Genomic DNA, 144179 nt, shown 5'->3' on the forward strand with positions numbered 1-144179 from the left:
CAGTCGTGTGGCAGACCCTGTCACTGAAATGATGGGTTGGTTAAAGTGTGCATGTCCTGTTTATACAACATAAGGGTGGGTGGGAGGGCCCAAGGACAATTCCATCTTGCACCTCTTTTTTCTTTCATTTTTATTTGCGTCATGTGCTGTTTGGGGAGTGTTTTTTGGAAGGGCCATCCTGCGTGACACTGCAGTGCCACTCCTAGATGGGCCAGGTGTTTGTGTCGGCCACTAGGGTCGCTTATCTTACTCACACAGCTACCTCATTGCGCCTCTTTTTTTCTTCTTTGCGTCATGTGCTGTTTGGGGAGTGTTTTTTGGAAGGGCCATCCTGCGTGACACTGCAGTGCCACTCCTAGATGGACCAGGTGTTTGTGTCGGCCACTAGGGTCGCTTAGCTTACTCACACAGCTACCTCATTGCGCCTCTTTTTTTCTTCTTTGCGTCATGTGCTGTTTGGGGAGTGTTTTTTGGAAGGGCCATCCTGCGTGACACTGCAGTGCCACTCCTAGATGGGCCAGGTGTTTGTGTCGGCCACTAGGGTCGCTTAGCTTAGTCATCCAGCGACCTCGGTGCAAATTTTAGGACTAAAAATAATATTGTGAGGTGTGAGGTATTCAGAATAGACTGAAAATGAGTGGAAATTATGGTTTTTGAGGTTAATAATACTTTGGGATCAAAATGACCCCCAAATTCTATGATTTAAGCTGTTTTTTAGGGTTTTTTGAAAAAAACACCCGAATCCAAAACACACCCGAATCCGACAAAAAAAATTCTGTGAGGTTTTGCCAAAACGCGGTCGAACCCAAAACACGGCCGCGGAACCGAACCCAAAACCAAAACACAAAACCCGAAAAATTTCAAGTGCACATCCCTAGTGTCAACCTCTCGTACCTAATTTAGGGGGTCATTCCGAGCTGATCGCTAGCTGCCGTTGTTCGCAGCGCAGCGATCAGGCTATAAATCAGCATTTCTGCGCTTGCGTATGCACCGCAATGCGCACGCGCGACGTACGGGTACAAAGTCCTTTGTGGTTTTGCACAGGTTCTAGCGAAGCTTTCAGTCGCACGGCACAACGCAAGAAGATTGACTGGAAGGGGGCATTTCTGGGTGTCAACTGTCCGTTATCTGGGAGTGTTTGGAAAAACGCAGGCGTGCCAGGGAAAATGAAGGCGTGGCTGGACGAACGCTGGGCGGGTGTGTGACGTCAAAAGCCATCCCACCAACGTTAGAATCAACGCACACGAAGAGTAAGTAAGGGTGTGTACACACGGTGAGATCCTTGCTAGGCCCGATTTTCACTTGCGATTTCCCTTGTACTCCCTGGAGCCCAGCTCCACCGATTTTGACTAACTTTTCTTGAGCTATGGACTATGTGTGCTTACGATTTTGGCTTATGTGAGATTTTGGCTTATGTGAGATGTCATTGACATGTGAGATGAACTAGATAGTACACCGTTCTAGCAAGGATTGACTTGCCTGCACAGTCTATCTTTTCTTGCGATGCCGACCTGGCGGGGCCGTGCATCAGGATCGAATCGGGATCGCAAGGTGAATTTCACCTTGCGATCTGCACTAACTTTTCTTGCGATTTTGACCATATAGTCAAAATCGAAAGAAAATATCTCACCGTGTGTACACGCCCTAAGTCCAGGGCTGGTCTTGTTCTGCACAAAATGTTTTTGCAGGCGCTCTGCTGCACAGGCGTTCGCACTTCTGCAAAGCGAAAATACACTCCCCAATGCGTTTGCACGGCTGCTAAAAAATAGTGATGAGCGGGTTCGGATCCTCGGACTCCGACCCGCCCGAACTTCACCTTTTTTTTACACGGGTCCGAGCGACTCGGATCCTCCCGCCTTGCTCGGTTAACCCGAGCGCGCCCGAACGTCATCATCCCGCTGTCGGATTCTCGCGAGACTCGGATTCTATATAAGGAGCTGCGCGTCGCCGCCATTTTCACACGTGCATTGAGATTGATAGGGAGAGGACGTGGCTGGCGTCCTCTCCGTAATAGAAAAGACTAAGTCTAAGAGTGACATTGTTATAATTGTGGGGAGGATTGGGGACGGGGAGCAGCTGTTAGGGAGTACAGTGCAGGGTTTTGATTATAATACCACCAGTGATTTTAACCCTTTGTTTCTCTGCCTGAAAAAAACGATCCACCATATCTGTGGCTGTGCTCACTCAGTGTGCTGCACTGCTGCATGATATATCTGTGCTGAGTGCACTGCTCTGCTCACACTGCCTAATTGTGGGGACTGGGGAGCAGTTATAGCAGGAGTACAGTGCACAGTTTTGCTGACAGTGACCACCAGTCCAGTATACGTTTGTCTGCCTGAAAAACACTGTGGTGTTTTTTTTTCCTTTCTTCATGCTAGTTTGTTTAGCAGTCTGCTAACAGTGTCCACCAGGTCCGTTATACCGTATATTATATATATAAGCAGCAGTACGGTAGGCCACGGCTGTACCTACCTCTGTGTCGTCAGTGCACTCGTCGTCCATAAGTATAAGTAATACTATACTATCCATCCATCTACATTGTATACCTGTGGTGTTTTTTTTTTCTTTCTTCATACTAGTTTGTTTAGCAGTCTGCTGACACTGTCCACCAGGTCCGTTATACATTATATTATATATATATAAGCAGCAGTACGGTAGGCCACGGCTGTACCTACCTCTGTGTCGTCAGTGCACTCGTCGTCCATAAGTAATATAATACTATACTATCCATCCATCTACATTGTATACCTGTGGTGTTTTTTTTTTCTTTCTTCATACTAGTTTAGCAGTCTGCTGACAGTGTCCACCAGGTCCGTTATACAGTATATTATATATATATAAGCAGCAGTACGGTAGGCCACGGCTGTACCTACCTCTGTGTCGTCAGTGCACTCGTCGTCCATAAGTATAAGTAATACTATACTATCCATCCATCTACATTGTATACCTGTGGTGGTTTTTTTTTCTTTCTTCATACTAGTTTGTTTAGCAGTCTGCTGACAGTGTCCACCAGGTCCGTTATACAGTATATTATATATATATAAGCAGCAGTACGGTAGGCCACGGCTGTACCTACCTCTGTGTCGTCAGTGCACTCGTCGTCCATAAGTATAAGTAATACTATACTATCCATCCATCTACATTGTATACCTGTGGTCTTTTTTCTTTCTTCATACTAGTTTAGCAGTCTGCTGACAGTGTCCACCAGGTCCGTTATACAGTATATTATATATATATAAGCAGCAGTACGGTAGGCCATGGCTGTACCTACCTCTGTGTCGTCAGTGCACTCGTCGTCCATAAGTATAAGTAATACTATACTATCCATCCATCTACATTGTATACCTGTGGTGTTTTTTCTTTCTTCATACTAGTTTAGCAGTCTGCTGACAGTGTCCACCAGGTCCGTTATACAGTATATTATATATATATAAGCAGCAGTACGGTAGGCCACAGCTGTACCTACCTCTGTGTCGTCAGTGCACTCATCGTCCATAAGTAATACTATACTATCCATCCATCTACATTGTATACCTGTGGTGTTTTTTTTTTTTTCTTTCTTCATACTAGTTTGTTTAGCAGTCTGCTCACAGTGTCCACCAGGTCCGTTATACAGTATATTATATATATATAAGCAGCAGTACGGTAGGCCACGGCTGTACCTACCTCTGTGTCGTCAGTGCACTTGTCGTCCATAAGTATAAGTAATACTATACTATCCATCCATCTACATTGTATACCTGTGGTGTTTTTTCTTTCTTCATACTAGTTTAGCAGTCTGCTGACAGTGTCCACCAGGTTCGTTATACAGTATATTATATATATATATATAAGCAGCAGTACGGTAGGCCACGGCTGTACCTACCTCTGTGTCGTCAGTGCACTCGTCGTCCATAAGTATAAGTAATACTATACTATCCATCCATCTACATTGTATACCTGTGGTGTTTTTTCTTTCTTCATACTAGTTTAGCAGTCTGCTGACAGTGTCTACCAGGTCCGTTATACAGTATATTATATATATATAAGCAGCAGTACGGTAGGCCACGGCTGTACCTACCTCTGTGTCGTCACTCGTCGTTTATAAGTATAAGTAATAATAGTATACTATCCACCCATCTACATTGTATACCTGTGGTGTTTTTTTTTTCTTTCTTCATACTAGTTTAGCAGTCTGCTGACAGTGTCCACCAGGTCCGTTATACAGTATATTATATATATATAAGCAGCAGTACGGTAGGCCACGGCTGTACCTACCTCTGTGTCGTCAGTGCACTCGTCGTCCATAAGTAATACTATACTATCCACCCATCTACATTGTATACCTGTGGTGTTTTTTTTTTTTCTTTCTTCATACTAGTTTGTTTAGCAGTCTGCTGACAGTGTCCACCAGGTCCGTTATACAGTATATTATATATATATAAGCAGCAGTACGGTAGGCCATGGCTGTACCTACCTCTGTGTCGTCAGTGCACTCGTCGTCCATAAGTATAAGTAATACTATACTATCCATCCATCTACATTGTATACCTGTGGTGTTTTTTCTTTCTTCATACTAGTTTAGCAGTCTGCTGACAGTGTCCACCAGGTCCGTTATACAGTATATTATATATATATAAGCAGCAGTACGGTAGGCCACAGCTGTACCTACCTCTGTGTCGTCAGTGCACTCATCGTCCATAAGTAATACTATACTATCCATCCATCTACATTGTATACCTGTGGTGTTTTTTTTTTTTCTTTCTTCATACTAGTTTGTTTAGCAGTCTGCTCACAGTGTCCACCAGGTCCGTTATACAGTATATTATATATATATAAGCAGCAGTACGGTAGGCCACGGCTGTACCTACCTCTGTGTCGTCAGTGCACTTGTCGTCCATAAGTATAAGTAATACTATACTATCCATCCATCTACATTGTATACCTGTGGTGTTTTTTCTTTCTTCATACTAGTTTAGCAGTCTGCTGACAGTGTCCACCAGGTTCGTTATACAGTATATTATATATATATATATAAGCAGCAGTACGGTAGGCCACGGCTGTACCTACCTCTGTGTCGTCAGTGCACTCGTCGTCCATAAGTATAAGTAATACTATACTATCCATCCATCTACATTGTATACCTGTGGTGTTTTTTCTTTCTTCATACTAGTTTAGCAGTCTGCTGACAGTGTCTACCAGGTCCGTTATACAGTATATTATATATATATAAGCAGCAGTACGGTAGGCCACGGCTGTACCTACCTCTGTGTCGTCACTCGTCGTTTATAAGTATAAGTAATAATAGTATACTATCCACCCATCTACATTGTATACCTGTGGTGTTTTTTTTTTCTTTCTTCATACTAGTTTAGCAGTCTGCTGACAGTGTCCACCAGGTCCGTTATACAGTATATTATATATATATAAGCAGCAGTACGGTAGGCCACGGCTGTACCTACCTCTGTGTCGTCAGTGCACTCGTCGTCCATAAGTAATACTATACTATCCACCCATCTACATTGTATACCTGTGGTGTTTTTTTTTTTCTTTCTTCATACTAGTTTGTTTAGCAGTCTGCTGACAGTGTCCACCAGGTCCGTTATACAGTATATTATATATATATAAGCAGCAGTACGGTAGGCCATGGCTGTACCTACCTCTGTGTCGTCAGTGCACTCGTCGTCCATAAGTATAAGTAATACTATACTATCCATCCATCTACATTGTATACCTGTGGTGTTTTTTCTTTCTTCATACTAGTTTAGCAGTCTGCTGACAGTGTCCACCAGGTCCGTTATACAGTATATTATATATATATAAGCAGCAGTACGGTAGACCACAGCTGTACCTACCTCTGTGTCGTCAGTGCACTCATCGTCCATAAGTAATACTATACTATCCATCCATCTACATTGTATACCTGTGGTGTTTTTTTTTTTTCTTTCTTCATACTAGTTTGTTTAGCAGTCTGCTCACAGTGTCCACCAGGTCCGTTATACAGTATATTATATATATATAAGCAGCAGTACGGTAGGCCACGGCTGTACCTACCTCTGTGTCGTCAGTGCACTTGTCGTCCATAAGTATAAGTAATACTATACTATCCATCCATCTACATTGTATACCTGTGGTGTTTTTTCTTTCTTCATACTAGTTTAGCAGTCTGCTGACAGTGTCCACCAGGTTCGTTATACAGTATATTATATATATATATATAAGCAGCAGTACGGTAGGCCACGGCTGTACCTACCTCTGTGTCGTCAGTGCACTCGTCGTCCATAAGTATAAGTAATACTATACTATCCATCCATCTACATTGTATACCTGTGGTGTTTTTTCTTTCTTCATACTAGTTTAGCAGTCTGCTGACAGTGTCTACCAGGTCCGTTATACAGTATATTATATATATATAAGCAGCAGTACGGTAGGCCACGGCTGTACCTACCTCTGTGTCGTCACTCGTCGTTTATAAGTATAAGTAATAATAGTATACTATCCACCCATCTACATTGTATACCTGTGGTGTTTTTTTTTTCTTTCTTCATACTAGTTTAGCAGTCTGCTGACAGTGTCCACCAGGTCCGTTATACAGTATATTATATATATATAAGCAGCAGTACGGTAGGCCACGGCTGTACCTACCTCTGTGTCGTCAGTGCACTCGTCGTCCATAAGTAATACTATACTATCCACCCATCTACATTGTATACCTGTGGTGTTTTTTTTTTTCTTTCTTCATACTAGTTTGTTTAGCAGTCTGCTGACAGTGTCCACCAGGTCCGTTATACAGTATATTATATATATATAAGCAGCAGTACGGTAGGCCACGGCTGTACCTACCTCTGTGTCGTCAGTGCACTCGTCGTCCATAAGTATAAGTAATACTATACTATCCATCCATCTACATTGTATACCTGTGGTGTTTTTTCTTTCTTCATACTAGTTTAGCAGTCTGCTGACAGTGTCCACCAGGTCCGTTATACAGTATATTATATATATATAATCAGCAGTACGGTAGGCCACGGCTGTACCTACCTCTGTGTCGTCAGTGCACTCATCGTCCATAAGTATAAGTAATACTATACTATCCATCCATCTACATTGTATACCTGTGGTGTTTTTTTTTTCTTTCTTCATACTAGTTTGTTTAGCAGTCTGCTGACAGTGTCCACCAGGTCCGTTATACATTATATTATATATATATAAGCAGCAGTACGGTAGGCCACGGCTGTACCTACCTCTGTGTCGTCAGTGCACTCGTCGTCCATAAGTAATATAATACTATACTATCCATCCATCTACATTGTATACCTGTGGTGTTTTTTTTTTTCTTTCTTCATACTAGTTTAGCAGTCTGCTGACAGTGTCCACCAGGTCCGTTATACAGTATATTATATATATATAAGCAGCAGTACGGTAGGCCACGGCTGTACCTACCTCTGTGTCGTCAGTGCACTCGTCGTCCATAAGTATAAGTAATACTATACTATCCATCCATCTACATTGTATACCTGTGGTGGTTTTTTTTTCTTTCTTCATACTAGTTTGTTTAGCAGTCTGCTGACAGTGTCCACCAGGTCCGTTATACATTATATTATATATATATAAGCAGCAGTACGGTAGGCCACGGCTGTACCTACCTCTGTGTCGTCAGTGCACTCGTCGTCCATAAGTAATATAATACTATACTATCCATCCATCTACATTGTATACCTGTGGTCTTTTTTCTTTCTTCATACTAGTTTAGCAGTCTGCTGACAGTGTCCACCAGGTCCGTTATACAGTATATTATATATATATAAGCAGCAGTACGGTAGGCCATGGCTGTACCTACCTCTGTGTCGTCAGTGCACTCGTCGTCCATAAGTATAAGTAATACTATACTATCCATCCATCTACATTGTATACCTGTGGTGTTTTTTCTTTCTTCATACTAGTTTAGCAGTCTGCTGACAGTGTCTACCAGGTCCGTTATACAGTATATTATATATATATAAGCAGCAGTACGGTAGGCCACGGCTGTACCTACCTCTGTGTCGTCAGTGCACTCGTCGTCCATAAGTAATACTATACTATCCACCCATCTACATTGTATACCTGTGGTGTTTTTTTTTTTCTTTCTTCATACTAGTTTGTTTAGCAGTCTGCTGACAGTGTCCACCAGGTCCGTTATACAGTATATTATATATATATAAGCAGCAGTACGGTAGGCCACGGCTGTACCTACCTTTGTGTCGTCAGTGCACTCGTCGTCCATAAGTATAAGTAATACTATACTATCCATCCATCTACATTGTATACCTGTGGTGTTTTTTCTTTCTTCATACTAGTTTAGCAGTCTGCTGACAGTGTCCACCAGGTCCGTTATACAGTATATTATATATATATAATCAGCAGTACGGTAGGCCACGGCTGTACCTACCTCTGTGTCGTCAGTGCACTCATCGTCCATAAGTATAAGTAATACTATACTATCCATCCATCTACATTGTATACCTGTGGTGTTTTTTTTTTCTTTCTTCATACTAGTTTGTTTAGCAGTCTGCTGACAGTGTCCACCAGGTCCGTTATACATTATATTATATATATATAAGCAGCAGTACGGTAGGCCACGGCTGTACCTACCTCTGTGTCGTCAGTGCACTCGTCGTCCATAAGTAATATAATACTATACTATCCATCCATCTACATTGTATACCTGTGGTGTTTTTTTTTTTCTTTCTTCATACTAGTTTAGCAGTCTGCTGACAGTGTCCACCAGGTCCGTTATACAGTATATTATATATATATAAGCAGCAGTACGGTAGGCCACGGCTGTACCTACCTCTGTGTCGTCAGTGCACTCGTCGTCCATAAGTATAAGTAATACTATACTATCCATCCATCTACATTGTATACCTGTGGTGGTTTTTTTTTCTTTCTTCATACTAGTTTGTTTAGCAGTCTGCTGACAGTGTCCACCAGGTCCGTTATACATTATATTATATATATATAAGCAGCAGTACGGTAGGCCACGGCTGTACCTACCTCTGTGTCGTCAGTGCACTCGTCGTCCATAAGTAATATAATACTATACTATCCATCCATCTACATTGTATACCTGTGGTCTTTTTTCTTTCTTCATACTAGTTTAGCAGTCTGCTGACAGTGTCCACCAGGTCCGTTATACAGTATATTATATATATATAAGCAGCAGTACGGTAGGCCATGGCTGTACCTACCTCTGTGTCGTCAGTGCACTCGTCGTCCATAAGTATAAGTAATACTATACTATCCATCCATCTACATTGTATACCTGTGGTGTTTTTTCTTTCTTCATACTAGTTTAGCAGTCTGCTGACAGTGTCTACCAGGTCCGTTATACAGTATATTATATATATATAAGCAGCAGTACGGTAGGCCACGGCTGTACCTACCTCTGTGTCGTCAGTGCACTCGTCGTCCATAAGTATAAGTAATACTATACTATCCATCCATCTACATTGTATACCTGTGGTGGTTTTTTTTTCTTTCTTCATACTAGTTTGTTTAGCAGTCTGCTGACAGTGTCCACCAGGTCCGTTATACATTATATTATATATATATAAGCAGCAGTACGGTAGGCCACGGCTGTACCTACCTCTGTGTCGTCAGTGCACTCGTCGTCCATAAGTAATATAATACTATACTATCCATCCATCTACATTGTATACCTGTGGTGTTTTTTTTTTTCTTTCTTCATACTAGTTTGTTTAGCAGTCTGCTCACAGTGTCCACCAGGTCCGTTATACAGTATATTATATATATATAAGCAGCAGTACGGTAGGCCATGGCTGTACCTACCTCTGTGTCGTCAGTGCACTCGTCGTCCATAAGTATAAGTAATACTATACTATCCATCCATCTACATTGTATACCTGTGGTGTTTTTTCTTTCTTCATACTAGTTTAGCAGTCTGCTGACAGTGTCCACCAGGTCCGTTATACAGTATATTATATATATATAAGCAGCAGTACGGTAGGCCACGGCTGTGCCTACCTCTGTGTCGTCAGTGCACTCATCGTCCATAAGTAATACTATACTATCCATCCATCTACATTGTATACCTGTGGTGTTTTTTTTTTTCTTTCTTCATACTAGTTTGTTTAGCAGTCTGCTGACAGTGTCCACCAGGTCCGTTATACAGTATATTATATATATATAAGCAGCAGTATGGTAGGCCACGGCTGTACCTACCTCTGTGTCGTCAGTGCACTTGTCGTCCATAAGTATAAGTAATACTATACAATCCATCCATCTACATTGTATACCTGTGGTGTTTTTTTTTTCTTTCTTCATACTAGTTTAGCAGTCTGCTGACAGTGTCCACCAGGTCCGTTATACAGTATATTATATATATATAAGCAGCAGTACGGTAGGCCACGGCTGTACCTACCTCTGAGTCGTCAGTGCACTCGTCGTCCATAAGTAATACTATACTATCCATCCATCTACATTGTGTACCTGTGGTGGCTTTTAGTTGTGCGCAAAATATGGAGAACAAAAATGTGGAGGTTAAAAATATAGGGAAAGATCAAGATCCACTTCCACCTCGTGCTGAAGCTGCTGCCACTAGTCATGGCTGAGACGATGAAATGCCATCAACGTCGTCTGCCAAGGCCGATGCCCAATGTTATAGTACAGAGCATGTAAAATCCAAAACACAACAGTAAAAAAAATTACCCAAAAATCAAAATTAAAAGCGTCTGAGGTGAAGCGTAAACTTGCCAATATGCCATTTACGACACGGAGTGGCAAGGAACGGCTGAGGCCCTGGCCTATGTTCATGGCTAGTGGTTCAGCTTCACATGAGGATGGAAGCACTCATCCTCTCGCTAGAAAAAAGAAAAGACTTGCGGCAAAAGCACGGCAAAGAACTGTGCGTTCTTCGAAATCACAAATCCCAAAGGAGAGTCCAATTGTGTCGGTTGCGATGCCTGACCTTCCCAACACTGGACGGGAAGAGCTTGCGCCTTCCACCATTTGCACGCCCCCTGCAAGTGTTGAAAGGAGCACCCGCAGTCCAGTTCCTGATAGTGAAATTGAAGATGTCAGTGTTGAAGTACACCAGGATGAGGATATGGGTGTTGCTGGCGCTGGGGAGGAAATTGACAAGGAGGATTCTGATGGTGAGGTGGTTTGTTTAAGTCAGGCACCTGCTGTTGTTGCTGCTGGGAGTCGATCGTCATCCCAGAGGGGAAGTCGGAAGACCACTTGTACTACTTCAAGTAAGCAATTGACTGTCCAACAGTCCTTTGCGAGGAAGATGAAATATCACAGCAGTCATCCTGTTGCAAAGCGGATAACTGAGGCCTTGACAACTATGTTGGTATTAGACGTGCGTCAAGTATCCGCCGTTAGTTCACAGGGAACTAGACAATTGCATGAGGTAGTGTGCCCCCGTTACCAAATACCATCTAGGTTCCACTTCTCTAGGCAGGCGATACCGAGAATGTACACGGACGTCAGAAAAAGACTCACCAGTGTCCTAAAAAATGCAGTTGTACCCAATGTCCACTTAACCACGGACATGTGGACAAGTGGAGCAGGGCAGACTCAGGACTACATGACTGTGACAGCACACTGGGTAGATGTATTGCCTCCCGCTGCAAGAACAGCAGCGGCGGCACCAGTAGCAGCATCTCGCAAACGCCAACTCGTTCCTAGGCAGGCTACGCTTTGTATCACCGCTTTCCAGAATACGCACACAGCTGAAAACCTCTTACGGCAACTGAGGAAGATCATCGCAGAATGGCTTACCCCAATTGGACTCTCCTGGGGATTTGTGGCATCGGACAACGCCAGCAATATTGTGCGTGCATTAAATCTGGGCAAATTCCAGCACGTCCCATGTTTTGCACATACCTTGAATTTGGTGGTGCAGAATTATTTAAAAAATGACAGGGGCGTGCAAGAGATACTGTCGGTGGCCAGAAGAATTGCGGGCCACTTTCGTCGTACAGGCACCGCGTACAGAAGACTGGAGCACCACCAAAAACACCTGAACCTGCCCTGCCATCATCTGAAGCAAGAGGTGGTAACGAGGTGGAATTCAACCCTCTATATGCTGCAGAGGATGGAGGAGCAGCAAAAGGCCATTCAAGCCTATACATCTGGCCACGATATAGGCAAAGGAGGTGGAATGCACCTGTCTCAAGCGCAGTGGAGAATGATTTCAACGTTGTGCAAGGTTCTGCAACCTTTTGAACTTGCCACACGTGAAGTCAGTTCAAACACTGCCAGCCTGAGTCAGGTCATTCCCCTCATCAGGCTTTTGCAGAAGAAGCTGGAGGCATTGAAGGAGGAGCTAAAACAGAGCGATTCCGCTAGGCATGTGGGACTTGTGGATGGAGCCCTTCATTCGCTTAACCAGGATTCACGTGTGGTCAATCTGTTGAAATCAGAGCACTACATTTTGGCCACCGTGCTCGATCCTAGATTTAAAACCTACGTTGGATCTCTCTTTCCGGCAGACACAAGTCTGCAGAGGTTCACAGAACTGCTGGTGAGAAAATTGTCAAGTCAAGCGGAACGCGACCCGTCAACATCTCCTTCACATTCTCCCGCAACTGGGGGTGCGAGGAAAAGGCTACGAATTCCGAGCCCACCCGCTGGCGGTGATGCAGGGCAGTCTGGAGTGACTGCTGATGCTGACATCTGGTCCGGACTGAAGGACCTGCCAACGATTACTGACATGTCGTTTACTGTCACTGCATATGATTCTCTCACCATTGAAAGAATGGTGGAGGATTATATGAGTGACCGCATCCAAGTAGGCACGTCAGACAGTCCGTACGTATACTGGCAGGAAAAAGAGGCAATTTGGAGGCCCTTGCAGAAACTGGCTTTATTCTACCTAAGTTGCCCTCCCTCCAGTGTGTACTCCGAAAGAGTGTTTAGTGCCGCCGCTCACCTTGTCAGCAATCGGCGTACGAGGTTACTTCCAGAAAATGTGGAGAAGATGATGTTCATTAAAATGAATTATAATCAATTCCTCCATGGAGACATTGACCAGCAGCAATTGCCTCCAGAAAGTACACGGGGACCTGAGATGGTGGATTCCAGTGGGGACGAATTAATAATCTGTGAGGAGGGGGATGTACACAGTGAAAGGGGTGATGAATCGGACGATGATGATGAGGTGGACATCTTGCCTCTGTAGAGCCAGTTTGTGCAAGGAGAGATTGCTTCTTTTTTGGTGGGGGCCCAAACCAACCAGTCATTTCAGTCACAGTCGTGTGGCAGACCCTGTCGCTGAAATGATGGGTTGGTTAAAGTGTGCATGTCCTGTTTATACAACATAAGGGTGGGTGGGAGGGCCCAAGGACAATTCCATCCTGCACCTCTTTTTTCTTTCATTTTTCTTTGCGTCATGTGCTGTTTTTGGAGTATTTTTTGGAAGGGCCATCCTGCGTGACACTGCAGTGCCACTCCTAGATGGGCCAGGTGTTTGTGTCGGCCACTAGGGTCGCTTAGCTTACTCACACAGCTACCTCATTGCGCCTCTTTTTTTCTTTGCGTCATGTGCTGTTTGGGGAGTATTTTTTGGAAGGGCCATCCTGCCTGACACTGCAGTGCCACTCCTAGATGGGCCAGGTGTTTGTGTCGGCCACTAGGGTCGCTTAGCTTACTCACACAGCTACCTCATTGCGCCTCTTTTTTTCTTTGCGTCATGTGCTGTTTGGGGAGTATTTTTTGGAAGGGCCATCCTGCCTGACACTGCAGTGCCACTCCTAGATGGGCCAGGTGTTTGTGTCGGCCACTTGTGTCGCTTAGCTTAGCCATCCAGCGACCTCGGTGCAAATTTTAGGACTAAAAATAATATTGTGAGGTGTGAGGTGTTCAGAATAGACTGGAAATTAGTGGAAATTATGGTAATTGAGGTGAATAATACTATGGGATCAAAATGACCCCAAATTCAATGATTTAAGCTGTTTTTTAGGGTTTTTTGAAAAAAACACCCGAATCCAAAACACACCCGAATCCGACAAAAAAAATTCGGTGAGGTTTTGCCAAAACGCGTTCGAACCCAAAACACGGCCGCGGAACCGAACCCAAAACCAAAACACAAAACCCGAAAAATTTCAGGTGCACATCACTACTAAAAACTGCTAGCGAGCGATCTACTCGGAATGACCCCCTTAGGGCCTAAGTCAGAGTTGATTGCAGCAGAATATTTGTTAGCAGTTGGGCAAAACCATGTGCACTGCAGGGGGGGACAGATATAACATGTGCAGAGAGAGTTAGATTTGGGTGGGGGGTGTTCAAACTGAAATCTAAATTGCAGTGTAAAAATAAAGCAGCCAGAATTTACCCTGCACAGAAACAAAATAACCCACCCAAATCTAACTCTCTCTGCAAATGTTATATCTGCCCCCCCTGCAGTGCACATGGTTTTGCCCGACTGCTAACAAATTTGCTGCTGCGATCAACTCTGAATTACCCCCCTATTTTCTATAACTGCTGAATATGCACTGAGTTTCTTGTTACTCTAATATGCTGCATAGAAAGCTAAAAATAAAGTTATTAAAAAAATATATATGACAATATAAACATAATTTACAGTGTATAATGTGCACTCCCCTAATACCTATATATTGAAGATGTGATATCTATCAATCTATCTCTGTTTTTTTTTTTTTTTTCAGTTAAGACAAGTTAACTTAAGTTCTAAAATATTAGAAATGTTTTACTGGTAAAGATACAATTAGTAATTAAAATGTGTAATACTGACTAAGTCTTCCCTCCTTACAGAATGAAGACAGACAGCTCAGGGTATAGAACAAACTGTATTGTCAGTGAATAGATGTGGTGCCCACACTGAGCTGCAGAGTATATGTAGCTGTGACAGCATGACGTCTGTGTGGGCCCCCGTCCTCCCATGCCATGTGGGATACTACAGCACCCACTAACACTTTCACCTCCAATTATTTCTGATGCGTTTTCCAGTGGTAGGATGACACATAATGAATAAAACGTCTGCGTATCATGAGCATTTATAGTATAATAAGTTATATCATTTTTGTTTTCTTTCTCTATACTTGGTTAGAAACTGAACGCCACAAAAGTCTCATGTGTTGTCTGTAGCCCGCTTCTTCTGAAACTCCTGTGCTGCTTGCTGATCCCAGGGGCAATACGACGCGTGAAATATGATACTGAGTTTTCAGCAATGGCTTTCAGTCTTTTAATTACATCAGTGACAGCTGATGTGCTCAGTGCTTTAACTTAAGAAGATAATAAGGAAATGATAAAAATAAATCAGTTATAGAGATTGCCAATTGCACTGTTTCATACTGGTAATGTAAGCGGAGGAAAAAGAGTTTTAGTGACTTTAGTTCCGTGCTTTTACTTATGTAATGCTGCTATTTATATCTCTTGAAATCCTTAGAGGGTTTTTCGTTATAGATTAATATCAAAATGAGTGATGAGTCTGACACACAAGTGGGCAGGGCCCATCGACTATGGATATAGAAATGGAGAAAGTATATGAACGTCAACTGCACAAAATATTCCACGTTCAGCTACCGACACATTATGCAAGCTCTGACACGGTATGGAATGTACTGATTGAATATATCTGAATACATCTTTAAGGGCTTGGTAGCATATGAATAATTAATGCTATGCAAAAATACTTGCATTGCATTCTTGTCAGTATTCTGGGTGATGCTACATACAGTAGTCTTGGGCGGGTGTGGTATGAACATTCATAATGTCCACACCAGAATCTTGACATAGGCGGACATTTACTAAGCAGTGATAAGAGTGGAGAAGTGAGCAAGTGGAGAAGTTACCCCATCAACCAATCAGCAGCTCTGTATAATTTTATAGTATGCAAATTATAGATGTTATTTCAATGCTGAATGGTTGTCATGGGCAACTTCTCCACTGGCTCACTTCTCCGCTTTTATCACTGCTTAGTAAATGTCACCCGTAGTCTTAATGTTGGCTGTCAGAATGTCCACATGAACAATAGGTTGACAGAAAATGTCGACATTCACAAATGTTGACATGGTTAACATGTTCATAATGCCGACACCAGAAAGTTGACATACTGTGTTTTTTGCTTATTATAGCCTAACCCTAACAATAACGCAAAAATGAAATGTTGACATTTTGGTGTTGACATAGAAAATGTTAACATTCTGAATATGTCGGCCTATTAACCATGTCAACATTCTGAATGTCGATGTTGTGACTTGATCCCATCCTGGGCATGTAGCAGCTTTTTTTTATTATGTTTTTTTTACTTACTGTATATTTTATTTTATGTTTATTTCATGGATTATAATTCAACTGCTTTTATCAATATTTTTTGTTACATGTTTCTCTTACGTCCTAGAGGATGCTGCGGTCCACATTAGTACCATAGGGGTATAGACAGGTCCTTTGGGAGCCATGGGCACTTTAAGAGTTTAATAGTGTGGCTCCTAACTCTATGCCCCTCCTACCAGACTCAGTTTAGAAAATGAGCCCAGTGGAGCCGGTCACAGCTAAGAGAGCTCCTAGGAGTTTTTCTAGTTTTATTGTTTTTTTAAGAGTGTTAGGTACAGGGAGGCTGCTGGCAACAGCCCCCCTGCTTCGTGGGACTTAGGAGGGGAGTGGGAACCAACTCTAGAAGTTAATGGTTCTCTATCTCCGCTGATAGGACACTGAGCTCCTGAGGGTGCTGATCGCAAGCCCACGAGGCAACCGCTCACTCTCGCAGCACGGCCGCTACCCCCTAACAGAGCCGGGTCGCCGGCGGAAATGGCGGCACAAGGGTGGGAGCGCAGCTTTGACAGGCTGCGCTCCAGAAGGCTCAGCAGCACTTGGTGTACGGCGCTGTGAGGGGCTTCCTGGGCCAGCGTGACATACCCTACACTGGTCACATATGCTAACGGGCTAATCCCACTGTTAGCAGCAAAATCACCTCAGGCCAGTATAATCTGTGAAAGCGGGAAGATGCGCCATTACAGGGGGCGGGGCTTCTCCTCAGAGCGGATCCAGCACTCACCAGCGCCATTTTCTCCCTGTAGATTACACATATGAGACGCTGACAGGGAGCGCTGACCTCCACATAACTCCAGCATACCTCTGCTGTACCAGGGTGTTATAGACAGGGGGGGGGGAGTGTAGCTGTTTAATCCTATTAAGGTTATTCAGTTCGGCGCCGGCCATTTTCTTGTATTAACTGCCTACTGGAACGCTGTGTGGCTGGCTCCTTATACTCTGTGGCTCTCTGAAGGTACTCTGGGGAAAACTGTGTCTGCATTTTCCTGTGTGTGTGTGTGTGTGTTTATATGTCTCACATAAGCATGTATCTTGTGCTGCAGAGTGTGTATTTTCTCCCGAAGAGTCTATTCCATGTACTCAGGAATGCCAGGTTCTTTCTCAGCTTTCTGAATCTGAACCCCCATGGGTGGATTCTATTAGGGGCATGATATCCCAGATCTCATCTCGGATAGCTCAAAATGAGACTGAAACACAGGTTTTAAGAAAGTCTGTTGAGGTTTTGTCGTATTCAGCTCCCACTACCTCGTCTAAAGCCCCCATTATATACCCAAAGAAGCGTGCTCCTGCCCAGATAATGCAAGCTGACACGGATACCGACTCTGATACAGGGGACGGTGATGGGGATATGCAGGGGGGAGATGCATCCCTTGCTAAGGGGGTGCAACTCATGATTGAGGCTATTAGGGACATTTTACATATTACTGATAAGGTACCTTAACAGGTAGAGGAGGCTTACTTTACAGACAATAAGAAAACCTCCCTTACTTTCCCTGCGTCTAAGGAATTAAACGCATTGTTTGAAAAACCCTGGGAAAACCCGGAGAAAAAATTCCAGATCCCAAAAAGGGTTCTCATTGCTTTTCCTTTCCCTGAGGACAGGAAAAAGTGGGAAATCCCGCCTGTAGTAGACGCTTCTGTATCTAGGTTGTCTAAAAAGGTAGTTTTACCTGTCCCTGGGTCCACCGCTTTAAAAGAGCCGGCTGACCGCAAGATTAAGACTATGCTCAAATCACTATACACAGCTACTGGAGTAGCTTTAAGACCCACTATTGCTTGTGCGTGGATTTCTAAAGCCATAGTAAAGTGGTCAGGCACATTACTAGAGGAATTAGATTCTATCGATAGAAGTGACATTGAATAGTTTTTACGTCACATACAGGATTCTTCAGGTTTAATGGTGGAGGCCATGAAGGACCTTGGCCATCTTAATGCGAGGGCTTCTTCCATGGCTGTCTCGGCACGTGGAGGACTCTGGCGGCGCCAATGGTCTGCGGATGCAGAATCCAAGAAAAGTGTGGAGAACCTACCCTTCACAGGTCAGGCTTTGTTTGGGGAAGCATTAGATGCGTGGATCACCACGTCAACTGTGGGTAAGTCAACCTTTCTTACCTCAGCAACACCGCCGACTAGGATATCTTATCCTACATCTACAATGCAGTTCTTTCGGACCGCGAAAGTTAAAAAGTCAAAACCCCCTTCCACTTTCTTTAGAGGAGCTCGGGGGAAATCCAGTAAACCTGCACCAACAGGTTCCCAGGAACAGAAACCTGGTTCTGCTTCCTCAAAATCCTCGGCATGATGGTGGACCTCCCAGCATGGAGATCGGGCAGGTGGGAGCAAGACTAAGACATTTCAGTCATGTCTGGGCGTCATCATGCCTGGACCCCTGGGTACAAGATATTGTTACCCAGGGGTACAGACTGGAGTTTCAAAACTCCCACCTCACAGATTTTTTAAATCAGGCTTACCAGCTTTGCTGACAGAAAGTTCTATCCTACAGGAAGCCATTCAAGAATTGCTAAAGTCAAATGTCATTGGTTCCCGTTCCACCTCACCTCAAAAACAAGGGTTATTACTCAAACCTGTTTGTGGTACCGAAACCGGATGGTTCGGTCAGGTCAATATTGAACCTAAAGTCATTGAACCCTTATTTGAGGGAATTCAAATTCAAGATGGAGTCTCTGAGAGCGGTGATCTCAGGTCTGGAGGAGGAGGAATTTCTAGTATCCCTAGATATCAAGGATACATACCTTCACATTCCGATCTGGCCGCCTCACCAGGCTTTTCTAAGATTTGCGCTGCTGGACTGTCACTATCAGTTCCAGGCAATGCCGTTTGGCCTCTCCACGGCACCGAGGGTGTTCACCAAGGTCATGGCGGAGATGATGCTCCTCCTCCGTAAGCAGTGTGTGAACATAATTACTTATCTGGACGATCTGCTGATAAAAGCGTCTTCCAGGGAGAAGCTGTTACAGAGCATTACTCTCTCAACTCAACTACTCCAGGATCATGGATGGATCCTGAATCTTCCAAAGTCACATTTGGAGCCGACAAGGAGACTGTCCTTCCTGGGGATGATCCTCGACATGGAAGTACAGAGGGTGTTTCTGCCGGTGGAGAAAGCGTTGGTGATATAAACAATGGTCTGGGATGTCCTGAAGCCAGCCCGGGTATCGGTTCATCAGTGCATTCGCCTTCTGGGGAAGATGGTTGCCTCCTATGAGGCTCTGCAGTACAGAAGATTTCATGCAGGGTCCTTCCAGCTGGATCTCCTGGACAGATGGTCGGGATCTCATCTTCACATGCACCAGAGGATACGTCTGTCACCGAAAGCCAGAATCTCGCTCCTCTGGTGGCTGCAAACTTCTCACCTACTGGAGGGCTGCAGGTTCAGGATTCAGAATTGGATCCTTCTAACCATGGATAAAAGTCTCAGAGGTTGGGGAGCAGTCACCCAAGGGGAAAACTTCCAAGGTAGGTGGTCAAGTCTGGAATCCATCCTTCCGATAAACAATCTGGAACTAAGGGCCGTGTACAACGGTCTTCTACAAGCAGCACATCTTCTTAAAGATCAGGCCATTCAGGTTCAGTTGGACAATATAACGATGGTGGCCTACATAAACCGACAAGGTGGAACGAAGAGCAGAGCTGCAATGTCAGAGGTAACAAGAATCATCCTCTGGGCAGAAAAACACGCGTTGGAGCTGTCTGCAATCTTCATTCCGGGAGTGGACAACTGGGAAGCGGACTTCCTCAGCAGACACAATCTCCATCCAGGAGAGTGGGGCCTCCACCCGGAGGTGTTCGCGGAGGTGACAGGTCTTTGGGGCATACCTCAAATAGACATGATGGACTCCCGCCTCAACAAGAAGCTTCGCAGGTACTGTTCCAGGTCAAGAGACCCACAGGTAGTGGCGGTGGTTGCCCTGGTGACTCCATGGGTGTTCAAGTCCGTGTATGTGTTCCCTCCACTTCCACTCATCCCAAAGATTCTCAAACTAATAAAGAGAACAAGAATTCAGGCAATCCTCATTGCTCCGGACTGGCCAAGAAGGGCTTGGTACGCAGATCTTCTGGAGTTACTGCTGGAAGATCCGAGGCCTCTTCCTCTTCGCGAGGACCTTCTGCAACAGGGGCTGTTCGCTTATCAAGACTTACCATGGCTATGTTTGACAGCATGGAGGTTGAAAGACAGATCTTAGCTCGGAAGGGCATTCCAAACAAGGTTATTCCTACCCTGATACAGGCAAGGAAAGGCGTAACGTCTAAGCATTACCATCGAATTTGGAAAAAGTATGTGTCTTGGTCTGAATCCAAGAAGTTTCCTACAGTGGAGTTTCAACTAGGGCAGTTTCTCCTCTTTCTGCAAGCAGGTGTGGATGTGGGTCTGCGCTTGGGCTCCATAAAAGTCCAGATTTCGGCCTTGTCCATTTTCTTCCAGAAACAATTGGCTGCCCTCGCTGAGGTTCAGACTTTCTTGAAAGGGGTTCTGCACATCCAGCCTCCCTTTGTGCCTCCTACGGCACCTTGGGATCTTAATGTGGTGCTGCAGTTCCTACAGCCGGATTGGTTCGAACCTTTACAGGAGGTTGATGTCAAGTTTCTTACTTGGAAGGCGGTCACACTATTGGCGTTAGCATCTGCTAGACGTGTGTTAGAATTGGCATATACAAAAATAGGATTTTAATTACCTACCGGTAAATCCTTTTCTCGTAGTCCGTAGAGGATGCTGGGGTCCACATTAGTACCATAGGGGTATAGATGGGTCCCTTGGGAGCCATGGGCCCTTTAAGAGTTTAATAGTGTGGGCTGGCTCTTCCCTCTATGCCCCTCCTATCAGACTCAGTCTAGAAACTGTGCTTGAGGAGACGGACATACTTCAAAAGAAGGAAATACACAGATAGTGGTGATATTCACACCAGCTCACACGGAACACAAAGGAAAGCCAAGCTAACCAACTTGGAACAATTCAGCAACGGCTGAAAGAACAATACTGAACCAAGTAACAATGCAGGAATACGAAGCACTGGGCGGGCGCCCAGCATCCTCTACGGACTACCAGAAAAGGATTTACTGGTAGGTAATTAAAATCCTATTTTCTCTTACGTTCTAGAGGATGCTGGGGTCCACATTAGTACCATGGGGATGTACCAAAGCTCCCAGTACAGGAGGGAGAGTGCTGATGTTCCTGCAGAACAGATTGACCAAACTTGTAGAACTTATCGAACTTGTAGAACTTAGCAAACGTGTTCGACCCAGACCAAGTAGCTGCTCGGCAAAGCTGTAAAGCCGAGACACCCCCCGAGCAGTTGCCCAAGAAAAACCCACCGATCTAGTAGAGTGGGCCTGTACAGATTTTGGAACCGGCAATCCTGCTGTGGAATAAGTATGCTGGATAGTGAGCCTGATCCAGCGCGCAATTGACTGCTTTGAAGCAGGACAATCTTATTGGGATCATAAAGCACAAACAGTAAGTCCGATTTTCTGTGACGAGCTGTTCGTTTTACATACACCTTCAGAGCTCTCACAACATCCAAAGACTTTGAAGTAGCAGAGGTGTCGGTAACCACCGGAACTACAATAGGTTGGTTGATGTGAAACGCAGACACCACTTTAGAAAGAAATTGCTGACGAGTTCTGAGTTCAGATCTGTCTCTCATGGAAAATTAAGTAGGGGCTCTTGTGAGACAACACCCCCACTTCCGACACATGTCTTGCTAAAGCTAAGGCCAATAGTGTGACGGTCTTCCACGTAAGATATTTTACGTCTACCTCCTGTAACGGTTCAAACCAATCCGATTGGAGAAACTGCAACACCAAATTGAGATCCCAAGGTGCCGTGGGAGGCACAAAGGGAGGTTGGATATGCAGAACACCTTTCAAGAACATCTGGACCTCAGGGAGAGAAGCCAATTGTTTCTGAAAGAAAATGGACAAGGCCGAAATCTGGACTTTTATGGAGCCCAGACGTAGGCCCACATCCACACCTGACTGCAGAAAAAGCAGGAAATGTCCCAGATGAAATTCCACCACAGAATATTGTCTGCTCTCACACCAAGAGATGTACTGCTTCCAAATACGGTGGTAATGTTTAGACGAACAGGCCTTGTTGCAGAAGATCCTCGCAAAGAGGCAAAAGCCACGGATCTTTGAGGAGCATCTCCAGAAGGTCCGCATACCAGGCCCTTCTTTGCCAGCCAGGAGAAATGAGTATTGCTTGAACCTTTTTCCCTTTTTATTCTTTTTAGAATTCTTGGGATCAGAGGAAGTGGAGGAAACACGTACACCATCTTGTAGACCCATGGAGTCATCAGAGCGTCTACCGCCACTGCCTGTGGGTCTCTCGACCTGGAACAACACCGCTTGAGCTTCTTGTTGAGACGAGAGGCCATCATGACGATTTTTGGATATCCCCACTGACGTGTCAAGCACCTGAACACATCCGGGTGAAGACTCCAATCCCCTGGGTGCAGGTCGTGTCTGCTGAGGAAGTCTGGTTCCCAGTTGTCTACTCTTGGAATGAAGACCACCGACAACACCACGGCATGTTCTTGCACCCAGAGGAGAATTCTTCACACCTCTGACATTGCGGCTCTGCTTTTCGTTCCGCCCTGTCAGTTTATGTACGTTACCACCGTTACATTGTCCGACTGGACCTGAATGGCCTGATTCTGAAGAATGTTCATTGGAAGGACGACCTCCTGACTTGACCAACTTCCTTGAAGCTGCACCCCCTGGGTGACTGATCCCCAACCTCTGAGGCTTGCATCTGTGGTTAGCAGAATCCAATTTTGAATCCCGAACCATCGACCCTCGACTAGGTGAGAAATCTGTAGCCACCACAGAAGGGAGATCCTGGCTTTTGGCGACAGACGGATCCTCAGGTGCATGTGAAGATGCGATCTGGACCATTTGTCCAACAGATCGAGCTGGAAGGGCCTTGCATGAAACCTTCTGTACTGAATTGCCTCATAAGATGCTACCATTTTCCCCAGAAGGCTAATGCGCAGATGCACCGATATCCGGGTTGGCTTCAGGACAGCCCAAACCATTGACCGGATTACCATTGCCTTTTCCAAGGGAAGGAACACTCACTGAGACTCTGTGTCGAGTATCATTCCCAGGAAAGGATTTCTGCGTCGGTTCCAGGTGAGATTTTGGTAAGTTCAGGATCCACCCGTGATCCAGAAGTAAACCGGTTGAGAGGCGAATGCTGTCCAACAACCGCTCTCTGGACGGTGCCTTTATCAGAAGATCGTCCAGGTACGGAATTATGTTCACTCCCTGCTTGCGGAGTAGAAACATCATCTCTGCCATCACTTTAGTGAACACTCTCGGTGCCATTGAAAGACCAAATGGCAGGGCCTGGAAGTGGTAATGACAGTCCTGCAGTGCAAACTGTAGATAAGTCTAATGAGGCGGCCAGATCGGAATGTGAAGGTACGCATCCTTGATATCCAGAGACATTAGGAATTCCCCCTCCTCCAGACCTGAGATCACCGCTCTCAGAGACTCCATCTTGAATTTGAACACTCGTAAGTACGGGTTCAACGACTTGAGATTCAAAATCGGTCTTACCGAACCGTCCGGTTTCGGAACTACAAACAAGTTGGAATAATACCCCTTGTTTTGCAGATGAGGTGGAACTGGAACAATGACGTGAGCCTGTATCAGTCTTTGAATGGCGTCTTGTAAAGTTATACTTGCCTCTTGTGAAACTGGTAAGCCTGATTTGAAGAATCTGTGAGGTGGGAGCTCCTGGAACTCCAGTCTGTAACCCTGGGAAATAAGATCTACGACCCAGGGATCCTGACACGAACTTGTCCAGATGTGACTGAAGAATTTTAGCCGGGCTCCCACCTGCCAGTCTTCCAGGCATCACGGTCCACCGTCATGCTGAAGGCTTTGAGGAAGCAGAGCTTGAGCTCTGCTCCTGAGAACCGGCAGTTGCTGGTTTGCGTGGTTTACCTCTAGCGCTGCTGGTGGCTGTAGAAGAACCTCTGGTTTTGCCCTTAAACTTGGCCATCCGAAAGGACTGTAAATTGGAAGCTGAGTAAGCCTTCCTGGCTGAGGGAGCTGCAGAAGGAAGATATGTGGACTTACCCGCAGTAGCTTTGGAGATACATTTGTCTAGTTCATCTCCAAATAAGGCCTCTCCTGTGAATGGTAGGTCTTCCACGCCTTTCCTGGAGCCCGCATCAGTAGTCCACTGGCGTAGCCATAAGCCCCTGCGTGCTGACACTGCCATAGCAGTGGTGTGTGCATTAAGCAAGCCTATTTCTTTTATGGCTTCCAACATAAAATTTGCAGATTCCTGTATATGTTGCAGGAGTAAAACAATCTCCCCTTGAGGCAAGGCAAGGTACCTAACCCCTCAATTAAGTTACCCGACCATTTGGCGATGGCCTTAGTATTCCACCCACATGTTATAGTGGGTCTCTGAGCCACCCCAGCGCAGTATACAAAGATTTGAGTGTATTCTCAATTCTACGATCAGCCATATCTTTTGGGGAGGCTGCACCAGGGACAGGTAATACAATTTTCCGTGACAGCCTGGATACTGATGCATCCACTATCAGTGGATTTTCCTCAGGAGGAAAAGGAAAAGATGATATTAACCTTTTAGGGATTTGAAATTTCCTATCAGGATTAACCCACGGTTCTTCAAACAGTGTATTTAGTTCCTTTGACACAGGAAAAGTGGCTGAGGATTTCTTTTTTATATTAAAATAAGATTCCTCAGACTTCTCTGTTACCTTATCAGGGATATGCATAACTTCTCTGATAGCCTCTATGAGAGCCTCTATTCCCTGTGACAGAGTAGCCTCCCCCTCCTCCATGTCTGTCCCGTCAGCATCAGAGTCAGACTGCAGGATATGGGCCAAAGTACATCTTAAGTATTGCGTCTCTTTCTCATTGCGGGACAATTTATTAGAAATATTGGAAATCATTCCCTTAATGGAATCCAGCCATGCTGGCTCAGCCCCGCTAGCCTGGAAAAGTGCACTACACTGAGTACACAGCTGTGAACCCCCTGGAGAAGAGGAACACTCTGCCTTACATGAAACACGCTCTTTGCCTGACATATTGTAATTGTGACAGTGCACACACACAGGAAAAGGTTAAATGCACAATTAACCCACAAAGAGCCCTTCCAGGGAGACACAGAGATGGTATGGAGCCAGCACACACAGCGCCCTGGAGACTCAGCCGACCCATGTAGAAGTCGTGTGTCTCCGTACCCTCATGCCGCCATTACGGACGGCGACCCGCTAACCGGGACGCCGGCTTAGTACTAACCAATCTTCTATCTTCTGGCTCTGTTAGCGGTGGTGGCGTGCTGCGGGAATGTACGCTCGCCGTGGTGGGGTTTGCGAATAGTTCCCTCAGGAGCTAGTGTCCTGTCAGCGGGGAACGGTACCATTAACCCTTCAAGAGGTTGGGTCGTTGCCCCCTCTAAGTCCCAGGAAGCAGGCGGGTTGGTGCCAACCAGTCCTGCCTGAAAATAACAAACAGAGAAATAAAATGTAGAAAACTCTTCAGGAGCTTTCATAAGTGTGACCGGCTCCTCTGGGCACATTTTCTAAACTGAGTCTGATAGAAGGGGCATAGAGGGAGGAGCCAGTGCACACTATCAAATTCTTAAAGTGCCCATGGCTCTTAGCTGACCCGTCTATATCCCATGGTACTAAATGGATTCCCAGTATCCTCTAGGACGTAAGAGAAAAACACATGTAGGTATTTCGTATCTCAGTATTTATTAACATTTCAAAACACATTTAATTTCAAGACAGAAGTCCCCTTTGTTAAAGAAATATCCCAAAACTGCATGGTTTTTAAATACAGTACCAATTATGACCATCAGGTGGCAGCAATACAGTACCCTTTATAAACATATGTACTGTACAATTGAATTTGTAGATTACACTAGGGTAGGATTGCTGTATATTTTATGGGGTGTAGTATGGTATGCCGGTGGCCGGGCTACCGGCGACCAGCATACCAGACCGCCGGCATACCGACAGCGGGACGAGCGCAAAAAAAACCCTTGCGGGCTCGCTGCGCTCGCCACTCTGCGGGCTACGCGCGCCACGCTATTTTATTCTCCCTCCAGGGGGGTCGAGGACCCCCACGAGGGAGAAATAGTGTCGGTATGCCGGCTGTCGGGATTCCGGCGCCGGTATACTGTCCGCCGGGATCCCGACAGTCGGCATACTGAAGACCACCCATTTTATGTGATTGATGTAGCAGGAAGTAAATTAGGCATACACTGCTCAAAAGAAGCGTGCACGGAAAAAATGTTTATATTCTTCTACATGCAGAGGTGCATCCATCTTTGCTATTAATCATTACATTAGTTGTAAAATATACTGTACATTTCCAAAAAGACATATTTATGTTCATGTGCTGGTCTGCATGTACTACACCCTTATTCCACTTTCAGGCAGAAGCCAGGGCTTGGACTCTGTTTTTCCCTGGGTCTTTCAACATGACTTGGACCCGGGTTTTAGCTCCTATACCCCTTTAACACTGCACCTTGGTCCCAAGTTATTCCCGGGTTGACCCTTTCACGCAGAACCTGTGTCTGCCCTACATGTCACTTTAGACACTCCCTTAAGGTGGGCCTCCAGTTACACAGCCAATCAGGAGCTTTGAAAGGTAAACTGGGTCACACCCTTTCAGAAAGCAGCCAACCAGGGTTGGACCCGGGAATAAGCATGGTAATGACCTGGGTTGACCCGGCAAATTCCCAGGTCAAATTCTGTATAATACCACTTTCACACATGCAGCTATATCCCGTTTTTTTGCATGTGAATGTGCACCAAGCCGGGATTTCTGCATAAGTGAAAGGAAACAACTCGGGACTAAGTTTCAGGTCCAGGACCCTGCTCCCAACCAGGGTCACATAAGATGTAGAAAGCAAAAGCAGCAGGATAACCCTTTCTTTGATTTCCAAAACTTGCATGCAGAGGTGACTGTATTATGGATGGAGGTGAGGTGTGCGGAAAGATAGGAAGGTGTTTAATTTTTTTATGGGAACGTGAAACTGATGACCTATGGACCATGCAGCGCCGTAACTACGTGTGTGCCAGGTGTGCCTGGCACACAGCGCAGTTGCCCTGAGGGTGCAACGGCCAGCGGCTTGCAATGCGCTTCCCTCATCCCAGCATTCACATCGGCGTCGGCCAGCCAATGCGGAAGGAAAGGGACAGCTGCAGCGGCGCCACTACCAATTACATAGCGCTGCTGCGGCTCCAGTCCCCCTCCCTCCTCCTCCTTCTCGCCTGCCCGGGATCTGCTGCATGAAGCCTGCACCGAGGAGCCTGAGCCAGCGGGGAGAGATGGTAAGTAAGTATCTATCTATCTATCTATCTATCTATCTATCTATCTATCATTCTATCTATTCTGTCTGCCGCAATCTGTCTATCTATCTATTCTGTCTGCCGCAATGTGTAAAAAGGGGGACTGGCTGCCGGAATGGGTAAAAAGGGGGACGCTGTCTGCTGTAATGTGTAAAAAGGGGACGCTGTCTGCCGTAATGTGTAAAAACGGGGCTGGCTGCCGTAATGTGTAAAAGGAGCTCTACCTGGTGTAGTGACGCTACTGTGCAGCGTAATTTGAATAATGGAGACTACTGTGCCCCGTAGTATGAATTGGTATAATTTTGTGACCACGCCCCTCCCCCATGAAGCCACACCCATATATATTTTTAGCGCGCCCACGGCGCACACTGCCCCTATCTTGCATAGGGGGGTGCCAATGCCGTTTCTTGCACACAGCGCTAAAATGCCTAGTTACGGCACTGGGGCCAGGAGCTTATAAAAAATGTAGGCTGGCATTTCACAAAAAGAGTGAATCGCACCAATCACAATCCTGTTCCTGCTCTACTGTAGATTTGGTAGTGAATTTACTGGAATGGTATCGGTCACAATACAGCGGCATCCAGACACGCAGGATTCAAACACCTGTAAGGTAAGCATGCTAAACCTTCACTACTCCCCCCCCTCCATTCCCACAGCCTGACCCTAACTGCCTTCCCCCAAAGTATAGCCCTAACCCTCACCGGTGGTGCCTAAACCTAAACCCCCCTAGTAGCAACCTAAATTTAACCCTCACACCCCCACAGCCTAACCCTAACCTTCCCTCCCCGCAGCCTAAACCTAACCTAATTTTATGGCCCCATTAGCAACAATTTAATACTTCAACTTAATGTAATTACTAAATAAATAAATATTGGTTTATTAATCTAATTATTGTGCCGAAGACATGTGGGTCTCTGCTCTTCCTGATCAGGAATCTTTCCAGTGGGATCTGGTCTTTAGGTCGACATGCATTAGGTCGACATGGTCAGTAGGTCGACATGAGGTTTTTGTTTTTTTTAAATATTATTTTTTTTACTTTTTCATACTTTACGATCCACAAGGTCTATGATTGGAAATAGTAACCTGTGCCAAGAGCAGCGGTAGCGGAGTGAGGAACCTTGCCCAAAGCAAGGCGAGCAAAGTGAGCCATGCGAGGGTATACAGTGCACTAATTGGGGTTCCTGGGCACTTTACGAAGAAAACGGCACCCAAAAAATGTAAAAAAACTTGTGTTGACCTTTTTTCATGTCGACCTAATTACCTATTTCAGGTGTCGACCTAGTCACTGTCGACCAATAGTGGTCGACCTAATGACTGTCGACCTAGTTACTGTTGACCCTATGATCCACACCCCTCTCCAGTATAGGTCAGGATTTGATCGCTGGCACTGCTGCAGCTCACAATGTACCAATGCAGGAGGTTGGGGTGGGCACTGTATCTATGGTGGAAGTGGGCACTATGCACAGTATATGCAGGAGGACGTCACTGTACCCATGCAGGAAGCAGGCACTAAATGACTGTACCAATGCAGCAGTACGGGCACTGACTGCCCATTTAGGACAGGTAGTTTAGTGTACCCAGGCATTCAGAAAGCGGCCATTTACGGGTTGAGGTTGTAACCTGTACTGTACCCAAACCCATGCAGGAAGGAGGCACTGACTATATCCATGCAGTAGGGCAGGCACTGTACCCATGCAGGAGTGCGGCCAGTGTACGTGTACCAGCGCAGAAAACGAGCACTGACCGACTGTACCCAACCCCATGCAGGAGGGCTGGAGCACAGCCATGCGGGAAGCGGGCACACAGACTGTAGCGCAGTGCTGTGCACCGTGCCATGTAGTGAATGAGGGCGGGCAGAGTAGCCGGCGCGAGTTGTTCCCTCCCTGCTCCCAGCACAGAGGAGGGGCAGGGGCTGGATGTACCTTGAGCAGCTGAGCAGGAGCAGACAGAGGCAGCGAGCGAGTGCTGGTTACACAGACAGCTGGAGGGAGCTGTGTCTGGCTGAAGGAAACACGGATCCGGCACTCTGCTCTGGTGCCTCTGCCCACGGATCTTGGAGGTGGCAGCTACCACAATAGATGCCCCAGTCACTGGCAGGGGGTCCAGAGAGTGACACAAGCGACCTTGGACGTGCCGTGTGAGAGAGCCCGTAACCGGCCGCCCCCTCCTCCCCTGGGACCGCTGCTACCTGGCTGTCACACAAGATGCCAGGCTATGATTACAAGTTCCTGGAGAAGCTCAGGCGCAAGTTTGTGTGCCCGCTGTGTGGCAAGGCGATGAGGGAGCCGGTGCAGGTGTCCACCTGTGGCCATCGCTTCTGTGACACCTGCCTGCAAGAGTTCCTCAGGTAAGCCGGGAGCAGTCATTCTGTACCCCCTCCATTTCCACTGTGCTACTGTGCTTCTCCCTGCCTGTCTCCTGTTGCCATATGATTACCCGGCCTATGCCTCTGATATTGACCTGTCCTAGTCCTACCAGCCTTTCCCTTCCCAGGCTCAGTCAGTGCAGTGCTGGAAGCCCTTATGTACAATGCAAAGTAAACAGCTGCATGCCCTTTGCATTTGTTTGCAGATCTGAGCCTGGCCTCCCTCCATCCCCGTGTCTGTCATGTAAATGTGCATTACATGTCCACCCCTGCCCTGAGGAGCAGTGCTCTGCACAAGGCTGCTCTACTGGTTGTGGGCTGAGCAGGTCATGTGGCTGTCACCTCCAGCACAGGGAAGGGAGCTGAATGGAGCAGCAGGAGGTGGCATTGTGTTGAATAGTTGCTGGTTGTCAACAAACACAACAACAGAAGTGAATGTGTTGTGAAGCTGGGGAAATGCACGGAAGTGTTTGGGAAATAGGTGGAGATGAAGCTGTTGGTGGAATATTGGGCAGAACAAGGGGCTGTGGGTGCCCTTCAACTTAATCCTTTGTTCAGATCCCTGCTGCCTCTTACAGTCAGGAGGATTTACAGTGTCCTCAGCTCTTCAGTTCCCTGTAAAACTGCCAAAAAATCCTCATCTTTGTTGCCAGAGGTATTCCCCATGCACTCTCTGTCAGACACAAGGACAAGCTCAGTATGATTGGGATTTTGCGTCCTTTTATTTTTAAATCCTGTTAGATTGTAAGCTCTTGCGGCTCCATGTGGCGTAACTGTTTTTCGTCCCCTCTTTTAGTGGGATTCCTGTAAAAAGCTTCAAATTTGTATCCCAGCTAAATTCTAGTTTCCACATTTGCTCTGTGACATTAGAGGCAGTTCAGTACTAAGCACATGCTATTTGACTGGAAGAGGTGATTAAACATAATGGTTGTAAAAATATACCCTACCTCCACCACAGCAGTGTATGTAGCTCCCAGGAGCTGTCAATAAAAGTGTGCAGCCTAAGTTTAGAGTTTGTAAATACTTGCAGGGAATGTTCTCTTATTACTACATTTTATTTTGCATGCAAAACCACAATTGCCACAAACCGAGGAGACATTGCTATAATAAAACTAATTTATGTCAACATTCTCCAAATTATATGTACACACTTAACCTAGATGCCAGCATCGACTTATAGATCCGTAATGCAGCTTTGGATGAATGCTCCCCAACCATTTTTGGGAGAGGAAATAAGCACACGGGTTTATTTGCCACAGAAGTTAAAGGGCTAAATTACTTGTTGTGGGCAATTAATCACTTTCAAGTATTGTGCTCTTTGCAACATCTTTTTGTCTATGGGATGGGACTACACAGTAATTTTTTAATTGTCATGTAGTCCAACCATTGCCTTCGTTTGCGCAATGTTGCTATTTATGTATTTAACTGTGTTGTCTGCACTTTAATAGGCCCTACACACATGCCGATATTCTGAAAGATATGAACGATCTCGTTCATAAATGAACGAGAACTCGTTCATATCTTTCAGTGTGGAGACTCCAGCGATGAACGATGCGCGGCCCCGCGCTCGTTCATCGCTGATCTCCCGTCGGCTGTGCATGCAGGCCAATATGGACGATCTCGTCCATATTTGCCTGCACTTCAATGCAGCCGGGTGACGGGGGGAGTGAAGAAACTTCACTCCCCCCGTCACTGCCCCCCCGCCGCCGGGTTGCTCGTCGGCCGTATCGGCCGTCGGGCACCTCGGCGGCGCATCGCCGAGTGTGTAGGGCCCTTAAGCGATTGATTGTGTCCATTGACAGTAATAGGATGAATCTCCTATTCAGGCGATTTTGGGCAGGAAATTTTGACATGGGTAATGAGTTTGCAGAGAGCTTAATCTCATGAGATTTAATCGCAAAGACTATAAATCGCCTGTGTAGTTTAGGCCTATATGTACACAAGACGTAATTAGCATTAAGATTTACCTGCTGATTTAAGACTTACCTGCTGACTTTGTATAGCTGTGTAACTCATTTCCTAAACTGTAGCTCAGGCTTTTTTCTTTAAAAAAAAAAGAAAAAAAGTTCATAGCGGAAGGGTGGGAGATATTACCTCCATATGCAGCTACTTCACTTCTGGAATAATTTTTGGATTTAAAAGGTGTGTGATGTAAATGATGCAGATTCACTGTACATTGGTCTTGTGAAGTTAGAGGCATGTTGTGGGTGAGTAACCATACAATATCCGGCTCTCTTATGTCTCACCTGGGGAACCACCCTGTCACATGCCCCCCAGATACACACCTCATCCTCATGTTTGGAGCGAGGATCCTGTGTTCATACTTTTGTACAGCAACGGATGTCAGATTCTTCATCCCCAGCTAAAACGAATTTTCAATTATATAATTAATGTAATCTTTTTTAATGAGCATTTTCTGAAGATATCTAATAACACTAAAAGTAATATATCAATTCTTTGTGGCATACACCTAAATATGTAACATTTGTGCCATTACTTTGCCAATTCCGTTGTGCTAGAGAGTTGACACACGTGGTGTCCACAAGAGGGAACTTGTCCAGATTCAAGGTTATCTAAGAACTCTGGCCATTCATTTAGTATTAGTGATTTACTTTCTATGGACCCCAGTTATTCGTTTTGTTGTGCTGGGTTGTCCCACTGATAGATGAAGTTATTTGTCAAAGTATCCGCTTACTTAACCCTTTATGATCCATTGCATGTTTCCAGGTGTATCCTAGTGATGACATTGGTAAATGAGGCTCTAAGTAACCCCCCAAAAATATGATTTGGTCATTTTTGTTTTTAGTACAAAACGCAATGTAGCTTGTATTCCAAAACATTACGATTTGTTCTAATTCTATATTTTGATATTCCTAGCATCTGCCGGAAATTTTTTCGCAGTATTTTTGTACATTGGGATTTAAATGGCAACAAAGGGAAAGATACAATTGTTTATCGCGCCCAACCTCCCATCTAAAGTGACGGAAGATCAAGGGGCGATATTCAATTTAAAAAAAAGATTTTTCAAGCACATCGTGCCCAAACAGAGCAGGTTTAGCAGCGTAAAGCCGCTAAATCCAACTAAACTAATGGGTGTGATGCAAAAAGTGCCATTAGGGCAACAAAAACCGGTCACTATTTGCACATTTCAGCTCACCACCCCCGAGGGTGTGCGCTGAAATGCTGGCGCCGGCAGCTAATTGCGCCTGACTGGAGCAATAATTGAATTGCTCCGTTGGGCACCCAGCAACTGACATTGCCGCAGTAAATAATTGAATCTCGCCCTTAGTGTATTTCTGTAGATACCTGGGCTGAATTCATATTTAAAACAAAACACTGTTCTCCTCAATTACTTCTCCTCAAGGTACAATATGAAATTAAATGGGAGTTTGGGAAGCATAAAATTAGGATCAGGGTGTTGATTTGTGGCCCTGTATATAGTCTTTACAGTTCACTTAGCCAATTAGTTGGAGCCATTAAAGGACCTGAAGATCATTTGCACTTTAGCCAATGTAATGTGAAGCGTTGACACTCACACATTACTGAAAACGTGGCCTGTTGGGAAACATGATCAGACAGTTGAGAATCTACATAATATAGGTGCTAGAGGGAGAGCTCCACATTCTTCACTCTGCATGAGGTTATTAATAAAACGGAGTACAGAGATTATAAATATTTAATGGATTGTGTACAGTCCATCTCCCCCTCATGTGAGGTTTTTACGCTCGGCTCTTACAGTACTTGCAGAAAGTTATTGTTACTGCTCCTTGTTCTGCTCAAGTTATGTGAAACCATTTAACCTTGGTAAATATTTGCATCCCCAAGCTCCGCCATGTGCTCATTATGACCACCTCCTGTATAATCTTTGCATCGGTGTCCTCTAAAATCTAAAGCTGATATTTCTGACTTATTTTGATGGACTGTTTCACTCTTTCAGCTATGTTTAATAACCACAGAGGTACTTGTTAAAACAAAGTTATTTTTAAAACCTGGAGCCCCATTTAACAACATGTCTTATTACCAGCAACATATTTTGTTTACTATCACAGTGATACTTTTGAATATGCCGTTGGTATTTATCATTACTTTTCCGCTCTGGCGAGGTCCAGCGACGTCCCCATTCTCGATTGCATCTTCCTGGCTATTGCTGGCAGCGACAAGCTGTTGAGTCATGTGCACGCACGACAGCCAGTCCGCACAGGCGTATGACTTTTTCACCTGGCGGGAACTCGGCAGTGCCTGGATGGCTTCACTGAAGTCTGGTAAGGCTGCGCTAGGTTCTCCCCCCCCCCCCCCATTGCACGCAATGTGGGCCATATCGCTCTCGCCATTTTGTTGATGGCGTAAGAGGTACAGTGACAAATAGCAGTAATCTTAGTTTACTGCTGTTAGTTGAATACTGAAAGGAGGACATATTCCTTATAGCAGTCTTAAAGGGGTTATGGTGTGTTCTTAAATGGGGCTCCTCACATAATAAATGTGCTTGTTGCTCAATTCGGGTTTAGTATGTTATGCCGGCGGTCGGGGTCCCAGCGCCCAGCATACCAGCGCCGGGATTCCGACCGCCGGCAGCTGGGCGAACGCAAATGAACCCCTTGCGGGCTCGCTGCGCTCACCACGCTATTTATTCTCCCTCAAGGGGGGTCGTGGACCCCAAGAGGGAGAATAGTTGTCGGTATGCCGAGTGTTGGGATTCCAGCGCCGGGATCACAACAGCCGGTATACTGAATACCACCCGTCAATTCACGTGATGACCGAGAAGGTTATAATAATGGGTTACAAGGACTTTGATATGTGGTCATTGTTAATTTGCTGCAAACTAGTGTAATGATGGTAATAATTATATTTATATAGTGCATTTCTCCAGAAGGACTGAAGGCAAATTACAGAAATCATTAACATAATATAGAGGTTACATTTGCAGAAAAATACAGAAATAATGTAATCTATTCGGAAAGGCCCCAAGTACGTCTGGAAGGGGTTAAACTTCTGTTGAACATCCCAGATGTAAAGCTGATTGAACGTTTGGTTCTGTTTACTACCAATTTAATAGGTTCCGACTTTTCTGCCTGTCCAGTGCAAACAGAGCTAAATAGTCTAGTATCTACATGGACATGTGGTATGGGCACTCACTGACAGAAAATGGTCTGATGTACCTACTCAAGTACAACATCAGCTCTGAAAGAATGATCTTATGTTACTTCAGGTCTGTACAATATACAGTGAGTGACAGGGCCGTACACACGGGGAGATTTTCCCAGAGATGTCTGCTGAGCGATCTCTCACAGAACGCTCAGCACACCTCTCTCACCCACTCAGCACACAGCACGATGTGTGCTGAGCGAGGGAAGGGAACGCTCATTTCACACAGCAGTGAAATGAGCGATCTAGCTGGATACCGGCAATAGCGCCACGCATCGCTGTCGTTATGGGGCACACACACAGAGAGATCCGTGCTTCATTTCTAAGCAATCTAGTCAGATTGCTTAGAAATTAAGCACGGATCTCTCCGTGTGTACCCCTCTTAAGCCCACTTAAGTTGGAAGATTCAGTTTACCTCAACTAATGCCTGGGGCTTAGTCTTGGTAAACTGCTTATTCTGACTTAAGTGCTGGGCGCAATGCTGTTACCACACATGGTGACACCGCGACTAGCCGGTGGCACTGGTTAGTGGTGGATTTCGACTCACAATTTAGGAAGGATGTGAGCAGAAATCCACTAGTTGCGGGTTTACAGCGCAAGCAATTGAATGATTTAGGCACTCATCACCATAGCTTAAAAAACTTGCGCTAAATTGAATTTCCCCAAACAATTATCAGTTCATTTGTTGCTTGGGCACACATGCATATCTCGCCCAAACAAACTGGGTTTGGGTGATTTGGGTGTCTGGACGCCCAAAGTGGGGAGTTTGCACACATTTTTTTCTCGCACCTTAGAAGGCAGCGAGAAAAAAAATGTGACATCAGTGGGTGCTGGGCGCCTGAACAGCAGAACAATTGAATTGCTGCCGATGGTAGCCATCTAGTTGCAGCTGCGATTAAAACAATTTAGCCATTATGTCTTCAGTAGAACCTGGCCAAGAAGAATACAGTATATTAACATGTATGTTAACTTGAATTTTGTGGGCAGTATGGGGATACAGTAGTTTACCAGCATGCTTTCTGGTTAGACTATCTAATATCTTTCTTTCTTACTTGCTTGAGAGTACACTTGTCAATAGAGAACATGATTAACATGGTTTCTAAGCTTTAATATTAACATTACATATATATATATATATATATATATATGAATGACACTTGGCTACTGCTGATCCATTATGTGTTCATTATTTCCTTAGCCTTTACTGATGAACATTAGCCAGGATTATTCCCTTTTTGGCCTTGGTTTTCCTTGTCTTTCTCTTGCTTATCTCTGATTTCAAGGCAATTCCGTTTGTTGTTATTATAACAATAGATTTGACCATGGCAGTGCAGGGGCATTTCATTCCATATTTCTTAGAAGTCATATTTTGTAATAAAAAGCTGTAAATGTCACTTTAACTTGTTGTAAGAGTTTATTGTGGTGTTTTGAAAGTTGAAACTAGACCTCCATACATCAGCAATCAATTAGGGAAATTTGGTGTTTTGCAGATTATTGTGCAAATAAATCTGCAATGTATGGGTTCATAGGCCCTCATTCCGAGTTGTTTGCTCGGTAATTTTCTTCGCATTGCAGCGATTTTCCGCTAACTGCGCATGCGCAATGTTCGCACTGCGACTGCGCCAAGTAAATTTGCTATGCAGTTAGGTATTTTACTCACGGCATTACGAGGTTTTTTCTTCGTTCTGGTGATCGTAATGTGATTGACAGGAAGTGGGTGTTTCTGGGCGGAAACAGGCCGTTTTATGGGAGTGTGTGAAAAAACGCTGCCGTTTCTGGGAAAAACGCGGGAGTGGCTGGAGAAACGGAGGAGTGTCTGGGCGAACGCTGGGTGTGTTTGTGACGTCAAACCAGGAACGACAAGCACTGAACTGATCGCACTGGCAGAGTAAGTCTCGAGCTACTCAGAAACTGCACAGAGAAGTCTTTTCGCAATATTGCGAATCTTTCGTTCGCTATTTTGATAAGCTAAGATTCACTCCCAGTAGGCGGCGGATTAGCGTGTGCAAAGTTGCTAAAAGCAGCTTGCGAGCGAACATCTCGGAATGACCACCATAGATTACAGATTCCGACCAAAAATAAGTTGGGATTGTTAAATCAGGTTTTTCAACATGTTAAACAGATCAATTGTGACTGTACAGGAACGGACTGCAGGCGCTTACAGTGCACACGCCGCACACGTGAAAGGGGGTGTGGACTCTTCTCACGGGTAGTGCAGCTAGGCTCGCCCCCATCTTTTTTTCGGAACAGGCAATGGGGGGGAGGGGCACGCAGCCTTCCTGGCTCTCTGAGTGACCGGACTGGCCCACCAGACCATCAGCCCTTCTGGCATGTGCCAGATGGCCAGTCCGGCTCTAGGGCTGTAGATTGCTACCGTATGGAGCACACAGCAGATTTGCAGACCATTTGTAGTAAACTGATGAGCCTTTTAAGATAGGCAGATCTGTATTTGCTGAAAATGATCTGCAAATCACTGAAAAATATCTGTAATGTATGTGCAAAGTTATACCCCTTTTCCACTAGCTCCACTAGCTGTTTTTTGCAGCTGGAAACGGCTACCTCTGCAAAAACGGAATCCTACCTGGGTAGCTTACCGGGTTGAACATGAGTTCAACCCGGTAAGCTGTGCAGTGTAAACGGAAGCCGTGTCGATGCGATACAGCTCCTGTTCACAGTGTATGGAAGGGCGGCCCAGCGCCGCCCCTGCCGCGTCACCAGCAGCGTCACCAACCCGGCAATATGCCGGGTTGGTGAGTGCAGTTGGAAAGGGGGCTCTGATGCGGGTCGCAGCCGAGTAGCACCCGTGTCAGGCTCCCGGCTGCGACCTGCATCACTAGTGGAAAAGGAGTATTAGATGGATTGGGGAAACAATATATCTGGGAAATCACAGGATCTGTGAAACAATGAATTGTGATTGCTGATGAATGGGCCCCTTTACACGAACCTGCCACACACACAATGCAGATGTGTTATGCCGAATGCAGTCACTAATAACTAATGATCTCAGTAAAGCAATCTGTGTCTCAATCCTCCAAAATGTTACCAGTTCTTAAGGTGCATACACACTGAGCGCTTTTCCTCCCTGTCCAGCGATGTCAGCGGGGGTGAGCGGCTTTCCATAGCAGAACGCTATGGAAAGCCGCTCACCACGCCGTTCATCTACTGGTAATACCAGTAGATGAACGGCGGCCACCAGCGATGAACGCTCATAGATTGTCCATACACACTGGGCGGCTTTGAGCTGATAGCAGCTCAACACACCAAAAGTGAGCTGCTTTCAGCTCAAAATCTCCCAGTGTGTATGGGCCTTTAGTGAATTAGAGAGATGAATATTGGTTCAGTCTGCAAAACATATTGAGTAGTTTTGGCGCCAGCTTCCAGACATCTGACAAACATTAAATCATCTTGTTTAATAATACATTTTGTAGTGAAAATAAATGTTTGTTCAATAACTAATAACAAAAGTATGTATAATTTATTTGATAGCATATTTGGTCAATATTTCCTCATAGCAACCAATTAGAAGCATACCTTTTGAAACTACTCAAGGATAATGAGTTATAATCTAATTGGTTGCTATGGGCAACACTATAATTTGAATTAGTTTTCATAAAGGTAGAGAGAGAGTCTGAGGCAGCTGACTGAATGGTACAACTGAAATCCACACAAGGCTGAATGCTGCGTAAGGTTCTTGTAGAGACAATTTAAACAACAATACAAATAAATGAGCCGTTTGACATTTAAATTTTGTGCAACATTGATTACAGAACACTGTCTACATTTTACATGGTAAAATCATAGAATCTTTTAAATTGTTTCCAGGAACTCACAGAGGGAAAGCATATGTCTGCATTATGCTGTAGGTTTCCAATGAGACCTCACCTTGAGAAATATGCATTGTTTAAGGATACTCAACTTTGGCCGTTGGTGACAAGTGACAGGATGACTTGGCCATCTGGGCAGAAGCAGAGGGAGTGAAATAGTTGGGCCAGTACACAGCCTTCATTGACAACCATGGATTTAGATAGTATTCCTAACAGGTCATGTTTTCAGGATTTCTATATGTGTAAGCAGGTAGGAAAATTACTGACCCAGCGAAATAGAACTCAACTGTGCATGATTAAAGAAATTCACAAAAACATGACCTGTTGGTGGTTTTTGAGGACTGGAGTTGAGAATACCTGGTTTAGACACCTTATTGGCTGATTTGGGCTAAATTGTTTATTCACCTAAAGCTGCCAATACACCTAAAGATTTATTGTCCGATCTGGCTGGTTGGAACGAAAATCTGGTAATGTATAGGAGCAAATGACAATTGACCATTTGCTCCCAAACACTGGAAAACAGATAAAAATGGTAAATCAGACAAATTGGTTAAATCCATTTGATTTAACCAATTTGTCTGATTTACTATTTCTGTCTGCTTTTTAGTGTTTGGGAGCAAATGGTCAATTGTCACTGCTCCCATACATTACCAGATTTTCGTTCCAACCAGACAGATCGGACAATGGCCCTCATTCCGAGTTGATCGGTCGCAAGGCGAATTTAGCAGAGTTACACACGCTAAGCCTACGCCTACTGGGAGTGTATCTTAGCATCCTAAAATTGCGACCGATGTATTCGCAATTTTGCGATCACAAACTACTTAGCAGTTTTAGAGTAGTACGGATGGTGTAATGGTTAGCATTACTGCCTCACAGCACTGAGGTCATGGGTTCTATTCCCACCACGGCCCTAACTGTGTGGAGTTTGTATATTCTCCCCGTACTTGCGTGGGTTTCCTCCGGGTACTCCGGTTTCCTCCCACAATCCAAAATATACTGGTAGGTTAATTGGCTCCCTACAAAAATTAACCCTAGCGTGTATGTGTGTGCATGTACATGTGGTAGGGAATATAGATTGTAAGCTCTACTGGGGCAGGGACTGATGTGAATGGCCAAATATTCTCTGTACAGCGCTGCGGAATATGTGTGCGCTATATAAATAACTGGTAATAAATAAATAAATAATAAATAGAGTAGCTCCACACTTACTCTACCTGTGCGATCAGTTCAGTGCTTGTCGTTCCTGGTTTGACGTCACAAACACACCCAGCGTTCGCTCAGACACTCCCCCGTTTCTCCGGCCACTCCTGCGTTTTTTCCGGAAACGGTAGCGTTTTCATCCACACGCCCATAAAACGCCGTGTTTCCGCCCAGTAACACCCATTTCCTGTCAATCACACTACGATCGCCGGAGCGAAGAAAAAGCCGTGAGTAAAAATCCTATCTTCATAGCAAAGTTACTTGGCGCAGTCGCAGTGCGAATATTGCGCATGCGCACTAAGCGAAATTTCACTGCGATGCGATGAAAAATAACGAGCGAACAACTCGGAATGAGGGCCAATAAATCTTTAGGTGTATGGGCAACTTAACACAAATATGCACAAAAACACCTAAAAATGGCTATGTGCTAGAACATTGTAAATGGCCTGTCGTTTGCTTTGGCAACTTCAATGTTTTGCACATATATAAATTCAAGTTTCCATTATATAGTACCAGTGAGTTCAGTTGCACATATTACCTTCCAAACCTGTCCTCATTATAATGAGCAGGTCCAGGGTCAACTAGATATATTGTAGGTTCCAAGGCAAAAGTTTGTAAGGGCCCATATATACCACCCAAAGGTGAAAAATGTATTTAACACATGTATCTTTGACAGGAAAGGTGGCCCCTGTCAGCTCTTGGGCCCCATAGCAGCTGTACTCCCTGCACCTATGGCAGCTACGTACTTGATCCTTGCAGCAACAGAAAGAAGAACTATTTAATTGCATCCAGCTTTCACTCGCTCATTGCTGCACTTATTGTACGGTCTCTAAGGGCCTAATTCAGACCTGGGCACTGCAGCGGTCGCAGGTTGAAGCCCAGTGAGGGGTGCGCATGCGCAGCAGACGCACTGCGCATGCACACACAGTGAGATATGAAGGTATCTCACTTGTGCGATCGCCTCTGCCTGATTGACAGACAGGGGCGGTTGGTGACGTATCGGCGGCGTTGGGACGGAGTTGCAGCGGTGTTGGGAGGGAGTGGGGGCGGTCCAGACAACAGAGGAGTGTCTGGACTGTTTGCGGGATGGGACGTCACACCCACCACTGCGGGCAAAAACATGGCAGGTAGCTGCCTGCCGCCTGGCTGGGAGCTACTCGGCAAGTGCAAAAGCATTGCCGCTGTGCATCCCTCCGCATGTCCGAGATTTGGGATTTTGATCGTAGATGTGCGTTTTTTGGCAAATCTACGATCAGGTCTGAATTACAGTAGGCCCTAAATCTGAACCCTCTAGTGCCAAAAAAAAGACATGGATAAAATAAAAATCTTTCACGTTATATGTGTGTGTGTGTGTGTGTGTATGTATATATATATATATATATCAGTGGAGGTTCTTGCCACGGGCAAGCGGTACTTTTGCCCGGGGCGCCGCCTTCCGGAGGGCGCCGGCGCCATCCGGAGGGCGCCGCACCAGGGCAAGAACCGCCACTGTGCCCCCCGCTGTGCCCCCCGCTTTGAAGGGAACCAGACGCGTAGCGTCTAGTTTCCCTTCATTGAGAGGACCTTAGTTGTGCAGTGCGCGATGACGTCATCGCGCACTGCACAGCAAAGGTCCTCTCCATGAAGGGAAACTAGACGCTACTGTCTAGTTTCCCTTCATGTAGAGGACCTTTGCTGTGCGGTGCGCGATGACGTCATCGCGCACCGCACAGCATAGTGGCACAGACACTAGGGGTCATAATTGACCTCTAGTGTCTATGCTGTTCTATGGGAGAGACATAATAACGTCTCTCCCATAGATCGAGGAAAGGAGAGAAGAAGAGCGGCGCCGGCGGAGGAGGTCTGCAGCAGTCTGGATCAGGAACGGGGATGGTAAGTATACTTTTTTTTTATTTTATTTTATCTTTCAGCGTCGCTACAGGGGCATAAATGGGGGCGTAACTGACCACGCCCCCATTTGAAGCCACGCCCCTATACTTCGCCCGGGGCGCCACAATCCCAAGAACCGGCCCTGATATATATATATATATATATATATATATATATAGTGTGTGTGTTTTCTTTTTGAGATGACAGACTTCTGCATGTGAAACATGCTTAGAGAGGCTGATATATATATATATATATATATATATATATATTGTGTGTTTTCTTTTTGAGATGACAGACTTCTGCATGTGAAACATGCTTAGAGAGGCTGATATATATATATATATATATATATATATATATTGTGTTTTCTTTTTGAGATGACAGACTTCTGCATGTGAAACATGCTTAGAGAGGCTGATATATATATATATATATATATATATATATATATAGATATATATATATATATATATATATATTGTGTTTTCTTTTTGAGATGACAGACTTCTGCATGTGAAACATGCTTAGAGAGGCTGTTTTGGCCTTTGAGATGTGTAGCCATTAAATAAGACTTAATAATAATGTATTTTCTGGATTGCATAGTTCATTGGATAAGCAGAGGACTGGAGATAAGAGCTGCATAACCATTAATTCATTCCCTCCCCCACCATCGTCTGGGGCATGATGAATATCCCCTCTCAATCCCTGACTTCATTAAGTGGCACTTGGCGGACACACAATGGCTGCTGCGCTGTGAGTGACACGGGGAGGAGTTGGATACACACAAGGAGAGGCGGGAGGGGGTTCCTTCAGCAGCTGTTCCTCATATTGCTGCCTGTGCACGTGTGCGTTGATACCCCCAGCTCACCCAGAGGCTCTTTATACACTCCTGTCAGTCTGATTAATGCGTTTTCGGACAGTTTTCTGAGTTTGTGCATTAGGAAGGGAGGGGATCAGTTTCTGCAGGTTCAGCAAAAAACACTTCTGTCTCTTGTGCTCAAATAAGTATACACACAAATTATACCTGGCGTCAGTTCCAGCAGACACTTAAGATTGGCGTAAACGGACGAGCATTTGTTTGTGGTTATACACAGAAGTATGTACGTCAGTAGACTATTTTTAAAAAGAATAGCATAAAACAGAGCTTCCTATACAAAGCATTAAAAGCCACAGTAATATACACCATGCACGCTATTATATAGAAATTAACAACCAGGTAGATCCATTGTCTACATGTAGAAGCTTATCCTGAAAGTTATGGCCAAAGAGGGATTGTCTTTTTTTTTTTTTGCAAGCTTTTTAAAAAAAATAATTCTCTTATGCCGATAGAATCCTACCGCTCTCTAACGTTTCCTGTCACAGCTGGTTTGTTTGGTAGAGTGTTATATTTCTTTAAGTGCCTTTAATAGTTTGATAAATGGAGATGGTCAGGGAGAGAGAGGCACAAGTCTGCAGTCACATAAATTGGGCTTCTTCCTATCCCACAGCTCTATAATTTATAGGGAAAGCTGACATAACCTGATTATCCTTAATATCAGCCTTTATCCACTCCGGCTGTGTGCACCAAGCGTGGGGGACAGGTCCTGTCTTGTACAAACCTCATTGTTCAATGATAGTGTGAGGAGCAGAGACGGGGCTTGCTCATACCTGTCCTAATATATCCTCAAGGAACTTGACAGTGATGCACATGTATGCATTGCATATATGGTTATATACATCACAAGAAACCAGCGTGACTGCGTGTTCCCGCTAACACAATGCACAAAGTATGACCATTTTCACTGTGCTCTCTTTTTGCTTTATTTTGTTCAGTTATTCCTGTTCCTGTTATTCCAAACAAGGTTTCATATATTTATCTTTGGAGAGGACTGATTGACCCCAATCAGCATCCTAATGCCTTAATTCAGGCACATAAGCTTTTACACAATACAGTGTGCAAGAATTGCTGTAAATAGAAAAATGGAGCAGACATTAAAACATACTGATGCTTTTTTCCATTATTTACTTTGTAATGCATTCTAAACTCATTTGTTCAGGAGAGCTACAATAGTCATTGGAATACTGCTGGTCCCTTACAATGAGTACATATAGGTCAGAGCAGAACTAAACAATAGGTGTTGGGTGTATGGATGAAATAAAGGCTGCTCTGCCAACTACACGGTACATGCTGTTAGCCTCCTCCCTATCCTACCTGGAGAAAATGGTGGCACGGAGCAGTCACCAGGACTTTGGAAAGATGAGGGCGTGAAGGATTGTAAAATGTAATGTGTAGGTCAGTGGTTCCCAAACTTTTTTGAATCACCGCACCCTAGAGTATCAGAATTTTTTTCACGGCGCCCGTAAGCCAATAGCTTCTTATTGAAAAATTTAGAAAGAAATATTAAATTAAGTAAATTGTCTTTATATGTCATCCTTAGGGTAACTTATGTGGCGAGGGACAAGATTTGCTTCTGATTGTCAATATATTTTATGATTGTCAGCCATTAACACTGGTTTTGCTTTTTACATTGACCATGCGGAATTTGAATTGGTTCTGCACCACCAACCCAAGGCACCCCTGCAAGTGTCCCGAGGCACCCCAGGGTGCCATGGCACACAGTTTGGGAACCACTGGTGTAGGTGCTAGTGCAGGTTTAACTTTGACCAGTGGTATGTCCTTTTTCCACCAAATTAATAATTAAACGTATTAGGCTCAAATATAAATATCTGTCAAAGCATCATGGTATGTATGAGCTTTAGATTAGCACATCCAGATTTCCTATGGAGTAAGGCTTGGTACATACCAAAACGATCCACTGGCCGGCCAACCGTCCTACTAAGCGAGCGTCTTATTTGGTAAGCTATACACACTTACCAAAAGGCCGCTTGATATGTCCGGCCACACATCAAAACTTGGCAGGCATTTACTGTAAATGCCCACCCAGTTGTTATGTAGTGTGGGTCAGTCGCCCGTACACACAGGCAGATGCTGTGCTATAGGACCGACATGATTTGTTTGTGAACTACATCGTTCACACACATATCAGCTGTACAGATATATACGGCTGTACTTAGCGATATATCGTTAGTCTGCTGTATGAGCGATTTGTCGCATAGTGTACCCATCCTAACCATGTTGGTGTTTGTTTTTCCATTTTGTTTGTGGAGAGACGGGTAACAGACAATGTTGATACAAGATTTACAGCTGCTTCCAGATTTTGGATAAGAGTTCTGATGCTTATGTTAATCTTTTCTGGAATAATTTCACTGGTTTCATACTGTTTCTGGTCCTAGTTATAAGAGTTAAAGATTACACCACAAAAAAAAATATTTTTTTGGAAATGTTCCATACTGTGTACTGCTGAGTACACCTACATAAAATAAAGCACTGATTTTATGTTGTCTATTTTCAACTGTTAACTTTGTGAAGGTACAGTTCAAACACTAGCAGCTCCAGTCTGACATTAGAGCAGCTTCAGTCTCACATGAGGCAGTTTAGTGGTGATGCCAAAGAAGAGAGACCAATAGTGTTTAGCTGGGAGTTGCAGCAATCATTGATTGCAGCCCTTTACCCATCAGGACGGCATTTTAAAAAAAAGATGCAGTCTGAAAACTCCTGTTGGGATTCAAAAATCTTTTGCAAAATTTATTTCTGGGGTCACAAAATAATATGAAACACAAAATTCTTGATCAAATAGCAATTATCATGAAATGTTATTACATTTTCAGACCATGATTTCCATGAAATTCTGTCACCTGCAACTCCCCAAAGATCCGAACCCTTTCCTCTTAGTCAGCGCCTTCCAACCATTGTCCTCAAGGCACACTATAGGGGCAATTCAATTGTTTTACACGCCCCCTGCTGGACATCTATACAAATAGGCACCTGACGGAGCAATTCAATTGTTTCTCAGTTCGGGAAGTTATTAGTATTGACGTGCCTAAAAGCATCAGATATAGCTGCGCAAAGCAGCTAAACCCCATCAAAAGAAATGGTTAGGGCGCTCAAACAACGGACTTTGCACACATTTCTTCTTGCTCCTGAAGAGGCTGCGAGCAGTAATGTGTCCCCCACAGCTAACAGGCGTCTAAGTGGAGCAACAAATTGAATTGCTACGTTTTGCTCCCCCTAGTGATAATGGCAGGGGAAAACAATTGAATCGCCCCCTAACTATCCAGGTTTTCATGAAAACTGTACATGAGCATAGGTGGTTTAATTAGTACCACAGTCATTTTATTTAACCATCTGTGCTCAAGCATACCCCTTTCACACATACATTGAAATCCCGGATATTTGTGAACGCGCATCAATTTGGGATTTTTGCATGTCTGAAAGCAAACGACCTGGGACTAACTCACAGAGCTGAGACCCTTGAATCTGCCAGCTTGCTAGACCTCACAAATTCCCGTCACATGTCTGAAAGCGGCATCAGTGTGCCAAGGACCAAGGTTGGGAAACACTGCTGTAGGTCATACGCAGGTTACTAGGCTAATACAGAAGTCCTGTGACTCTCGGTTGAATAAGACACGGTTGCAATGGCAAGTAATACACTAGTATCACACTAACCTGCATATGACTCAAATTGACAGTCATACTGAGTTATATAATAGTAGTAGGTCATCTGTATAATTTATCATATGCAGAAGCTATTCTGTTAGTGCCAACTATATGAATAATACAATAATTATAGGTAATTAAAATTATGCAACACAAAAAGCACACTGTGACCTAGGAAGGAATCCTATGTCAGGCAAGCATTTTACAACACACTTTAGATCAGAGCCAGGGAACTGTGTCTCTTCAGCTATGATGGAACTAAAAGGCCCTGTAGTTGCCATGGTATGCTGGATCTTGCAGTTCCACTACAGGCCCAGCAGAAGGGCCACAAAGTGCCTAAGTCAGCAGTGGATAATATACAACAAGATCTGTATTGGGAAAGGAGAGCTGTGCGGACAATAATGCTGTCATGGAGAGACAATAGATACAGGTTAATTGCAGAAAAACAAAGTCACAAGGTGTTTAATATCCTCCTACTGGCTAGTCCGGTTTGCATAGGTTGCAGAGCCTCACCATGAGCACACTCTGCCTAGCAACAGATGGTGTAGCTGCGCTGACATCTGTCTGCGTGTAGTAGGTGTGAGGAAGGAGACCTGGGCTTTGTTCTGCAAGGCTATGCTCAAACAAAGAGCAGTATTTTTCTTTTATTACAAATAAGTAGTGACTATTGCATACCTTGCATTGCTTTATTTATGTCCTGGATGTTTTGCAAACTGTTAGGCATTATATTATAGAGGTAATGTTTTCCTGTTGGTAAAAAGTGACTGTAGTGTCCGCAGAGGAAAAGATGTCAGGGATGTGCAGGAAGTGTAAAGTGATCCTCGGTATCATGTTAATCTCAGTGGGAGACCTTGATGGGTTGTGTCCCCTTACTTCTTGCAATATGTTGTCTCCTTCTGGGTCTGTGCAAAGGTCAAAGGTGCAGTATCACTGAAACTCACACTAATGGCAGATATGGACCATTTGGCCTCTAATAAGCATCATGGTGAGGGTTGTTATATTATTCATTAAGCCACTCTGCTCAAATGGGGCTAAAAAAAAACTCCCACGATGATGATTAATATATATATATATATATATATATATATATATATATATATATATATAGGAATGCAATGGTGTGTCCGGCACTCAAATCTTTAAGGTTGTCTTCGCTGCGGTGCCCTCCTCATGGGGTATGGTAACTCCACTATGTAGCAACAGGGTTTTACAGGCGGCACTCAGCAGACTTGAAGCAAGCGGTTAAGCAAGACTCTGTGGTTATTAAAATGAGTCTTGCTTAACCGCTTGCTTCAAGTCTGCTGAGTGCCGTCTGTAAAACCCTGTTGCTATATATATATATATATATATATTAATTTATCTTTTTAAAACTGATACAAATATTATTGTTCACAGTTTCTTTTAGGCCTAGGACCTGACATGGGTCTGATACATCTGTGTCACGGGTGCATCTACCATTTACGAGCCAGGTGCGCCTGAATCACAAAACATGGTGTCACATGTAGGTTGTGCGTGTGTGTGCGAACGGAGACCAGCATGGAGCAGGCGTAACCAGGGCCAATTTTGCCATCATGTTGTGTTTTTAGTTTAGATTTGCTTTTGAGCTGTTATATGTCAGAAGGTTAATAGTTAATGATGCGGAATCATCAGAAATACCTTACTCATGTTATGGCTTCAGTTGTGATCCTATAAATATTTGGGAATATCACAGTAGGGACATATTACTGGCATCATAAACTATGTTTGGTTGAGATAATTTAATCATTAAGCTTGTGTTACGGAGAGACCCAACATTTGTCACATAACACTAAACATAGTTTATATAGACTGCTTCCAGCCTTTGTGATCTGTAAAACCCCGATCTGGATTAAGTAGCAGATTTGTATGAACCACCCCGCATGATTTCTATAGAAAATACAATCTGTTTTTATCAGCTAAAGTTAATGGCTCTGTTCACTTCCCAGCTAAGATATCTTATGTGAACAATAGTTTTTTATTCTTTTTTCTTACTTTTGGATAAAATGTCTTTTATCCTAAAGCACATTAACTTATTTTCAAAGCAAATAGCTGCTGGCTTCTCTTACCGCAAACATCCTACCCAAATCTCCCTGATAGGAGATGTCAAATGTTGGCAGGTATTTTCTAACCCTCGTTCTCCTTAGCTGCAAGAGAACAGAACCTCCCCATTGTTCTAGTGCCCCTAAATAACCTTAGCCATGGGAAGTGCTGATGGCTGGAAGCAGAGGTGAATGGGAAGGAAATGTGCATGTTTCAAGGCCACACTACAATACAGAACTTTCTCCAGAGGGAGTGCACAAAATCGCATCACTTATCTTGTATATTAGAAAGTGATATGATGACTGAAATTGGTATTGCTTACTGGCCATGCCCTGTGCGCGTTATTCTGTGCTTGAACCAGGAAATTCCAGTCCTTATCCTACAAGATATAACAACAGCACAGGACTAGTGATTATAAAAAAAGGCTTAAATGCCCTATTACCAGTCTGCCAGCAAACATATGGAAGACCTCATTCCCAGTACAAAATATGCAGATGTATTAACCTGGAGAAGGCATTAGGAAGTGATAAACCAGTGATAAGTGCAAGGTGATAAACGCACCAGCCAATCAGCTCCTAACTGTTAATTTACATATGGGAGCTGATTGGCTGGTGCGTTTATCACCTTGTATTTATCACTGGTTTATCACTTCCTTATGCCATCTCCAGGTTAATACATCTGCCCCAGTATTCCTTTTTTGTACTAGTAATGCACTAACTACTTCTCAAACATAGGCACAGATTTATCAAGCATTGGAGAGTGATATATTGCACGGTGATAAAGTGCCAACCAATCAGCTCCTAACTGTCATTTTACAGGCTGTGTCTGAAAAATGATAGGAGCTGAATGGTTGGTGCTTTATCACCATACAATATATCACTCTCCAAGGCTTGATAAATGTGGGACATGATTTTAGGATGAGCTAACTACAGCGCTACCAAAAGATAACCTCCAGCAGAAGTAGAACTATTATTCCTTTAATATATGGCAAATCATGCCCCACAACTGTACCTGCTTTGAAATCAGGACGTGACGGGCATGAAGTCACATGTCACACATTCTAAGGTTTCCATGTTTCTTCCACTTAAAGCATCATTTTATAGGGTTGGACAATCGAAGAGTCTGGCTCGATAATTTAGAAGGAACTGCTGTGCATAACTACGTATCAATCGCCAGAGGGATATAATCAATATTTTGGACTGGTAATAAAAAAATAATATCAATGAAACAAACATGAGACAAACGCCTTTGTTTGCCTTTCTGCTTTCATTTGCTGCAGTCCATCTTTATCAAGTCTAACAGCAGCTAGCAAGTTTGATGGGCTCCTTATCAGACGGGATTGAGAGTCCCGTCTGCACGTCACACCGGAGCAATGCTGCAGAGACTTTCACACAGCACCTACCATCCCAAGGGCCACCATATCATCAAGAGCACCAATAAATGGCCGTGGTAACTGCCTTTGTCACCAGTTGCTGTGGTAAATATGTACATTATGGTAGATTTAATGATTGATAATATCAATGTCTATATTGCAGCAAAATTATAGAAGCAGCTGCTATATTGGAATTCCTGTATTTATCCCAAGTAGTGCCAAGATGGAACCCCACAATTCCATCAGTTTCAATCGCCGTTGTCCAGCCCCACCATGTTTATTGGCAGGCACACTGTAGCAGCTGCACGCAGCACCCACTCTCCACTGGTCTGCTACGCAGAGCAGCGTTGAATGGGACACACATCCCAATCTTCCAGCCCCAGTTGGGATAGAGCTCTCAAAATGGAACAGTACTATCTAAATCGTGACACTATGTTTGCCATGGTATTCATATAATTAATTTATAGACTAAGGGGGACATTTACTAAGCAGTGATAAGAGTGGAGAAGTTGCCCCACCAACCAATCAGCAGCTCTGTATAATTTTATAGTATGCATATTATAGATGTTACTTCAGTGCTGATTGGTTGCCATGGGCAACTTCTCCACTGGCTCACTTCTCCGCTCTTATCACTGCTTAGTAAATGTCCCCCTAAAGGAGAGTAAAACAAACTATGCTGCGCCAAATCCCATAACTGTTTTTTTTTTGTTTTTTTTATGAATAAACTGTTTCGCAGATCAGTGTGATGAACACCACCGGAAAAAGCTTACATGTAGCAAACCTTCTAACTAGACAAGAGTTTTTCATTGTTTTTTGGTGTGTATGTCAACATAGGTCGACATGGACACCGTATAAGTGTAACATGTCCCTTTGCATGGCTCGCTGCACTCGCCATGCTACGGGCACTATTATATTCCCCCTCCATGTCCACTGGGATGGTAAAGTATGAACAAGTTGATTCCAGTAAAAAAAAAAAACATGAAAAACTTATGTCGACTTTTTGACCTGTCGACATTTTAAATGTAAGTATTATGACCTTGTCGGGATTTTGACCATGACGGGATTTTGACCATCGGTCAATGGTTGTCGGTATTTTGACAGTCGGGATTTTGATTGTAGGTAAATTGACTGCATCCTGTAACCTGCTCTTGCAGAAAATGACTGAAAAAATTAAATCGGGTCCTCTTATCTACACACCAAATGTAAATACAGTATCAAACATCTAAGGAAATGGGACGTTGCTATAGCAGCTTCAGTTTAACTTCATTAGGCCTTTAATCCACATGATACAGTTAGGAAGCTTGGTACTCACAAATACAAGCTGATTTAGCAGGCTTGCTTTGTACAAGTTAGACAGCATACTGCGTAATACTGGAGTGGTGTTTCTTATATTTCTTTCATATATATAGAGAGAGAGATAGCAGGTTATTTGAGGTTTTGGAGCAAACTGGCTGCGTTTTAAATTGATTATACTACTTTATTTCAGTGTGTTTTTGCCAGTACATAATCAAATGAGGTAATCATTTGGAAGCCTTGGAGTTTAAGCGGTCACTATTGTTCTGAGCTCATTAAATGTATCGTCTGCTTGTCTTTGCACTCTGGATGTTCTCTGCCTTTGACAGACACAATTGTCTCTCAGTGCTACTTAGACCTTTTCTGACACAACTCTTTGGCCGTGCTGAAGCTATCTCTCTGACACAAATTTTTGGCTATACTGCTGAAACTGTCTGTATGACACTAGTCTCTGGCTTTGTGGCTTTAGCTGTCTCTATGTGCCTGATTCAGAGGTGGACAGGACCCAGTTTTATTAGCAACCGCATATTTGCATGCTGCGTTCTGTGAAAATAAGCTAACGACGCTGCAATGGGGATTTGTACAGAGATGTCCACTGACTGTGTCTTAGATCCACCGCTTGCGTACATAGATGCACCATGGGACCTCCGAGCAAACCTGTGGTTGCTCAGAATGGTCGTTGCAAGTAAGTATATTTCATTTTTTGTGGAGCGAAGACTGTCACAATTTCAGCAGTAAAGTCCTGATTCGCGAATTTTCAAAGGGGCAGAGTTTAAATAAAAGTGTGGAAATGTATAATCTGACTGGGGGCAGCGCTTATTCTGGTAGGTATGTCATATCCTGCCACTCAGTGTTTACATTTACATTATTTCACTATGGGGCCTCTTTATTAATATATTAATTCTAGTCAATCCTCCAAAAATGTCACTTTTCAAAGGATTGTCTTATAATTTAGCATCTGTACTAGTATAAGGGAACGTCAGAGAGATCAGAATTTCCAGAACAAAAGACTGGGACTTAAACCCTTTTGTTCTAGAAGAAAACACCAAGATACATAATATGTAGATGTACTCCTTTACTTGATTGCTGATCCCTTTTAGGTAAAATTGTGTATAAGGAATTATTATCAGCATTATTATTTTGTTGTTGCTGTGAGCCATATTGATTTACTTTACAGGAACAAAGCATTGTATGAGAGCACGGGATAGGACAGGTGCCGGCATACTGCACACACTTCATCCAGTAATGTTCCACAGGGAACCCCCGTGTCATGTTAAACAGCAGGTGATTGGCAGGAAACAGCTTTGGCCCTTCTCAGTGAAAGTGGGAATTCCATAGAAGAATTCCCACAACATTCTTGGGCGTGGAGACAAGCAGCTGCCTGGCACTGCCGAGCAGGATCTGTGTATTGTAGGATACACAAGTCTGTATATGACATCTGCTGTTGGCATTGCACAGGCTCCTGGTGTCTTACCGCTGAGCCTGACTATATAAATATATATATAATATGTGTGTTTGTGCATTTTATATAGTGGTTCATCATAATGTGGAGCCTCTGATGTTGTAGATGAGTGATTTGTGCCAGCATGGGCAGATCCTGTGTACTTCCCCAGCACCCATGTGCCAGGACGCGCTGCTGGTGTGTTTTTATTAATGCATGAAAAGAATCTTATCTGATATGAATTTAAATGGTCACAGTGCACTAGATTTCTCTGATCTTTGTTTATACATAGAAGGTTTCTAGGAGGAATAACCTATGTACTTTAGCTTTGTATGTGTAGAAGAAAATGGTATTTATAAATAGGCTTTGTTCTTACTGACGTCATCTACTTCAGTATTGCTGTGCCCTTATTTACCTAGTATAATATCTATCCTTAGTACTATGTTTCATATCTAGAAAGTGACTCGCTCTGGGACAGCCCTATTCCCCAGACAGTAAAAGCAGAAGAACTTTGCTCTCTCCAGATGACAAGGTGTTTACAGTAATAGTGTCAGTGTGCTGGTCCCTGCTCTGGTGCCTTGCTGTCAGTGTGCTGGTCCCTGCTCCTGGCTGTCAGTGTGCTGGTCCTTGCTCCTGGTTGTCAGTGTGCTGGTCCCTGCTCCTGGCTGTTGTTTGCTGGTTCCTGCTCCTGGCTGTTGTGTGCTGGTCCCTTCTCCTGGCTGTCAGTGTGCCGGTCATTGCTCCTGTCTGTAAGTGTGCTGGTCCCTGTTCCTGTCTGTTGTGTGCTGGTCCCTGCTCCTGGCTGTCAGTGTGCTGGTCCCTGCTCCTGGCTGTTGTGTGCTGTTCCTGCTCCTGGCTGTCAGTGTGCCGGTCCTTGCTACGGTTGCTGGCTGTCAGTGTGCTGGTCCCTGCTCCTGGCTGTCAGTGTGTCAGTCCTGGCTGTCAGTGTGCTGGTCGCTGCTCCTGGTGTGTGAGGTAAAGTAATTTCTCAGAGTGAACTCTGTAACAGTTCAGAAAGAGAATGTCACAAGTTATAGTATAACCTGTATGGCCTTGTATTTGCCCATTCGCTTTGCTGTGGCTTTGTGTTATTGTTTAATTTCACTGCAAGGGGTAGAGTTATATATTAGCTTGGTTGGGGGTATGTTCTAGCCAGTGGGACAGACACACTGAGGCTGACCCCATGTTCTCAGACTCCTGACTGCCTCCTTTTTATGTCCCTGATCCTGAAGGACATCAGTATATTTCAGTGTTACTTAGTTTTTATCCTATTTGGTGGCTTTGTTATTTGCGGAGACGTGTATAGGGGTGATGTGTAACGGCCGTACCTGAGTATTGTGAGTATAAAGTGGTGAAATCCTCGTTATCTTTGTGCTATTATAAACTCACAATACAGGAATGTGCTGAATTCTACCAGTTTTCCTCAATACTGGAGTCCACTTGAGCCTTGTGAAATGCACTACAGGGTCTGGGCAAGGAGCACTTTACACGTGGACCATTGTGTGAAACACACACACATCATTCTAGTATGTACAGCATGGGTCTTCAACCTGCGGCCCTCCAGCTGCTGCGGAACTACACATCCCAGCATGCCCTGCCTCAGTTTTAGCATACCTTAATAGCAAAACTGTGGCAGGGCATGATAGGATGTGTAGTTTCACAGCAGCTGGAGGGCCACAGGTTGAAGACCCATGATGTACAGTATCTGCTCTTGCAGCAGAGCTGAGGTTATGTGAAGGGAGGAAGTTACCAGAGGGGGAGAGAGTTCAGAATAAAGTTTCAGCTGCCAGCTGGCAAGATGGAGTACAGCAGCATCTGCAAATTAGGCCAGATGTGCTCTGTAATTGGGTTCATATTGAGTCATTTGTAGCAGTGAGGGAGCGCTAGTAAGACAAATCCTGCAACTACTTACCAGCTTTAAAAGTCCCATTGTGAAAATCTCTGCTTGGTCAGGTATGATGTGTGTGTGCAAGATCTAGAAATATATTTAGATAGGTAGATATCAAACCACAAGGGGGAGATTCAAGTAGCCACAGTGTGTATCCCACAGCTAATTGAAAGAATCAGGAACCCAATGCGCTAATCCCCAGAGGCAGGATTTTCTGCGTTAAAATGCAGACTTTGCCTTTAACTTGCAGGGAAACCCATAGATTTCAGCACTTTGTGCAAAAACTGTGGGTTAGCATGCGTTAACATATGGTTTACTGTGCAGGGATAATGCTGATTCATTGAATAAGTCGCAGCATGAAACCCAGAGCTATTCCCCATGTAACAAACCCCACACCTAATTGAATTCCCTGTGTACTTCTAAATGAGCAGGCTTACCTCAAAGATATGTACAACGATGCACACGGGCAAATATATGGCTTTATTTCTGTTCACGCAATGGGGTATAATCTACAACTGGTTTGCGTATGATGTTTGTCAGGCCCCAAGCCTTTTATAGGTTGTTACAATTTACTGTAGATTCAAATGTTAATTTTCATACACTTCTTCTATCAGTGTTTAAGCTCAAGTACACATTACATCTAAAGTGCATTTTACCTTCAATACAGGGTTATGCCATGCGAAATTGCTTTTCATGCACTATTTGTTTTACATAATATGCAATAATATCATTTCCCTATAATTATCTTCACGTAAAGTCTCTTCTAATGCTGTTGTGTTTGATATACATAATTCTATTTTTACTACATTAAAGAAAATGGCCTAAGGCCCAGACATCTCCTGTTCAATTTAGTGACGGCTGTACGATAACCTCATTAAATATAGAAAATACTAGCACTTGATACAAGCAAGCTCTTTGATCTCAGAGACGTAAAATAAGATGCCTTGCTGAATAGTAGACCGAACACTTCTGTCTTATTATTAAGGTTAGGGCTGCGGGCTTTCTCAGAGAACGTTTTTTACCCAACTAAACATTATCTATCTTATAAATATATTTTTTCCATTTTTATTTTTTTTGTTGTTGCATTTTTCTGGAAAGAGTTCAAAGCTTGGTAGTGACCTTAGATTTGGAAATAGCGCAGGGAACATTAACCACATGGTGGCCAGTACAGACGTGTAATTCTGTTTTGGGTTGTAGTTGGCTGTCAGATCTTCTTTCACATTTAAGTATATTTGATTTGCATAATGACAATACTAAAATGTGACGAGTCCTCAAATTCAGAATGTTTTTTTCCTTTTCTGCCGACGTGTCAGCATTAGAAGTGTGCAGAACTTCCGCAATGTGTCTGCTTAATTTTGCATTTGTCTGCAAAGTGTAGTATGTGTTGCTGTAGGAATTGGCTTAAGATCTTCCTGACTGCTGCCTCCAGTTAGTGTAAGAAATCTGCAATATGAAGATTTACAAATACAGGGGGTGATGCAGAGGTGGACGCTATTGCAGTAGTCGCAGCTGCTACTGCGTCTTTATGTTAATTCTGTGGATGATGAGCATCCTATTGAGACACCCACCTGTTTTAGCCGACAATGTGTGTACAAAGACGCATTTATGGCGCAACATTGGGCATACCATCACACCTGCCCTATGGCAGGCACAGAATGTCCGAGCACACCTGAGCGCCAATATCAGTGCAGTGCTGCCCGGATGCATGCAAAGAGGGAAACCGTCAACCACTTGTAACTGATGGTTTCCCTGCGTCCACCTCTGCGATACCCCTACAGAGGTCTGTGTACTAAGCCTTGATGAGAGATAAAGTGGACTGAGATAAAGTATCAACTAACCAGCTCCTAACTGTCACTTTTCAAACAAAGCCTGTAACATGGCAGTTAGGAGCTGGTTGGCTGGTACTTTATCATGGTCCACTTTATCTCTCTCCAAGGCTTTATACATAGACTCCATAGTGTGGAATTACAATACACGTGAGAATTTTAATCAAGATTGTGCCACCTGTACTTTGTAACTCTGCAAGCCAGCTTGCTCTGCAATTAATCAAGAAGTTCAAAATCTTTCTCATCTGTAGCCTGCAGTACCACATGGCACGTGTCAGGCTGGGGGATGAAGGGACACAACATTAGTCCCTACAATGTATCCCTGAGGGTTGGACCAGGACAGTGAATTGCATTGTTGACATGGATTTGCAGCTTAGACTCAAGACAGGCTGGTTACCAACGCATGTGTACAAAAAAGAGTGTCACGTTTTGATCTAAAATACCCAAATGTTTCTAGCCTATATGCATATACTGATCCGCGACTAACAGGTCTCTATTTTCCATTGTCTGATGCTCACAAAGTGCATCTATGATGGCTATTTAAATGTTTGCTAATTGGCGATAATTAAAGGGCGCCTATTGTTGCTATTCAATTGTTCTAGGTGCCCTTTAATTATCATGATTGTTGCGCCAAATTAGACAGGGTTTAGCCGCGTAAAGCAGCAAAACCTATTTTAACTAATGGGTGCTGAGGGGAAAAGTCCTGTTTGGTCGCCCAAACAGCTGGCTTCTCCCACATTTCAGCTCGCAGCCTCCGGGACTGTGCGCAGAAATGTGACCTCTGCAGGCCTGATTGAAGCAACATTTGAATAACTCCGATAGACGCCCATTAGTATTCACTGTCCCTTCTCTGTCCTCTAATCTCACTTAGATAACTGCCTATTATATTATATTATTTGATAGAGGATGCCAAAGATATCTAAATCTTGCAATTTCTGTCCCAATGGTTATAGTCAGCTGTTTAACCTTGTTGTATTTTCTTTTGCAGTGAAGGTGTGTTTAAATGTCCAGAAGACCAACTGCCACTTGACTACGCAAAGGTAAGGGTATATTCATTATTTATACGCCTCCTAACAGACCGTGCTGTTGATGTAGTGTTCTGTGTTTTATACAGGAAGTGCACACTCTTTTTAAATGCACTTCAGTTAAAAAAAACTATTTGCAAATTATAAACTTGCTTCATTGTGTAAAACCAAGGTTATATTAATGTTCTTTCTAACCAAGACCTTTTAGCTTTCTATTTAGTTATATTGCATAGTACCTTGTGCTCTAAGTAGTAATCAAAACAAACAAAAAAATAAAAACACTTTATCCTTCGCAGTTATGTTTCAATGTTTACTATAGTCTTACTTGTTATGCATTTTATAAATTCGGCAACTTTATCTCACATGCTGTAACCTGTGTACAAGATGAGGCTAAACGCATCCTTGGTCTGAGGCCTGTAAATACAGTAGCTTCGGACTCTTCTCCAATTCCGATCTCCAGTGGTAGATCAGAATAAGGATAGGCCCATCTCTTAACTCCTACTCTGTAATGCCCAATATTTCCAGGGAATTCAAACTCTATCATTCAAGATCTTGAGAATTACTTGATGTTGGCTGTGCAGCCATTTATTTTTATTGCAGTTTTGGAAGGAATTGCGCACCCTTTTTGTGACTTGGCAGCAGCCCATCAGTGGGTTGCATTTACAGCGCTCTACTTGGCAGATTCCTCCTTTTTAACATTCACTCTTACTAGGGAATGTCTTAGTTGAACTCTAGGACTCTCTTTTTAAAGGGAAACATTTTCATGCCATTGGAAGGTCAGTTTGTTAGTATGCAAATTACATGGTTGTTCCTTTTCAGAGACAGATATTTGTGCTGTTCTTGAGGTTCTGTTTTCTAAAATAGCCAATGGCACTGCTAGCAAGTAGAACTTTTGCCAAAGAAAACTTCTGCAGAACCACTGTGTGCTGAGCCCAGGAGACACTGCATCCCACAACAATGCCAGTCTGTTCCAGGCGCCTTTTTAAATGCAGCTCGTACAGAAGCATAAACCATGCTTTTGTATCTTACGTCCAAGCCAAACCCAGCACAGACTGGAGATAAAGCAACATCAGTACAGTTTTGAGATGCACTAGAGAAAAGGGACATTGTGATAATTGCATTAGGGGGAGAGGCTGTGCTGGTGTGTACCGGGCCTCAATGTGAATGTGTCCTGTCAGTCCAGCCTACAATTATACATGGAGAGTCTGAGAACAACGCTGTCCCCTTTCCTTCTGTTAAATCTCTACTGTTCTCTGTTGCACGTGTTCCGTAAGGAGGAATGAATGAAATGACTGAGGCTGGGTTCTTTGATTTCCCCCCTCTTCACTTTTTTGTGGCAGTAAATGACAAATGCATTCCTGATAGAGACACAGCTGAGCCAGCAGCTGTCATGTGCGCTTTACTACACATTTTTGTGGACAATTGGCGTTGGCTTTGCTGAAGACATGGAGACACTCAGAAATGGCAGGTGGCATCCCAAGGCAAATGTGACCATTGTTTTTTTTTTTTTTTTTTTTTTTTTAGAATTTGCTTTCCTTCTTTGTAAACCCACATTCCTGTTCATTTTATGTAATGTGTGTTTCTAAATGTCTTTGGCACAGATTTACCCAGACCGAGAGTTGGAAACTCAAGTGCTCAGTTTGACTATTCGATGTATACACAGTGAGGAGGGTTGCCGCTGGAGTGGACAGCTAAAGCAGCTCCAGGTGAGGAGACTGGTGACCGTATGTGGAAGAATCCCAGGGATGACTCTATGATCCCTGATAGTTATGTATGGAAGATATATATATATATATATACATAATTTTAGCAAGATATTTGGGGGGGGGGGGGGAGTAGTGGGCAGACTACGGTGACCCAGTAACCTTTACTGTACTTATATATACTATTATATAGTAAAGGTTCCCGGGTCACTATAGTCTACCCACTGCCCTTCCTCCCTATATATATATATATATATATATATGCAAAAAAAAGGGTGATGTCTAAGGGAGCTTATCTATGGTAATATCTTCCAGGATTTGACCACCATTCACTTAAAAGATTCTGATTTATTTATATAAAAATATTGAACAATCACAGTGAATGACAAATGGCTGACATAATTAAAATGCAGACATCAGATATGGAAACCGTATATTGCGGACAATTCGTTAATCCAATGTTGTTTTCTTAATTAGTACATATCCAATGTTCTCATATCCGAATCAAAACCCAACGCGTTTCGTCCAACTGGACTTCATCAGGGGCTCATTATCACAAAGGTCGGAAGAACATAAGAGAATGGATGACCTATCAAAGATCGTATAAATCCCACAAAAAATCAGTAGAAACAAGCTTGCAATAACAGATGCAATAAAAAATGCGCTGAATTCACAGCTAGATTTGTATTGAATATGCCAAGTCAGTAAGGCAATCAAATACAATAATGCTGAATAATGCTGAATTCGCTATAAGCCACAATTTTGTTTATGTAGACAATGCTCAGCAGGAAGAGTGGCTACTCCTAGTCAGCAGTCGGTCTAGTCACTCTGATGTCTGCATTTTAATTATGTCAGCCATTTGTCATTCACTGTGATTGTTCAATATTTTTATATAAATAAACCAGAATCTTTTAAGTGAATGGTGGTCAAATCCTGGAAGATATTACCATAGATAAGCTCCCTTTGACATCACCTTTTTTTTTGCATTTGTACCTTTGTACTCCATCTAACAGGGAGTACGTCTTGAGGTTGAGTTCCATACATAGCGCTATTTTTAGGTCTATCCCCTTTTTCCATATATACAAACAGGATAGGATATTTAGAGCGACCACCGGTGTCAAAATAAATATATATATATATATATATATATATATATAGACTTAACTTCAGAAAATCATCAATATGTTAATTTATTTATAAAAACAGGCCATTAAAAAATTGTTTCACAGCGCAAAAGCACAGAGAAAAACTGACACATTAAATACAAGACATAAAAAGAGGCATAAAATATCGAGTAGTGGATGCTTAACAGAGAAATAAGCTCAGAGACTTCCGACGCGTTTCATCCTGTGGATTTCATCAAGGGGTTTGCAAAGGAGTGGGACAGGACTCCTATTTATACCTAGTTTTATTGGGAAGTGATTACATAATTTCCTGTTTCTAGAACTTGTGTGTCAGGGACATTAAAAATTTGCTGTGGCAGTGCTAAACAGATAGAGGGGAAAATTATCATGCAAACAATATGAATGCAGTGCTAAACTATATATATAACTACGATAAAAAGTTCAAAAGTTCATGGTAATCCGGGCTTTTCGGTCCTGGATGCGGAGGTCGTCACTTCTGCCCCACTTCCGGGCGTCTGGGGAGTTGAACTGCGCATGTGCGGGCTCCAGGCGGCAGCTGCCATGTTTGCGAAGCCATGGAACGCATCCTCGTTTCCGGTTGAGTCACTTCCCGTTTCCACTGGTTAGGTGATGTTGCAGCATCCATTTTTAAGGAGATTGTAGGTGCAGACAGTAGGCATACTCCCTGTCAAACTCCTGAGATTTTATGTAAAAGCAATTAGAATAATACAGAGAAGATATTTATAATACAAACATCTTTTTTTATTGTAATCCTTTTTATAGCTAACACTCACCAGCTTTGTGGAGATCCCTAGAGCTGCAGGGAGACGAGAGATGAGGCAGCAACAGCTCTGCCTCAGTTCTACAATCAGACACTGCTTTACAGAGCTGGGGGTGGGGTCACACCACGGGCAGTAAGCTGCACAGAAAGGGAGCTAATAGTGGCATGCCTCTGAGTGTGGGGATGGGCCTTGTGATAGATGGGCACTTGGATGTGTCATGTGACCAGGAAGTGCACTAAGTTGGAGCTCAGTCAGCAGCAGCAAGAGAAGACTCAGGGATACATGTAGGAGACACAGTGGACACTGTAGCTTACTGTAGTGATGGGAGAGTTACAGTGAGTAGGGCTGAGATAGGCTCCCAGCATTCAGACCCATCCCCATGCTCCCCGACCATTCAACTCACCCGCATGTTATTGTGATAGTCTTTTTCCTGTGTAGTCACATATAAAACAGCTGCATAAAAGGGCAGAGTTGCAGGGCTTAAGTTATTGAATACTGCGGTTAAGGGAAAAAGATCAGCTCTTTAAGTTGGCCACCTTCCGGAACATTCAGGCTTATCAGAAGCATTTTGACTAGTGCTCTTTTTTTTTAAACGACCAACTTTATTACCATCATTTCAATTTGCAACTTCAGAAATGGGTTAATTTAGTAATTATTTTGTCCCCACAGACTCATCTCAACATTTGTGCCTTCAATGTGATCCCCTGCCCTAACCGATGTAGTACCAAACTTATCCGCAGAGATTTGCCGGAGCACATGCAGCATGACTGCCCCAAACGCAAAGTTCGCTGTGAGTTCTGCGGCAACGACTTCACAGGAGAGGCCTATGAGGTGAGACTTCTGCATCCTTGCTGGGCGCAATGGACTGTACCACATAAAACTGTAATGCTCTGCATCTGCAGGCATGTGATATTGTTAAAATGTAGTTTTATGGGTATATGCAATTGCGGTCGAATTCCCGAAATTGTCGAAAAACTGGACTTTTTCGCCCAAAAAAAAAATTCGACAATGCAATTCAGTACTTTCCATCAAAAAAACGGACTTTCAAAATTCGACTTTTTGAAATTCGACATTTGTCAAATTCAACATTTCTGCAATGGTACAAATGCGGCAATTCGACAAAAGTATATTCAATTGAAGTTTGGAAATTCGACAACAGTGCTTTTAGACAGTAAATTCGTCATTTTCAATCCGCCACACTTTGGTGGGTGAATCTAATAAAAAAAATTTAAAACATGGTTTTTTTTGTGTTCTTTTTATTGGTAATAGCATATCTATTTATATTAGAAGGAATTAGGTACTTGGTTTGTGTTTTTGGGAGGCACAAGTATTATTTATATATTTTTAAAAATATATATATATTTTTTTAGATGGAATGGTAAAATCCCGGGAAAAAATGGAGAACCACAAGTACCAGCATGCGGGAGAAAAACGGGCCCGCTGGTACCTGTAGTTCTACTGAAAAAAAAAAATACCCAAATAAAAACAGGAGACACATACCTTGAGAGTAAAACTTTATTTCACACCTGCCGACACACACATACTTACCTATGTTGACCCGCCGACTGCCACGTCTCCTGATCCGACGATCCGGGGTACCTGTGAATAAAATTATACTCACTTCAATCCAGTGTCCAGATATAAATCCTCGTACTTGGCAAAAAAAATAAACGAACACCCGGACCAGCGGACTGAAAGGGGTCCCATGTTTACACATGGGACCCCTTTCCCCGAATGCAGAGACCCCCCCCCCGTGACTGCTGTCACAGAAAGGTCTCTTAAGCCAATCAGCAAGCGCAACGTCCTGGCACTCTGCTGATTGGCTGCACGTCTGAGCTGTCAGACAGCGCATCGCAAAGCCTCTCCATTATACTCAATGGTGGGAACTTTGCGGTTGACCGCGGGTAACCCCACCGCTGACGGCAAAGTTCCCACCATTGAAAGTAATGGAGGGAGCTGTGCGATGCGCTGTCTGAGCTCACACGCGCATACAGCCAATCAGGTGAGTGCAACGAAGTAGCGCTTCCTGATTGGCTGAAGGGACCTCTGTGACAGGAGTGACTCCCGGCATTCGGGGTTCCGGTATTCGGGGAAAGGGGTGTAAACATGGGACCCCTTTCAGTCCGCTGGTCCGGGTGTTCGTTTATTTTTTTTGCCAAGTACGAGGATTTATATCTGGACACTGGATTGAGGTGAGTATAATTGTATTCACAGGTACCCCGGATCGTCGGATCAGGAGACGTGGCAGTCGGCGGGTCAACATAGGTAAGTATGTGTGTGTCGGCAGGTGTGAAATAAAGTTTTACTCTCAAGGTGTGTGTCTCCTGTTTTTATTTGGGTATTTTTTTTCCAGTAGTACTACAGGTACCAGTGGGCCCGTTTTACTCCCGCATGCTGGTACTTGTGGTTCTCCAAGTACCAGCTTGCGGGGGAGGCTTGCTGGGACTTGTAGTACTACAGGAAAAAACAATATTCTTGTCATTTTCTCAAGGCTATCAGCCCCCCATCCGCAGCCCTTGGATGGGGGGGCCAGCCTCGGGCTTCACCCCTGGCCCTTGGGTGGCTGGGGGGGGGACCCCTTGATTGAAGGGGTCCCCACTCCCCCAGGGTACCCCGGCCAGGGGTGACTAGTTGGATATTTAATGCCACGGCCGCAGGGCGCTGTATAAAAGTGACCCCCGGCTGTGGCATTATCTGTCCAGCTAGTGGAGCCCGATGCTGGTGTAAAAAATACGGGGGGGGGGCGTGGCCTGGCTGATGTGCTGTGAGGAAGCGTTTCATGTGAGCTCCTGCAGCCCCACACATATACCGGCTGTTACCAGTGATTTACTGTACCCCACGGGCGCACAGACAAGGATACCTGTGCCCTTTGTCACCCAGGGCGAGGGGCTTCGGTCGCGGAGCCGGGGAGCCCTTTTAAGGGTTCCCACGGGTTGCGGCCTTCCCCTCCATCAGAAGCCGGGGACTGGAGTACGGATTCCCCCCCCTTGCAGAGCGCAGACCTGCGGACGGCGAAACCCGGGAGACGAACTCACCATACCCCGAGGACTACAGGCGAGTGAAGGGAGTTACCCCCCGAGCCGGGGCTGTCTGGGGATCTCTGCAAGTGAGGTCGGAAGACGGAGCTCTGAGCGGCTGACGGCGGCGGTCTCACGCGGCGGGTGAGTCATACGCTGGTGCTTCCCAGCGTCTCACCGCGGCTATCTCTCCCCGCTGCCCCGACACACAAAACAAACATTTTTTCTCCTACCACGGGTCATCACAATACCGGCCCTCGTAGGGGCTTTATCCTGGCCCTGCTCACATCCCCGGCCTGCCAGACGGGTCGGCGGGAGACACGGCGGCCATATTAGCCGAGGTTGCTCTCGCTTAGTATCCCACTCCTGGGCCAGGGAATATAAAAGTACAGCATAACCCTGCATTGCAGCGGGGGATGGGAGTGCTCGCGGTCCGGAGTCTGGGCAACTGCATATCCCTTCACCTACCCTCCCCAGATTCGCTGTACTACGTCAGGTCTGAGCTCCCACAGAACAGGCCCATAGGGTCCAAGCACACCTCATAGGCGCTGTTCCCCCATCTGGCTGCACTGCCTCATACATACGGCCGACGGGGCACCTCAACGCACAGCACCTGGGGAGACACACTACCTGGCACGAGCTCTCCCCCTCCTAATCATTCACCACTGTTAGCCGACATATAATTGTGGGCTTGCGGGCACTGATACCACCAGGGGCACCCTCAGGGCGCCATCTCCTACGCCCACATAGACAACGGATGCGGCCCATTGGACGACCCTGGGAGATCCTAAACTAACTGGGAGTTCAAGGGTGTACCTTTCCACCTCAGCGCACTCGATCGGGCTCTGCGGGCCATCCTCCTGTGAACCGCTTACCATGTGATCTTGTCATGCAGCGCTCCAGGTCCCGTGTGCGATCCTAATGCCCTAGGAGCTCCCCCATACCTGCCCAGGTGTTGACTACCAATTTTTCTCACCCCTCACCACCACGATGCCTAAAGGGGGGAAAAAGACGAACGCCCATAACTTGGTGGGCTACTTCAAGAATTCTACCCCATCCTCCACCCGGAAAACTGCCTCACCTCCACCCTCCTCTGACCGGGACTCGGATGATGACTCTTCCTCTACACCCGCCACAAAAGCAGACGTCGCCCTTCTCCTGTCCGAAATGCGCAACATTAAAAAATCAATCCGCGCGGAGGTACAGGAGGCTATATCGGGCCTGAAAAACGATGTGGACAACCTGGGCTCCAGAGTTGACGCCATCGAAAGAAAACAAGAAGAGCTCATCGCCTTCCAACAAGAATCGGAACAGGAGATGACCCAAATGCGTACCGATGTTATGCTGTTGGCAGATAAACAAGAAGATTTAGACAACAGAGGCCGTCGGAACAATCTTCGAATCCGTAACGTTCCCGAAACGGTGGAGCAAACCCACCTCATGGATTACCTGTTCCGCCTCTTCCGCACTCTCGCCCCCTCTGTTCCAGACGACATGTTACTCCTAGATAGAGCTCACAGAGCCCTGCGTCCTAGATCCCAGGATGCTAAAACACCGAGAGATGTGATCCTACGGTTTCACTACTTTGCGGTCAAAGATCAAGTTTTCGCCAAAGCCCGGAGGTCTCCGGTTACCTCTTTCGAAGGCTCAGATCTTTCAATCTTCCAGGACCTGTCACCGGTTACGCTGAATAGGAGGCGGGAACTAAAGGACATAACCAAAGCCCTGAGAGACAACAACATCAGATATAGATGGGGCTTTCCCTTTGCCCTCCAGGTCAGGGCGGATGGTAAATTCCTCTCCGCCAGATCTCCTGACGAAGCCCTACAACTGCTCCGTCAACTGAACATCTCCGGCCCCCCGGCCGCATCTCAACGACCTCTACCAGTCAACACCTCCCCTCCCCTCACGGCCCCATCCCCAGAATGGAACACAGTTGGACCGGCAACACGTGCCTCTTTGGATACATGAGCCGACATATGTTAAAGGCCTTACAGGACCGTGATACCCGAACGGGCTCTCAGCGTACCACGGGGGATCTCGTTGTGCTTTGCTGAGACTCGCATGGGGTGCAAAACCCTCTATATAACAATTATTTACTGTTTATTGCCCTGCTGCATGTCTGGCGGGCGGGCCTTCTCGGGCCCCTAGGGCAGGGGCTCCCCGCGGCTGGCCGCGGGGGCTTCTGTCCTCGGCGGCCCGACTGGGCCGCGGCCTCTCTCTTATTACTTTATACTACTCTTAGTGTTGCTATTGTTGCCTTGTGATTGCCATGCCGTGTTTACCCTTGGTTCCTTTGTGCTCCCTTTCCTCCCTCCCCCCCCCCCCCTCCACTCACCCCCCATCCGATGGCGCGGAGCCCTCTAGACAATTGCTGTTGACCGCTTGTTGCCTTGGTGAATGTGTTTTGGGTGGGCCTTCCCGGGCCCTTGGGACAGGGACCCGCGCGCCTGGCCGCGCGGGCTCCTGTCCCGGGTGACCCGACTGGGCCGAACCTTCTATTCCTAATCTAAACCGATCCCAATGCTACTACTGTTGCTTCGTAATAGACATACCATGTGTACCTTCAGTTTCCTCGAACTTGCTTTTCTCCCCCCCCCCTGTTGGATCCTTCTACCTACCAACCGCAATATGCGGCTCACCCCCTTCCACTCCCCCCTCCCCCTCTCTCCTCCCTTCCCTGTTAGCTCCTTTGGCCTACAAGCCGCAATACATACATTTAAATTGAGTTTGTTCACACACGGGACCCGGTCTCCGCTCCGATCGGCCGGGTTCATCCACCCCCCACTCGACCTCCGAGGTCGACGTCGGACGAACTAGACCTGCGGGTCTCCTTCTTCCTTGGGTCCGACTAGTGAGAATGGAATTTCTCTGTTATCAAGATACTGGTACTAATCTTTGCCTGTGCTCCTTCTGTTCTCTTACTCTCTCTCCCCCTCTTTCTCTGATTTCCTCCCCTTTCCTTTCCCCTCTCTCCCCAGGGGTCCCGCTGATGCGCTTCCACAGGAATTGTGCTCCACCTCAACATCATGGTTCTTAGAATAATTACCCTAAACACGAAGGGATTAAACAGCCCACGTAAACGCTCTTTTTTATTCCAGTCCCTTAAACAACTTAGGGGTGACATCGTATTCCTACAGGAGACCCACTTCTCGGGTAAGTCGCATCCCGAACTTAGATCAAAATCTTTCCCACAATCTTTCCATGCTTGCGACCCCATGCGCAAGAAGAAGGGGGTCTCTATACTCTTTGCCAGCCACCTAGATTTTACCCCCTCTGAAATACTGATGGACCCTGAAGGCAGATACTTGCTATTAGTAGGGTTGCTAAACGGATCCCCCTATACGTTCTTGAACGTATATGCTCCAAACCAGCTTCAGGCCCCTTTCTTCCGCTCCCTAAATAGCCTCTTAGCCTTGCACAGAAACGGCAGCGTGGTGTTGGGGGGGGACTTTAATATAACTCTGGATAGCGACCTGGACAGATCAAAACCTCTGCCCAGATCCATGCGCTCCTCTCACTCGCGCAACGCAGCCGCTCTAAACCACCTGCTGTCACAGCACCTCCTCTTCGACACCTGGAGAGTGAAGGAGTCAAATGCTAGGGATTACACATATTATTCCCCCATTTTCGATGTTTACACAAGACTGGACATGATATTCCTAAGTGCGGAGCCAGCCCAATGTATCCTTGACGCCTCCATCCACCCTAGCACATGGTCAGACCACGGCCCGGTTTCTGCGGACGTCCCTGGCCCGCACCCTCCCGTTCGACACCCCGTTTGGAGGCTGAATGACAGACTCCTTCTGAACCCTCAAACAAAAGCTCACATAGCTGCCGAAATCTTACACTACTTTAAAACGAATACATCCCCATCTATTTCCCCTATGTTATTATGGGACGCCCACAAAGCAGTAATACGCGGACGCCTGATTAGTGCCTCATCTTATAACAAGAGGACCAGATCCAAACGCATACGGGAGCTCTCGGACTTAGTGACGTCCCTCTCACAAAAACACAAAAAAACAGGGTCCGAAGCGGATCTCTCGTCCCTGTCCGCGGCCAGGGGAGAATTAAACATGCTCCTGACGGCGAAGGTAGAGACTAGCCTGAAATGGCTTAATCAGTCCTTTTACGAAAAAGGGGATAAAGCTGACCGACTACTAGCTTCTAGACTTCGGGCTAAACTTGCTAGGAACAATGTCCTATCTATCCAGTCCTCCTCTGGCAAGAAAACAGCTGATCCTAAATGTATTACTGAAGCTTTCTCTCGCTTCTACGAAAAGCTGTACAATGCCCATGGGCCCACTCAATCGAACCCGGACTTTCATGAGGCCATCCGTGCCTTCCTATCCCAATGCCGACCGCCTTGTTTGAGCCCATTGGACGCTGCAGGATTAAACTCAAAGATCTCCGACGAAGAAATAGCCACCGTGGTTAAAGCCCTAAAACTTACCAAGGCGCCGGGCCCAGACGGCTTTACGGCCGCCTATTACAAGACTTTTCTTCCCCAACTTGCACCCCACCTCTCATCCCTCTTCAACGCTGTTATACAGGGAGCTTCTTTCTCCAAATCGGCTCTGGAGGCTAAAATTATAGTTATTCCCAAGGACGGTAAAGACGCTTCTAATTGCGCTAACTATAGACCTATCTCGCTACTTAACTCGGATATCAAGATCTACGCAAAAATTTTAGCCCTCCGATTGAATAGTGTATTACCACACCTGGTCCATAATGATCAGGTGGGATTTATCCCCGGCCGCCAAGCCCGCGACAACACAAGACGTGTTGTTAGTCTTGCTCACTACATCAACCTTACGCACACTCCTGCTCTTTTGCTTTCTCTGGACGCGGAGAAGGCGTTTGACAGGATAGGTTGGCCCTTTCTATTCGAAACTCTTGCCCATTTCGGCTTTCATGGGGAATTTCTCACAGGAATCCAGGCCTTGTACTCTAGCCCTTCCGCCAGAGTATCTGTGAATGGAGTGCAGTCGGACCCCCTAGTTATCTCCAACGGCACCAGAAAGGGCTGCCCACTCTCGCCTCTGATCTTTGCCTTAGTTATAGAGCCATTAGCAGCCCGCATTCGAGCCTCGCCCGACATCGGGGGGCTGACGGTGGGGGGCTCTACTTACAAAATCTCTTTGTTTGCAGACGATGTCCTCCTATCGCTTTCCTCACCACACACTTCTTTGCCGAACCTTTTTGACCTCCTCCTTGAATATGGCCATGTCTCGGGGTACAAAGTTAACTGGTCCAAAACGGAGGCCCTCCCTTTCCACATCCCCCCTCCCCGATTATCCCACATGCAAAGCAACTTTAAATTCACCTGGTGCGCTTCTAAAATTCGGTATCTGGGGATCTTTATTACACGCCGCTACGGAGACTTATATAAGGAAAACTTTTCGCCACTGCTCAAAATCCTTAAAGCCGACCTCCATAAATGGCAATCACTAATTATCTCATGGCTGGGTCGCATTGTAGCTCTGAAAATGAACATTGTCCCCCGCTTACTTTATTTGTTTCAGACACTACCAGTGAAGGTTCCGGAATCTGTGTTAGCACAAGTCCACTCATGGTTGCTCCGATTTGTGTGGAGAAACAAGGTGCCTAGAATAGGCTTCTCAACTCTGAGCAAACCAGTGCAGGAAGGAGGTAGAGGTTTCCCAGACATCCGTCTATATTATTTGGCCTCCCATCTCAGCCAGGCGGTAACCTGGTTCGCCCCTACACAGACTTTACGCTGGCTTCAGCTGGAGACGGCACTTAGCCACATCCCATCTTTGTCATCCCTACTCCTATCCCCTCTTAGAACTAGATCTCCCCACCTACAACTGCACCCGGTGCTAGACTTCACCTGTCAGATCTGGGACTATTGCACGCGTCGCTTTCACTTACTGTCATCTCCCTCGGCGCTTACCCCCTTATGGGACAACCCTTCCTTCGCACCGGGTCAGTCACTGACCCGATCGGGTCCATGGGTGGAACGGAACATCCGCTTTGCTCTGGACATGCTCTCCGATGGAACCTGCGCTCCTCTATCGGACATCATGACGAAATTCGACTTCCCGGAGGCGAACCCTTTCACCTATTTCCAGCTGAGACATTTTGTCACTTCTTTATCAAACTCGTCCCCGTTCCAACCTCTCACCACGCTGGAGTCCTACTGTTATCACAAACCACTCGAGCGAGGAATCATCTCTCTGCTGTATTCCCTTCTCCAGACTCGGGATCAGAAGACGCCCCCGGCCTTCGTACTCCAGTGGGAACGGGATCTAGGACCGGTGCCGGATGACTATGATTGGTCGGACATCTTCACTGCGGTCGCGAAGTCCTCTATCTCAACCCTGGTAAAGGAAAACGCATATAAAATCTTATACAGGTGGTATCTTGTCCCCTCAAGACTTCATAAAATGTTTCCATCCTCATCACCCATGTGCTGGAGAGAATGCGGGGAACATGGCTCTTTCCTCCATATTTGGTGGACGTGCCCTAAAATCACAATATTCTGGGATGCAGTCGCACACCTGCTGAGTGCAGTACTCCAGACTCAAGTACAAAAAACCCCTTGGTCCTTCCTGCTAGGCCTCCCCATTACTACCGCTCCCCCAAACTCCGGTAAAATACTGACACAGATCCTAAACGCAGCTAGATGCTCAATTGCCCTTCAATGGAAACAGAGGGAGCCCCCCCCTATTAAGCAAGTCATCAACAAAGTATGGTATCTCGCAAGCATGGAAAAAATCACTGCATACCTCCATAATAGATCTTTCCAGTTTCTCCTGAGTTGGGAACTATGGTTCGACTCACAGGCTCCCGCAAGTGGATTACGATCCCCCGGGAGCTCGATGGCTCTCCTGCTCTGAGTTCGGTGATCTCCTATCCTGACGAGTAGTTACAAGCTTGCCCTTAAATGTGACCTCTTCGTGTCCCTCAGGTAGCACTTTCCCTCTATATACTAACGCCCTATACGAGGTCAGCGGATCGAGGAGGCGCACTAGCGGCGCCCCCAAACCTGGGTCTTCCCCCCCCCCCCTATCCTATTCCCGTCCCGTCTTGTCCCGTTCCCCCTTCTCTCTCCTCATGCTCTCTCTTTCTCTCCTTAGACTTCGTCTTTCTAATGCCATAGTTAAGTACGTAATCTCCGGTTCCCACCCGACAGTAGGGTCTCTTTTTTATCTTTTTTTTCTTTGTGCGTGTTTTTTTTTTCTATTTCTCTCACCCAGAGGTATAATCCATAACTGTTTCTCGTTTTAACAAATGTATGATTAATGACTCATATGTTATCTTATTCTTCTTATTTACCTCCTTTCTTTCCTGTCGCAAGCTGGGAACCGCATGATCTTTGTTCTAAGGTTATATCTCTGTTTTTGGTTGTATTTGTTACATGAGAACAGCTCACCCCACGTGTGGTGGGGAGCTGTGATGATATTCATAACCTAAAAATTAAAATAAACAATTTAAAAAAATAAAAAAATAAAAATACGGGGGACCCCTACTCTTTTTGTCCCCCGTATTTTTTGCACCAGCACCAGGCGCAGAGCCCGGTGCTGGTTTTAAAAATACGGGGGATCCCATGACATTTTTCCCCCCGGATTTTTAGAACCAGGACCGGCTCGAAGAGCCCGAGGCTGGTTATGCTTTGGAGGGGGGACCCCACGCCATTTTTTTTCCCGTTTTTTCCCGTTTTTTAAAAATCGGAACAAAATCCGTCAAATCGGCCGTTTTTCGTCAGCGGGACTGTCGAATACGTTTTTCATTGAATATGGTCAATTTCGGCACCCACTTGCCGAAATTAGACGGTCGAATTGTGTCGAATTAAAAAACGTCCGAAAAATTGCCGCGATTCGCCGCTAATTGCATATACCCCATAATATTTTCATTATTATTTATTGTTAACAAATAGAATATTGCTGCATGAGGGGAGTTAGTGTGTGTTTATTTCTCTGGGTGATATTGAATATTATTTCAGAACCTTCCACACTTAATAGTAAACACATTTTGCACATGTTCCCTCCAATGTTATTTTTACTATTTCTATATTTAAGACCGTTTAAATGAGTTTACTTATAAGGCAATTTTCAAAAACCTCTAAAAAATCCTTGCTATGCCAGCTACAGTGCTTGAGTTCTGTATTTCCCATGTCCAGCTAATGACTTGCACATTTACAGTTTGGAGCGATAATCTTTGATGCATTAGTTCTGTCAAACATGTAAACGTTTCTCCTCTTTCTCACGCGTTTGCTTCAATACTGAGAAACATTTCTTTGCATTAACCCTATATTCCCTTGTTATCCATAGGATCACCAGGGCTGCTGTCCCCAGGAGAGTGTATACTGTGAAAACAAGTGTGGCGCTCGCATGATGAGACGTGTCTTATCTCAGCATTCGCTGTCTGAGTGCCCTAAGCGTACTCAGCCGTGCACTTACTGCAGCAAGGAGTTTGTGTTTGACACCATCCAGGTAATGATCGGGAGCTTATAATATAAGGGTACAAGGATCAGAGGAGTAGATGGTTGCCACCCATGGTTCTGTGTAAGTCTGGTGGCTCTCTGCACTCCTGTTGGTTGTCTCACACTCCAGTTGCTGTGTGAAAGACCTTGTAACTTGCTGCAGGTTTATGATGTCCAGCGCCTCCTGCACACAGCATAAACTGTGGTAACCAAGCCACATACAGCTGGGCGAGACGTTAAATCTTAGGTTATCCTGTAGCTACAGTATCTGTGATGGCTTCACATTTAGGAGCTTGAGCATGAGAATACGGGAGAGTGAAGACTCGTCAGACATCTGCAAGATCATAGATGAAGGGGAGCGATGAGACTACTGTTACTCTGTACTGAACAGCCACAGTACATGGTTCTTTTAAACTTTTTTTTATTTTTAAGGTGCAGAACCACCATTTATAGAGACAAGTTATCCTTATTAGACTGCCTAAATCCACATTAGTGATGACCAAATCTCACCTCACTTTTAAATGGTTTCTGAGTAGAGCTTTGACATGTTTGTTCTACTAGTCACAATGTTTGTTATTGGATGATTGCTAACTCATACTATCCTCTACCCCATAAGCCATCTGTATCCCAAATCATGCCTACTCTATCTTAATCTTGATTTCTGGCAATCAGTAATAACTCCCCTCTGATGAGAGGTGACTCCTATTCATTCTAGCAAACGTGTGATAAATTACAGGATATGTGATCCTTTTATTAGTTTAGTAATTACAGCAGGGAAATGGAGAAAAGGTGACAGAGGTCTGCTCGCTAATGCAAAACTTTAGCCTTCTAGTCTCCGAAGGTTTACCCAATATTTTCCTATACGTAAAGTAATACATAAAAGATGTTAACCTTTAGTAGTTTTACATAGCTCCCTGTGCCCTCCAGAACAGCAGGGGGTACAGTAATTCCTTCTGAAGCTACAGTAGGTATGGTGTCACTGCAGTGTCAAAACTTTATTGTGGTGACAAGAGTAAGGACAACAGCAGTTGCTGATTATCTTGTATCTAATTCAGAAAAAAGCTATTAAATCACAAGTGTGTTATTTTCTTTTTTTGTTTGCTTGTTTCCATCCCTTTCTCTTGTTCTGTGTAAAAGGAAGCAGTAACTATAGATAAGGCCATGGTTAGGTGCGCCACAATCCCAGACTAGTATACCATAGAAGCTATTCAGCTGTTGGCCATGATCTGAATATGTGTAGTCCTTTTGCAACCAATCCAATTTGGCCTATGCAGTGCTACCAGCACCCACTGTATTTGCAACAGCCACTGACCTTCCGTGGCATTTTTCAGTCTTATTGGGGTGGGAGGTAACTTGAACACCCCCAATCATTTAAAAATGTGGTTCCTGTCTCCCCATGTAGATACTCCAAAAATGAGAGGGCTCTGCTCGCATGAGCCTAAATTCTAAAGGGTTTACTAAGGTATAGTGTAACATAGTTGATCACATATCCTGGAATAACTGTTGACTTATATGTGTTTATCTTATATAGATGGTCCTGTTGAATGAATTCTACTTGTACTGGCATTTCATACTACGTGGCTTTCCGTTTATTTTTGCAGAGTCACCAGTATCAATGTCCTCGATACCCAGTCTCCTGTCCCAACCAGTGCGGCATTGCCACTATTGCCAGAGAAGACTTGAGTGGGCATTTAAAGGAGAGCTGCAGTTCTGCATTAGTTCTTTGTCCTTTCAAGGATTCTGGCTGTAAACACCGGGTAAGAATTCCATGATCCATGATTTTCCATATCTGATTCTGTATGATAATAAAAAAAACTGGTACGTCAGAATGGCTGCAGAACACGTGTGGAAGCGGTAGGACCAATGAGAGGGCCACAATATCTGTGATTGCGGCTTCTCATTGGTCCACCCTCTCACATTCTTCACACTGCCCAGGAAGGAGGCATAGTTATAATGTTCTCAAAATGCTAAGTAGCTGCACACCTTTATCACTGCTAGACTAGGGGTAGGCAACCTGTAGCTGCTGTGTAGTTCCACAGCAGCTGGCATGCTGGCCTGCCCCTGTGCTAGACCAACAAAAGTTAGGAAGCAAAAATATTTTTTGTTTATTAACAAATTTTATTTTTATATATATATATATATGTATGTATATATATATATATATATATATAAAACAAAAGGTAACCCTTTTTTTGCGCTGTACCACTTGTCTCTAACCACCAAGAAATACCCTCTGTCAGATAAGGTATCTAAAATAGGTATGGGATAGGAAAAAGATCTTGTGGGAGCCAATCAGCCTTCAGAATAACAATATTATAAAAAAAATTTTATTTATACACAAACAAAAGGTGTTTATAACCTAAAAGTTTGTCCTAGGTACAAATATCTAAAAATTCAATAAAACTATTAAACAATCTTATACATAGATATTTTTAGATGGTGTGAGGAATTTACAGTCAGGTGATCAGTCAGAACTTGTAGGAGACGTGCATCCAACCAGGTGCTTGTATTATAGCTTTGTTAGCTCAATAGTGTAAACCCAACGCGTTTCGTCCGTTAGGACTTCATCAGGGGTTGATAATCAGCTTTCATGATAAAATGATTTACCACTGATTAAGACAGATTTAAATTCTTAATGTTACATCCAATCACAAGTTCTTTTCGAATGATTTGGTATCTAAATAAACTTCATCAAAACAGAAAATGTACAATTAGGTTGAAGTCAGAAGTAGTATTTATCCCTAATCAAGGAGAATAGAATCCTACAATCCAACTCTGCTCCAAAAAATCACCACAATGGGAGTCTTTAGAAATTTCCAATCCTGAACCGCACTATTCCTTTTTCACTGGAACAGGCACAACCTCACAGGATCACAACTACACAGTAGTTGTGATCCTGTGAGGTTGTGCCTGTTCCAGTGAAAAAGGAATAGTGCGGTTCAGGATTGGAAATTTCTAAAGACTCCCATTGTGGTGATTTTTTGGAGCAGAGTTGGATTGTAGGATTCTATTCTCCTTGATTAGGGATAAATACTACTTCTGACTTCAACCTAATTGTACATTTTCTGTTTTGATGAAGTTTATTTAGATACCAAATCATTCGAAAAGAACTTGTGATTGGATGTAACATTAAGAATTTAAATCTGTCTTAATCAGTGGTAAATCATTTTATCATGAAAGCTGATTATCAACCCCTGATGAAGTCCTAACGGACGAAACGCGTTGGGTTTACACTATTGAGCTAACAAAGCTATAATACAAGCACCTGGTTGGATGCACGTCTCCTACAAGTTCTGACTGATCACCTGACTGTAAATTCCTCACACCAACTAAAAATATCTATGTATAAGATTGTTTAATAGTTTTATTGAATTTTTAGATATTTGTACCTAGGACAAACTTTTAGGTTATAAACACCTTTTGTTTGTGTATAAATAAAAATTTTTTATAATATTGTTATTCTGAAGGCTGATTGGCTCCCACAAGATCTTTTTCCTATCCCATATATATATATATATATATATATATATAGATATATAGATATATATAGATATCTATATATAGAGAGATATATATATAGATATCTATATATAAATATATATATATATATATATATAATTTTTTTTTTTTTTTTTTAGTATGGCTCAAAAACATAGACCACACATCCAACAAAGTGAGCACATTTAACTCAGGAGAAATGTTAGGTTTATTTTGTGGCTAAAGGCGGAATCTCGTAAAAACGTACATTTACAAAATAAAACTATCTCTCTTGGAAACAACATTATAAAAGTCACTTTGGGCAGATAAAAAAATAAAGTTATTCTCTGTGAAGGCCATTGCACTGAAAAGCGAAAAATAGTGCGTGCTCATGTTTTTTGGGGGCAGATGTATTAAGCCTGGAGAAGTGATAAAGCAGTGATTAGAGGAAGGTGGTAACGCACCAGCCAATCAGCTCCAATATGTTAATTTGCCTGTTAGGAGCTGGTGCGTTATCACCTTATTTATTTATTTATTTATTAACAGTTTCTTATATAGCGCAGCAAATTCCGTTGCGCTTTACAATTTGAAATAACAATAACAAACTGGGTGATAACAGTCAGAGGTATGAAGGCCCTGCTCGCAAGCTTACAATCTATAGGGAAATAGGCATATGTACACATGGAAAGGTGCTATCTATTGCATAGAATGAGCACTTATCACTGCTTTATCACTGCTTTATCCCTTCTCCAGGCTTAATACATCTGCCCCTTATTTTTATTTCCATTGTATGTGGAAGTATTATTCTCCTATGTACAACATGCATATAAATTCATATTGTAAAGGACAATGAGGACCATGCCAGTCCAAGTATAGGGTGGCAATAACTAAACTTCTTCTATTCAGAGCTATCTGTAGCTTGATCTAGCTATCAGAATGTCACCAAATTTGGTAGAGAGACATGGGAAGACACGGGTAGCAGGATTCCACAAATATATTTTAGTGCAAAAAGTCACCCTAAAGGGGAATATTACACTGTACAATGTGAAAACAGCGTAAAAATGGGCAGATAGATACATTGATAAAGAGATATTGTTTTCCACGGTCAATGCTAATTGTATTTTGCTTTTCACTTGCTTACTAGTGCCCTAAGATTGGGATGAGCAGACATCTAGAAGAAAATATGAGAGCTCACCTCAGCATGATGTCCTCCCTGGTCAGCCGACAGAGGCAAGAGATCCTAGAACTGAGAAAGCAGGTGGAGGAGCTGTCTGTGAGCAGTGAAGGGGTACTTATCTGGAAGATCAGCGACTACACCCGAAAAGTGCAGGAAGCAAAGATTCGGGGCAACTATGAGTCCTTTAGCCCACCATTTTACACACACAGATATGGTTACAAGCTCCAGGTCTCTGTCTTCTTAAATGGAAATGGAAGTGGTGAAGGCAACTATCTTTCAGTCTACATAAGGGTCCTCCCTGGGGAGTACGACAACCTACTAGAATGGCCTTTTTCATATCGCGTCACTTTTTCCTTGCTTGACCAAAGTGATCCATCATTGTCCAAACCCCAACATATCACTGAGACTTTTAACCCTGACCCCAACTGGAAAAACTTCCAAAAACCAAGTGGCTCTCGAAATTCCCTGGATGAAAGCACCCTTGGCTTTGGATATCCCAAGTTTATCTCTCACGAGGACATACGAAAGCGCAACTATATACGAGACTCTGCTGTATTCCTTAAAGCATCTGTGGACATTCCTCAGAAAATCATTGCGTAATCAAGCGTCATGGAAACATTAGAGAGGAGATTCGGCCTCTTACTAAAATCAGTAGTGTTTTGCTTTCAGTTCTTGATTGGCATCACTGCCACAGATGCTTCAGCTCCGGGAAGGAGGATAGTTACAATTAAGGTACAAAAACTTGTCATTCAACCCTGTACATTTTATTTTCAGTTACTATGACCAAGTCAACTGTGAAAAAGAAGATGGTTTTCTGCACCATTGATGCTCTTTGCTTTTTGGAGATGATGTCCCAAAATAAACAGCAAAAGTGTACTTGACCAAAAGTTCATCTTTATTCTTCTCTGTGGGCAAAAAATATAACAACTGCCGCAAAAGTAAGACTAAATCTGTCAGCTGGCATGTAACAATAACTCATGGTGTGCCTATTGGAATCAGACACACAACAATGGGTTTGCCTGTTTCTGGAGTGCAATACATTGCTGGGCAGCGTTGTGACAGGACAGTTAGTAAGCCATATCAGGCGCTGAAAGGTGTTTTTGAGGTCAACACTCTCACCTGAGAACTTTTCATCCAGAGAGCAAAACAGGTGTTAACATGAAGCCAAAGTGTCCAATCGGAGTGAGGTCGGAGAGGTGTGCCCCAAGCAATAGAACAGAAGTGGGTCTACCTCAGGGGTACTTGTGGTGCTGGCCTTGTGTACAAAGGAGTACATATAACTATTAAAACCTGACTAATTTCTTCGGCTGCAAAGGGTCCAAGTGGTTTAAAAAGAAGACACAGCCAATAAGTACACTATAAAATGCACAGTCCTGAGAACAGCACCATATCTTGAGGTTCTTTCTCGCACAGTATGGAAGCCGTTTATTTGTATTCTGCGCAGCAGCATTTTCTACATTTTATAGTCTTTTTACTTCTTATTTTGTAATTGACCGTTTGATAATGAGGTGTTCTGGACAGCTTTGGGATTTGATTCTGATGATTTTGTAGTTGGGGAATTCGATTATTGATCAGTTTTATGACAAAATAATGTTTTGTTTGATGTGATGTCTCTGATGTGAGATCTGCAGCTCTGTACATTTCAGTGAATGAACCAACAGTAACCATTGAGACCAGTGCATAGTACTGAGATATAAGCGCCTCAGTCATAAAGAAATAATGTTGTACACGGCTCTTTAGCACAACACTAAGTGACCTAACAGTAGTGACGGAGTTAATGTTTTGTACTAATCTGCTGAATGCAGAATGTTCTGCATAATCCATATGTTGCAAAGAGAACTGTAAGCAATCCTATTTTCAGTGCAATGACGTGGTACCTCCACTGTTGCCAGTCAGTACGGTAGGAACTAGTGATGCCAGCAGGCACGAAGCACTGTGTGATCTCGCTAGTTTCCATTGAATTGATTGGCTGCACTCATCAATATTGGTTCAGCTCCTAAAATATCTGTACCCTGTGAATAGGTGTCTACTCAAAATATTTTTCTGTCTATGTTCTGTCTTTTTTCCCCATGTTTATATGTGCAACATGAGCTCTAACATAGCACCCTAGCCTAACTGCACATGAATACAAAGGATCGTGTTACTCACGTAAACTTCTTTAGTCTTAATAGTAAGCTAATCCTGTAACCTGTGATTGCAATATTGTCATCTGTCTGAACAAGATATTACACAACGTGACTTTCTTTCAGAGAATAAGCATTAATACTGACCCTGTAACATTTGTTTAAAGCTAAAAACAGTGACAGGTTAAATTTTACACTTGGAGATTACAGCTCCCAACCAGGGAGTCCCGGCCGGCGATGGGGGTGGGGCAGTTATTTGCATTTTGCACTGCACTGCAGCCTCACATCTGAAACCACCATTGCTCCTATCTGTCCTGATTTAGGCATATCGGGAGGTATGGTCAATATGGGAACAAAAACACTTGAATTGCATTTTTTTGAGTAATAATGTTAAATGTCTTGACATATTTATATACAGTATATTTCACACTCTTCCCCTATTGTGATTACAGTGCTAATAAGTTGCCGCTAAAGGGTGTCATGTGACCAATGAGCAGGTTGCAGGAAGGAATATTTATCACAGTGTCTTGTCTGACACATATAGATCTTTCAGCAGTCAGGAAAATATATACATTTTTTTTCTGTACACACAGGAGGCAGCCATTTGTGGGCTGAACCAGTATTCAAAGGAACACAGACTATGATTTCACACATAACCAGTGCCTGTTGGCTGTGATGCTCCAGTGGGGATACAATCAATATCCCGGCTGCAGGGATCCCGGCGCTCAACATGCTGGCGCCGGGATCCCGACCGCCGAGATACCGACACCTATTCTCCCTCTTGGGGTGTCCACGAGATTCCTGGAGGGAGAATAACCACCGTGCCCGCAGCGTGGCAATCGCAGCGATCCTGCGTGGGGCGCATTCCGGCGCCCCACGGTCGGGATTCTGACCGCCGGGCTGACGGCCGCCGGTATATCGATACCAACCCGCTTCAGTGATGTCATTAGTTTCCTAGTGACCGTTTGCATTGTTTAGTCAGCACCAATGCTTCTTTCTATTGTGAATATGCAATGCTGATTAAATGGCATCTGTTACTGCAGAAGATGAATTCCGGGTTGTACATTCTCTGGCGCTTCTATTCAGTTCTTGAAGGCAGAATCAAAATTACTTGATACCCCCTGAAAGGTATTGCTGTTTCCATTTTCAGGATTCATGTTAGATTCTCTAGAAATAATATATGCGGTATAATAGTCACTTCTGATTAATACAACATCTTCCATGTAAATAAAACTACTGCTGATGTGCCAATAGGTAATAAGGTCTGCGGCGCACTGTGTAAATATAACAGATGACGCCGACTTATGAGCCATATCCAGAGCTATGTACATTGCAGTGATGGTGCTACAAGGACATGATCTGCTCGTTTATCTGAAATAATCTGGAACCCGTTGACAACTGTAGATCTCAGAACACAGTGTGGTGGATCTGGCAACAGTTACAATGGTGACATGTAGCGTGTATGAGTTATTTTGTTATCGTTGTTCTTATTTATTGTCTAAGAATTTCTGTTGAATGAAGAATTAATGTATTGTATGGGAGGGGTGGCTGATTGCCTTTATACTTTTGTATAATAAATCCTCTCCATATTGAAAATCCAAATCTTTCTGTTTTTTGATCATTTTCTGGGAGATCAACTCCTCACTCACAACCTTTCAGGTGTTTGAAGAATGTCTTTTACTCATGATTCAACTATAACACGCACAGCACTGTATAAATACACAAGCACAGCAAAGCCACACATTTCATGTTATTTATGTTTCATGTACAAACCAGGTGGAGCTTAATGATTTAAGGCTTGGTCATGTCAAATAAGTGTTGTTATAAGGGAGTTAGACACTACAGGCCATTTATGAAGCTCAGGGTAAAATTCCTTGTTTTTTTCAAAGTTCCACTTTGCGCATAATCTTGGTAGACATTGCCACAAATTAGAAGTACACCTCAGTGTGAGAGATAGTAGAATCTTTAGAAGCGCAAACTGTGCAAACTCACCTATTTGTCTGACCTCCTATCACTTCTTTGACACCTCTTTCAAAAGAATAGGATTTTCTAGTTTCCCCATAAAATACTATTCAGTTTTGCATTTTTTTATGCCCTAAATTGAGGGAGGGAATAGGTCATGTTTTTGCATGGGTTATTTGTGTGTGTCACTTATATAGTAGTTACACAGTAAGATAAAGTGCAGAAGGTAGTAACATCTATAAATGGTATGTATTCAGGATGGCAGCGGTTGGGATGCCGGCAGTTGAAATCCCAACACGTGGCCAGAAGACCAGTGCCGGAATCGCAACATCTCTCAAAATGTCGACGGCAGAATCCTGATAGCCGGCATCCCGATCGTAAGTATGCCGGGTACTGTTAGGGCTGTTTCTAGCCAATTTGGCTCCCAGTGCGAGATTTTAAAATGCGGCTTCCCTTAGATGTCCCAAGAAAAACATTGTGCGCGCCTACGGAGCGCGCACTCCCGGCAAGGGAGTGTGACCTCATGTTAATGGGCGTGGCCTCGTCTGAAAAGACTACCTCACACCCCAGTTTTTGACCCTGCACCAACAGATCACGCCCACCATAGGAAAAAATACATTCTACCATATTAGGCCCCACACAGTAATGCCCCCTGCACCATATTATGCCACACACCGCAATGACCTTGATACATTATATCCCCACATTACGGCAGGCAGAGTCCCCATTTTCCACATCACGACAGGCAAGAGCCCCCATTTTCCACATCACGGCAGGCAAGAGTCCCCATTTTCCACATCACGGCAGGCAAGAGCCCCCATTTTCCACATCACGGCAGGCAAGAGTCCCCATTTTCCACATCACGGCAGGCAAGAGTCCCCATTTTCCATATTACGGCAGGCAAGAGACCCATTTTACACATCACGACAGGCAAGAGTCCCCATTTTATACATCACGACAGGCATGAGTCCCCTTTTTACACATTACGGCAGGCAAGAGTCCCCTTTTTACACATTACCGCAGGCAAGTGTCCCCTTTTTACACATTACGGCCAGCAAGAGTCCCCATTTTACACATTACGCCGGCAAGAGTCCTTATTTTACACATTACGGCAGGCAAGTGTCCCCATTTTATACATTATGGCAGGCAAGGGTCCCCTTTATACACATTACGGCAGGCAAGAGTCCCCATTTTACACATTACGCAGGCAATTGTCCCCATTTTATACATTATGGCAGGCAAGAGTTCCCTTTTTACACATTACGGCAGGCAAGTGTCCCCATTTTATACATTATGGCAGGCAAGAGTTCCCTTTTTACACATTACGGCAGGCAAGTGTCCCCATTTTATACATTATGGCAGGCAAGTGTCCCCATTTTATACATTACGGCAGGCAAGTGTCCCCTTTTTACACATTACGGCAGGCAAGTGACCCCATTTTATACATTATGGCAGGCAATTGTCCCCATTTTATACATTATGGCAGGCAAGAGTTCCCTTTTTACACATTACGGCAGGCAAGTGTCCCCATTTTATACATTATGGCAGGCAAGAGTCCCCTTTATACACATTACGGCAGGCAAGAGTCCCCATTTTATACATTACGGCAGGCATTTGTCCCCATTTTATACATTATGGCAGGCAAGAGTTCCCTTTTTACACATTACGGCAGGCAAGTGTCCCCATTTTATACATTATGGCAGGCAAGAGTTCCCTTTTCTCTATCGTCCTAGTGGATGCTGGGGTTCCTGAAAGGACCATGGGGAATAGCGGCTCCGCAGGAGACAGGGCACAAAAAGTAAAGCTTTAGGATCAGGTGGTGTGCACTGGCTCCTCCCCCTATGACCCTCCTCCAAGCCTCAGTTAGATTTTTGTGCCCGGCCGAGAAGGGTGCAATCTAGGTGGCTCTCCTAAAGAGCTGCTTAGAAAAGTTTAGCTTAGGTTTTTTATTTTACAGTGAGTCCTGCTGGCAACAGGATCACTGCAACGAGGGACTTAGGGGAGAAGAAGTGAACTCACCTGCGTGCAGGATGGATTGGCTTCTTTGGCTACTGGACATTAGCTCCAGAGGGACGATCACAGGTACAGCCTGGATGGTCACCGGAGCCTCGCCGCCGGCCCCCTTGCAGATGCTGAAACAAGAAGAAGGTCCAGAATCGGCGGCATGAAGACTCCTCAGTCTTCTTAAGGTAGCGCACAGCACTGCAGCTGTGCGCCATTGCTCTCAGCACACTTCACACGGCAGTCACTGAGGGTGCAGGACGCTGGAAGGGGGGCGCCCTGGGAGGCAATGAAAACCTATTTTTGGCTAAAAATACCTCACATATAGCCTCCGGGGGCTATATGGAGATATTTAACCCCTGCCAGAATCCGTTAAGAGCGGGAGACGAGGCCGCCGAAAAAGGGGCGGGGCCTATCTCCTCAGCACACAGCGCCATTTTCCCTCACAGAAAGGCTGGAGGGAAGGCTCCCAGGCTCTCCCCTGCACTGCACTACAGAAACAGGGTTAAAACAGAGAGGGGGGGCACTAATTTGGCGTTAGAAATATATAAAAAAGATGCTATAAGGGAAAACACTTATATAAGGTTGTCCCTATATAATTATAGCGTTTTTGGTGTGTGCTGGCAAACTCTCCCTCTGTCTCTCCAAAGGGCTAGTAGGTCCTGTCCTCTATCAGAGCATTCCCTGTGTGTGTGCTGTGTGTCGGTACGTGTGTGTCGACATGTATGAGGACGATGTTGGTGAGGAGGCGGAGCAATTGCCTGTAATGGTGATGTCACTCTCTAGGGAGTCGACACCGGAATGGATGGCTTATTTAGGGAATTACGTGATAATGTCAACACGCGGCAAGGTCGGTTGACGACATGAGACGGCCGACAAACAATTAGTACCGGTCCAGACGTCTCAAAAACACCGTCAGGGGTTTTAAAACGCCCGTTTACTTTAGTCGGTCGACACAGACACAGACAGGGACACTGAATCCAGTGTCGACGGTGAATAAACAAACGTATTCCTTATTAGGGCCACACGTTAAGGGCAATGAAGGAGGTGTTACATATTTCTGATACTACAAGTACCACAAAAGAGGGTATTATGTGGGATGTGAAAAAACTACCGTAGTTTTTCCTGAATCAGATAAATTAAATGAAGTGTGTGATGATGCGTGGGTTCCCCCCGATAGAAAATATGGGCGGTATACCCTTTCCCGCCAGAAGTTAGGGCGCGTTGGGAAACACCCCTTAGGGTGGATAAAGCGCTCACACGCTTATCAGAACAAGTGGCGGTACCGTCTATAGATAGGGCCGTCCTCAAGGAGCCAGCTGACAGGAGGCTGGAAAATATAATAAAAAGTATATACACACATACTGGTGTTATACTGCGACCAGCGATCGCCTCAGCCTGGATGTGCAGAGCTGGGGTGGCTTGATCGGATTCCCTGACTAAAAATATTGATACCCTTGACAGGGACAGTATTTTATTGACTATAGAGCATTTAAAGGATGCATTTCTATATATGCGAGATGCACAGAGGGATATTTGCACTCTGGCATCAAGAGTAAGTGCGATGTCCATATCTGCCAGAAGATGTTTATGGACACGACAGTGGTCAGGTGATGCAGATTCCAAACGGCACAAAGGTGTATTGCCGTATAAAGGAAGAGGAGTTATTTGGGGTCGGTCCATCGGACCTGGTGGCCACGGCAACTGCTGGAAAATCCACCGTTTTTTACCCTAAGTCACATCTCTGCAGAAAAAGACACCGTCTTTTCAGCTTCAGTCCTTTCGTCCCTATAAGAGTCATATCTGCCCAGGGATAGAGGAAAGGGAAGAAGACTGCAGCAGGCAGCCCATTCCCAGGAACAGAAGCGTTCCACCGCTTCTGACAAGCTCTCAGCATGACGCTGAGACCGTACAGGACCCCTGGATCCTACAAGTAGTATCCCAGGGGTACAGATTGGAATGTCGAGACGTTTCCCCTGCGCAGGCTCCTGAAGTCTGCTTTACCAAGGTCTCCCTCCGACAAGGAGGCAGTATGGGAAACAATTCACGAGCTGTATTCCCAGCAGGTGATAATTAAATTACCCCTCCTACAACAAGAAAAGGGGTATTATTCCACACTATATTGTGGTACTGAAGCCAGAAGGCTAGGTGAGACCTATTCTAAATCTAAAAAAATTTGAACACTTACAAAGGTTCAAATCAAGATGGAGTCACTCAGAGCAGTGATAACGAACCGGGAAGAAGGGGACTATATGGTGTCCCGAGACATCAGGGATGCTTACCTCCATGTCCCAAATTTGCCCTTATCACTAAGGGTACCTCAGGTTCGTGGTACAGAACTGTCACTATCAGTTTCAGACGCTGCCGTTTGGATTGTCCACGGCACCCCGGGTCTTTACCAAGGTAATGGCCGAAATGATGGTTCTTCTTCGAAGAAAAGGCGTCTTAATTATCCCTTACTTGGACGATCTCCTGATAAGGGCAAAGTCCAGGGAACAGTTGGAGGTCGGAGTAGCACTATCTCGGATACTGTTACAACAGCAGGGGTGGATTCTAAATATTCCAAAATCGCAGCTGATTCCGACAACAAGTCTCCTGTGCTTAGGGATGATTCTGGACACAGTCCAGAAAAAGGTGTTTCTCCCGGAAGAGAAAGCCAGGGAGTTATCCGAGCTAGTCAGGAACCTCCTAAAATCAGTGCATCATTGCACAAGGGCCATGGCAAAAAAATGGTGACTTCCTCCGAAGCAATTCCAGTCGGCAGATTTCATGCAAGAACCTTTCAGTGGGATCTGCTGGACAAATGGTCCGGATCGCATCTTCAGATGCATCAGCGGATAACCCTATATCCAAGGACAAGGGTGTCTCTCCTGTGGTGGTTACAGAGTGCTCATCTTCTAGAGGGCCGCAGATTCGGCATTCAGTTTTGGATGTTGGTGACCACGGAGGCCAGCCCGAGAGGCTGGGGAGCAGTCACACAAGGAAAAAATTTCCAGGGAGTGTGATCAAGTCTGGAGACTTTTCTCCACATAAATATAGCTAAGGGTAAATTTATAATGCTCTAAGCTTAGCAAGACCTCTGCTTCAAGGTCAGCCGGTATTGATCCAGTGGGATAAAACATCACGGCAGTCGCCCACGTAAATAGACAGGGCGGCACAAGAAGCAGGAGGGCAGTGGCAAAAACTGCAAGGACTTTTCGCTGGGCGGAAAATCATGTGATAGCACTGTCAGCAGTGTTTCATTCCGGGAATGGAAACTGGGAAGCAGACTTCCTCAGTAGGCACGACCTCCACCCGGCAGAGTGGAAACTTCATGGGGAAGTTTTCCACATGATTGTAAACCGTTGGGAATTACCAAAGGTGGACATGATGGCGTCCCGTCTGAACAAAAAACGGGACAGGTATTGCGCCAGGTTAAGAGACCCTCAGGCAATAGCTGTGGACGTTCTGGTAACACCGTGGGTGTACCAGTCGGTGTATGTGTTCCATCCTCTGCTTTTCATACCTAAGGTACTGAGAATTATAAGACGTAGAGGAGTAAGAACTATACTCATGGCTCCGGATTGGCCAAGAAGGACTTGGTACCCGGAACTTCAAGAGATGCTCACAGAGGACTTATGGCCTCTGCCGCTAAGAAGGGACTTGTTTCAGCAAGTACCATGTCTGTTCCAAGACTTACCGCAGCTGCGTTTGACGGCATGGCGGTGGAACGCCGGATCCTAAGGGAAAAGGCATTCAGGAAGAGGTCATTCCTACCCTGGTCAAAGCCAGAAAGGAGGTGACCGCACAACATTATCACCACATGTGGCGAAAATATGTTGCGTGGTGTGAGGCCAGGAAGGCCCCACGAAGAAATTTCAACTCGGTCGATTCCTGCATTTCCTGCAAACAGGAGTGTCTATGGGCCTCAAATTGGGGTCCATTAAGGTTCAAATTTCGGCCCTGTCGATTTTTCTTCCAGAAAGAATTGGCTTCAGTTCCTGAAGTCCAGAAGTTTGTCAAGGGAGTATTGCATATACAACCCCCTTTTGTGCCTCCAGTGGCACTGTGGGATCTCAACGTAGTTCTGGGATTCCTCAAAACACATTGGTTTAAAACCAGTCAAATCTGTGGATTTGAAGCATCTCACATGAAAAGTGAACATGCTCTTGGACCTGGCCTGGACCAGGCGAGTGTCAAATTGGTGGGGTTTTTTTTTTCTCAAAAAAGCCCATATCTGTTTGTCCATTCGGACAGGGCAGAGCTGCGGACTCGTCCCCAGTTCTCTCCCTAAGGTGGTGTCAGTGTTTCACCTGAACCAGCTTATTGTGGTGTCTTGCGCCTACTAGGGACTTGGAGGACTCCAAGTTGCTAGATGTGGTCAGGGCCCTGAAAATATAGGTTCCAGGATGGCTGGAGTCAGGAAAACTGACTTGCTGTTATCCTGTATGCACCCAACAAACTGGGTGCTCTTGCTTCTAAGCAGACTTTTGCTAGTTGGATGTGTAATACAATTCAGCTTGCACATTCTGTGGCAGGCCTGCCACAGCCAAAATATGTAAATGCCCATTCCACAAGGAAGGTGGGCTCATCTTGGGCGGCTGCCCGAGGGGTCTCGGCTTTACAACTTTGCCGAGCGGCTATTTAGTCAGGGGCAAACACGTTTGTAAAATCCTACAAATTTGATAACCTGGCTAAGGAGGACCTGGAGTTCTCTCATTCGGTGCTGCAGAGTCATCCGCACTCTCCCGCCCGTTTGGGAGCTTTAGTATAATCCCCATGGTCCTTTCAGGAACCCCAGCATCCACTAGGACGATAGAGAAAATAAGAATTTACTTACCGATAATTCTATTTCTCGGAGTCCGTAGTGGATGCTGGGCGCCCATCCCAAGTGCGGATTATCTGCAATACTTGTACATAGTTACAAAAATCGGGTTATTATTGTTGTGAGCCATCTTTCAGAGGCTCCGCTGTTATCATACTGTTAACTGGGTTCAGATCACAGGTTGTACAGTGTGATTGGTGTGGCTGGTATGAGTCTTACCCGGGATTCATAAATCCTTCCTTATTGTGTACGCTCGTCCGGGCACAGTATCCTAACTGAGGCTTGGAGGAGGGTCATAGGGGGAGGAGCCAGTGCACACCACCTGATCCTAAAGCTTTACTTTTTGTGCCCTGTCTCCTGCGGAGCCGCTATTCCCCATGGTCCTTTCAGGAACCCCAGCATCCACTACGTACTCCGAGAAATAGAATTATCGGTAAGTAAATTCTTATTTTTACACATTATGGCAGGCGAGTGTCCCCATTTTATATATTATGGCAGGCAAGTGTCCCCATTTTATACATTACGGCCGGCAAGTGTCCCCTTTTTACACATTACGGCAGGCAAGTGTCCCCATTTTATTCATTATGACAGGCAAGAGTCCCCTTTATACACATTACGGCAGGCAAGTGTCCCCTTTTTATACGTTACGGCAGGTGTCCCCATTTTACAGAGAGAGAGAGAGAAAGAAAGAATACTTACAGAGGCGATTCCCGCTCTTCGGCACCGCCTCTCCAGTCGTTCCTTGCACTGTCCGCCTCTCCCTCTTCGTACCTTGGCTCCCCTCCTCCTTAGTACTCCGCTCGGGGGGGCGGAGTTTCGCGGAATGAAGCGGTTACGTTGTGACGTCACGCCGCAACTGCGTCATTCTGCGAAACTCCGCCCACTAAGCTGGGTACTCGGGGAGAGGGAGGAGGGGGAAGCCAGGGAGCCACAGTCAGTGCCGTGGCGGGCGCCCCGTGCAGGTTGCACGGCTCACCCGCCCCAAGAAACGGCCCTGACTGTTAGGGTTAGGCGGTGGGTAGGTGGGAGTGGTGGTTAGGTTAGGCACCACTGGGGGAGGAAGGGTTAGGCTGTGGGGGTAACAGTTAGGGTTAGGCTATGGGAAAGGAGGATTAGGGGAGTATACTTACCGAACCCTTTTCGGGATTCTCACCATTGAGATGCCGTTGACAGTCTTCTGATGCCGGCATTCCAACCATCGGTCACGCGTATGTATGCCTCATAAACCTATATGTGTATTCAGAGGAAGTGTAATCTATACAATACTATGCACACCTTATTTTCCCTGTGATAAATGAAAAAACTTCCTGACCTTAAAAAGTACAAAAATTCTCTTGATCCAACAACCCCATAAAATCCTCTGCTAATTCTGTGTCAGAAAGGTGTTCCTTCACAAATACACCCCAGACTGCAGTTGGGGTCACGGGTCTACAATGTCCTGTTCTGATAGACTATTGCTATACAACATATCTCTTGGTAGTTTTTAGACCTTTTAGTAAACAAGCTTTTCTAGAAGGTCAGCTCGCTATCTTCCACAGTTATTTTTCCTACTTTAGTGTCCCAATGAAAAAAAAGGTTTTATTTTTCTTGCAGTTTATATTGTTAAATAATTTTTCAGTTAGTCTTACTATATTTTGCAATCCACTTTCAGTCTTTGGATGATTTCCTTTTCAATTTGGTTTTCTACATTTGTTGTTTTACTTAATTTTCTGTACCTTCTAGTTCTAACCATAGGCGTGCGCAGCACATTTTATTAGGGGGTGCACCGCCGGAATGGTGTGCATAGCACCGCCTTTTGTGTATGTCTAGCACCATCTATTAACGGTCAACACAATATAAACATCCACCCTTGTACCAATCCTAATAAAGCAGATACATTGTCAGATGTTGTGGTGTGCACCAAACAAACACCCCTGATGGCACTCACTGCAATTACACTGCTCCTCCTCAGCCTGGTCTGGCTCCCACTCTCTTTTCGTGTGACGGGTGGGCGTGCGAGCAGCATGACATCATCACGTCACATCACGCTGTTTTTGTACATGGAAGTGGAGCCGGAAATTTGAAAGCCGGTGTCAGTGTCATCCTTGATTAACCCAGGCATCTGGTCAGTAATGCAGTCCTGACAGGGTGCAGCGCAGAGGGGACAGTAATCAGCCTGCTTGGCAATCGCTGCATCAGGCATGTGAGGTCGGGGTGCCAGAGATTAGGGGGTGCCTGTGCGCACCAGGCACCCCCCCTGCGCACGCCTATGGTTCTAACAATCTATTGGCAGCGTGCTGCTGAATATCCCCGTGATCATGACACTGGCAACATCGCAGATTTCTCTAACATCCTAGTGGATACTGGGGAACTGTACTTTAGTACCATGGGGAATAGATCGGGTCCACTGGAGCCTGGCAATTTAAAACCTTTAGTGTGTGTATGTGTGTGCTGGCTCCTCCCCTCTATGCCCCTCCTACCATACTCCGTTTAGAAAAATGTGCCCAAGGAGCCCGGTGCATTTCCCTGGAGCTCCAGAGAGTTTCCTTTAGTTTTGTTTTAGTTTATTGTTTTCAGGTAGTCCTGGTTGGCGACCAGGCTACCTGCTTCGTGGGACTTAGAGGGGGGACTGAACCAACCTCCAGAGGGTTAATTGTTCATAATCCCAGCTGACAGGACAGTAAGCTCCTGAGGTGCTGATCACACATCGTTAGTATGTGTGCCCACACCAGCAGCTAGCCGACACCCTCTAACAGATGCTGAAGATCGCGGTGTGGTGAGTGTTACACCGGGGTCCCGGTTAGCGAGTCCCTGGTGCAGTTTGGCGGCAGGTCGCACGGCGGTCACGGGCCACGAGCTGCTGTGTCCGCCGCGGACAAAACTGGCTCACGGCGGATGCGCCGCAGTGCTCACTGCCCCTTCGGGCTTGTCTGTACTGTTTTATATATGTGAAATTTAGTCAGGGCCAGTGTAATACTGTGAGGGACCATGCGCCATTGCAAGGTGCGTGGCTTCCCGGGGCAGGACCAGAGGCGGGAAGGCGCCATTTCCTGCTGCTGCGGATCATCAAGGCTGCATGCACGCTGCTCCTCCATGGACCCACGCTGTTACAGACTGTGTACTGGTACCAGGGGGTCATAGCATCGGGGGAAGGTGGGCACTACAGCGGTAGCGCCTCTGCACTTTTATTAGGTTTTACACATTATTTCACACACTGTGCTGCTGTGTTCTGTGTGCTGGTGTCCGCTCCTTACTGTCACTCCAGGGGCTCTCTAGGGTCTGTGTGGGGGTGTTTTATAGTGAGCTGCGCTATATTACAGTTGTTTCAAGATGTCTGTGGACATTGGGGGTCATTCCGAGTTGTTCGCTCGTTGCCGATTTTCGCTATGCTGCGATTTGTTGCAAACTGCGCATTTTCCCGGCGTTTGCTAAAAAAGCAGGCGTGCCAGGGAAAAACGCGGGGTGGCGGCTGGCCGAACGCAGGGCGTGTTTGTGACATCAAACCAGGAACTAAACGGACTGAGCTGATTGCAATCTGTGAGTAGGTCCGGAGCTACTCAGAGACTGCTAATAATTATTTAGTAGCAGTTTTGCTAATCTTTCGTTAGCTATTCTGCTAAGCTAAGATACACTCCCAGGGGGGGGCGGCCTAGCGTGTGCAATGCTGCTAAAAGCAGCTAGCGAGCGAACAACTCTGAATGAGGGCCATGGTTATGTGTGCTGCTTGTAACTCTACCCCTTCATCAGCGGGGTCTCTCGTGTGTGAACAGTCATCTTTGTCTCCTCAGGGACACAGTTCACAGGCACCTGACTGGCTGGATAATTTTAAAAGCATGATTCAGAATTAGCTGCAGCAAAAAAGGAGAAGCAGGTGTTAAAACAGTCTATTGATTGTCTGGCCAAAGCAGCAGATATCAGAAAGGCTTCTCAGCCCCTTCTGTTGGTTTCACCTAAACGCTCACTGTCACAGGTGCTCCAGTCTGATTCTGAACAGCGTGATGTGGATGATGAAGATATGGATGAGGACAGCTCTCTGTCCCCAGGAGTGGAGTCCCTCATTTATGCTGTGAGAGAGGTTCTTCACATACCAGATCAGGATTTAGAACCAGATGAGGAGTTGTATTTTAATGTTAGATCAAAGACTTCAGCAACTTTTCCTGTGTCTAAAGAGTTACTCCTTTTCCAGGGAAGCATGGTTAAACCCTGATAAGAAATTTAAAATTCCTCAGAGGTTTTTAGCTACCTTTCCCCTCCCAGCTGATGATAGGAAGGTATGGGAAACCCCCCCCCCGCCAGTGGATACGTCTGTCTCCAGACTATCTAAGAAGTTGGTGCCAGGGGCTATATCCCTAAAAGAGTCGGCTGACCATAAAATTGAGACCACTTTCAAGGCAATTTAACTTTTGTGAAATTCTATCAGTTTGACACCTTGGCCAAGGATGACCTTCAGTTTGGTCAGGCGGTTTTACAGGGGTCTCAGCACTCTCCCACCCATTTGGGAGGTTTGGGACTTCCCTATGGTACTAAAGTACAGTTCCCCAGTATCCACTAGGACGTTAGAGAAAACAGGAATTTAATACCTACCGGTAATTCCTTTTCTCGTAGTCCGTAGTGGAAACTGGGTGCCCGGCTTAGTGCTTCGATTCCTGCTTACTTGAATAAGTATTTGGTTGGTCCGCCGTTGCAGACCCTTCATGTTGTTGGGATAGCTGTGCTGTCCTGGTTGGGTTGGTGTTGTTATCCTCTGTTCAGGTTAGTGCCCTTCTTTTGGTTATGGTTGTGTGTTGGCTTGTTGCCTCACCGCTGTTGTATTTATTCCTTCTCTCGTGGTATGTCCGTCTCCTCGGGCACAGTTTTCCTAGACTGAGTCTGGTAGGAGGGGCATAGAGGGGAGGAGCCAGCACACACATACACACACTAAAGGTTTTAAAGTGCCAGGCTCCAGTGGACCTGATCTATACCCCATGGTACTAAAGTATAGTTCCCCAGTATCCACTACGGACTGCGAGAAAAGGAATTACCGGTAGGTATTAAATTTCTATTTTTCCTGCACACGTCTATGGGTTGCAAGACAGAACTACTAGAGATGTTACTAGAGGCAATGTGCCATTCCAGAGCGGCACATTGTTACATGGAATCGTTGTGGGGCAATACAGATGGTGTAATGGTTAGCATTACTGCCTCACAGCAGTGAGGTCATGGGTTTGATTCCCACCATGGCCCTAACTGTGTGGAATTCGTATATTCTCCCCGTACTTGCGTGGGTTCCCTCCGGGTACTGCGGTTCCTCCCACAATCCAAAAATATACAGGTAGGTTAATTGGATCCCAACAAAATTAACCCTGCCGTAAATGCATAAACATGTGGTAGGGAATATAGATTGTAAGCTCCACTGGGACAGGGACTGATGTGAATGGCTAAATATTCTCTGTAAAGAGCTGCAGAATATGTGTGAGCTATATAAATAACTGGTAATAATCGTCCACCCAGATGTTTTCTTTCCCTTATTTCCATATTGTTTGTCTAGTATTGCATGTACATTGAGAAAAAATCCCATTTGACTTTTTAGTTAATGCCACTAATTTCGCCCAAATTCTTCTCAGAGTTTTATAAACTCTGTCACGTTCAAAATTCATAAATTCATACTTTACAGTATGGAAGTCTCTTACAAAGCATTTTACTGAACCTCATGTGGAATGTTACCATAATATGATCACTGTTCTCTTAAGGTCCTCTCACCTGTACATAATGGGTGTGGGTCAACCTGAAAAAGGTCAACAGTGTCTAGTTTGACCCCAAAAGGTCGACATGCACAACATCGACATGGGAAAAAGGTAGACACAATATTTTTTTTGTATCGTTTCCCCTGTAAAATGTCCAGGAACCTCAATAAGTGCACCGCGTCCCCTTGCATGGCTCGCACTCGCCGTGCTGCGGGCAAGGTCTCTTGCTTTGCTACTGCTGCGCTCAGCACAGGTTGCTATTCCCAATTGTAGTCCACGTGGATGGTAAAGTATGAAAAAGTTGATTTTTTTTTTTTAAATACTCATGTCGACCTTTTGTCCACGTCGACCAGTAGTGGTCAACCTATTGACTGTCGACCTTAGTACTGTTGACCTAGCATCCGAATCCCTTACAATATACAATATAATATACTGTATAATCTCTCTGGTTGGTTGTTCTACCACTTGCTTCCATTGCCTACTAGTTACAGATCTACTGGTTCCATTGTCCCAATGTACTGTATAATTGTATAGTAAAACTACCCATGCGGATAAGCACATTTACATTGTTGCACTTTCATTTTGTAAGCACAGTTGCCCTGTGCCCAATGAGATGCAACCACCATGCTCCTCAATCTACCTGTGTCTTTGTCTGTGATCTCAAAATGCACCATGATGTTGGTTCCTCCCTTGTTTACTCCAATAATCTATCAACCTAATCTACATCGTTCTGAGTGTACAGTACCTGGGAATGTGCTTCTCAAAAGAGCAACATGGAGATGCAAGGGGTGTAGGTGACTGTGCGGCCTCTGCAATGCATGGAACACTTGTAAAGGCACACCCTTTCTATCCCTTTATTTCGTTTTAATGATATTGGACTGCAAAATTAAATCTAGGCACGCCATACTTCCTATGGACCCCTCTATCCATTTTACTTCAAGTCATTCTTTTTATCATTGAAGTGAGTGATCATAAGCCATTTGGGGAATAACACCTTTCTGCAGTCATTTGTGATGACTTGCTTCCATTCACTATGGTGGTATCAGTAGAATGTGTGAAGAGACAGATGAAGGGGAGCCGTTATCTGATGTTGATATGAACTAGGTCACTTATAAATAGACAGTTTGCATGCATTTATTTTATCTAATTATTAGGGAAAAAAGGATATCACACATAAATACGTATATTCATTCTCTGTTTGGAAACGTCCTGTTTATTTGGAAAGATTTTTAGGACTTTACATTATGGAGGTAATTCTTCTTTGCATGATCTGTCTCGGAATAGCGATGGAGTTATTTATTTCATAACTCATTTCCAGTGACCAAAACAACCACTTTCTGCAATGATAAAGTTAAAGCTCTCCAATCCACATGATGAATGGTTTTGGGTATGTTACAGTAGGGCACAAAGTAAACACTTCAAATGTGAAAATGATCACAATTGTACTGTAGTCTGTGTATAAACAGTGTTCACTGTTTTTTTTTTTTGTTTTTTTTACATACAGGTTTCCCTGCAACCAATGTTTCAAATGAGTGAGCCTGATCCCCGGGGAGCACAATATTGTGACATAAATATCTCCTCTCCAGTAACCGTATGCCCCTATGCAAATATTAGATACGCGAGCAGAGCTGTATTTGTGCAGGTGTTATATGTGTGTCTACAGCGTACATCCTGAGTGTCAGACTCATGGTCATGCATGTCATTATGACTTACAAAAGGGCCAGGATTCATTAATGATCTCACCTGGATAATGAACACACATACATATATAAAATCCGCTAAAGTCTGTCCCATCTCTCACCACTACTTCAGCGACAGGACAAACCCTACCTGGAAAGGAGGAGGAAAGCTGGGAACAGGTAAGTAAGCAGCCACAGGATGAAGAGGAGGAGGGAGTGGAGAGGGCCAGAGCAGCAAACAAAGAGAGGGCAGTGCAAGGGGGGAATGGGGGGGGGGGGGGGGGGGCAGCAGGCAGAGTGAGCTGTCCCAATCAGCTAAGTTCTCTTATCAATGGCAATATATAAAACAAAAAAACAAAGTCATTGTTCAGAGCACTTCTCATTGTATAATTCAATAGAAACTACAGTGTATATATATATATATATATATAATGTTTCACTCTCACCTATTATAAGTGAGTTGGGTACGCACTATCCAATTATTGAATGATCGATTTAACCACTGGATGTTTCCATATTAGAAGGGAAATTGCTACATTTCATTGTGATAATATACTACACATTGGGGATTTCTCACATCCTTTATTTCATGTACACGAGATCAACAGTTAAACAACAGGACAAAATAGTAAGGAATAAAACCCAAGAACGGACAACTACCTAATAATAAGTATATTTTTTACTACGAGACTCATTAGCCACACCTATCATCCTATGACTGAGAAAGTAACGCCATCTTCCTCACTATCTTCCACTTTGTTCATACAGCTTTTATAGGATCATCTGGGATAGATATTAGAGAGGTTAAGAGGCAGCCACTATCCCTAGTGAAGCTCAAATTCCTCTACTTCCCTCTTATATCCTATGGACAATCCCCGTGTGGCCACTATATCAGAGCCTTTCAGTGTAATGCGATTGGACGAGGATTCAGTGGATGGTAGTGAGGAAATAATGGTGCCGGAGGAGACTGTTCCCTCTAGCAACCAGAGGAGCGGTCCCTCTGGTGCAGTTGGGATAAAAGATACTGAGTTACCTAGTCAGATTGTGGTGGTAGGGGATTCTATTATCAGGAAGACAGATAGGGCAATCGCCATACAGTCTGTTGTCTCCCGGGTGTGGCACATAGTGGACCGGGTAAACAGATTGTTGGGTGGGGCTGGGAAAGACCCGGTGGTCTTGGTGCATGTTGACACCAACAACAAAGTTAGTGGAAGGTGGCATGTCCTTAAGAAAGACTATAGGGACTTAGGCAAGAAACTTAAGGCAAGGACATCTAAGTTAATATTCTCTGAAATATTACACATGCCACGCATTAGCCCAGGGAGGCAGAGGGAGAATAGGGAGGTAAATCTGTGGCTTAGGGATTGGTGCAGGAAAGAGGGGTTTGTGTTCCTGGAACACTGGGCGGACTTCTCAGTCAGGCACCATCTTTTTTGTCGTGATGAATTGCACCTGAATGAGGAGGGGGCAGCGGTGCTGGGGGGAAGGATGGTTAGAAGGTTGGAGGAAATTTTAAACTAGGAGCCTGGGGGAGCGTTTAAAAACTACGGGTCATACAGAGAGAATAGTAAGGATGGTGGTAGTGAACCAAATGGGGTGGAGAAGGGGGGAGGGAAAGAGCAGACTCCACGGCCATTAACATGGGTACTAATGAGGATATTACCAAAGTATTGCCAAAACACTGACTGGTGACGATTATGGATAATCGTTTCTGCACACAGAAAATGATGTCACTTGCGCAAGGGGAAATACTTATCTTACGTGTATGTATGTAAACGCTAGAAGCCTTACAGGCAAAAAGTGTAAACTAGAAGTCCTTGCCGCAAGCAAACAGTACGACATTATAGGCATTACTGAAACCTGGTGGGACGAATCTCATGACTGGTCAGTTAATATGGAGGGTTATATGCTGTTCAGGTGAGACAGATCAAACAAACGGGGTGGAGGGATATATGTCTTTATGTAAAGCCGTTTTTAAAACCTGATGTACTGGAAGATATTTATGAGGAAACTGTAAACACTGTTGAGACGTTATGGGTTAAAATTGCATGCGGGGGAAAGGGAAAGAAAAATATAGTATTGAGGCTATGCTACAAGCCCCCTGGTATTAATGTGTCTGACGAGGAATTGATGCTGAAGCAAATTGATAAAGCTGCATTAGTAGGTGATGTAATAGTGATGGGAGATTTCAACTATCCGGAGATAAATTGGACAAATGATTCATGTGATACTGCTAGGGGTAATATGTTTTTAAACACACTAAATGAGAACTACTTGGTTCAACTAATCGAGGAGCCAACTAGGTACAATGCAATCTTAGACCTGTTGCTGACAAACAATGGGGATTTGATATCAAATATTATAGTAGGGAGCCCATAGGAAACAGCGACCACAATATGGTCACATTCAATATCAATTTTCAAAAGCAGTCCTATATGGGTTCAACTAGGACTCTGAACTTTAGCAAAGTCAACTTTGACATGAGGGAAGCTTTAAGGGGCACTAAATGGGAATTTTAGTTTCAAGGAAAAAACACTACAGAGAAATGGGAGGTGTTAAAATCGCTGCTCAATGAGATTACCTGTAAATTTATTCCCATGGGCAACTCCAAACCAATGTGTCTTAACAAAAATATCAAGGAGCTGATGGGCAAAAAAAGTGAGCATTCAAAAAATACAAATCAGACGGGAAGGCGGAGTCATTCCAGTACTACAAGGTTTGCAACAAAATATGCAAAAAAAAAATAAGAGTGGCTAAAGTAGAAACTGAAAAGCTATTAGCAAAGGAAAGTAAATCAAACCCCAATTTTTTTTTATAAATATATCAACAGCAAAAGATTAAAGAAGGAGAGTACAGGCCCTTTAAAGGACAAACTGGGAGTCTTAATTAAAAACAATAACAACATAAATTAAACAAGATTTTCTCATGGGCATTAACAATAGAGGACCAGATGAATGAACTAACTCCCAACCTGAATAAGGATAATGTCCCACTGCTAACTGCTTATTTAAGTGAGGAGGAAGTCTGTGAGCGATTGAAAAATACTAAGATTAACAAGTCACCTGGTCCAGACGGTATTTACCCAAGGGTTCTCATGGAGCTACACTCCGAATTAGCAAGACTCTATTTTTAATCCTCAGTGATTCACTTTCATCGCTATGGTTCCCAAAGACTGGCGTATAGCAGAAGTAGCGCTGATCTTCAAAATGGGAAGTAAAGCTGAACCAGGCAATTATAGACCAGTTGGTCTTACATCTGTAGTGGGGAAAGTGCTAGAAAGCATTCTAAGGGATAGTGTACAGAAGATCCTTGAAGCCAAAAAGATTATTATTAGGAACCAACATGGATTTGTAAAGGATAGATCATGTCAAACAAACTTACTAGGCTTTTATGAAACAGTGCGAACCTTGATCAGGGTAAATTGGTGGATGTAATCTTTCTAGACTTTGCTAAGGCTTTCAACACAGTGCCACACATGAGACTTATCTATAAGTTACAATATGCACTTGGGTTAGAAATTGGTTAGATAATAGGGAGCAGTGCATTGTGGTAACTGGAACTTTTTCAAATTGGGCTGAAGTACTAAGGGGTGTGCCACAAGGGTCTGTAGTTGGACCACTATTGTTCAACATTTTCATTAACGATGTAGCAGAAGGTCTAGAGAGCATGGTGTCACTTTTTGCAGACGATCCCAAACTATGTAAGGTTATAAATTCGGAGGAAGATGCTGAGTCTCTCCAGAATGATTTATTCAAACTGGAGTCATGGGCAGCAAAATGGAGAATGCGTTTCAATGCAAACAGGTGCAAAGTAATGCACCTTGGTAACAAGAACAAAAATAACACCTACATACTAAATGGGGTGGTGTTAGGGGACTCCGTACTGGAAAAAGACTTAGGTGTTCACATACATAACAAACTTAGCAGCAGCACCCAATGTAGAATAGCAGCAAAAAAGGCAAACAAGGTACTAGCATGTATAAAGAGGGGAATTGATGCAAGGGATGAGAGTGTTATACTCCCACTATATAAAACCCTAGTGAGGCCTCATCTGGAATACTGCGCACAATTTTGGGCACCTTACTACAAAATGGATATCCTGGAACTAGAAAAGGTTCAAAGACGGGCGACCAAACTAATTAAGGGGATCGAGAAGCTGGAATATCAGGAAAGACTTGCAAGGCTTGACATGTTCACACTGGAAAAAAGGAGATTAAGAGGAGACAGGATCAACATTTATAAATATTTAAGGGGACAATACACAGAGCTTGTGGAGGAATCTGTTTTCGGTAAGTTCAACACAGAAGACACGTGGACACCCACTTGGGTTAGAGGAGAGGATATTCCGCACACAGAGGTGAAAAGGTTTTTCACCGTAAGGACAATACAAGTTTGGAATTCTCTGCCTGACAGAGTAGTATTGGCAGACTTGGTCAATACTTTTAAGAATGTGCTAGATAAATTCCTAATTGATAAGGATATACAGGGTTATGGAGGATAGATAGTTATAATAAAATGAGAAAATACAACATAATGGCCGTCTTTATGAAACAGATAAAACTAGTCTTGAAAATAATACAGAGTAGGAGAACAGAAATTGGTTGAACTGGATGGACAAATGGTCTTTTTTCAACCTCATAAACTATGTTACTATGTTACTATAGTGAATAAGGAGTGGTTATAATCACCATTTGTTTGTAAATTCCTTAATTCAGCTGGATCCAATCCTTTTGATGTGCATAAAAGGGCTAATTGTTAAATGCTTGTAACAAACAGTATAGTATACCCTCACGTCTCCTTTAGGGTACACACCTGTTAATGACAAGTTGAATCCCTGGTGCTAGAATCAATGAGCAATGTCCACCTTTTAACGCTTTCACGGGTATTTGCACAGAAGGACTATATGTGATGAGGAGACACACAATGTAGTACGATTTGAAGCCCTGATTGCTGTCAGATAATGTCGCTACGAGGGTGGGCGCTGTAAGCACTGGACATGACAGCATTTTGCTCGACCTGTCTCTGCAGAACACCACTGCACTTGTCGTGTATAGGAGTTCAACGTATTACTTCCAGCTGGGAGAGGAGTTTATTTGCAGATCTCTTGGTTAGGTAATTTAGCGTACGTGCCGTGCGGCCACAGCGACTGAGAATATGGTTGCGGCCCGACTACCTTTGCAGCCTTGCCCTGTACTGTGCGGCCCCAGCATGTGATTCTAGCCAGTTGCAGTTTTGCTAATTTAGCAAAACTGCACCTGAATCTGAATCAGGTTCTAAATATAAAAATGTAAATGTAAAAAAGAAAACAAACAAAAAAGCCGGCCTCCAACCACCCCTTCTAGCTGGCCCATCACACACCTGTTTTGATGTTATTATTATATTATAAAAAACTTAAAACATACGAACACACAAAAATCTTAAAGTGTTAATTTTTTTAAAACAATCTACTCATTCAAATGTAAAAGTAAAAATCGTAAATATAAAAATGTAAAAATAGTAAAAAATGTAATTATTTCTACCTATAACATAAAATGTAAGAAAATTATAACATACTTTTTCTCCCCTACTAAATTTAAAAAAGGAAATGTAAAATGCTTAATACTAAAATTTTTAAATAGTCATACTTTAAAACCTACAACAATTTATTTAGTAAATTATAAAATACTTATCACTCTTCCAAGGTGTAATCCCTCTTCTTATCGACGTTCTGTATAATTGCAAAAGTACGTCAGTACATTGTAGTCATTACACCATGTGCAATCTGGTAACATTCAGAACAAGATACAATAGTGTATAACATAATATACATCTTTATTTCCACTCAGAAAAATACTTGGATTATTTAGTAGAGTGCAACATCATGGATCCGCAGAGCATAAGATACTTTGTGACGCTTCTTTTGCACTAATGCGCTCATTTTTTACTGTAAGCACCTGGACCTGAACATCAAGGAAGGCAATTTCTATGGCATGGAGCAACATCGGAATGGGAAAAGTTGGATGGAACAGAGTGTTTGTAGCTAAATGTTGATTGGCTGCATTTACAGTATACAATATGTCAATGAGACTGAAGGGGCAGAGATTGAGAATCTACAGAGGCATGCTTTAGCTAGCAAGAGGTCACAGAGTCTATTCCCTGCTTAAGGATCTTTCTTTTAGAGGTTCTAAGAAGATGTTGGTAAGTCAGAGATGTTCTATACTTTCAGTAGGATGGTGTTTGTATAAACCAGATACATTTGCTATAAGTGTCTTACTAGGTGAACAAATACTTTTTGTAATAAAAGCGTTGATATGTAAAAGGGAAACACGCAGTAAGTACAGCCCACGTCCCCTACAGTCCCCTCACTCATGATTAATGTGACGTGATGCTTGTTTCAGAAGAAAGCGCAATATGGGAAAATAACGAACAGGTTAATGGTCATTAATTGGAGGCAGGAAAATAAATTAGTGATACACAAAAGTAGCAAGTTGCATAAAAAATATACTGGTCCATTGCAAGTGCTTGAAAGGGAGGGGCTAATCCAGACACAAAACACAGAATTCTCCCCTCCAATATGATAGTTGTAATGCAGAGAACTTAGGTTATATAACTGATTTCTCCACATTACTACTACCATACATGTATTTCAATGCACTGATCACCACTATTGCTGTACATACCATCTATGTATATTACAGCACTAGGTGATTCATCGCGCCCTACGGGCGCTCTTCACATCGTCGCAAGGGGCTACGCCCCCTTAACCCCTGCACGCCTTTCTGGTGTTCAATATTTGTATTATATAGAGAATTACCAGCATTCCTAGTTTTGTTAGTGATTAAATATTGCACAACAAAAGGGCATGCGATGGTGAAGAGGGCGTAGCCCCTTGCGACGGCGTGAACAGTGGCTGCAGGGCACGATGTACAGAATGTAGGTGTAAGTTCAGTGTGGGAATGGAAGGGCTTGAAAAGAGGGTGGGTGCAGTGAGGTGGAGGTGCCTCTCCGTGTAGCTGATCACCCCTGATTCAGGGACTCACTGGTAGCGGCTGCGGATGGTGTCCAAGGTGCTGCGTGTGGTGGAGAGGTGGGCTGTGGATGTTGGAGGGTGTCACAGTAGCGTCCGTCACATTACACCGCACAGTAGCGTCCGTCACGTTACACCGCACAGTAGCGTCCGTCACATTACACCGCACAGTAGCGTCCCTCACATTACTCCGCACAGTAGCGTCCGTCAGTCACATTACACCGCACAGTAGCGTCCATCACATTACACCGCACAGTAGCGTCCGTCACATGACACCGCACAGTAGCGTCCATCACATTACACCGCACAGTAGCGTCCGTCACATTACACCGCACAGTAGCGTCCATCACATTACACCGCACAGTAGCGTCCGTCACGTTACACCGCACAGTAGCGTCCGTCACGTTACACCGCACAGTAGCGTCCGTCACGTTACACAGCACAGTAGCGTCCGTCACGTTACACCGCACAGTAGCGTCCGCACGTTACACCGCACAGTAGCGTCCATCACTTTACACCGCACAGTAGCGTCCGTTACGTTACACCGCACAGTAGCGTCCGTTACATTACACAGCACAGTAGCGTCCGTTACATTACACAGCACAGTAGCGTCGGTTACATTACACAGCACAGTAGCGTCGGTTACATTACACAGCACAGTAGCGTCCGTCACATTACACCGCACAGTAGCGTCCGTCACGTTACACCGCACAGTAGCGTCCGTCACGTTACACCGCACAGTAGCGTCCGTCACGTTACACCGCACAGTAGCGTCCGTCACGTTACACCGCACAGTAGCGTCCGTCACGTTACACCGCACAGTAGCGTCCGTCACGTTACACCGCACAGTAGCGTCCGTCACGTTACACCGCACAGTAGCGTCCGTCACGTTACACCGCACAGTAGCGTCCGTCACGTTACACCGCACAGTAGCGTCCGTCACGTTACACCGCACAGTAGCGTCCGTCACGTTACACCGCACAGTAGCGTCCGTCACGTTACACCGCACAGTAGCGTCCGTCACGTTACACCGCACAGTAGCGTCCGTTACATTACACAGCACAGTAGCGTCCGTTACATTACACAGCACAGTAGCGTCGGTTACATTACACAGCACAGTAGCGTCGGTTACATTACACAGCACAGTAGCGTCCGTCACGTTACACCGCACAGTAGCGTCCGTCACGTTACACCGCACAGTAGCGTCCGTCACGTTACACCGCACAGTAGCGTCCGTCACGTTACACCGCACAGTAGCGTCCGTCACATTACACCGCACAGTAGCGTCCCTCACATTACTCCGCACAGTAGCGTCCGTCAGTCACATTACACCGCACAGTAGCGTCTATCACATTACACCGCACAGTAGCGTCCGTCACATGACACCGCACAGTAGCGTCCATCACATTACACCGCACAGTAGCGTCCGTCACATTACACCGCACAGTAGCGTCCGTCACGTTACACCGCACAGTAGCGTCCGTCACGTTACACCGCACAGTAGCGTCCGTCACGTTACACCGCACAGTAGCGTCCGTCACGTTACACAGCACAGTAGCGTCCGTCACGTTACACCGCACAGTAGCGTCCGTCACGTTACACCGCACAGTAGCGTCCATCACTTTACACCGCACAGTAGCGTCCGTTACGTTACACCGCACAGTAGCGTCCATTACATTACACAGCACAGTAGCGTCCGTTACATTACACAGCACAGTAGCGTCGGTTACATTACACAGCACAGTAGCGTCGGTTACATTACACAGCACAGTAGCGTCCGTCACATTACACCGCACAGTAGCGTCCGTCACGTTACACCGCACAGTAGCGTCCGTCACGTTACACCGCACAGTAGCGTCCGTCACGTTACACCGCACAGTAGCGTCCGTCACGTTACACCGCACAGTAGCGTCCGTCACGTTACACCGCACAGTAGCGTCCGTCACGTTACTCCGCACAGTAGCGTCCGTCAATCACATTACACCGCACAGTAGCGTCCGTCACATTACACCGCACAGTAGCGTCTGTCACGTTACACAGCACAGTAGCGTCCGTCACGTTACACCGCACAGTAGCGTCCGTCACGTTACACCGCACAGTAGCGTCCGTCACGTTACACCGCACAGTAGCGTCCGTCACGTTACACCGCACAGTAGCGTCCGTCACGTTACACCGCACAGTAGCGTCCGTCACGTTACACCGCACAGTAGCGTCCGTCACGTTACTCCGCACAGTAGCGTCCGTCAGTCACATTACACAGCACAGTAGCGTCCGTCACATTACACCGCACAGTAGCATCCGTCACATTACACCGCACAGTAACGTCCGTCACATTACACCGCACACGTTACACCGCACAGTAGCGTCCGTCACATTACACCGCACAGTAGCGTCCGTCACATTACACCGCACAGTAGCGTCCGTCACGTTACACCGCACAGTAGCGTCCGTCACATTACACAGCACAGTAGCGTCCGTCACGTTACACAGCACAGTAGCGTCCGTCACGTTACACAGCACAGTAGCGTCCGTCACGTTGCACAGTACAGTAGCGTCCGTCACGTTACACAGCACAGTAGCGTCCGTCACGTTACACAGCACAGTAGCGTCCCTTACATTACACAGGAGGGGAGAGAGAAAAAGAGAAGGGGGTGGGGGAGAGAGAGAGAGGAGGGTGAGAGAGTGAAGGGGGGGGGGTGAGAGAGGGGGTAGAGAGAGAGAGAGAGAGAGAGAGAGAGAGAGGGGGGTGAGAGAGTGAAGGGGGGGGGTGAGAGAGAGGGGAGAGAGATTTTCTCTGGCATGGTCCCAGCTCCCTGTCCCTCCTGCAGCTCTTTGAATTTGTGTCCCACAGCAGGTCATCTCATGTTCCCTTCCCCCAGACCCCTCTAACCTGTGTCTAGTCAGTGTGAGCCACGGGAGTGGAGGGCCGGGCAGAGGGGGACTGTCATCATGGAGCTGCTGGGAGCCGCGGCGTGTGGCCAGACATACAGGCAGGCAGGCAGGAGAGGAGGGCTGGGCAGAGGAGGCACATCACGGTTGAGCCGCCGGGATCTGGCGGGCGGGCGCCGGCGCGCTGTACAGTGAGTGAAGGTACAGTGAGTGAAGGTGACGACTCACTCACTGAGCAGCGGTTCCCTCCACTGACCGGCGCTCTACGCGGCTTACAAAGCCCGCGTACGCGTCGTGCAGGCCAGAGCACACGGGGAAGGCAGCTTCACCGCTGCAGTGCTAATACAGCGCAGGCAGCGCTGAAGCTTCGGCACAGGTTGTGGGTCCAGGTGAATGGCGCCTCTCTCATGATTTGGGGGGAGCGAGTTGCCCCCCCCCCATTCCGACGCCCCTGTCCCCCACCCCAGTACCCGCCGTGTGCAGGAGCCAGGAGGAGCGTGCCGGGACGGGGAATTACCTGCCCTGCATCCTCTCCTCGATCTGTGACTCCGCCCAGATCTGTGACTCCGCCCAGCGTTACGGGCAGGCACAGAGTCACAGATGTAGGCAAATATATTACAGCATAATTCATGAGCACTGGAATACATTTGTCAGCGTCTGTTCCCCTTGGACCACACACCAGGAGGACCCATGAAACAACGGATTATGTAGGGTTGCATTGCTTCTTCTGAGCATGATGCAGGTACACCTTACTCCTCCTCCTGCCTCCCTTTGTACTTCCTCGGCTAACATCCCCAACATGCCCCTTTTCCTCACCCACTGTCCTCCATTCCCCCTTTACCATTGTTATATCTCTTACACTGTATCCCAATTAATGATGTAATAATATGCAGACGGTTATGGTTTATGCATTGCTTTGTGTAAGAAGCTTTTTGTACATTTTTCCATTATAAAAATGTATTAATGCTTCTTACAATATTGCTATAATCAGCTCTATCTACCTTTCTCTTTCTTTATCCTTCCCCCCCTGTTTAAGGTTGAAAACTTCAATTAATCAAGTTTAAAAAAATAATAAGAAAAATAAATCCAGAATGTACATACCTGCTGAAACTCCAACTGTTGCATCCGGCAGTGCTGCTGCCTCAGCAAGATGGCCGTAGGCCCAGTGTCTTTGGGAGGGTTCTCCAGGTGGAGGTGGTAAATGAGAACCCTGCAAACCGGTCCTGTTGGGGGGCTGTAGCTGGTGGATAATGGGCCTCTTCTGCTTCCATTATTGCTAGTTGATTATTTATGGAGGCAGAGGGTGGAAAGGTTGGCTACAGAAATAAGAAGTAAAAGTGTATCAGTGATTATTACATCTTTCATATGACTTTTAAGATAGAAAAAGAGGCAATTATTACAGATTATTTACAGTAGTTACATTTTAGACCCTGACAACATGTCTATATAAAGCTAATGGAAGTGGAAGTATTGCAGTAGATATACGTTGCTCTGGGGCAAGTAAAGGTGTCCATCTACTTTGGCTCTCAGGAGAAGGCTACATAACTACAAGTGCAGGAAGGAGAAGGCATTTCCAGAGGCTCACTATGGGAAAGTGTAAACTTTGCTCTACAGTACACTTTGTTTTCCTATGAGCCTATTATGAGGTGCAGGATAATCAGTTACATAAAACAGTCAGTAGAAACTTATGGTAGTCGGACCTAGCTGACAGGCCGCTTTTTAATAGAGCGCTCTGTTCTTGCCTCCCATCGGCGTTACTCGTGGCCGCTGACGCCAGGAATAGTGTCCCCAACTCACCATCACGGGCACTGGAGATAGTAGTGGGCAAGTGGCTGCAGTTCCCTGCTCTCCATTGTCCTGTACCGTCCAGAATCACAGCGTTCACTAATATGCCATACACAGAGGGTGCCATCTTGCCTGCTGTGGGGTCTTCCTCCATGCAGCGCCCACTCCCTGACCGGGATCTGTAGTCTTGCGGGTGGCTCGCGGGTGCGGGTGGTAACAGTGTCTGCTTTATGAGCACACCCTCCTCTCCCTGTCCTGGCCAGGATCACAGAGCTGACAGGCGTGGTGGGTACCATCTTCCCTCCCACGTTGTCCTCCTCCTCACAGCGCCCATTCACCAGCGGGGGTCTGAAGTCTCATAAACGCCCAGACGGGTGTGAGAAACAGTGGGGACTGCTATGTGAGTAGCCTGTTTATTTTTGCTGCTTCACAGTGCTCCTGATAATTTTCACTTGGCACTAACAGCCATGGCCGGATTAACAATGGGGCAGATGGAGTTGCAGCTCCAGGCCCCCCATTGAAAATAGGCCCACAGGAGACTCACTGACAGCGTTGACAGGAAAAAAAAAACGTTTTCCTGTCACACACTGCCAGTGGCTGCCCTCTCTCCCCTACCTCGCCTCCTCCAGCTCCGACACTCTCTGAGATGAATCACAGAGAGCAGTGCAGGCAGTGTGGTGGCCCCCCTCCCCTCTAATCTCTCCTTCTTCGGGGTCCTGACTGAGCCTGTCACAAGCTCTGCCCCCAGACTACACGAGGAGCTGCAGCTGCTGCAGGAAGCCTGGTACTGATGGTATATGTAGTGTGTACTGTTTGTGTGTGTGTTTATATGTGGTGGTGGTGTGTGTATATGCTTGCAGCAGTGGTGTGTGTGTTGTACTGAGTATATTCTGCAGTGGTGTGTGTGTGTACTGTATGTGTGTAGTGTGTACTCTACTATGTGTATATAATTGTGGTGGTGGTGGTGGTGTGTGTGTATATAAGCAGCAGTAGTGTGTGTGTGTGTACTGTATGTGTGTGTATATGTGGTGTTGTGTGTTAGTGTACTGTGTGTGTATATGCAGCTGTAGTGTGTGTGTCTGTGTACTGTATGTGTGTAGTGTGTACTATGTGTGTGTATATGTGGTGGTGTGTGTTGGTGTACTGTGTGTGTATATGCAGCAGTAGTGTGTGTGTCTGTGTACTGTATGTGTGTAGTGTGTACTATGTGTGTGTATATGTGGTGGTGTGTGTGTACTGTATGTGCATGTGGTGTGTAGTGTACGTACGGTATGTGTGTGTACTGTGTGTGTGATGTTGAGGTGGTGTACGTGTGTGTACTGTATGTGTGTGTGTATTTTATGTGCTATAGGCAGTGAGGGACTCAATTTGGAAATATGGAAATATGAGCGGGTCCTGCAGGATGCGCTCTGACTCCCCAACCAATCAGCAGCATTCCCTGTGTCAGCCAATCACCGCCGGCAACGTCCCCGTCTCCACATTCAATCACTGCCAGCAGCGCCTCCCATCTCCACATTTAATTGCCGCCTGAGACCCGGTCGGTCCTCCTGCAGCCACGGCTCCGCCTCCAGCGTGTCCCGTTCACTGCTGGTCAGTGATCGGGCAGCCCACTGAGTGTCACTCTCAGAAGTGGTGTCTTTTCTAACACTGTGTCCCGATCACTGTGGGCAGAAGTGATCGGAACACGCAGTGCAGCACAGTCTGCACTGGAAACAGACGCTCAGCAGATGATCCCCTGCGGCAGAAGTGAAAGCTGACCGTTATGACTCTGCGCCTGGAGGAGATATCAGTGTAGGGGAGCCGATCTGTGTGGGTGAACTAAAGAGTTTGTGTGTCTGTGGGGAGGATAGCTTGCTGTGTGTATGAAGAAAGGTGACCTGCGGTGTATGTGAGGGGCGCGGCAGTTTGAGGGGAGCTGGGTAATGGGGTGTTGAGTCTGTGTGAGGACAGGACATCTTTCTGATGGGGTATTGTGTGAGGGTGGTACACTGTATGTGTGTTTCAAGGGAACTGACTGTAATGGGTGAGAGCACTGTGTGTGAGTATTTTTTTGGGGGGGGGGGAGTGAGGAAGGGATAGCTATAATAGGGTAGATAGCTGTGTGTGTGGGGGGAGGATCTGTGTGTCTGTATTAGGGGCAAAGGATGCCAAGATGGTGCTGGAGCCATATAAGGGGGAGAGGAGCTAGGTGGCATGAAAATTAAGAGGATCAGTGAGTGAGCCCCATCTCATATTGTCATCTAAGGAGGTCCACTGACCAGTCAGGACGGAGCGGGCAGAGGGTAGATAAGGAGCAGTAGGAAGGGGGAGAAGCTTTGTGATGGGGGATTGTGTGAGGGTGGTGCGCTGTATGTATGTTTCTGGGGAGCTAAGGGGGGAGAGTGTGTGTGGAGGGGGTGTCTGTGTGAAGAAGGGATAGCTATAATAGGGTAGATAGCTGTTTGGGAGGGGGGGTCGTGGGGGGCAACGAACTCTAACTTACCTCCGGGCAATGGGAATAAACTTACGACACTGCAGCCGGGGCTTTGCCCCTTCTGGCTGTCGCTGAGGAGCTGTGTGCACTGTGTGTGTGGATGGGAGTGCTGCTGCTCTATCTAATTCTGCAGGGCGCGGAGTGAGAGGACTCGGAGCAGGCAGCATGAATGCCAGGCTCAGGGAGAATTGGAGGAAGTCTCTACTGCTGCATTCGCACCATCTGGTGTCAGTGGAATAGCTGAGGGTGCTGGCGCCCTGGGGGTGCACTCACCAGGTGAGACATTGTAGCAGGCAGTGGTTCCATAATTATCCTGACAGTGTTCTAATTGTTATTTAGGGACATTCTGCATATTAGCATATTGGGCCCATCACCCAGCATCTGCCCCTCTGTCCCGCCTTTCCCCCTACCTCTGCTCTATCATGGCTCCATCCCCACCGCTCTGTCTCATCCCCCTATCTCTGGTCCCTTACCCCATTCTCCCTTACCCCATTACCTCCCCTTTTAGGTCTGTTCCATATCCATCGCAATTGCAGCAGCTGGAGCATACGCCCAAGCTTCATCTGTGCACGCATAGAGGAGACGTGACACTGTCACCCACTGCCTCTCTGTCTCCCACTATCTCTCCCCGTCACCCTCTCTATCCCCAACATCCTTTCCTGTCACCCACTGCCTCTCCGTCTCCTCCTATATCTACTTGTCACCTCACTCCCCTGTCACCAACGGCCTCGCGCTGTTATCCTCTATGTCACCCACACCCTGGCGTCACCCAATGCCTCTCACTATCACAATCTCCTGTCACCCTCTGCCTCTCCCTGTCACCCACTGCCTCACCCTCTGCATCACTATCTCCCCATCACCTTCTCTCCTGGCACACTCTGTCTCCACAAGGCATCACCCTCTACCTCTGGTTTTCTATTGCCAGTTACTGCTGCAATAAAAACTACCTTTCACTGTGATTTACTGGTATGATTACAAAGCAGTGTACTTTCAACCCCCCAAATTTACCCCCTCGCTACCGCCAGCATTACCTCTGTACTGTCTGCCCCTAACCCACTCCTTGCCCCCAATACTGCCCCAGCTGCAATCTACCACTATCCCCAGTACTGCCTCCAGTACCTACCTACACTTACACCCTTCCTATCCCCAGTACTGCCCCAGCTGCTGTCTTTCCTTACCCTCTCCTGCATGCCCTTATCTCCGTCAACCCCAACTGCTACCCACTCACAGCACTTCTCAAACTGTTGCCTGCTCTTACCTCCTCCCTACTCCCAGCACTGCCCGCCCTTAACCCCCTTCCTGCCCCAAGTGTTCCCTGCCTCAACCCCCAGCTCTACCCCAACTGCTGCCTTCCCCCAGCACTGCCTATAATTAATAAATTGTGATGGAACCCATAACCCGTGTAGTAGGACCCCAATTTCTTAAAGTGAGGAGTCCCTGGGACCCACAACTTTTTTTGCTCAGCGCGATCACTGCACCCCATGCCCTTCATATCACTAACCATATCCCTTGTTGCCGCACACAATTAGGCCCTTTGTAAATTTCAGCTCCAGGCCCACGTGGACCTTAATCTGGCGCTGCTAACAGCTGCCACATTGGACACAGCTAGGTCTGCATGTGTAATTGACCTGGTCTTCACGTGGCTTCCAAGTGAATTGAATTGTCTACCTGTGTCTAGTGCCATGCTCATAGAAAGAGTACATCGTATTGGCCCGGATCATCAAGCTGACCATCGCGGGCCCAGACCTGTCATCTTCAAGTTCTTAAACTACATGGATAAGGGGATTAGATAAATACCTTCTTTTCTCCTCTCTACTCCAAGAATGACTGTTGATGTCATAATTATGTGGTAACAGGTTGTATAAAATAAAACATCTTCAGGATTCTAGGAATAGTCCAAATATATTGGGACCTGCTCCGTATATACCTAGTATCAGTATCTAAATACTATACATACCTGTTCTGCAGATGTAGCTCTATAATTGATTGTATCAAACTAATTCATAGAGTCTAATCTGAATATCTAAATATATAGAATCAAGTAATGAACATCTCACTGTGGTCTTATAGGCATATACCATATATGTATATATGTGTTTTAGATTGCCTCTTTTAAAAATATATATTATTGAACTCAAAACTTGTATGAATAATGGTTAATAGATTACATATCAGGTAACAATTTATGTTGTCTGACTGCTGGTTTTCCCTGTAACAACATTGCACAGAAAGGGTTAAAAATAACCCATTTTCTGATAACCAATAAGGAGTCACAAGCTGGTATAAATAGAGACTGCAAACATCCCCAGTCATACCTCTGATGAAACCGCCCACTTTGGAGGCGGAGAAATGTGTCAGGTGACCTATTCTTGACTGTGGAACGCAGGTGGAACGCAGCCGGAAGCCGGAAGCCCTGAACCCGGAAGCCGCGGAACGCGGCATCACAGCGTCCCCTGTTACTCAGGACTTGCGCCTTGGACTCTCTGTCTCCGCCATCACCCAGGCCCAGCGTCAGCTGCCAGCACACTGCACCACTAACAGCAGGACCTGTGCAAGGGAACCGCCGCTGAGCGGTCTGCTATTAAGCTAGCCAGTGGATCAAGTAATCTCCATGGACACTAGACAGATGTGGACCCAGTCCAAATGATATTATCACCAGCCTTTTTGCTGAACATTCATCATATCAGCTCTGCATCGGTGAATTTAACTTTTTGTAGCCATTAACAGCCGGCTTATGCATGCAATAATTAACATCTAAACAGGCTTTGTGTATAATTACCAGCAAGTTCCGAGCTTCAGGACACAGTCCTTTATTTTATTTCACATGTTTTATATTCGTTCAACTGTGTATATGTAATGTTGAGGCATTCAGCCATTCAGTGTCTATTTTTAGAAATAACTTTTTACCAATAAATTTGTATATTTACAAAACCAGCAGCTGTTGCACTATCATTCCCTCCGAGCGCCCACAATATTTTCTTTCTTTTTCTGCTTGAGTACGGTAGATACCCAGGTCTACCATTGTGGGCAGCCAGAAGGGTAGTTAGCAACTTATATAAAAAAAATTATATTATCCTTGCTAATTTTGAACTAATCAGCGCCCACATTTGTCTTTGGATTCTTTTTTCTTTTTTCCCTCTATTGAGGTCTGGTAGTGAGGCTGCTTGTTTTGTAAAATGACCACATTGAGATGTTTAACAGAGAGGTTAGAGAGGAGACAGAAATATACTCATGAACCAGTGAGGGAACAAATGAATGCTCCAACTAGTGCAAGTAATGACATGCACAAATTATTTAATAAATTGGAAACATTGTGCATGGCAGAAACACGCCACTGGTGGGACCAATCAACCTTACAAAGATATATAGATAACAAATGTATCCCGAGGGGACTCCGCTTATTTAAATCAGCATCATTTAAGGATGATGCGGAATTCTTGTCTTGTTGGAACTCTATACTGGATGACTGCTCGTTTAAATTAATGGAGCATCTCGTCCAATATAGGAGCTCAAAAGTTAAAATCATACAGACTGAAATTGAACGTATACAAGAGCAACTAAAACCTTATGAAGATAATGCAGAGTTCTCAGAAAGGGATTTGAGAGTCAATAAAAAGATTGAGGATTATGAACAATCTGTAATTTCTACCAAATCAAAGAAATTAGAACGAGATAGGGGGGATTATGAAACTTACACGGTCAGAACATATGATAGGAGACGTGATTATTCCAGATCAATAACTAGGAATTCTAATAGGGACCATGCTAATAATGGGTCCCATTATACGAATATGAGAGCTAGATCTAGGAGCACAACGGGGAGGTGGAAGGTGCAAAGGAAGAGAACTGTATCTTATAGGGCCAGTCCCCGTAGGGACCCACGGGGAGTTGTTCTAGAAAACAAGTATGAATGCCTAACCAGGGACGAGTACTCTCCTGCCTCTGTTGCGAGGGGAGGAGCTAAACCCCAAAAAAACCCACAAGATCATGAGAGCACTCGAGAAAGAGAGCAGGCTCATTTTTTAGAACAAAGCCCATACAAATCAAATCTACCAAACAGACAAAACATGAACTATTCCAAAAGAGGGAGGGAAAGAGATATAGAGGATGTAGGGAAGGAATACAGCAAAAAAGGAAAAAATCAAAGACAATATTAAACACTAAAAGTATATTTAATCTGTCTTCTAGGGAATTAACCGACTCCGAAAAAACTCTACTCAGTAAGGGCTTAAAATACGCACCTGCAAAAAAACCAAACCTTTTTAGTCTATTTGTGGATCTGAATAGATTCACAAGAAACCTTAGTAGAAAACGATATTTTGCATATAAGAAATTAAAAACTAGAAAGGAGAATGAAAATGTGTTACCAATAATTTTGGATGAGTCAGAGAGGGAGGCGGTGGAAACCCTGGAATATTTATTAGTGGAAAATCCATCTGGGGCATTAACCCCTGTTAAGATCTTTTCCTTAGATGAATCCACCAAAGAAAAAGAGAAAAGACTCTTTAAGAAAAAGTCTGATTTCTATCCCCTACAATATAAGGGTCCATCCATAGTGGGGTTTTATAACACCACCATGGAAGACTTTAGAAAACTCTATTTATCCGCTGAGAAAAATCCTCTAAAAGATAATTTGAAGGCTAATGAGAGGAAGGCCCTTAACGTCTTAATGTCAGATACCAATATAACTATTAAAATGGCTGATAAAGGGGGCGGTGTGGTGTTACAAGATACATCGGAGTACATAAAGGAGGCAAATAGAAAACTAACAAACACCTGCTTCTATGTGGTATTGCCTAGTAACCCTACAGCACTCTTCCAAAAGGCGCTTGGAGCACTGCTAGATGAGGCATTCTACAGGGGCGCAATATCCAAGGATACACGCCAATTCCTTTTTCCACTTTATGCCATCACTCCAGTATATTATCATTTGCCCAAAATCCACAAAACTCTCACTTCACCCCCTGGGCGCCCTATAATTTTGGGAATAGGGTCTATCACTTCTAATTTGTCACACCTTGTGGATGCTCACCTTCAGGGTTATGTGACACAACTTAAATCATATATTAAGGATACAACCCAATTTTTGAATATGCTTAAAGATATTAGGTGGAAAAACACTTACCAACACTTACCGATTCCTTACATGTGATGTAGAATCTTTATATTCAAACATCCCACATGATAGGAGTATTGAAATAATTTCAAGTATATTGGACAGGGATGTCACAGTCTCTGAACATCTCAAAACCTTTTTGGTGGCATCCATAAAGTTTATACTAGAGCAAAATGATTTCACTTTTGCACACCAATATTATTTACAGTCACGGGGTACGGCCATGGGGACCAGGTTCGCCCCAAGTTATGCCAACCTCTACATGGGTGCGCTTGAACAGGAGCTCATCTGGGGGGCGGACCTTGGGGCGCACCTGGTCCTCTATGGCCGATATATAGACGACTTATTCTTTATTTGGGATGGGGATGACAGTTCTATTCACACATTTGTTACTCACCTCAACAGCAATAACTACGGACTTAAATTCACCCATATCTCTCACCCCCACTCCATTAATTTTTTGGATATTGCGCTCCTGTCTACAGATAATTGCATACATACAGAGACTTATTTCAAAACAGTTGATACTAACAGTCTTCTTATGTATAGTAGCAGTCACCTTCAAGCATGGCGCAACAACATTCTGAAGAGCCAGTTCTTGAGGCTCAAAAGGAATTGCTCCAGGGAAACTAGCTATAGAGAACAAGCACACAAGTTATACATAGCTTTTCAGGAACAAGGCTACCCTGACCATATCTTATCAAGAGCCCTACATGAAGTGGATTGTAGAAATAGAATCACCTTATTGGAGGATAAAAAAAGCAAAAAAACTCACACAAGAAGATAACACTGAGGGTTTGGGTACTTTTAGAGATCATTGTGTGTTTGTTACACAATACAATACACATGCTATGCAAATAAGACAGATTATCCATAAGAATACTCCACTACTGAAAATTGATCCCCTATTAGAACCAGAAATTGGTAACCAAATAAAAGTAGTATACAAAAAATCGGACACACTTCAATCGAAACTAGCACCTAGTATGTTCAACCCAAATAGGAATATGAATACAGGTAAAAAGATGAATTGTGGAAGTAGCCTAGCCAGTGAGTCGACCATGAGTGTTGTCAACATGGGAGCCAATTCTTCTGATTGGCTGAGAATGAAACCACATGGATTCTTTAAGTGCGCTTCCTCTAGATGTCTAACATGTAAAAATGTAAATTCCAAAAATAAGCTTTATAGATCTAAAATCACAGGGGAAGAGTATAGCATAGTACAGTTTCTGAATTGTAATTCCACTTATGTTGTGTATTTGGTTGAATGTGGCTGTGACATCCAGTATGTGGGACGCACAACGAGGAAGCTTAAAGTGCGATTCCTCGAACATAGAAGAAATATACTAAAGAAATGTCCCCTACATAATCTATCCAGACATACAAGTTCATGTGAACATGGTGCCATAGCCAATATTCGCATAATGGCTTTGGAACAAGTCAAAATAACTGACAGAGGTGGAGACCGGTTCACTCTGTTGTGCAGAAGGGAGGCATTCTGGATCTTTCGTCTGAGGACCCTAGAACCATTTGGCCTAAACGAAAACATAGAACTGAACAACATTTAATGCGCCCTAAGTACATGATTGCTCTCTTCCCTAACTATGATGCTCATTTTTGGTATGATCTGTCACGATCCGGGTATCTGGACGCCATTACTTACCCTTTAGATGCCTCCTAAGGCGGGCTCAGCGTTCCAGGACCGGATTCCGCTGTTCCTGAGTTTCCACATGCAGAGTGGTCTTTTCATCAGCCGCGGCCTCCGCTGTGCCCGCGTGGTTAAATGTGCATCTATCAGCCTGGCGTCTCCTGTCTCCGGTGGCCGGCGCCGCCATTACTGTTTCCCAGACCACATGGATTACAAACCAAACTTCCCTCCAAGTGTCTGCATGGGCGCAGCCATCTTGGATTCTGTCATCTGATCATTTCCACCAATCTGCTGTCTGTGTTGTTGATTTGCATAATTGCCTAGCCAACCCCTTCCTTGCTGCAGGTATAAGTAAGCTGTACCTGAGCAAGGAAGACGTCAGTGCTTTGGTTGTCAAACCTAGTTCCTGTTTGTCTCTCTTCTATGATTGTCTTCCAGGTTCCAGCTCCTGTCTCAAGACTTCCACCATAGAGACCCGCACCAGCATTCCACCTGCGGTGTAGCCTGACTCTCCAATCCATTGTGGATTCATCTGTTTCCAGCTACAACACTACCTGCTTCCAGCCTCAGCTTCCAGCAGAGTACAGCTTCCCTTAAAGGGCCGGTGTCCTTTCTACACTTTACCACTCTCCACCGGAATTATTATTTCTCCGCTCTCAAGTTCTACATTTCAGTTCACATTTCATCGCTCCCAAAGTTCATTTATTATTTAACTGGTTCCAGCCAGTATCCACTCCGTGCTAACAACAGTCTGGTTCCAGCCAGTATCCACAGCAGCTGTTTTTACCTTCAGCAACCCAGCTCTTCCTGGAACACCAGCTGGTACAATCCTGGGTTATCTCCATTGCTACAGCCGGGCCTGGTAAGGACTTTCCATCTAGAAGATCATAAGAACTATCTCACACTACCAGTGCCCTGTGGCCCCTGCCATGCTGTAGTACTCAGGAACTGTATTTATTCTTTGCTGACTTTTACGTTTTCTTTTATTGCTGCTGTGATGCGGAGTTGTCATAATAAACATCATTGACTTTTATCTAAGTTGTCGTGGTCACGCCTTCGGGCAGTTATTATTCATGTTACTTACATGTCCAGGGGTCTGATAGAACCTCCCAGGTTCCGGTACATCTCAGCCCCTACAACTGAGGCTGCCTCCCGTCAGCTCAGGCCCTCAGTTGTGACAGTAAGCACTGACCTAATGAATCCAGCCGCAGACCAGGATCAAGCGGCCAGGCCGATGCAAGAACTGGCAGCCCGACTAGAACATCAGGAGGCTGCACAGGGCCACATCATCCGCTGTCTCCAGGATCTCTCTACTCGGCTGGATGGGATTCAGACAACTCTCCGTGGATCAGGCGCGTCTGGTGCGTCAACCACAGTGACTCCAGCTATAACCCCACCCACCTTACCCATTTCTGCTCCACGTCTTCATCTTCCAACACCAGCAAAATTTGACGGATCTCCAAGATTCTGCAGGGGATTTCTCAACCAGTGTGAGATTCAGTTTGAGCTACAACCTGGCAATTTTCCCAGTGACCGTACAAAAATTGCCTACATTATTTCTCTTCTCAGTGGCTCAGCCCTTGATTGGGCATCACCGTTATGGGAGAGGTCCGACACCCTGCTATCTTCTTACACTGCATTTGTGTCAACATTCAGGCGCATCTTCGACGAGCCAGGCCGGGTAACTTCAGCTTCGTCTGAGATTCTCCGTTTACGCCAGGAATCACGTACTGTAGGACAATATCTTATACAGTTCCAGATCCTGGCATCCGAACTGGCATGGAACGACGAGGCCCTGTATGCTGCATTCTGGCATGGTTTATCCGAGCGTATTAAAGATGAGTTAGCTACCAGAGACTTACCCTCCAAGTTAGATGAGCTAATCTCACTTTGTACGAAAGTTGACTTACGTTTCAGAGAGAGAGCAACTGAGCGTGGAAGATCATCTGCTCCAAAATCTTCTACTCCTCCTCCTCGCCAACTGTCACCAACTACAGATGAACCCATGCAAATTGGCCGTTCCCGTTTAACTCCTGCTGAGCGCCGAAGACGTCTCTCCGAGTTTCTCTGTCTGTATTGTGCAGCTCCGTCTCACACCATTAATGCCTGTCCCAAACGTCCGGGAAACTCCAAATCCTAGCTCGCCAAGGAGAGGGCCGGCTAGGAGTAATGATCTCCTCTCCATCTCCTCAAGATTGTAACCTCCCAGTCTCGCTTCAAGTTGCTCAACGTTATCAGAACGTCATTGCCCTCCTGGATTCCGGAGCAGCTGGGAACTTTATTACTGAAGCCTATGTTAAACGGTGGTCCCTACCCACCGAGAGACTTCCTTCGTCCTTTTCCTTAACTGCTGTGGATGGCAGTAAAATTTTTGATACAGTTATTTCTCTAAGGACTCTACCAGTTCGTCTGAGAGTGGGAGTTCTTCATTCCGAACTTATTTCATTTTTAGTGATTCCAAGAGCCACACATCCTGTGGTCCTGGGCCTTCCATGGCTCCGTCTTCACAATCCTACAATTGATTGGACGACTACGCAAATCCTGGCATGGGGTTCCTCCTGTACTAAGACATGTTTGTTTAAAGTGTTGCCTGTCTGTTCTTCCTCCCCCAGGTCGTCTGATGTTCCACCTCCTCCATATCAAGATTTCACGGATGTGTTCAGTAAAGCTTCTGCTGATATCCTTCCTCCTCATAGAGAATGGGACTGCCCGATTGATCTCGTTCCAGGGAAGGTTCCACCTCGAGGCCGAACTTATCCGTTGTCTCTCCCCGAGACACATTCTATGGAGGAATACATTAAAGAGAACCTAGCAAAGGGGTTCATTCGACCTTCTTCTTCTCCAGCCGGCGCAGGCTTCTTTTTTGTAAAGAAGAAAGATGGTGGTCTGCGGCCGTGCATCGATTACAGAGGTTTGAACGACATTACCATCAAGAACCGCTATCCTTTACCCCTGATTACTGAGCTCTTTGACAGAGTTAGCGGAGCTACCATCTTTACAAAGCTGGACCTGAGAGGTGCATACAATCTCATCCGGATCCGTGAGGGTGACGAGTGGAAGACCGCATTTAACACCCGTGACGGACATTATGAGTACCTCGTCATGCCCTTCGGATTGAGCAATGCTCCAGCTGTCTTCCAGCATTTCGTCAATGAGATCTTCAGAGACATTCTATACCGTCATGTCGTGGTCTATCTAGATGATATCCTCATTTTTGCCAACGATTTAGAGGAACATCGTTTCTGGGTAAAGGAGGTTCTGTCCCGTCTCCGTGTCAATCATCTCTACTGCAAATTAGAGAAATGCGTCTTTGAAGTCAAGTCCATTCCGTTTCTAGGGTACATTGTGTCCGGTTCCGGACTAGAGATGGATCCTGAGAAACTACAAGCAATCCAGAATTGGCCGGTACCCTTAACCCTCAAAGGGGTCCAGAGGTTCTTAGGGTTCGCCAATTATTACCGAAAGTTTATACGAGACTTTTCCACCATTGTGGCGCCTATTACTGCTTTCACCAAGAAGGGTGCTAACCCGTCCAAGTGGTCTGAAGAAGCCATGCAAGCTTTTCATCTTTTAAAACAGAGGTTCATCTCTGCACCTGTCCTGAAACAGCCTGACATCGACTCTCCTTTCATCTTAGAGGTGGATGCCTCCTCCGTTGGAGTAGGAGCGGTGTTATCTCAGAGGGCTAAAGATGGTCATTTACATCCTTGCAGTTTCTTCTCACGGAAGTTCTCCCCAGCGGAGCGCAACTATGCCATTGGCGACCAGGAATTGCTAGCCATCAAGCTCGCTCTAGAGGAGTGGAGATATCTGTTGGAGGGAGCTTCTCATTCAATCACCATCCTTACAGACCACAAGAACCTTCTATATCTAAAAGGCGCACAATGTCTCAACCCTCGTCAGGCCAGATGGGCACTTTTCTTTTCCAGGTTCGACTTTAAACTCCAGTTCTGTCCGGGCTCTCAGAATCGCAAGGCCGATGCCCTTTCCCGCTCATGGGAGCAAGAAAATGAGTCAGAGTCTTCAGACAAGCATCCTATTATAAATCCGTTGGCATTCTCCACGGTAGGGATGGACTCTACGCCCCCATCAGGGAAAAGTTTTGTGAAGCCGACACTAAGGAAGAAGCTCATGCATTGGGCCCATGCTTCCCGTTTTGCCGGACATACAGGTATCCAAAAAACCCTGGAGTTTATCTCTAGGTCCTATTGGTGGCCAACTCTGAAAAAGGACGTTTTGGAGTTTATTGCATCTTGCCCAAAGTGTGCTCAACATAAAGTATCCCGCCAGTCGCCTGCGGGGCAACTGGTTCCACTATCTGTTCCCCGTCGACCATGGACCCATTTGTCGATGGATTTTATTACAGATTTGCCCATGTGCAACAAGTTCAATACCATCTGGGTGGTAGTTGACCGGTTCACCAAGATGGCACACTTCATTCCTCTCACCGGTCTTCCGTCAGCTTCCAAGTTGGCTCAAGTATTCATACAAGAGATCTTCCGACTCCACGGTCTTCCAGAAGAAATTATCTCAGATCGAGGAGTTCAATTCACAGCCAAATTCTGGCGAAGTTTATGTCAAGTCCTCCAAGTCAAGTTAAAGTTTTCCACGGCTTACCATCCTCAGACCAATGGTCAAACTGAGAGGGTGAATCAGGACTTGGAGGCCTTCCTCCGCATCTATGTGTCCTCCTCTCAAGATGACTGGGTTCAATTACTTCCCTGGGCCGAGTTCTGTCATAACAACCAGTATCATTCTTCATCTTCCTCAACACCATTCTTCACCAACTTTGGATTCCACCCTAAAGTCCCTGAGTTCCAACCGCTTCCAGCAACTTCTGTTCCCGCAGTGGATATCACCTTGCATCAGTTTGCCAATATCTGGAAGAGCGTACGATCAGCTCTGCTCAAGGCATCGTTCAGGTACAAGAAGTTTGCGGATAAGAAGCGTCGAGCAGTTCCTGCTCTCAAGGTGGGTGATCGGGTATGGTTATCCACGAAGAATTTGAGGTTAAGAGTTCCCAGTATGAAGTTTGCACCTCGCTACATCGGTCCTTTTAAAATTGATCAAGTCATCAATCCTGTTGCTTACAGACTCCAGTTACCTCCCTTCTTAAAAATACCCAGGACATTCCATGTTTCCCTGTTGAAACCGCTAATCTTGAATCGGTTTCATTCCTCACTTCCACCAACTCCGAAAGTCCAAACTCAACGAGGCGTTGAGTATGAAGTGGCCAAGATCCTGGACTCACGTCACCGTTACGGTCAACTTCAGTATCTCATTGACTGGAAGGGCTATGGTCCTGAAGAACGCTCTTGGACCAATGCCTCTGACGTCCATGCTCCTGCCTTGGTCCGAAATTTCCACGCAAAGTTTCCTTTAAAGCCTAAGAAGTGTCCTGGGGCCACTCCTAAAGGGGGGGGTGCTGTCACGATCCGGGTATCTGGACGCCATTACTTACCCTTTAGATGCCTCCTAAGGCGGGCTCAGCGTTCCAGGACCGGATTCCGCTGTTCCTGAGTTTCCACATGCAGAGTGGTCTTTTCATCAGCCGCGGCCTCCGCTGTGCCCGCGTGGTTAAATGTGCATCTATCAGCCTGGCGTCTCCTGTCTCCGGTGGCCGGCGCCGCCATTACTGTTTCCCAGACCACATGGATTACAAACCAAACTTCCCTCCAAGTGTCTGCATGGGCGCAGCCATCTTGGATTCTGTCATCTGATCATTTCCACCAATCTGCTGTCTGTGTTGTTGATTTGCATAATTGCCTAGCCAACCCCTTCCTTGCTGCAGGTATAAGTAAGCTGTACCTGAGCAAGGAAGACGTCAGTGCTTTGGTTGTCAAACCTAGTTCCTGTTTGTCTCTCTTCTATGATTGTCTTCCAGGTTCCAGCTCCTGTCTCAAGACTTCCACCATAGAGACCCGCACCAGCATTCCACCTGCGGTGTAGCCTGACTCTCCAATCCATTGTGGATTCATCTGTTTCCAGCTACAACACTACCTGCTTCCAGCCTCAGCTTCCAGCAGAGTACAGCTTCCCTTAAAGGGCCGGTGTCCTTTCTACACTTTACCACTCTCCACCGGAATTATTATTTCTCCGCTCTCAAGTTCTACATTTCAGTTCACATTTCATCGCTCCCAAAGTTCATTTATTATTTAACTGGTTCCAGCCAGTATCCACTCCGTGCTAACAACAGTCTGGTTCCAGCCAGTATCCACAGCAGCTGTTTTTACCTTCAGCAACCCAGCTCTTCCTGGAACACCAGCTGGTACAATCCTGGGTTATCTCCATTGCTACAGCCGGGCCTGGTAAGGACTTTCCATCTAGAAGATCATAAGAACTATCTCACACTACCAGTGCCCTGTGGCTCCTGCCATGCTGTAGTACTCAGGAACTGTATTTATTCTTTGCTGACTTTTACGTTTTCTTTTATTGCTGCTGTGATGCGGAGTTGTCATAATAAACATCATTGACTTTTATCTAAGTCGTCGTGGTCACGCCTTCGGGCAGTTATTATTCATGTTACTTACATGTCCAGGGGTCTGATAGAACCTCCCAGGTTCCGGTACATCTCAGCCCCTACAACTGAGGCTGCCTCCCGTCAGCTCAGGCCCTCAGTTGTGACATGATCTCCTTATTCTCCTATAGTCTTCTCCCCCTTTCATGTACATCCTCTCTTTCTTTCCCCTCCCCCCCCCCCATCCCCTCCAACGACATGAGGGTATCTTTGAGGAGGGAGGGGTGGTTATTATCTCTTAATATTTTTTATTTATTTATTTATTTATTTTTCAGATAGTCCATTTATGGATTGTTTAAATAATTTGCCCACTAACTAGAAATATTTTATTATTACATTTATGATTATAGTTAGTATTTTGGGCTTATTGACTTTCGAGTGTTGATCCCTACTTAATAGTAAGTTATATCTATATGGGGTCCCTTAGATAAATACCTACTTTTCTCCTCTCTACTCCAAGAATGACTGTTGATGTCATAATTATGTGGTAACAGGTTGTATAAAATAAAACATCTTCAGGATTCTAGGAATAGTCCAAATATATTGGGACCTGCTCCGTATATACCTAGCATCAGTATCTAAATACTATACATACCTGTTCTGCAGATGTAGCTCTATAATTGATTGTATCAAACTAATTCATAGAGTCTAATCTGAATATCTAAATATATAGAATCAAGTAATGAACATCTCACTGTGGTCTTATAGGCATATACCATATATGTATATATGTGTTTTAGATTGCCTCTTTTAAAAATATATATTATTGAACTCAAAACTTGTATGAATAATGGTTAATAGATTACATATCAGGTAACAATTTATGTTGTCTGACTGCTGGTTTTCCCTGTAACAACAGTGCACAGAAAGGGTTAAAAATAACCCGTTTTCTGGTAACCAATAAGGAGTCACAAGCTGGTATAAATAGAGACTGCAAACATCCCCAGTCATACCTCTGATGAAACCGCCCACTTTGGAGGCAGAGAAACGCGTCAGGTGACCTATTCTTGACTGTGGAACGCAGGTGGAACGCAGCCGGAAGCCCCGAACCCGGAAGCCGCGGAACGCGGCATCACAGCGTCCCCTGTTACTCAGGACTTGCGCCTTGGACTCTCTGTCTCCGCCATCACCCTGGCCCAGCGTCAGCTGCCAGCACACTGCACCACTAACAGCAGGACCTGTGCAAGGGAACTGCCGCTGAGCGGTCTGCTATTAAGCTAGCCAGTGGATCAAGTAATCTCCATGGACACTAGACAGATGTGGACCCAGTTCAACTGATATTATCACCAGCCTTTTTACTGAACATTCATCATATCAGCTCTGCATCGGTGAAGTATTAACAGGCCTCATCAAGTACTAACCAGCTTTTTTCTTTTTTTGCAATTGAGCTCAATATGCTTTAACTTTTCGTAGCCATTAACAGCCGGCTTATGCATGCAATAATTAACATCTAAACAGGCTTTGTGTATAATTACCAGCAAGTTCCGAGCTTCAGGACACAGTCCTTTATTTTATTTCACATGTTTTATATTCGTTCAACTGTGTATATGTAATGTTGAGGCATTCAGCCATTCAGTGTCTATTTTTAGAAATAACTTTTTACCAATAAATTTGTATATTTACAAAACCAGCAGCTGTTGCACTATCATTCCCTCCGAGCGCCCACAATATTTTCTTTCTTTTTCTGCCTAATTCAGAGTTGATCGCAGCAGCAAATTTGTTTGCAGTTGGGCAAAACCATATGCACTGCAGGGGGGGCAGATATAATATGTGCAGAGAGAGTTAGATTTGGGTGGGGTGTTTTCAAACTGAAATCTAAATTGCAGTGTAAAAATAATGCAGCCAGTATTTACCATGCACAGAAACAAAATAACCCACCCAAATCTAATGCTCTCTGCAAATGTTATATCTGCCCCACCTGCAGTGCACATGGGCCCTCATTCCGAGTTGTTCGCTCGCTATCCGCTTTTCGCAGCAGTGCACATGCTAAGCCGCCGCCCTCTGGGAGTGAATCTTAGATTTTTCTGTGCAGTTTCTGAGTAGCTCGAGACTTACTCTTCCAGTGCGATCAGTTCAGTCAATTTTGTTCCTGGTTTGACGTCACAAACACACCCAGCGTTCGCCCAGACACTCCCCCGTTTCTCCAGCCTCTCCCGCGTTTTTTCCAGAAACGGCAGCGTTTTTTCACACACACCCATAAAACGGCCAGTTTCCGCCCAGAAACACCCACTTCCTGTCAATCACACTCCGATCACCAGAACGAAGAAAAAACCTCGTAATGCCGTGAGTAAAATACCAAACTTCATAGCAAATTTACTTGGCGCAGCCGCAGTGCGAACATTGCGCATGCGCAGTTTGCGGAAAATCGCTGCGATGCGATGAAAAAGAACGAGCGAACAACTCGGAATGAGGGCTAACACATTTGCTGCTGCGATCAACTCTGAATTACCCCCAAAGTCTTTTGTTTCAGGACTTCTCCTACCAAGTAACATAGTTGGTGAGGGTGAAGAAAGACTAGTAGTCCATCAAGTTCAACCTGAGTTATATTGCATTCCCTATTCTATTTAGGTGAAAAGGCTATATCCTCAAATATCTTTCTTCGTTAGGAATTTGTCTAACCCACTTTTAAACGCATTGACTGAGTCCGGCATAACAACCTTTTCTGGCAGTGTATTCCATATCCGAATTGCCCTTACAGTGAAGAATCCCTTCCTGCCCTGAGTCCGAAATCTCCTCTCCTCAAGCCTTAGTGGGTGTCCGCGCGTTTTGTGTAGAGGTCTCTTAGTAAACAACTCACATGATAGCTCTCAGCATATTGCCCCTTTATATATATGTAAATATTAATCATATCTCCTCTTAATTGTGTCATTTCTAGTGTAAACATATCTAACCTAGAAAGCCTCTCCTCATTGGGGGTAATTCAGAGTTGATCGCAGCAGCAAGTTTGTTAGCAATTGGTCAAAACCATGTGCACTGCAGGGGGGGCAGATATAACATTTGCAGAGAGAGTTAGATTTGGGTGGGTTATTTTATGTCTGTGCAGGGTAAATACTGGCTGCTTTATTTTTACACTGCAATTTAGATTTCAGTTTGAACACACCCCACTTAAATCTAACTCTCTCTGCACACGTTATATTTGCCACACCTGCAATGAACATGGGGGGTAATTCCAAGTTGATCGCAGCAGGAAATTTTTTTGTAGTTGGGCAAAACCATGTGCACTGCAGGGGAGGCAGATTTAACATGTGCAGAAAGAGTTAGATTTGGGTGGGTTATTTTGTTTCTGTGCAGGGTAAATACTGGCTGCTTTATTTTTACACTGCAAATTAGATTGCAGATTGAACACACCACACCCAAATCTAACTCTCTCTGCACATGTTATATCTGCCTCCCCTGCAGTGCACATGGTTTTGCCCAACTGCTAACCAAAATCCTGCTGCTATCAACTTGGAATTACCCCCCATGGTTTTGCCCAACTGTTAACAAATTTGCTGCTGCGATCAACTCTGAATTAGGCCCATAGGTGGTCATTCCGAGTTGTTCGCTCATTGCCGATTTTCGCTATCCTGCGATTTGTTGCTAAATGCGCATGGTACGCAGCACGCATGTGCTCAGTTATTTAACTAAAAACTTAGCAGTTTTGCTGTTGTTCGTGCGGCGCTTTTCAGTCGCACTGAAATGATTGACAGGAAAGGGGCGTTTCTGGGTGGTAACTTCCGGGAGTGTACTAAAAAACGCAGGCGTGTCAGGGAAAAACGCGGGAGTGTCTGCAGAAACGGGGGAGAGGCTGGCCGAACGCAAGGCGTGTTTGTGACGTCAAACCAGGAACTAAACGGACCGAGCTGATCGCAATCTAGGAGTAGGTCTGGAGCTACTCAGAAACGGCAAGAAAATATTTAGTAGCAATTCTGCTAATCTTTCGTTCGCTATTCTGCTAAGCTAAGATACACTCCCAGAGGCCGGCGGCCTAGCGTTTGCAATGCTGCTAAAAGCAGCTAACGAGCGAACTCGGAATGACCACCATAGTCCAGTGTCTCCAACCCTTTAATCAATTTGGTAGCTTGCCTCTGAACCTTTTAAAGTTCTAATATGTCTCTTTTATAGTGTGGTGCCCAGAACTGTACATAATACTCAAGATGTGGCCGTACCAATGATTTGTACAGTGGCAGGATTACGCTCCCATCCCTTGTCTCAATTCCCCTTTTTATGCATGCTAACACCTTATTTGCCTTTGTTGCTGCACCTTAACATTGTGTGATGCCGCTAAATCTACTATCAATGAACACCCCCAAATCCTTTGTAATACAGTTTCCCCAATTTTTCCCCATTTAATTGGTAGATTGCATGTTTATTCTTAAGGTGCATACACACGGAGCGATATAACTGAGCGATTTTGACTATATAGTCAAAATCGCTCAGAAAGTTAGTGCAGATCGCTCCGTGTGTATACAGGCAGCGATAGCGATGCGCGTCCCCGCTAAGTCGCTATCGCTGGGAAAAATAGTCAGTGCCGGCAAGTCAATTTTGGCTATGTCGCTGGTAAAGTTAGTTAAAATCGCTAGAGGCCAGCGATTTTTCCCAGCGATAGCGATGTTGCAGGCGGCGGTGGTGCGGGCGGCGGCGGTGCGGGCGGCGGCGGTGCGGGTGGCGGTGTGGGCGGCGGCGGTGCGGGTGGCGGTGTGGGCGGCGGCGGTGCGGGCGGCGGCGGGTTGCGGCAGCGGAAATTTACCTTTCTCTTGCAGAGTTTGGCAGCGGAGCGGTACCAGTTTCAAAAATGGCGCCTCAGCGTCATTTTTGAAATTCAAGATGGCCGCCGCGAGATCGCCCCGCCCCCTCCCGCTGACTTATATAAGTCAGCGCGAGGCAGCGGCTTTCAGTCAGACGGCGGAGGAGGAGCGGAGAAGAGCTCCTGAAGACGCCGTGGAAGTCCTGGATGGGCGGCGGCTATGCAAAAGAGCTTAGCAGCCGCCGCCCACCAGGTGAAGACGCCGGAGCAAGACCCCAGAAGCCCTGGGGAGGTGGCGCCCCCCCAGGTGAAGACGCCGGAAGCCCTGGGAAGGCGGCGGCCATGCAAAAGAGCTTAAAGGCCGCCGCCCCCAGGTGAAGACCCAGTTTAATAAAGGATTTTTAAAAGAATGTGTTGTGTTTTTTTTTAAATATTTTCTTTACAGGTGGACTACAGGTGCCAGCGGGCCCTTTATGTCCGGGCATGCTGGCACTTGTGGTTCTCCAAGTGCCAGCATGCTGGGGCAGGCTTGCTGGGACCTATAGGCCTCCTGTAAAGAACAATATTACTATTGAAAGGCTATCAGCCTCCCATCCACCGGCCCACGGATGGGGGGGACAGCCTCGGGCTTCACCCCTGGCCCTTGGGTGGCTGGAGGGGGGGGACCCCTTGATTTAAGGGGTCCTCACTCCAGTGTACCCCGGCCAGGGGTGACTAGTTGGGGGGGTAATGGCACGGCCGCAGGGACCAATATAAAAGTGTCCCCCCGGCTGTGGCATTATCTCCCTGGCTAGTGGAGCCCGGTGCTGGTTTGGGAAATACGGGGGACCGCTATGTCTTTTGTCCCCCGTATTTTTTAAACCAGGACCGGACGCAGAGCCCGGTGCTGGTTGTCTAAATATGGGGGATCCCTACTCATTTTTTCCTCTGTATTTTAACAACCAGGACTGGCTCAAAGAGCCCGAGGCTGGTTTTACATAGGAGGGGGGACCCCACGCAAATTTTTTTTTTTAACTTTTAGCTATTTAAATACCAGCCACCCTGTAAATTCATCCTATATATGACACTCATCCCCTTATTTAAATGAGATAGTCAAAATCTCCCATAGCCAAAATCTCCCATAGCCAAAATCTCTTGCATAGTTAGACAAAATCTCTGGTAAAGTTAGTCAAAATCTCCTACTGCCAGTTCAAGGGAAAAGTTAGTCAAAATCTCTCATAGCCAAAATCTCTCCGTGTGTATGCACCTTTAGTCCCAAAATGCATAACTTTACATTTTTCCACATTAAACCTCATACACCATTTCATTGCCCAAACTTCCAGTTTAAATAAATCGCTCTGATGGCGATGAAACTAAAAGTATTCTCGCCTGTCTGCAAGTCTCTCTTTGCACTCCTATACCCTGCCAAACTACAGGTACAACATGATGGCAAACAGCATTTCTTTGACTCAGTATCACCTGTCAAGTCTTTTCTTGCTTCTCTCTTGGGCCAACCACGTTCTCTCTCCGATGACATGGACTAACCTTGATAATGATTTGCAAGTATAACATCTCATTATGTACTACAATGTTTTTCATGTTTGCATTGTTCATGGTTCATGTTCGGCAACTTGCAACACCACTGTTGTCACTATATCACTGTAGAATTGGATTGTTGCGTTCCACCTGGTCTCCCTTGTCCCCCCCCACACCCCTTTCAACTGAAGGCCATTCTGTGCCTTACTTCTTTTTCTTTTCCTTTTTCTTCCCCTGCCTATATCGAATCACTAAGGATATCATTGCTGAAGGCTGGCCCTATTGGCCTTTTGTTTGGATTCATAAAATTACAAAAAAAGTTAAAACTGCAAAATGTATTTGTTGTTTCACATCGCTATTGTGGTCTACTGTACACACTATGTTTCTCTTAGTGGTTCCCCTGCTGGCTGGGACAAGGAGAACTGCCTACATTAAGTTTGACTCTTGTTATTTGTTTCCGAAACTAGGAATAGGTTGATATGGCACGCACGCGCGCACACACACACACACACACACACACACACACACACACACACACACACACACACACACACACACACACACACACACTGCATCTCTTATTAAAAGTGAACATATCAAATTTTTTACTTGGAACGTAGAGGGCCTAAATACGCCTTTGAAATGGAGGAAAGTGCTGCAACATTTAAAGCGATATAAGCCAGTTATTACAGTCTTACAAGAATCACATTGGAAAGAGGGTAATCCCAATACTCTTAGAGATAATTGGTTTTCAGAATATATGTCTGCCTCCTATATGGCTAAATTATGAGGGGTAATTCTCATTATTAACAACGCCTTGCAAGACACAATAATAGCTATGTGATCCTGAAGGACGGTTTATTTTTGTAAAGTTAAGGTTGGAAGGGGAACTGTTTATTATAGCAACTTTATATGCTCTGACTGGCCCTAACAATGTATTTTTTTACTGAGATTTATGTCAAACTGCAGGACTGGGCCACGGGACACATAGTTCTAGGTGGGGATTTTAATACCACTCTAAACCAATCGGACAAATCCAATTCTACCTCCTACACCACACCACCTGCTGCTCTTGCCCTATTAATGGACTCCCTACATCTTTCTGACTCCTGGAGATATCATCATCCTGTGAATAAGGATTACACATTTTATTCCCACCCGCATCACACTTCTTCCAGAATAGATTTTTGGATGATTCCCACCTCTTTATTAGTTAGAGTGCATCATTCAAAAATTGAGAACATTGTTGTCTCAGATCACGCCCCAACCTGGTTTACACTGGTTTAAACTTCCCCTAAATTGCTTTATTTTAGTTGCAGGTTCCCTTCATACTTAGCAGATTCTCCGGACTTTAAATTGTCCTTAGAACAACACTTCCTTAATTATGTAGATGATGACATTTAACGTGTTGATGATGTGAATCTCTTTTGGCCTGCCTCGAAGCCAGTACTTTGAGGCCATATAATTGCATACAGCATGGCCAAACGCAAAGCTATGAATAGGAGATTGCATGAGCTTAGTTTAGCTGTATCTGATTCTTATTCTACCATGTTACGTATTAGCACTTCTGAGACTCGTCAGTTGTACACCGACTATCAGAGGAATCGTTACTTTAGATGGGGAAACAAAGCTAGCAAATTGTTGACTTCTGTAGTTCGCAGCCAACGACCGCAAATACACATACCAAAAACTATTTCAGATACGGTACAATTAACTTCCACCCCGGAAATTGGCAATTCATTTTTAGACTATTACGCTTATATGCTGCTCCCCCTGACAATCCCTGTTGAGGCATGGACTTTCTTAGGAAGGCGAATGCTCCAATATTGACTAACGCCAAAAGAGACGCTCTGGTTGATCCTATTTCAGAACAGTAACTCAGATCGGTCATTTGTCAGTTGGCCAAATGTAAAGTCCCAGGCCTTGATGGATTAGGAGCTGAATATTATAAACTTTTGTCTCCTGACTTATCTCCACACCTTCTGACTTTGTTTAATTCTATATTATTGGGAAAAGAACCCCCGTCTGACTTTAATCAGGCTTGGATCATAATCATCCCAAAACCAGGTAAAGATCCCACACTGGTCACTTTATACTGCCCCATATCCCTTCTCAATCAAGACCTTAAATTCTTGACGACTATTATAGCACGACGACTACAGGCAGTATTGCCAAAATTACTCCATCCCTCCCAAACTGGCTTTGTAAAAGGCCGTTCCTCAGTTCATAACATAAGACAGGTAGCAGCCGCTTTAACCAAGTCCCTGACTGAACCCAACCGTAAATCCCTTTTAGTTAGTTGTGACGCGGACAAAACCTTTGATAGGGTATCCTGGGCTCATTTACTTCGAGTTTTTCATCTTAAAAATTTTGGGTGGTGTTTATTACTTTCTTTTGCAAATTGTGTTCTTCTCCTAAAGCCTTCCTAACCGTTAATGGCTTGAATACCCCTAGCTTTACTTTGTTTCATGGCACAAGGCAGGGCTGCTCACTGTCCCCATTGTTATTTAACAGTAGACCCTTTGATTAGACTGTTTCACTTGCATAATCTGTGGCGTGGAATAGAGATAGGCCCGAATGTACTGAAGGTTTCAGCATACGCAGACGACCTCTTATTATATTTCACAAATCCACAAGAGGCGTTCCCGAGTTTCTTACAAATATTACATGATTTTGAAAAAATTCTGGATTTTTGATAAATAAATTGAAAACCAAGGCGTCAGCCTTACATGTGGGTGCTAGACAGACGGCTTTCCGTTTCTTTGGGTAGACACCTTGCTCACGTATTTCAGTCTAAATATACCGGTGAACCCGACTGACTTGTATGTGGCTAATTTTCCCAGCCTGATTGCCCGCACATTATCAGATTTTCACTCTTGGCGACATTTACCATTGTCATACATAGGCAGATGCCATCTTATTAAGATGATATAATTTCCTCAATTGTTATATGCCACTTTGAACAAGGCCTTTAGTACTTTTATCTGGGCAGGGAAAAAAGCCTCAAAATTCGCTGTTTAAACTTTGCCAGTCCACCTCTTTAGGTGGTATTAATTTGCCTTGTATACGTAGCCGGTGTGGGTCATTAGGTCGACAAGACTTAGGTCGACAGTCATTAGGGCGACCACTGTTGGTCGACATGCATTAGGTCGACATGGTCACTAGGTCAACATGGTCATTATGTTGACGTGTACTAGGTCGACATAGAAAAAGGTCGACATGAGGGTTTTTTAAACTTGTTTTGGTGTTGTTTTCTTTGTAATGTGACGGGGAACCCCAATTAGTGCACTGTGTCCCCTCACATGGCTTGCTTCACTCGCCATGCTTCGGGCAAGGTGCCTCGCTGTGCTCGCCACAGGTTACTATTCCCAATCGTAGTTCACGTGGATTATAAAGTATGAATTTTTTTTTAAAAATGAAGAAAAAAATGTGAAAAACTCATGTCGACCTTTTTCCATGTTGATCTAATGACCATGTCGACTTAGTGACCATGTCGACATAATGCATGTTGACCAATAGTGGTCGACCTAATGACCTAATGACTGTCGAGCTAATGACCGTATCCCTACGTAGCTATGCCTCGGCAGCAAACTATCACTAAGTGGTAAATTGGATACATGCCACCAGCAATTTTGCTGATGCTGTCCTAGAACAAGCCTACTGTCCAGATACACCTCTGATTAGCTTGTTACATATGAGGCCTTCTGGTTACCCCCCCACATGTATCCAGTAATCTATTGCTTACGACCACTTGCACTGCCTGGCAGCTATCCTGCCCCGGCCTAGGTCTCTCGTCTCATAACACTATCATCCAACCCCTTCACCATAACACTTCAGTATATACCCCGTTGTTGCTAGGTTCTTTGTTGTCCATGGATTGGAATAGTGGGGGTCTTCGCCTAGTTTTACATGTATTGGAAGGTGGCAATTTACAATTACTGCCTCTTCACCGATTGTGTGAAAAATATCCACACTTATCTATTCCATTATTTGTGTTCTACCAGCTTTGTAGTTATGCCTTTAGTGTTTTCTATCCCAATTAACTGATAAAGACACCTCAAATGGGCTGGATGTCATGGTAAGACATGCTACTGAAAGGGTGTGCACTACCTCCTTACTGTACATGCATATTAAACGATGACTTTGTTTAGACAGTCTTCAAACGGGAATGGCAACATGGGCCATAGATTTACCCAATACTCCTCTTGCAGCGCTTCTTTCTGCATTTTCACGTCTCAGTAAGACCTTAGTTTCTGCTTCCTATATGGAGATGCAATACAAGTTATTACATCGGGCCAGAGGCAGAACTCTGGGAGGCAACGGAGTCACCTGCCGCCGGGCTCCTGCTTTAAAGGGGGGCACCTCTCCTACTGTTCTGTGTGTTCAGCAACATTAATTAAGTTAATTGACAACAGCCGGTAACTCTTCCGCAGCCAACTTCCCCACTAGCCACTACACCTTACAAACCACATGCTCTTTTTTTATAGATATTCTGTAAGCAGACACCTTACTGATGAAGCTATTTGCTCCTATAAAGGAAGCATTAGAATTCTAACTATATGAAGTTATTTATCTGACAATTACAAGTAACTTCATATAGTTAGAATTCTCATACTTCCTATGCAACAGCAGATATCTCCATCAGTAAGGTGCCTGCTTCCAGTGTAATAGTTTGTGGGTTCTAATCCTGGATATGACACTTGCAAATGAATTGTCCCAGAAATAATCAGCATTGGGAGGGACTGAGCAGATCTATGTAGTGTGTGGCTGGACCCCTACATAGATCTGCCTAGTTGCAATAGTTATTTAGTAGCTTCATATAGTTAGAATCTGCAGGCTTACTATGCAGGAGCAAATTACATACATGGGGGGGGGGGGGGCACCAATATTTTTCTTGCCTCCGGGCAACTGAGACAAACTTACGCCACTGCATCGGGCATATTATACCCCAAAAAGATGTTTGCTAATGGACACATCCACTGATTCAAATTGCTTCAAATGCGCAGAGCCAGATGCTGGTTTGTACCACTGCATGTGGAGTTGTCCTGAAGTTCACAAATTTTGGATGACTATTGGTCACTATATAAAACACACTTATGACATAACTCTTACTCCCACTCCTGAATGGGCTTTATGGGATATATATGCATCTCCCACCCAAGCTAGACTTCCTTTGGGACAACAATTGTTACTTGCTAAATTAGCAGCCGCAGTCCGGAAAACTATTTTGTCTGAATGGATCTTGTCTTAACATTGTCCCTGTTTTTACCTAGGGTCTTCCATTTATTCCAAATAGACTGGCTTAAGATGTCCCTTAACAAAGAGAGACATGCTGAAAAATTCTTTGCCATATAGCTGCCCTGCCCATATAAAATAATTGTCACCGACTCTTAAAAATTAATTACGAGCAGCGGTTTCTTTAACTTCCTGGTATAACTTTTACGTGCTTCCAACTGGCAACCCTCCTTTCTAAAAATGTTTAGCGCTATGTGATATATGTTTTCCGTATAACTACGTTTATGTGATCATATTTTGTATTCTGTGTGTTCTTTCTTGATTCGTATGCTTTGTGTGACTATTGTTACAGTAGATACTTCTGTTACGATGCTTTGTACTTTATTGTTCGTATTCCGACTGTTTTCATGTGTACATTTCATTGTACTGTCTGATTATACACGTGCAGTTCCTGAATAAAATATTGTTTAAAAAAAACAAACCAGAAGATATAGCTGAATTCACATCTGTGACAAGAAAGTATTAGTATAGTAGTAATTAAGGGCCTAATTCAGGTTGTATTGCAAAATGCGTTTCAACCGCAGAAATTGCTAAAATGATGCGTCCCATGCACAGTGCCCGTCCTGCGAATGCGCACGCATTTTCTGCGGGGGCCCGTAGAAAATGCAATAGCCTCTGCCTGTCAATCAGGCAGAGGTGGTCGCGGGGTGGGGGGCGGCAACGCTGCATTTCCTTGGCAGAGTCGGATCATTGCGGGGGCAGAGGTGGCCAAATGGGGATGGCGTTGGTGAAACGGGGACATGACGTGGGTGTGATCATGGCAGCAGCATGATATCACATGCAGCGGCCACGATCAAAAACATGGCGGCGGCAGGAGGCAACCTTAATTTCTGCTATCAATTGTGATGCAATCGCAATTTCTGCTTGATGAATTGGGGGAGGCGGCGGTCAGCATGCTGGGCGGCCTTGCCCTGCGATGGGCGGCCCCCAGCATGCGGACAAAAGGATTGCAAATTCTGCTAATTAACAGAATTTGCAATCCTTACTGAATTAGGCTCTAAGTCCTTTCTACTTCTATGTGTCCCCTGGTAGAAAGAAAACTCTTAAACATGTGTCTGTCAGTTATTTTTATGTAGCCCTCTGGAGAACGAAGTTTCCGTGTCATACCTGCAGATTTTAACAACCGGCACCCAGAAAGACCTTCAATTTCACATAACACTTTATGGACGACCACTCTGTGACTTGTCAGCCACAGTCCCAGTTTCTTGGAATTTGGAAAAAGACATCAGAATTTGCTGAAAAGTTTATTGCTGCAAACAGATTTGAAATAGCAGTTATTGTTCAAAAGTGACAACACTTTTTTGTTGTTGCAGATAACTGAAGATGGCTTTGACAAAAGAGGAGAGAATTGAGGACATTTTGATGTCTGGAGAATGAAGTTTCCATGTCATAGCTGCAGATTTTAACAACCGGCACCAAGAAAGACCTCCAATTTCACATAACACTGTCAGGTGGGTGTTGTTGCTGTCCTGGCTGTCACTGTGTTGTACAGGGGGCAGGGGCACTGTCCTCCTGTATGCAGTAAACACCTGACAGTGTTATGTGAAATAAACTTTTCAGCAAATTCTGATGTTGTTTGATATGTTACACGACCCCCTTTCCATTTGAAAAAACTGACTTAGATTCAAGATGGCCGATTTCAAGATGGCGCCCATGTTCGGTACATACCCTAAAAGATAGCCCACCTCACCCATACCTTACTGGAGTATTCAGTTTTCCCATTTCCTGAACAGTTTTTTAAACAAAAGGGTGTACTGCGACTTTTGAATCACCCTGTATAATCAATACAGTCACACTGACTGAGATGTGTAATAATGGGTACTATAAGGTATTGGGGACCTGCTAGGCTCCTACAATTAGTAAGGGGGGGGGGGCACTTATATATAATGCTGTCAACACTAACGTGAGCAGGTGCCTGCATTATATATCAGTGACCTACCACTGATTGTAGCAGCCCCCCATTCCCTATTAGCAGGTCCCCCATCCCTTATAATACCCATTATTACACACCCTTATTGCACCCTTCAGTCAGTGACTGTATTGATTATATATCAGTGCCTTTCATGTGAATTCATTATATGTACTGTATATCAATGCCTCCCCCTTCCCTCTCCTCATTGATTGTAGCAGGCACTACAATCAGTGGGGGGAGGGGGGGGCACTTATATATAATCAATACTGTCACTGACTGAGGGGTGTAATAATGGGTATTATAAAATGCTGTTATAAAATGCGGTCAGTGAGTGAGGAGGTATAATAATGATTATTTTAGTCATTGGAGCTTGCTACAGTAAGCCTGGGTCACTCATATACAATGCTCAGTGAGTGAGAGTGGAATAATGCGGTATGGGGACCTGCTACATTTAGTGAGGGGGAGCACTGATCTAATATGCAGTTACTGAGTGGCGTAATAATAGAAATTAGAGGTGATGGGACATGGTGCCATCAGTGTAGGGGAACGTAATATACTGTTATAGAATATAAGGAGGAAAAAGAACAAATAATGTAAGGGGCGTAAATCGGGAATGAAAATATAAATAAATAAATATATAATAAATCGGTATCTTGCTTAAGGCCCCATAATGTCTAAATCCACCTCTGATTAGTTGCTATAACCATTTCAAACTCTTTTGTAGGTTTGAAACATTTCCCCCTAAGGTCGTGATGTATCAAGTATTGCATATACTATATGATACATCCCACTCCCTTTCGCATGCATATGGGTGTTTAATAATGCCTCCCAGCACAGCTCCTCTGATATACAGTATAGCTGTCCCAGTGAAGTTCTCACTTCCAGACTGTGCATGTGTGGCTGGTGGCCTGGTGTGACTGCAGCCTGTCACGTGGTCACCTAACATCAAGGCTTATTACAGCTGTACAGGATGTGATTGCCCACTATCAGTGTATGTACAGACAGTCAGTAAATGAACATGTCATATTTTTATCCATGGATTAAAATAAAATATACATCCCAAAGACACTTCTAAATTACATGGACTACTCCAGTTGTTTTTGTTAGACATTAACAGATTATTTCCAGCATGTGGGTCCCATGCAATGAAGATTACTGTTTTGTTTAAATGCATTCTTATAATATATGTCAATCAAAACTGGTGCTTGTCAGTAAAAAGCAAAAATGTCATTAAATTTTTATTTTTCAGAGCAGGGAATTGGCCCTTAGTAAGAAACAGTTAAGCCAGCTGCATAGATGCCAACTGTATGTCATATTTAAATAGATAATCCTACACTTTGAATATTGTTCCCTAAATTAATAATTTAATCCCTAACAAGGTCCCTGCTTTTAATAACAAACAAAAGCACAATATTGGATCCCTTGTTCTGTTCTTATTCTGTATGCTGAATATTTCTTTACAGGAAGTACTCAAAATACAGGATTAGATGTTACATGTGTACATAGAACATGAATTCTTCCACGCAGGGTAAATGTATGCAACTGTCATCTGAAATTGTGAACAAGAAACAAAAGGACATTTGAATGTGTCTCTTTGATGCCTGTTTCTTTGGTAAAGTTAAACTGCATCTTGTAACTGCAAAATCCTGAGCGTGGCACCCCTAGTACAAAGTCATCTTTGTTGCCTAACGTATGTTCCCCACCCCCTCCTTCCTACCAGTCTATCCTGCCTCCGGCTCGCAGTGTAGTTTGCATATATCGTGACAGGAGGTTGCTGTGATGTTTACTGTAGGAAAGAGCAATAACAGAAATAGTGGCAAGAAGCTTGCCAATAATCCCACTCTTTATATTAATTAAATGCAGTATTTTATAAACTGTTTCCATCATGAGCAGAACATCATGGGATACTGTAAATGGCAGAGCTGGAGTCTCATGGGTGAGCGCTGGATGCTTTTATACAGGTCACAGAAACCCGAGGTGACTTCTATAGTGTGATAATGTATGTATGTTGATTGTAATTTATTTGTACACAAAGTATCACTAACATTATATTGGTTATACGACCTGTAAATGAGCAGTGATTTAAAGCAAACAACAAATTACATTTAGCAATGATGAAGACAATATTACAGTATATTTTGGGACACAGAAATCCAGGCCACTGTAGCATAATAAATGATTTCACTGAGCTTGCTGATAGGCTGTCTGTCCATAGAGGGGATGTCATGGGATTCTCAGATTTTCATGTGTAACAGGAGAATGTAGGTCATTGTCAGGGCCAATAGCCTCAGGCAGTGAGCACAGTTATCAGAAATCACGCTACTTATATTAGGTGCTTGAACGCAGCAAGTGTGGTGTACATTAGAAAACTTGATTAAAAAGATGTGTACAATAAAACACAATGGGGGTATTAATGAACATAGCAAGGCAGAAGAAAAAGGTTAAATGTCATATATGTTCCCTAGTGGCCTCATGCGACCTTTTTGCCACATTTGTGCCTGTTTTTGAGGCTGTTGAGCAGGCGATACTGTTGATTGCATGATGAATACATTTCTTTGGCTTGTGATCTTAGAACGTGCCAGTACTTTGCTGATACAAGTGGTATGTAGACTGGGAATACTTCTCCGGGAACGTCTGTGAGTTCCAAATGTAGAGGTGCTCTGCCAACCACCGGACGGTTGGCCAACTGCCTGTTTGCCACCCACTTCCTGAGTGAAGTGAACGGATGTGGGGTTGGATGATGCAATTCCCTTAGAATAGAATCATCTTAGCCCTGCACCCCGCTGATAACTGCTGTGATTTACCATTCTAAAGTTTACTAGGAAGGGTGTGCAAAACAAAAACCATGGAGCGAGCAGCAGTTCTGTGGCCGAAAACACCTTGTCAGTAAAAGAGGTCAGAGGAGGATTGCCGGCCTGGTTCAAACTGGCAGGAAGGCAAATGTAACGATAATGACCATGCATTATACAACAGTGTTATGCAGAGGACTATCTATGGATGCACAGCACATTAAACCAAAGGGTAGGGGCTACAGCAGCAGAAGACCAAACCCAGTTCTACTCATATCAGCTAAGAACAGGAGATGGAGGCTACGGGTGGACACAGGCTCACTAACACTGTCCAGCTGAAGATTAGAACAATGTTGACAGTTATTTTCTACTGTGAGTGACAGGAAGATGGTAGGGTTACACTCAGTGGCGTAAGTTCATCACAGTTGCCCGGAGGCAAGATAAATATTGGTGCCCCCTTATTTTCTATATTAAGATAAATATATGTATGTATGTATGTATGTATGTGTGCGCGTGTGTGCGCGTGTGTGCGCGTGTGTGCGTGTGTGTGCGTGTGTGTGCGTGTGTGTGTGTGTGTGTGTGTGTGTGTGGAGTGTTCTGAAAAAAAATGTATATACTGTATTTATACATTTAATTGTCTTTTATTTTAAATCACACATTTCTTAGCAGTCATACCCAGGATTAGAACCCATAACCTGTTACACTAACAGCAGACACTTTATTGATGGAGTGATTTGCTCCTGTAGAGGAAGCATGAGAATTCTAACTATATTAAGTTACGTGTTATTGTCAGAGAAGTATCTTCATATAGTTAGAATTCTCATATTTCCTATACAGGAGCAAATAGCTTCATCAGTAAGGTGTCTGCCTCCAGTGTAATAGGTTGTGGTTTCTAATCCTGGGTGTGACACTTGTAAAATGTGTATATTCAGTATAATAAAAAGGGTGTGATTTGTAAGGTGCAGGGACCAGTGAGGAAGTCGGCCACTGAAGAGATAGCGGCAACTATCAATTAACTTAATTCAATGGTGTCACAGAATGGGAGGAGAGGTGCCCCCCTTCAGAGCAGGAGCCCGGCGGCAGATGACTCCGTTGCCTCCCAGAGTTCTGCCTCTGGTTACACTTAGAAATAACAAATCCATTAACCATCCTGCCTTGTCTCAATGGTTCAGGCTTGCCTATGCCATTTTCCCAGTCATTTCTGTACTGCGCATGCGCAAATCTTCAGGAAAATGTCAGACGTGCCATTTGCTCCTTTTTCCTGGTGATTTCCGCTGTGCCAATGCCAGCTCCGAACCGTACACTCTGCACCCATTATAGATAAGTTCATACAGTATACACATAAAAAAACACATTGTGCTTATGCAGTTTTGAAATGAGCAAATAAGTATTTGGCCTACTTGCATATATGCCCATAATGCAGTCAAAACTTACCATCTGTCCCACAGATCCCAAAGTTTCATGTCACACGGCAGGAGCGCTAAATAACTGCAATTTATTTAGGTGTATTGGAAAGTAATATGTTTGTTCAGTGGTCGGGGTGAGTGGCAAGATTGCAGTGTGTATGGCCAGTTTATAATCTGATAGGTCAAAAACATAACAACTAATCATACTTACCTACTTTATTAAATTCCTCTCCGGGAGATGCCCGTAGTGGAGAAGCAGGTAGGCGGTAACAGGGGTGGAGCCGGGTTAATCACGCCATTAGCTAAAATTATGTCATTAGCATATAATTGCATCATTAGGTCCTGCCCAATCAACTGCCCGCGATTTTGCTGTGTTTATTTCCACATTCTGCACACTTCTCTATGAAGTGGGCAAAATGCGGGAGGGGTGTCTCAAGCAGGATCTGGGAGAGTAGTCAAGTATGCCACAAATATGTTGGTTGTTCAGCAGTTGCAGCACGGTACAAGTGGTATGTAGACTGGGAATACCTGATTCAGGTCCTGATTAATTAGTGGTGCATCCTGCAAAGCACAGATGTTCCGTACTTTCTGCATGTGCAGTACTGGTCTGCAATGTCAGACGCAGTTCGGCAGCAGACTGTCAGCAATTGACAGTTTGCTGCCTTTGGGGACGATGAGGAGGCAGCAACGCGACGGACTTCGTTTCCCAAAACAGAAGCATGTCGCCGCCATTTTTAAGGCATGCTGAGGCCAGGATCTCCGTCAGATGACGGAGAGTTCCTGGCCTCTTTGTTGGATCAGCAATGGCTTACTTGCATCGCGCCATGGGTCACGCAGCTGGCCGATAGTGTCGCAGATGACCTGACACTGCATCCTGGGACGCATTTCAGATCAGTAATGCAGCAGGAGGCGTGACGCCTCTTGCTGCATTACCATATTAGTGCTAATACTGCTGCTTCTATATAAGCATCAGCGATAGCAACTCCAACCACATCTGAATCAGTCCAGTGTGTATGGCTATGTTGTGCTAGCAAAAGTGCTGGTCCTACGAGCATTATTCTAAGGTGGATATTCCATGTGGTATCCGTTCACATGGTCGACCATGTTATGGTCAACAGTCATTAGGTCGACCACTATTGGTCGACATTGACATGGTCGACATGGACACATGGTCGACACATGAAAGGTCGACACATGAAAATGTCGACATGAGTTTTTTTTTACTTTTTTTTCTTTTGGGGAACTTTTCCATACTTTACGATCCACATGGACTACGATTGGAACGGTAAAGTGTGCCGAGCGAAGCGGTAGCAGAGCGAAGGCACCATGCCCGAAGCATGGCGAGCGAAGAGAGCCATGCGAGGGGACGCGGTGCACTAATTGGGGTTCCCAGTCACTTTACGCAAAAAACAACACCAAAAAAAGGTTAAAAAACTCATGTCGACCTTTTCATATGGCGACCTTTCATGTGTCGGCCATTTTCATGTGTCGACCATGTGTCCATGTCGACCATGTCAATGTCGACCAATAGTGGTCGACCTAATGGCTGTCGACCATAACATGGTCGACCATTCATACCGGAACCATTCCATGTACTGTATTTACAAATCACAAATGAAAGGAAGAGTTTCATTGCTAGTCATGGACTAGTTTACATTTTACAGTATATCTACATGTAAATTTTTTTTAATTGTTAAAAGGGGTAATGGATGTTATACTATACATAGGATTGCACTGACCAGGCTACAGTACATATCGGCATAGCTATCATTGTAGCACGGAGGGCAGTTGCTAAAGGGGTCAGCAGCTGAAGGAGACCTGCTTCTGGAATTATAATTCCTGTGAGTATGGAGTATCAGCTCCCTACTCTGTGACCACAAGCATCAAATGGGATTTAAATCCCCGGACATGCACAAGTCGACATTCTCGGGCTACAACATAAACTTCTGCTTAAAGTTGTATGGTACTGTAGTGTTTCCTAACACTCTGAGCAGAATGTAAAGTACTGTACAGTGCAGCACACAGCATAGGAACGGAAGAGGAGGCAAAGGTTGGCACTGTTATACCCCTTTTCTTTCCACTAGCTAAATTTACCCATGTTTTTGCACGGGGGCGCGCATCAACACGGGGTTTTAGTAGTGATGTGCATCGGACATTTTTCGGGTTTTGTGTTTTGGTTTTGGATTTGGTTCCGCGGCCGTGTTTTGGATTCGGACGCGTTTTGGCAAAACCTCCCTTAAACATTTTGTCAAAAAACCCTGAAAAATAGCTTAAATCATAGAATTTGGGGGTAATTTTGATCCCATAGTATTATTAACCTCAATAACCATAATTTCCACTCATTTCCAGTCTATTCTGAACACCTCACACCTCACAATATTATTTTTAGTCCTAAAATTTGCATCGGGGTCGCTGGATGACTAAGCTAAGCAACCCAAGTGGCCGGCACAAACACCTGGCCCATCTAGGAGTGGCACTGCAGTGTCAGACAGAATGGCACTTCAAAAAAATTGGCCCCAAACATCACATGATGCAAAGATAAATAGAAAAAAAAAGAGATGCAAGATGGAATTGTCCTTGGGCCCTCCCACCCACCCTTATGTTGTATAAACAGGACATGCACACTTTAACAAACCCATAATTTCAGCCACAGGGTCTGCCACAGACTGTGGCTGAAATGACTGGTTGGTTTGGGCCCCCACCAAAAAAGAAGCAATCAATCTCTCTTTGCACAAACTGGCTCTACAGAGGCAAGATGTCCACTTCCTCCTGATCCAACTTTGAGAAAGGCCAATACAAGACCGAAACGCGTTAATTGGATAAGGACAGACGTGGTGGAGATTCGGGAACCAGTGACTGGAAGCTGATATGCTTGCTGCGGTGGTGTTGGGCAATTCAGCCTAGGACCTCAGCTATCTCTTCAAAGCTAGCCCACCGCGGCTATGCAATATGGTGAGAGATTTTTTTCTCAAATTAAGAAGGACTTTGAGCACGGAAAGCACTTTATGAAAGCACTGGGTTCCCTCCCATTCACCACACGTCTGTGTATTTGTTATATTACCTGTTTGTTTTAATACCACTGTCCATTCCCAGCTGGGGATTGTGTTTTAATAAATATTGTCAGTGTTGTGTGATATTCAGCACATGTTGACTCCATTATTCAGTAATAGGAGTAAGAAATAGCATCCAGTATTACAGTGCGCCAGGGGTCCAATACCGCTTTTTTCTTGAATCCATTGCTGGAGATTTGTGTTTGTCTCCTTTGTTTTTGGACCTGGGCAGCACTCTACTACCTACTGCGCTCATTTGAAAGTACATACACATTCTTTTCTCACTTCCTCCTCATCGTCTGATTCCTCACCCCTTTCACTGTGTACATCCCCCTCCTCACAGATTATTAATTCATCTCCACTGGAATCCACCATCACAGGTCCCTGTGTACTTTCTGGAGGCAATTGCTGGTAAATGTCTCCACGGAGGAATTGATTATAATTCATTTTGATGAACATCATCTTCTCCACATTTTGTGGAAGTAACCCTGTACGCCGATCGCTGACAAGGTGACCGCTTGCACTAAACACTCTTTTCGGAGTACACACTGGAGGGGGGGGGGGGGGGG

The 144179-nt window shown here is 44.8% G+C and overlaps 1 protein-coding gene across 2 annotated transcripts; it reads left to right on the forward strand.

Annotated features, from left to right (window-relative positions):
* The first annotated feature begins 29493 nt into the window (after positions 1-29493).
* On the forward strand, positions 29494-80938 carry TRAF4 (TNF receptor associated factor 4). Of its 2 annotated transcripts, none has more exons than XM_063955892.1 (7): positions 29494-29985; positions 57445-57496; positions 59083-59187; positions 61760-61921; positions 72408-72569; positions 74161-74316; positions 77181-80938. In XM_063955892.1, exons 1-7 carry the CDS (start codon positions 29843-29845, stop codon positions 77811-77813), a joined length of 1413 nt encoding a protein of 470 aa, XP_063811962.1. In that variant the 5' UTR covers positions 29494-29842; the 3' UTR covers positions 77814-80938. The 2 variants fall into 2 exon arrangements, with proteins under 2 accessions (XP_063811962.1, XP_063811963.1); XM_063955893.1 differs by lacking the exon at positions 29494-29985 and adding an exon at positions 51763-51986.
* Positions 80939-144179: the final 63241 nt, after the last annotated feature.

Source organism: Pseudophryne corroboree, chromosome 2, assembly GCF_028390025.1.
Source record: "Pseudophryne corroboree isolate aPseCor3 chromosome 2, aPseCor3.hap2, whole genome shotgun sequence".
Classification (NCBI taxonomy): domain Eukaryota; kingdom Metazoa; phylum Chordata; class Amphibia; order Anura; family Myobatrachidae; genus Pseudophryne; species Pseudophryne corroboree.

What these genes read in the sequence shown, in the direction of transcription:
- TRAF4 (XM_063955892.1), top strand. Translation starts at nt 29,843, where the DNA reads ATGCCAGGCTATGATTACAAGTTCCTGGAGAAGCTCAGGCGCAAGTTT. An exon ending in TCACAGGAGAGGCCTATGAG is followed by an intron (nt 61,922 to 72,407) that starts GTGAGACTTCTG and finishes TGTTATCCATAG; the next exon opens with GATCACCAGGGCTGCTGTCC. An exon ending in ATTCTGGCTGTAAACACCGG is followed by an intron (nt 74,317 to 77,180) that starts GTAAGAATTCCA and finishes CTTGCTTACTAG; the next exon opens with TGCCCTAAGATTGGGATGAG.